The sequence below is a fragment of the Urocampus carinirostris genome, chromosome 2, assembly GCF_059441175.1.
Source record: "Urocampus carinirostris isolate Australia breed hairy pipefish chromosome 2, RoL_Ucar_1.0, whole genome shotgun sequence".
Lineage (NCBI taxonomy): Eukaryota > Metazoa > Chordata > Actinopteri > Syngnathiformes > Syngnathidae > Urocampus > Urocampus carinirostris.
The window spans coordinates 22,117,901-22,262,079 of NC_142350.1; the positions used below are offsets into that span (position 1 = coordinate 22,117,901).

At 40.8% G+C, this 144,179-nt stretch overlaps 4 protein-coding genes and 1 long non-coding RNA gene across 5 annotated transcripts; 3 read left to right on the top strand and 2 right to left on the bottom strand.

Annotated features, from left to right (window-relative positions):
• Nucleotides 1-7,708: 7,708 nt before the first annotated feature.
• On the bottom strand, nt 7,709-9,405 carry LOC148371354 (uncharacterized). The gene is made up of 2 exons (XR_015849802.1): nt 8,177-9,405; nt 7,709-8,051 (listed from the first exon to the last, which is right to left on the bottom strand). It is a non-coding gene; the product is annotated as an uncharacterized LOC148371354 (long non-coding RNA).
• Nucleotides 9,232-19,671, top strand: LOC148371355 (transmembrane protein 222-like). The gene is made up of 6 exons (XM_088329380.1): nt 9,232-9,426; nt 10,859-10,943; nt 12,358-12,389; nt 12,463-12,559; nt 14,139-14,269; nt 14,348-19,671. Exons 1-6 carry the CDS (start codon nt 9,305-9,307, stop codon nt 14,433-14,435), a joined length of 555 nt encoding a protein of 184 aa, XP_088185506.1. The 5' UTR covers nt 9,232-9,304; the 3' UTR covers nt 14,436-19,671.
• Nucleotides 19,672-19,810: 139 nt separating this feature from the next.
• Nucleotides 19,811-25,709, top strand: tpbg1b (trophoblast glycoprotein 1b). Its single transcript, XM_088329379.1, has 2 exons — nt 19,811-23,177; nt 24,325-25,709. The coding sequence occupies exons 1-2, from the start codon at nt 22,870-22,872 to the stop codon at nt 25,178-25,180; spliced, it is 1,164 nt and encodes a 387-aa protein (XP_088185505.1). The 5' UTR covers nt 19,811-22,869; the 3' UTR covers nt 25,181-25,709.
• Nucleotides 25,710-37,686: 11,977 nt separating this feature from the next.
• Nucleotides 37,687-39,779, top strand: LOC148371357 (uncharacterized). The gene is made up of 3 exons (XM_088327845.1): nt 37,687-37,830; nt 37,898-37,959; nt 38,975-39,779. Exons 1-3 carry the CDS (start codon nt 37,808-37,810, stop codon nt 39,700-39,702), a joined length of 813 nt encoding a protein of 270 aa, XP_088183971.1. The 5' UTR covers nt 37,687-37,807; the 3' UTR covers nt 39,703-39,779.
• Nucleotides 39,780-42,731: 2,952 nt separating this feature from the next.
• LOC148371358 (AT-rich interactive domain-containing protein 1A-like) lies at nt 42,732-107,650 on the bottom strand. Its single transcript, XM_088329381.1, has 20 exons — nt 106,311-107,650; nt 78,839-79,063; nt 74,752-75,345; nt 73,919-74,035; nt 58,218-58,458; nt 56,815-56,889; nt 56,566-56,736; nt 55,735-56,035; nt 55,161-55,303; nt 54,103-54,200; nt 53,802-54,011; nt 53,524-53,728; nt 51,954-52,086; nt 50,222-50,394; nt 50,021-50,150; nt 49,822-49,941; nt 48,068-48,164; nt 47,164-47,983; nt 46,289-46,419; nt 42,732-45,617 (listed from the first exon to the last, which is right to left on the bottom strand). Exons 1-20 carry the CDS (start codon nt 107,199-107,201, stop codon nt 43,830-43,832), a joined length of 6,663 nt encoding a protein of 2,220 aa, XP_088185507.1. The 5' UTR covers nt 107,202-107,650; the 3' UTR covers nt 42,732-43,829.
• Between the last annotated feature and the right edge of the window lie 36,529 nt (nt 107,651-144,179).

Genomic DNA, 144,179 nt, shown 5'->3' on the forward strand with positions numbered 1-144,179 from the left:
TGGAGGTTAAACTTCCCCCAAGCACCTTTTGGAGCTCGAAGCACCTAACTTAGACAAAACAGTCACATGTCCCCCACCGACAGGCTAAGAAAACTTCCAATTCTTCCAGGTAGAAAATGAGCTCTATGCAATCGCTGTTTACCACAATCGCCGTCTGTTTTTCAACAGGGGGCGCCATTGTTTCGCTTCTCGGTGTCATCCGGTGACGTCACAGCTCTAGAGTATATGACCCAAATCAGTCATCTTTTAGACAAAATTTCTCTAGTCCCCTGGCAAGTGGAATATTTTGCAACGTACCTGGATGATAGTGAAAAAAAGGTATTTTATAATGGTAAATGGTCTGCATTTATATAGCGCTTTTCAAGTCAATGAAGACTTCCCAAAGGGCTTTACAATGTACTTCACACCTATCCATTCACACACACTCACACACACAATCCCATTAAGAGCAATACCTTGGTGTGAAGTACAATATCCCAGTTGTATATAGTTTTTGTTTAGCTGTTCTTGGACTTTCTGGATTCTAAAACAGTTTTTGTAGAATAAGCATTTCATTTTTCGTACTGTTACATGCCTTTATATTGTATTGTCTATTTTATTTACACTTTAACTTCAAAATATTGCGAGAGGAAGGTATTTTATTCATCATGTTGACTTGTTACAGTTTTAAGTGTAATGCTTTATATTCAAGGTAAACAATGTATTCATTTTTTTCTATTTAGTTTTCTTATATTGTATATTGTTCCAACTGGAGTGCAACCGTAATTTCGTTGTAGCAACACAAGAAAGGGGGGTTCTGATTCTGACAAAAGCTTTTGTGCAGATTTGTGAACAGCAGGGGACGCAGTGTTGGTACCGGTAATTACAATTATCAACAGAATGGACTTTAATGTCTTTGATTACAACGTAGCGAAAATTGTTTACAACGGAATGAGTGTGAAGTGTATTGTAAAGTGCTTCTGAGGTCCTCAGTGACTGGTGAAGCGCTATATAAATGCAGTCCATTTACCCACCCCCGTTGGACTGACATTCACAGCAACTTATAAAGAAATGAAATTATTTTGTTAAAGAAAGAAAAGATTGTGTTATTCAGAGATGTAACGGGATAGACCTAACACACACGTTTAGACAAAAGGGACGGTAATTTAAGCTCAAGAGGAGATGTAATCAGTTCTAGGCCTGATTTTCATCTGACAGGAACCTTAGCAGCTCCTCTATATTATTGCCAACAATTCAATCACGGAGTTGTTGGCGGAGGGAAATTTAAAATATCAAGGGGACAACATCTTAAAACTGGGAACATCAACTTGACTGTTGATTGTAACACAAGCATTGCAATGCAGGGAAATAGTTGATTGGGTTGAGAGGGTCACAGGGTGATGAAACTATTTGAAGTAAGGAAACACTTCTCAACTGTAAATGTCTCTGCAATGCTCAATGTTTGTAGGTAATGCAATATAAATTTACCATCACATTGGGTAAATAAAAACAAGCTTATTTTTAGGGTGAAATGTATCTTTGTGGGCAATTCAACAAGCCTAAACAAGCTGGCGGTTGTCATCTACTTTTTTTTTGGTGTCACTGCCCAAAATACAACACAATCGCACAATTGCCGTACAGTTGCAAGTGAAGCGTTATCCGCAAACAAAAGGCCGGCTTAGGGACTTCCCCCATGGGCCCTTTGCGCTCCATCCCAGCTCCCATTAGAGGTGACAGCCCATATATTCTGCACGGAAAGCCGAAACAAAGCCCTCAGCGAAAAAATAAAAAGCAAGGCATTAATAACAAAAGTCATGCTGGTGGCGGGAGAGCTTTGGGAATTCTCCCAGCAAAATGTCCCTTCCACATGATGTGAGCTGAGCCAATTAGAAGGAGATGCTTTGCCGAGCGTCGGGCCTTTCACGTCCAGTCAGAGGGAAATGTCACCTATCGTACCGAGAAACAATTATGTGCATTCACCGTTTTGTGCGTGTTGGTTGGAAGGTATGAGTCGGCCAGCAGCAATTTGAGATCCTTTTTTCCGTTACAATAAATGTAATTTTCATGTCGTTTTTGTCTTAAAAATCAAAAGTCTAATCGTATTCATGCTGCAAATATTGACCCGGACGTGTGAGCGCCATGACGGACGGCACTGAAAAAGCTGAGGTCAATCATGGACAATCCATCGCATCCACTACACAGCATTATCTCCAGACAGAAGAGCATTTTCAGCGACAGACTGCTGTCACTGTCTTGTACTACGGACAGACTGAAGAGATCTTTTCTTCCTCATGCCATGAGGCTCTTTAACTCCACCCGGCAGAGTAAAGGCCCATATTAAACCACACCACCTACATTGGATATTACCGAATCTTACTGCAATATGTATTCTGTGTAGCACTATTTAGTTACTCTATATAACACGCTACAGTGGGCATTTGCACGTCACACTGGGTATTTGTATGTTGCATTCTTTTGGCTTTATTATTGTACTGTTCTCAGCTCAGGGATGCTGCTGGAAATGTGAATTTCCCTTCGGGGATGACAAAAGTATGTATCTATCTATCTCCATCTATCAAAGCACCTGAGCGCATGGCAATTGAGTTCAAACTAATGGCAATAACTATAATGGAAGAAGATAACCACAACTTTTAACAGTGGTGATTTTTGCTGTATCGGCAAGGTTCTAAGCCCAATTTAGATAGATAGATAGATAGATAGATAGATACTTTGTTCATCCCCGAAGGGAAATTCACATTTGAAGACGATGGAGAACTCAAATCAATCTGAGGGACTGGCAGCCCTAATAGTACCCAAGGATTTGCAGTGAAGTATGTTTAATGTATTTACAAACAAACTTGAGTTCTATAGGTACGAGTTACATCAAAGACACCCGATGTGGCTACGAATAAGTTAGCTAGTGCTACTGTAGCTGAGTGTGTCTGACGTCTGCTGTTGATAAACGCATTGGTCTATTCCAAATGACTATAAACTATTGGTTACAGTTGATTTAAGGTTTGATGGGACCCTGGATAAAACATATTAGCATACACGGCTAATGTTATTGTCTTACCTTTGCCATTTCTGACCCCTCAGCGGATAAGTAAACGAGCTACTCTTATTGCGATGAATTGGCTATTCAAAACCGTGATCTTTGGTATATATATATATATATATATATATATATATATATATATATATATATATATATATATACACACACACACACACATAAATATACATATAGAAGCATGGTGATCAGGAGCGGGAAGGTCACAAGCAGGTTCCAACTTCGAATCCAAGGAGAAAACATACCATCAATCAAAGATAACCCAATAAAATGCCTCGGAAAGTGGTACGATTCATCTCTGAGCGAGAGGGGCAGCGTTTTCAGGACAGTGGAGCAGGCTAATGAGTGGCTGCAAAGGATTGAGCGATCAGGACTACCAGGCAAGTTCAAGACTTGGTTGTTCCAGTACGGTCTGCTACCAAGACTGCTGTGGCTGCTAACGATCTATGAAATCTCTATGACGGCGGTCGAAGGAATAGAGAGGAGGGCAAATAAACATCTCCGCAGGTGGCTTGGTGTTCCACCAAGCTTCACATCATTAGGGCTTTACATCAGGTCGGGGCAGCTGCAGTTTCCCCTGTCTTCGGTAGTGGAAGAGTTCAAGGTGGCCAAGTGTAGGGCGGTCATGATGCTCAAAGATTCTAGCGACGAGATGGTTAGGGGCGCGGGCGTGATTACAAGATAGGGGCGTAAATGGGCAGCAGACAGCCAAGTACATCAGGCACAAGGCAGGCTGAGGTTGAAAGATCTCATCGGAAATGCATGCGTAGGGCGTCAGGGATTAGGGTCTACTCATTTCCAGCAATGGTCAAAAGCTGATCCAAGGCAGAGGAGAGACATGGTGCAGGCCGAGGTCCCTCAACTGGAGGAGGAAGGCAGGTGGTCCAGGGCAGTGGAGCTTTCGAGTCCAAGGAGCCTGGACAAAGTGGGACCTACCAAAGCGAAGGATCACCTGGCCAGAACTCTGGAGGTTGGAACCGTTCCGGATCTCTTTCTTGCTCCGGTCAGTGTACGATACTCTTCCAACACCAACCAACCTGTACAGGTGGGGGTTGAGGGAGGACCCAACGTGCAGGTTATGTGGTGGGAGAGGGACACTGGCGCATATTCTGGCAGGATGCCAGATTGCTCTTAGCAGGGCAGATACCGCTGGCGCCATGACAAGGTCCTCGGTGCACTGGCTTACATCTTGGAGCAGGAAAGGCGGAAGAAGCACCAACCTCAACCCAGTCCAATACATTCCATCCAGTTCGTCAGGGAAGGGGAGAAACCAGCATCCTCCAAGAAGACCAAAAAGAGCCTCCTGCAAACAGCACCAGCGTGGGAGATGAAGGTAGACCTGCGAAGGAAATTACACTTTCCCCAGGTAGTCCAAACTTCCTTGAGGCCAGACATCGTGATTTGGTCAGAAGAGGCTAAAAAAATCATCCTGATTGAGCTAACTGTACCATGGGAAGAAGGATGCAGCGAAGCCCATGAAAGGAAAAACACCAAATATCAAGAGCTGGTCCAACAGTGCAGGGACAAGGGATGGCAGACCTGGCTATTCCCAGTGGAGGTCGGGTGCAGGGGCTTCCCAGCACAGTCTGTATGGGACACATTAACAGCCCTGGGAATAAGTGGAAGCGAGAGAAAGGCAGCTGCCAAAAGGGTGGGGGAAGCCGCGGAGAGAGCCTCTTGTTGGCTCTGGAGTAGGAGAGAGGAGTTTAGCTGGGGACCAGGAGAAGATGGGCAGTGACTGGCCATCACTGCCGGCCCGCCAACTCGAGGGCGTTGTGGTTAAGGGTCGAAACGCCCAGTGACTGTTGGACACCACCTGACGACATCTTCTCTTGGTTGAAGGCTACAGTCAATGTTTGAGTGACTGCAGAAGTTGCACTGATTAGAAGTGTATGTAATAGTATACATATACATATATACATAAACATATATATATATATATATATATATATATATATATATATATATATATATAAATATATATACATAAACATATACATATATATATATACATATACATAAACATATATACAGGACTGTCTCAGAAAATTAGAATATTGTGATAAATTTCTTTATTTTCTGTAATGCAATTAAAAAAACAAAAATGTCATACATTCTGGATTCATTACACATCAACTGAACTATTTCAAGCCTTTTATTATTTTAATATTGCTGAATTTGGCTTACAGCTTAAGAAAACTCAAAAATCCTATCTCAAAATATTAGAATATCATGAAAAAGTATAATTGACTCGAAACACCTTGCGAGGGTTTCCTGAGCCTTAAAAACACTCAGCTTGGTTCAGTAAACTAAATCACAAGTATGGGGAAGACTGCTGATCTGACTGCTGTCCAGAGGACCATCATTGATACCCTCCATCAGGAGGGTAAGACACAAAAAGAAATTTCTCAAAGAGCAGGCTGTTCCCAGAGTGCAGTTTCAAAGCATATCCACAAAAAGTCTGTTGGAAGGGAAAAATGTGGCCGGAAACGCTGCACAACCAAGAGAGATGACCGCAGCCTTAATAAAATTGTGAAGAAGAGCCGCTTCCAGAATTTGGGGGAGCTTCAAAGACAGTGGGCTGAAGCTGGAGTCCAGGTATCAAAAGCCACAGTTCACAGACGTGTCCGGGAAATGGGCTACAATAGCCGTATTCCCATGGTCAAGCCACTTCTGAACTCAAGACAACGGAACTGACTTGGTCTGACTTGGGCTATGGAGAAGAAGCACTGGACAGTTGCAGAGTGGTCCAAAGTCCTCTTTTCAGACGAAAGCAAGTTTTGCATTTCATTTGGAAGTCAAGGCGCCAGAGTCTGGAGAAAGGCTGGAGAGGAGCAAAATCCAAGTTGCTTGAAATCCAGTGTGAAGTTCCCACAGTCAGCAATGGTTTGGGGAGCCATGTCAGCTGCTGGTGTTGGTCCACTGTGTTTCATCAAGTCCAGAGTAAATGCAACTGTGTACCAAGAGATTTTAGAGCACTACACGCTTCCATCTGCTGAAAAGCTCTATGGAGATGAGGATTTCATTTTCCAGCATGATCTGGCACCTGCCCACAGTGCCAAAACCACCAGTAACTGGTGCACTGACCATGGCATCACTGTCCTTAATTGGCCTGCTAATTCCCCTGACCTGAACCCCATCGAGAATTTGTGGGGTATAGTTAAGAAGAAGATGAAAGACACCAGACCTACAAATGCAAATGAGCTGAAGGCCGCTATCAAAGCATCCTGGGCATCAATAACACCTCAGCAATGCCACAGGCTGATTGCCTCCATGCCACGCCGGATTGATGCAGTAATCCGTGCAAAAGGATTCCCAACCAAGTACTGAGTGCATCAATGGACATTTTCAAATGTTTGATTTAGTTTTGCTGTTATAAAATTATTTATTTTACTTGGTCTGAGGAAGTATTCTAATATTTTGAGATAGGATTTTTGAGTTTTTTTCAGCTGTAAGCCAAAATCAGCAATATTCAAATAATAAAAGGCTTGAAATAGTTCAGTTGATGTGTAATGAATCCAGAATGTATGACATTTTTGTTTTTTTAATTGCATTACAGAAAATAAAGAACTTTATCACAATATTCTAATTTTCTGAGACAGTCCTGTATACATATACATAAACATACATACATACATACATATATATATATATATATATATATATATATATATATATATATATATATATATATATATATATATATATATATGTGTGTACAAACATACACACATACATACATACAAAAAAATGTATTTTTTTGTTACATTTAGGATGTTTTAGAATTTGGGTTTCCTTTAAAGGCACAGTATATTATTTAGTGCCTTGTAGTGGTAAAACACTGAATTCGTTATAAAGGAACAATATTTATTGGAAATATGAGGAAAAAGACATGATTTATCAATATGATAATGGGTTTAAAAATACTCGTACGTCTGTGAAATGAGCATTTAATTTACATAGCATGAGCGTCCCTTAAAGAGAACTGACATAATTGTCTAACATCTTGCTGCTACGGGTACCGCAAAAATTCTGGTCACTTTGAGTCTCTGTAGTTGGTATTCTTTTCTGCGCTTTTAAGCAATTGTTTTCAGTTATACCACACCATACAGTGACGTTTACTGGTCAAAATAATACACACTGTACTTTGCCAATATTTAATAAATAAAAGAAGAAGTCATAAACAGATGAAGTACATAATCATGACTAAAAATGGGGCAGTGACATTTTTTAATATTACAATACTTACAACTTTTATGAGGACACCACATACGATGCACCCAGTCGTTAAAGGGACAGCGTGTAATACTTATCAAATCCCAGTGGTACAAAAACTTTTGTTCAGTAAAAATACATGAACTATCATACCAATGCTCATTTTTATTTAAAAAAATCATAGGTGGAAAAACGTATATTTCGATTTAGAAGTCGTCTCCCTGTTTTTCTGGCATCTCACTGCTACGCTGTGCTCTTGGCACAGCTTTTACTTTGCATTAGACATTACAATGCCATCTCGAGGTCAAATATTACACACTGGGGCTTTAAGGACACCACAAACAATGCACCCCATCATTAAAGGGACAGTGTGTAATATTTAGTGCCTCCTAGTGGTCATCTAGTAAAGAATAAGATTTGAATAATAAGCAAAATTACATTAAGTCAAGTCAAGTCAAGTCATTTTTATTTGTATAGCCCTTAATCACAATAAATCTCTAAGGGCTCCACAGATTAGTACACTATGTTACACAGACTATTTTTCAGCCGACAAGAAGAGTAGGTTATTATTCGTATGCAATGGAGTAGAAGTGAGTTTTAAGTTTAGATTTAAACATTTCCACTGAAGTTGCAGATCGGATCTCAGGGGGAAGAGCATTCAACAGCACCGGTGCCCGGATGGAGAACGCTCTCGAACCAGCAGAACACTTCTTTGCTCTTGGGATCACCAGAAGACCGGCACTCTCAGATCGTAGGCTTCGGACCGGGACGTAGGGGCAAATCAGATCTGAAAGATAAGAGGGAGCAAGTCCATGTATGATTTTGTACAATACTAAGAGAACTTTGAAGTCACATCTTTGGCTAACTGGTAGCCAGTGCAAGTTAGCCAAAATCGGTGTTATGTGATCGTACTTTTTTGTCCTAGTTAAAAGCCTCGCTGCGGCATTTTGTACTAGCTGAAGAGACTTGATTCAGGACTTCGGGAGACCGGAGAGTAGTGCATTACAGTAATCGAGGCGGGAGGTAACAAATGCATGAATTATAGTTTCCGCATCAGACTGAGACAGTATTGAACGGATTTTGGCAATGTTACGAAGATGGAAGAAAGCGGTTCTAGTAATTTTCTTTACATGCATCTCAAAGGTTAGATCAGGGTCAAATATGACACCTAAATTTTTAACTGAGTCACTCTGTGTGATGTGACATTTGTCAATGTTCACAGCAGTTTTTGAGAATAAGTCACGGCATTTAGATGGACCAATGACTAACATTTCGGTCTTTTCAGAGTTAAGACGCAAGAAATTGAGTGACATCCACTCTTTTATCTCAGTGAGGCAGGCCTCCAAATTTCCACAGTTTAGTGTGGAAGATTCCTCCAACGGAAGATAGAGTTGAGTGTCGTCTGCGTAGCAGTGGAAGCTACCAATAATATTTTTTACAAAAAAACCATACGTCGAGAAATTGGTATTACTTATACACCGTGGAATCTCCATTTAAGTCGGCGCTATGTTTTTCTACCATCCTGCCGCCACGCAGTGCTGGGTATCACCAGGCATTGATTGAACCAGACAAAAAGGTGCCATCTAGCGGTCGAATATTACACATTGTAGCTCTAAGTATAAATAAAAAATATTTTCGTAGGAACGGAAAAGCAGGAAAAAAATAAGTTTTAGCTGTTATATTCGAAACTGTCAATGGTCGGCGTTAGAAACAATGCAATTGAACATAGTCAGGCGAATTTAGAGCAAGAAAGTTCGGTCTTATTTCAAAATTAAAAACATTGAGCTAAATAAACCATTATACCAATACTTTGACACCACATCATCCCCTAAATTTGTTAGTGTTTAATTACACTATCCATATTCAATCGATTTTTAAAAAAAAATATGTGACGTTTAGCCTGACGACAAACACGATTTATTTTACTTTGAACTTTAAACGGAAAGCTTTCACCCTTTCAGTTTTTGACATTAGCCGACGTTGTAGGTCCGGACATGACGCAAGATTTTTAGGGAAGTTGATATTTCATCTCTGTTTACTATGGCTAATTCAAGCGAGAAGTCGGAAACGATGAAAAATTATGAAATCGCTTCGGAAAAGATCAACCCGCTGGCCGGCCTTTTCCCTCATTGCATCGTATGGACGCCCATTCCTGTGCTTTCGTGAGTATAACGCAGTGGCTCTCCACTTTGGGGCTAAAATACCCGGATGTTGGGCTACGTCGGAAGCTAGCTGTCAAATAACGACACGAATTAGTATAGAAGCGTTTGAAATCAATTAAAATATACCTAGTTGTAAACATGTTGTATTTAAAGTTAGCAAAATTATTATTACTTTTTTCTACAAGTTAAACTAAGTTGAAGAGTAGTACTGAATACTGAAATATCACAAGAATGTTCATAGAAAACTGCCAATGATATTTGAAAATTCGGCGGATATTGGTATCAGCATTTTTATCTATTCGACGTGCTGGTTAAATGTACATTAAAATAGGGTTATTTAGGCTCAGATGCAGCCGAGCCTCCCTCCCTTCCTGCCTTCTGTCTCGACACTACCCATCCTGCAGCTTCTGATTGGATAAGCGATCAGAGGTGGAACCACTGAAGCAGGGAAAAATAATGATCGAACCTAGTAAACAGCGGAAGCTCTGCTAACTCTCAAGTTTTGACATGCCTGAGAATCAAGATTTTGAAATGTCTGTGAAGAGTGTGTGTGGTATTAAGAGTGTAACTTGTTTTAGGAAAGCATGTTTAGGTGGAGACTGATATATTATTTCTTATCATAACATTAATCCGTCAATCAAGTGTGTGTGTTTGTGATTGAGAGAGAGTATAAAAATCAAGCAAAAGTGGAAGTGATTAGCTGTTACCAATACATTAGTTCGTCAATCTGGCTCTAAAGCACGAGTGCCCACACTTTTCAACTCGCCAGCTCATTAACATTTTGATGCACTTTTCTTTTAAAGCTAAATTAAGTCATTTTAATTGTATTGACATTTGTATTATTTAAAATATATAAATAATCGGGCCTAGAACTAAAGCAGTTTAGGGGGTCACTTACATGCAATCTCGGCTTATATGCGAGTATATACCTATTGTACTTAAAGTTGTTTTGTTTTTTCTGGTCATTTAGTTTTGGAAAAATAAGTTGACTATATTCTACTTTCTCTGCTTTAAACTGCACAACCCTTACATTCAATACATTTGAGAAGTGTATTTTTTTTCTGATTTGGGTCACAGCTAGTCTTTAGGGTGGGTCTTCAAATCAGACCAGTTAAGAACCGATGCTCCATACTACTTATCATGAACTTTCTTAGGACCAAATAATATGGGCAAAAAAAGAAAGAAAAAACCCCCCCACAAAATTACAATAAAACGAGATGTAGTCCCTCTCAAACACGCCGATTGACTAAACAGGTTGAAGAGATAGAGCAGATTATTGTTGCCATCTACTGTTAAAGAGTGTCATTGACCCCCTTTACTTAAGAAAAGGCCCGCGACCCACTTTTCAGTCAATATACTAAGTATACTTTATTAGATGTTTAGTGCAGCACCACTTATTTTAATCATGTGATTATTTTCTATCTGTTGTCAGATGGTTGTTTCCATTTATTGGGCACATGGGCATCTGCACTTCCTCTGGGGTGATCAGAGACTTTGCCGGACCCTATTTTGTATCGGTAGGCCATTTCTTTTATTTTTGAGGCCGAAATAGAGCCTTGTTTTCGTTATAAGTACAATGTGTTTTAATGACTTCTAATTTACTGTTTAGCTAAACCTAAAACAATCTTACTTATACTGACAAAGCTCAAAGGTATCCGCTCATTTGACCATTTTGTTAATTTACATGTGAAAAGGCCTATTCGTCACAGGTTTTGTGGGCTGTAGTGTTGCTAGAGAGTAAAGGGATAACTGGAAAAAAGCAACACTAGAAATAAAAATTAATAAAATCATGATTTTCAACCAGAAGTGGGTAGAGTAGCCAAATATTTTACTCAGCTAAAAGTATTGTTATTATGGTCAGAATTATATGATACAAGTAGAAGTAAAAATGAGGCATCTAAATAATTACTTGAATAAAGGTAAAAAAAAAACAATTGGTGAATAAAACTACTCAAGTACTTTGTAACTGTAGCAATGTCTTGGTTATTGTTTAAAAAAAAAAAAACATTCATTCAGATAAAGAAATCATCAAAATCCATTCAATCCACAGTAAATAACATTTAATCTAAAATAGATTAAAATAATCAGGTTAAATTATTTAACAATATTATAATAATAATAGTAAAAATCAAAGGAATAAATTTAGCTCTTTTAGCCGCAAATTTTTTTTTTACCATGCTCAGCAGGCATAACAAGCTAGCCCCAAGGGGTGAAAGATTTTTAACACCTTTTTAAACCATATTATTAAATTTACATAAAATATGAATTCCCGATACAAATAAGCGTAACATGGTGGATGTGATATGCTTTTCCTCATCAGGAAACAATAATAAATCATGTTGATTCAAGAGTGCTACTTATTCTTTTCCTTGAATATTTCACCTCCAAAAATATTGTTAGATATGACCAAAATGATATCCGGCAGAGGTTTTCTTTAGAACTCTTTTCAGAGTAACAGGGGGACCATTCACACTGGGTCACAACCTATTTTAGAGATTTAAAACATAAAAAATGCACTAATAACTGAAATTGACATTAAGTGAGGAACATTAGCATTAAGACAATACAGAAAGGATGAAAAATAGGATTTTATTTGTAACAGAAGTCCAATGTATTTGTACTACAATCATTTATTAATAATTGATCCTGCATACATATCAGTGTGTTCTATGGTAGAAGACAGTAAAGCATAAAACAAAATATTTTGAAAATAAGTACATGGACATTTTTACACTGAACATTTCATTTTCCGTTAGTCGGACTTAAATGGCACCGAATAACAGGAATGACCCATTCGGTGACTGGGTTTAGAATTTGAGGGCAGCTGGATAGGGTAGGATCGTCGAAAATCACCTGTGATTTTGAAAAAGATTTGGATTAAAAGCTGAAAATGCATGTGGCAATTAAATCGACTTTTTGGGGGCGATGCAGGAGGACAACATGGCTTTCGGGAAACCAACAAAGTGAGTAAATCCGATGTTTTTGCTCCTCTAATTGAAGCTCGACCTTCATTTACATTTGTGTTTCTCTCCTAAGGTACTGGATGCTGGACGTGAGCAAAGTCTATGCTAGCGGTTCTAGCGCTTGGGACATTGCCGTGCACGACGCATCTGAGGAGTACAAGCACAGGATGGTATTTGCGTTACTTGCATTAGATTTAAAAACAAAAACAACCACTACAGTTGCGTGAAAAAGTATAGTGCCCCCTTTCTGATTTATGTGTTTTTGTCATAAGTATCACTCACAAAGGTTTCAGATCATCAAACCAATTTTAATATCACACAGAGACAACTCAAGGAAATACAAAATACAGTTTAGAAATGTTTATCGCATTTATTAACGCATGAAAAAAATACAAACCTGTCCGTCCCTATGTGAAAAAGTCATTTCCCGCTTTGGGCTACTTTTGGCAGCGATAACATAAATCTAATGTTTTCAATAATTGGTAAGGAGTCCTTCACTACACTGTGGAGGAATTTTAGCCCACTCTTCTTTGCAGATTTGTTTCAAATCTGCCATACCGAAGGGTTTGAACTGCCCGTTTAAGCATCTGGATTAGATTCCAATCCAGACTTTGACATGGCCACTCCAGAACCTTCAGTTTGTTTTCTTGAGTCATTCAGAGGTAGACTTGCTGGTGTGTATCAAATCTTTTTCCTGCCGCATGATCCATGAGAGTTTGTGATTGAGGGGCATAAATTGATGGCCGGAGGTCATCCTTTTGGATTCTCTGGTAAACACCAGAATTAATCAATTCCATCAACCACAGCAAGTTGTCCTGGTCCTGAGGTAGAAAAGCAGCCCCAGACCATCACACTGCCACCACCATGGTTTACTGTTGGCATCATCTTCTTTTTGTCGAATGCTGTGCTATTTTTACACCTAATGTAATTGACAGCACACTTTCCAAAAGAATGTTTCTCCAAAAGTCTTGAGGATAGTCAAGATGCTTTTTATCAAATGTGAGACGACAGTCTTCTTTTGTGACAGTAGTGGTTTTCGCTTGGGAACTCTCCAATCAGACTTTGGCCAGTGTCTTTCGTATCGTGGAGTCATGAACACTGACGATAGGATGTCCTTTTGTAACATCCTGGATTATCAGTCGTCGCACTTTGGGAGTAATCTTAGTTTGTTGACCACTCCTGGGAAGGTTTGCCACTAGTTTTCTCCGTATGTGGATAATTGCTCTGACAGTGATTTGCTGGAGCCCTTCAGCCTTGGAAATAGCTTTATGACCTTTTTCAGACAGACAGATAGATTTCAATCACTTTGTTCCTCGGTTTTTCTGAAATATCTTTGGCTCGTGGCATGTCAATTGTATTTTTGAGATTTTGTAGCCTACTTCACTTTTAACAAAATTCATTTAAGTGTTTCCGTGATTCAACACAGGTGGTGGCAATCAATTTTGGATGCGGACTGTAGAATTAACTCATCTTTCCCAAAACTGTGGTTAAGCTCAGGTACTTTGATTTAACTTTTTCTCATAGGACAAAATAGGGCTGGATTTTTTTGTCCCCGAATAAATGCAATCAATATTTCAAAACTGCATTTTGCAATTTCTTGGGTTGACTCTGTGTGAATTCAAAATGGGTTTGATGATCCGAAACCTTTGTGAGTGATGAATATGCAAAAAACGCGTAATTTACTAAGGGGGCAAACACTTTTTTTGTGGCACTGTAAATGAATGTCACAAGTGTGTGTGTTCTTCGAAGCACAACCTGTGTTGCGACAACTGCCACTCGCATGTGGCCATGGCACTCAACCTGATGCGCTACGACAACAGTGCGTCGTGGAACATGGTCAAGCTTTGCTTCCTAGTCCTCCTGCACGGAAAGCACGTCAGGTATCTACAAGTTGTGTGATCATTTAGTACCGAGAACTTAATATAAGCATCTGGAGTGACCTTACTTCTGGTTTTCAGCTGCTCGGGCTTCCTGAAGACGTGGTTTCCCTTCCTTATGCTGGTGGGCATCATTGTGACGTTGGCGCTCGCCATCAACCTCCTGTGACCTTCTCCAGGGAAAGTCAAAGCAGAGGCCTTTTTTAATCCCCCCAAAAAAGACTTGGTGGTGGGTTGGGGTTATTGTAAGAGATGCAACGCCAGAATGAATGTTTCTCTCACACACTTACATATACATTCACTGCCACTCACCACACAAAAATACACATTTTTGGCGTTTTTTGCCACCACCTTCATGACTAAACTGCCATTGTTGCCTCAGGATAAATGTCATCATGCAGGTCAATGCCAACATTGGGTTCAAAAACTGTGCCAAACGGCAAAGAATGAGAAGGCTCAAGTGTGTACAATACAGTGATACCTCTCTATACCTGTACCTCTAGACACAAGAATCTCGATATACAAGTTTTATCTATCCATTCATCCATTCCATTCGTTTTCTGCACCGCTTATCCTCATGAAGGTCCCATTGTGTGCTGGAGTCCATCCCAGCTATCTTCGGGCAGTGGGCAGGGGACACCATGAACTGCTTGCCAGAACAGTCGCAGGGCACAGAGGAACAGACAACTCACTCCCTCATTCACATCTAGGGACAATTTGAACCGGCCAATGAACCTGACATGCATGTTTTTGGAATGTGATAGGAAACCAGAGTGCCTGAAGGAAACCAGTGCAGGCACGAGGAGAACATACGAACTCCGCACGGGAAGGCTTGCGCACTAGACACCCAGCCGCTGTGCCGCCTACAACCGTTTTATTTGGAAGAAATTTTTTGCCACACATAAGACAGAGGATCCAGGTCACGAGTATTCCCAGATCGCTCATAGTTATGAAATACATCTACTGATGCACCTGAACACATCATCACTAATGTTTCCTGAATTCATTGAGGGTTTCTGGTGTCACAATATTATACACCCTCACCCAAGTGACCCAGCCACAGGCAAACCACATTGTGACTCGTGTTCAGGTGGCATTTGCCTGTCTGCATGGTTGTCCTCTCCAGATTCAGTGCCATGTCGTGGCATCTTCAACTACATTATTGGGGTTCTTGATGGCTCTGGTCCTTGCTGTTCCTTTAATGCTTAGGCCTAGGGCACTTAAAGCTTTGGGGAGTGAGTGCCCCACAAATCTTCTGCATACTTCAATGGGACAGTTATTGACCAGCGGTTAGTACTTAGACATCTTCCTTTTGTGGCCTTCCCCAAGTGGTCCTCCACTGGCAACTCCATGACCATGATGTTCTTGGTTCTCTCTCAGACCAGTAGGATGTCCGGCCTTGGGTTGGTACGAACATTGTGCCAGGGGAGAACCGAAGCTGCTTCTTCAGGTCTACAGAGAGCTGCGAATCCTGGGCCATTACCAAGATCTTTGTTGATGCCTTCTTGTAACTTGGGTTCCTTCTCTGACAAAAGCAGTTGGAATCAGTGTTTCGTGTTCGGCTGGAGCTGCAGATGCCTTTGTCAATGGTTTTAGTAATCGGCTTCAGCACCAGGTTGTGTCTCCGTGGTTATCGCTCCTGTCAGAGCGCTTTTGGGCAGGATTTTGTATATTGCCAAAGCAAGGAAGCTAATCCGGTGTGGTTTCGCCTACCAAAGATCTGTCTAGGTGACTTTACGCTCCATGTTATGCTCTTATCTGGTCCCGGACCACTGTTGCCTCAAACTAGCCGCTATGCTTGTTCTTCCTTCCTACACTGCAGTCCTGAATTCCCCCGTAATCTGCCTTTGCTTCTCCTTCCCTTTGCATTCCATGTGACGCAGTGGTTTTGGGAACATTCCCAGACCTGCCCTGCCATGGGCTTATAACCATTCACCACCAATATCAGCTCTCACTACAGGAAAAAAATAGTGCTGAAAAAATGTTTTCTGTGTAGGTTCATATAAAGTTACAACAACTTTTATTTTAAGTGGACAATAAGTTCTTATCTGTGCGTATCATTAAGTTCCTCAACCTCATAGCTGTCAACTTCAGCCAGTTGCTCCCCTTATTAATGATTACAAATCCTTTTTATTGAGCAACGATAAACCTTACAAACACATCTCTGCACCTATTGAACTCATAGCAAGACAGACTATGTAGAATACAGCGACAATATTAACAATCTACAATAACTTTGATGTCTGCTACCAGGGACAGAGACGATGCAGATTAGAGCCGAAACGGGAAAGGGGAGATCGGCCTTTAAAAAAAAAAAGATCCGTTGTAAAATTTGTTAAAGGGCATACATAATTTGATATAATCAAAAAAAGTATATAATTTGGAGAGAATGTAAAAGTTGATAGGTATGCAAATTCCGGCACTCTCGTATAATAAACTCACATTTTATTTTGTTAATATCAATTTACTTATCTTATTAGTGCGTTTTTCATTTTTAATTACTATTGAATGTGTTTTAGTTATCAGGAAGATGTGTTCTAAAGCTATCTAAGGTTCACTTGGATTCTTTTGGGAGGATGTAAATGGAGCAATTAGTTTTTGATGATTTTATGTAAGGAAGATTTGTCCGTTACACAAGCAATTCGAGCTACGTTCACGATCCTGGAACGACTTAAGCTCGTATGAAGAGGTACCACTGTATTAAAACGAAATACACTTCATTTCCTCATCTCACTCTTGTTGTTATGAAATTATATCATAAAACATTGAAAAAAGGAAACCCCGCTTACAGATGCCACATCTGCAGTGGAGTCATAGTTCCCTTTGAAGAAAAACATCTCCCTAATTGCAAGCATCTAATGATGAAACCTGCTGAAAAATTACAAATCTCAGACCAAGCCTTTGAGGTCACCAAGACCCCATCATTAAATTTGGCTTAATTTGAAGGAAATTACCTTATGAGAGGGGCCTATTTTCATTTTCTTCAAGTTGAGTGCTTTTTTTTTTTTTTTTTTTGTCGGTCATCTTATTTACTCTGCCCTCTCCTCCCCTCAGTGTTATTTTTGCCCTGCTAATTTCCCATGATGGTTGTCACTCCATCTCAGTTGCCATGACTGGTGAGAACATCCAAATCCGCCCATTGTTCCCAATCAAATAGCTCTTTAAGCTCCCCAGTCCCTTCAGAAACAGCAGGTATCCACCACGGCTCAGGTTTTGACGCCAAATAGAACCCCCTCGCACCCCAAGACACTCACACCAAGCCTGACAAGTGTCAGTCCTGCTGTTTTTTAGCCTCTCGACTTCAAAGCCAGCCTGTTTTGTCACGGCTGCGCTACGCGATAACACATTGCTGATGTTAGGAGCTAGCTTACAAGGCTACCATGTTATTCCTTGACCAAATGGACAGGCACATTTAAAGGCTTGATACAGGGTCATAACACAGACCAAGTCTGCTAACTACCTAGCCAGCTAGCATGAATTAATCTTATCAGTTGCCCCCCTTTGTTAGCCTGCATGCACAACTAGCAAACATGTCTATAGCTTCACGTTTTAAACAGAAGGACTCTTATGACATTGGTCGCTAATTACACTAACACAGTCAAATTATACTAAGTAGCTTGCATTAGCAGCAATGTAGCCGTTACCTAGTGCCCCCTCTGCTAAACAGCCAGGTCAATAAGTGAAAAGATGTTTATAGTCTCACTCAGCGGACATTTCAAACAGATGAACTAAAATATCCAAAGGTCAAATTACTTACCATTAGCAGCCAATGTATCTGTTACCTAGTGCCCTCTCTGCTAACCAACGAGAACAATAAATTCAAAGATTTTTGCGGTTCCGCTCAGCAGACATTTCAAACAGATGAACTAAAGTGTCTAGAGGTCCAATCATACCAAATAGTTAGCATTAGCAGCTGTAAAACAGTGCCCCAATGTTAGCCAGCTAGAAAGGTAAAACATGTCTACAGCTTTACTCTGAAACATTTCAAAAAGATGGACTAAGAAATCTGAAACAAATGACCCTCAATTCACACTTGTGTTAGAAATGCTAAATAGCAAGCCAGCTAACATTCAGTCAGTCTTGCTTTTCTAGCTGGCAGCATGACTAAAGTACTTAATTACTGATATTTCATACCTGTCAACTCATACGTTTTCCACTTATTTTCTAGTTTTTTTCACTCTTGCTGAAAATATTGGAATAATTTAAAAGCTGCAGTCCCTTTATTTCATTGCAGATTAACATTGCCATCTTCTGTCTTCACCAAAAAGGATACGATAAAATTCCAAATCGCGCTTAGAACCTTGCGGATTGGCACAGCAATAAATCACCATCGCACAAAGTCGTGGTTATATTCTTCTGTGGTGGTGATATGTTTTTGTTTTAACTCAAGTGGCATGCGCACAAGTGCTTCTTGCTGTCCGTCAAAGCTCTCATATTACCAGGAAAGGTCACGTCACGTGCAAAGGTTCAATGCCAATTTTCTTATGTGAATTTTTTATTTTTTATTGTTTAACCAATCTTCTCTTGCCCATTTCAGCTCTAATCAGGATCACCTTTGTCATGGTAATAGACGACAATGTCATTCGAGATTTCTAATAATGTCGTTGTATTTTGCAAAGTCTGCCTTGAGTAAATAGGTGCCGCGTTGTGTTTCTAAAGTTTATTAAATGAAGAATTGCTCGGGGAATAATAATGGAGGTTGACAAGTATGATATTTTAAACACTCCAAACTCAGAATGCCACTCAACTCAGCTCACAAGCTTACACATATCACTTTCAAGGCCTTATTTCGCTACTAGGATATTGGCGCATTAGTTCAATCACTTTTGAGATTTTCTTTTAAAATTCCCTTTTCTGCGGTGCCTTGCGGTAACCAGGAGCAATGAGGTGGTGGAATGCGGAGACCTGCAGCGATGGGGGAGGCTATCAATATATGCTTAACCCTAGAACACCATCACTTTTGCCAAGTCATTTTTACCCGACATTATCTACCCCCAAAACACCGGATCAAAATAGGAAAACACGATAAATTACAGTTGTTTTCTTTACTTTTCAACTGTAGCATGACTAACAAAATTGAATAGGAAAATACAGGAACCACATAAAAAAAGATGCTCTGAAATTGTTAAAAAATGTGTGATTTCCAAACAAAACCCAAAAAATTGAAAAAAAAGATTGTTTTTGGTCCACTCATTCCTGGGACATGTGAGACTTTTCTGATGAATGCACATACTCCTTGACATATTGAAAATCACGTAAATATGTTTGCTCGGTTGGAAATCACCTGGCGATAGTGCTCTAGGGTTAAGCCCGTCCAGATCCCCCCCAAATTTTCCCGTACAAAGTCTCTGCGGTCAAGAATGTATTTATATGTAAATAAAGATGTTTATTACTGTTCTGAAAAATTTGTTTTCCTCATGGTTCCAGTCAATGTCGTTCGCAAAATCAGGGTCAGACCAGATGTCTGAACTCCTTGAAAGTGCTTGAATTTGAATGCTGTGTTTTCAAGGATTGCAAAGTGCTCGAATTTTGGATGAAATGCTTGTAAGTGCTTGAACTTGTTGCCATGTTTCTGAACATGTCTGCATAAATAGGATGCGGACACTGCTCTCTGGTGGCTAAACTTTGATATTGCCCGTCTCTTTTCTCCATGATTAACGGCAGCTGGTATTAGTTTATATGGCGTTGTCCTACCAAGCCTCATCGCCCCCTGCGGGTTGCGCCCAAGGGGACAGTTGCATGTTACACCTAAACAGGCTACTATTAATTATATGTATTAATGCAAGGATTACATATCAATTATGGGCTATGAAAAAAGTTAAGGTAGTGGTTCCCTGTGTAAAATATTTACACACATATTGTACACAACTATATATGCAATTTACACAAAATCTAAAAATCATGTCTTAATAAATGCACAGGCAAGATTAAAAATCCCATATGTAAATCACAGATATATTGATATGAGGGCAACTGAAAACCTGTTCGACACTAGCAGCTCTCACACAAGTCTGGGTAAATGAGAAACATTTTTAGTCCAATCATTTTCCCTTGTTTCACTGTATTATTATTTTTCTATTGATTTTTTTTCTTGAAGTAAAATAAGAATATATAAACAATGAAAAGTATGTTTCTTTTTCCCGTTTTGCAAGTGAAGTACTTTTTATATATGCTTATAGTTTAAGATAATTGTTTTTAACAAAATACAGAAAGTGAAGCATCAAGCAAGAAACATTTTGAAAATTGGCTTTAAAGTTTTCAAAAAGTACTTGAATTTGGCCTTGAAAAAGCCTGCAAAATTCCGAATACGCATTAAGCAAAAGAAAGCGGGCCCTCCACCCCTGTTCGCGCTTTGATACTTCAAGCCGGCCCCCTCTAGCCGCCATAGTCTCACTCAGGGGCCGTTATTGTGTACATGAAAGAGGGGCCCCTCACAAGTCGGGTCCCCCAACCCCCGCCTGCCCCTGCCGCTTACCACCTGGGTGGGAAAGGCGGCAGACGTCCAGCCAGACCCGGCCAAAAAGTCCCAGCGCCGCTTTTTAAGTCCACTTCAAAAGCAAAGTTAGCAGCATGAAAGGCGGCCAAGCTGTTGGAGGGATCGCGACCTGGTCAAAGTACTCACCTATACATAAACAAAAGTGTTAAAACTGCTCAAACGGGGTGGTTTGGTCGGAGGGTTTACTCACTTTTATTGAAATTGCATTATTTGGTAGCAATACAACCAGGGTTAAGAGGGTTACTAACCCGATACAGTTACTAGTTACCTCAGGGTTTGTACAGGTGGTTGAAATTCTTGAAAATGCTTGAATTTTAATGTTCTATTTCAAGGATTGAGAAGTACCTGAATTGGGGGACAGGCTTGTACAATTGCAATTGCTGCCATGTTTCTTAACATTAAAATACTCAATACTGAAATAAGTAATAAGGTATTACCCTATATATATATGTGATCATGTATTTTTATGGCATATACTTGTACGCATCGATTTATTAAAAAAAAAAAAAAAAATCACATACAGGGTTCGTTCACTGTTTTCATAGGAAAATTTAAGCACTTTTTTAAGGACTTTCAAAGCCAATTTTCCAATTTCTTCAGTATCATAAAAAGGAAAGAAATCTGATGCTAATCATGTATTTTGCAAAGTCACAAATATATCTGCAATTTACACATGCCATATTTAATCTTGTGTGTGCATTAATCAAGACACGATTGTTGGATCTTGAGTAAATCGCAAATATAATTGTTTTTGAGACAACTATCTATCCATAAAGGTGGTGGCTAAACATCACAGTAATATTTAGCTTACATTTTCAGTTATAATGACAATGTACCACTGGGAAACGCTACCTTAATTTTTTTGCATGACCCATAACAAATGTCCATAATTGATATGTAATCTTGCATTAATACACATTTTACAGTGCCCTGCTTGGATGTAGCATGCCCCTGTCCTCTTTGGCGTGACCAGAAGGGGGCGTTTATGCTTCTCATGTCATACAAACTAATGCAAGCTGCCTTTAATCACTAGGGAAGAAGAAATGCAATAATAAATCAAATCCACCAGAGAGCACTGTCATCACTTTTAAAGCCCCAGAGTGTAATATTTGACCACTAGATGGCAATGAATTATTGTAAAGGAAAACCTGAACACAGCGTAGCAGCAAGTTGCCAGACAAACATGGCGGTGACTTTAGGTAGGGAATCCACTATGTAAAAGTAATACATTTCTCGACCTGGGATATTTATAAAAATTAAGATTGGTGTGATAATTAATGTATTTTTTCTTTGTATTCAAACCAATGTTTTGTTTTTCTTACTGAAGTTATTGTACCAATTGGAGGCACTTAATAGCACACACTGTCCCTTTGAGCACACCTGTCGAAAAACGTGGCAGCAATTTCAGGCAATCACAATAACTTCACCTAAAATTCAATCACTTTTAATCCTTGAAAACACAACATTAACATTCAAGCATTTTAAAGGATTTGGAATGGAAGTGAGTGGGCGGGCGCTCTACACAAAATGTATCAAACCCTCTCATCAATAAAATATATTTCAACAAAACATGACATGTACACTAATGCCAGTTGCCGTCGATCACGGAGGAATAGAAAAGCAAAGGCACCAGAGAGCACTTTCAGCATTTTTAAGCAAACTTGTGGAGAAACACGGCAACAATTTCAAGCATGTATAGTCACTTCACCTACGTCTACAAACACATAAAGCAATTTTTTTTAGGTTTTCAAGCACCCGTACAACTACCCATCTTGTAACAAAGGTCACATCCTATAAAAAGAACAACCACTTCTTCGCATATTGGGATCCAGCCCCCTAACTTCAAGCTCCTCCCCTCGGATTCGTGCGCGATGCTTTAACTTGATTAGTTTGCAAAAACGAAAATAAAAGCAACAAGATCCTCCTCCCTTTTACAAAAAGAACTTCACTATACACCCCATCCCACACACGCACATGCACTTACCCGGCGACCAGCCGGCGCTCGTGGCTCCCGGTACCCGCATGGTAGCGCTCGGTCCCAGACTGGAGTTGCTCGGCTCCTCGGGACAGCAGATGGCTTCGATGTGATCTTTGTCTCTATTCCTCCATGTCGTCTCTTGTCCCGAACATGCTGGATTTGAACCACAACCCCTTCCTCCTCCACCTCCTCTTTCTTCTCCTGGGCTCTGCCGGTGCACCGCCGGCGGCCCCGGTGTCCTTTTGCCCGGCGGGCTGCGAATGTTCTGAGGCAGCGCATACGGTGAAGTGCGTGGGGAAGGAGCTCCGCGGCGTCCCGATCGGCATCCCCGGCTACACCCGGAACCTCTTCGTCACCGGCAACCTCATCATGAGAATCGGAGCAGATTCCTTCAAAGGACTCCAAAATGTCACCAACCTTTCGCTAACCAATAACAGGTAGATTGCTGTACTTGATCTATGTATATTGCACTTTTGTCTGCGCGTGTTAAAGGGACAGCGTGTAATAGTCAGTACCTCCTAGTAAGCATCTTAAGCACCCCTCAATTCAACCTCAGCACCCCCAAAAATTATAGCATTTCTAAAACTCTCCTTTCCTTAATAAAGTACAGGATAGGCTGCGATATAATGGTAAATGGTCTGCTTTTCAATAGTGCTTTGAAAACCTCCCAAAAGCGGTTTACAATGTGCTTCACATCGACATTTCGTTCTTACAAAGATTGACAATACAAAGGAAATTATTATTATTACCCATTCTCGCATACACACACCAGAATCCATTTTCTCAGATATAATGAAAATCCAAAGCTCTGAAACTACAATCGCCACTGACTAGTTACTGTAGTTTTTGTCATTGTATATGCATAGGATATTTCACATCGTTAATATGAATGACAATAAAGACAATCCAATTTATTTTTAGGAGTTCTCAGGTTTTTGTGCATGTTTAAAATATAAATTATGAATACTTTTTTATTACGTTAAAATATTGTGACTCAATGCAAATCAACATACTTCTAGTTATTTAAAAAAAAATACTTTCATAACAAACTTGAGGCGGTAAAAAATTGTTGTTCTCAAAATAAAGGGTACAAATCTGTTTTAAAATAAAAAAAAACAAATCCTGCAGTTGATTTTCTTTTTTTAAGAAGCAGTGCAGCTTCATTCAACAAATTTCATATAAGTTTGTCCTTTAGGCTATTTCTTAAACCACATTTTTCATTCATAAGCTAATTGATAACTAGTCCACTTCTAGGCCCAATAATACACAAGTGATGTGAATTGAGTTTACACATATTGGATGTCAAAAGTTGTCTAAAAGCCAGCTCTTATTTCAAGGGGCGCAAATAATATCCATTTCATCTCTGTAGCGGGAAAAAAAAACATCTACGTTTTTGTCTGTTTTACATACAATGTAAAGAAGGGCGTAGTTTCGGCATGGACGGAAGACCAAACCTGTGCACTTCAATTTAAACATTTCATAATGGCAGAAAGATGCAAAAAATGGAAAAAGGCCTTCTTTACATGACAGCGATGAGGTGCTAACCACAACCTTGAACAAAAAAATCTGTCACCTGTCCGCCAGGATCTCCGAGGTGGATTCTCACACCTTCTCAGGCTTGCCGAACCTTCGTTCACTGGACCTGAGCTCCAACCAGCTTGTGGTATTGCACCCAGAAGCCTTCACGGTGGCCAACCAATCGTTGCTCCAGCTCAACCTGAGCCGCGCGCTCTACAACCAGTCAACCTTGATAGACTTGGCCACGGCGCTGCGCTGGAGCACCTTGACAACCCTACGGGTCCTGGACCTGTCTCACAACGAGCTGGTCTACCTGCCGCCGCGCATTTTCTCCCACCTGGGCGCGCTCCGCCGGCTCCTACTGGCCAACAATTCCCTGGTGGCCATACGCAACGGCACCCTGGCCGGTCTGGAGGCTCTCCAAGAACTGGACTTGACGCTCAACTCTTTGAAGAACATCCCTGAGGAGGGCCTGCGAGAGCTGGACTCGCTACCTGAGGCCGAGATCCTCCTTTGGGGGAACCCTTTTGTGTGCGCGTGCGGCGTGGAACCTTTCGTCCGCTGGCTCAACGGATCCCTTGGGCGTGTTCGCGATCCGGAGCGCCTTGTGTGCGGGTCTCCTGCTGCCCTGAGGAACGCTTCCTTGCTTTCGGTGGCGGAGGACCCCGGCGGCCTGGGGTGCCATCGGATTGGCGCCGGGGCTGACCTAGCTTTGCAGACCTCGTACGTGTTCCTGGGGCTGGTGCTGGGCCTGGTGGGCCTGGTCTTCCTCCTGGTGCTGTACCTGAACCGCAAAGGCATCAAGAAGCGCGTGTATGACATGCGCGATGCCTGCAGGGAGGTGTGGGAGGGCTACCACTATCGCTTTGAGATCGACTCAGACCCCCGCCTGTCGCAGGTGTCCTCCAACACTGACATATAAGACCTGGATAATGCGAGCAAAACCAAAACAACAAAAATAATGGTAAATATGTAAAATTGTATATGTTAAGACTTTATACGAGCACCTCTGAACACAAGAACTTTAATGGTAAATGGTCTGCATTTATATAGCGCTTTTCAAGTCAACGAAGACCTCCCAAAGTCCTTTACAATGTGCTTAACACTTACGCATTCACAAAAACACACACACCGATAGGCAGAGGCAGCCATGCAAGGCTCCTACCTGCCTATCGAGTTGTCTTGCCCAAGGACACTTCGACCATTAACTTCGAGGAGCTGGGAATCGAACCTGCGCCTCGGTCTCAAGACGAGCGCTTTACCTCCTGAGCTTCTGCTGGCCCTATATAGTTTGATTTGGAACAAAATCAAACGATCCAGTTCACGAGCAGTCCCAAAGGCTAACCCTGGAGATCACCTGAGACTGCTCACCGCCAGCATCTATTGGTTCCAGTTTGCGCATGCAAACTACTACAAGCAAAAAATAAAAAATAAAATTGTGTTGTAAAGAGTGTTTTTTGTATGTTCATTTAATGTTGGGGTGCGTTGTTAGAGGTGTGCCTAAATAGTTAAAAGTACAGGGTTCGTACAGGTGCTTGAAATCCTTGAAAATACTTTAATTTTAATGTTGTGTTTTGAAGGATTCAAAAGTGCTTGAATTGTGGGTGAAATGTTTGTAAATGCTTGAAATTGCTACCACGTTTCTCAAAAGTGCTTAAAAATTACACAGACACCGCTCTCTAGTGCCTTTGCTTTGCCATTGCATTTCTTCTTCCCTCATGATGAATGGAGGCTGGCATTAGTTTTTATGGGATTGATAATTTCTAACTGCACGGCTGAATAAATCAAAGTTAAAGCAAAATAAAATTTTGCAAATGTTTTTTGAGACAAATAAGTAAGTAACTGACCTAGACGATCCAGATTGCCAAAATAGGTGAGACAAGATTGGAGTATTTCTAAAAAAACAAATTTGAAACGATCCAAACACATATAACACAAGGAAAGCGTGTAAGTTGACATATCTCTGTAAGTCCTTCTGGCAACCACATCCCTTCCTTCGCACCATGCTTCAAGGCGGTACTGCATCTTCCATTAGAAATCAATGGTGCCATTAGAATGAATCAGGCCCTGATTGACTTACATCAGGGGTCTCTAACATTTTTCAAGGGCCGAGCTACTTTTTGTTACCAACTAGCGCAAATAGGAACCAAGTTTGATATGAATTTTTAAAATAGCAACTTAGCTAGATGGCTCGCTAAATCGGTACGAGGGTAGCTTAAAAGTTAGCTAGAAAGGTAAACAGGCAAAAGAAACTTAAAGAAGAGATAGGGAACTAGCTGAAAGAATAAACAGCCATCTAAATAGCCAGATAGAAAGCTAAAGACAAAGCTAGATAGCTAGCTAGAAAGGAGCCCAAAATCTAGCTTGATACCGAAGAAACAAAGTCACCATGCAAAACATGTAAAAAGCTAGCTAGATGGCTAAAAATGAAGGAAGATAGCTAGATAGATAGATAGATAGATACTTTATTCATCCCCTAAGGGAAATTCACATTTCCAGCAGCATCCCTGAGCTGAGAACAGTACAATAATAAAGCCAAAAGAATACAATATACAAATACCTAGTGTGACGTGCAAATGCCCACTGTAGCGTGTTATATAGAGTAACTAAATAGTGCTACACAGAATACATATTGCAGTAAGATTCGGTAATATCCAATGTAGGTGGTGTGGTTTAATGTGGGCCTTTACTCTGCCGGGTGGAGTTAAAGACCCTCATGGCATGAGGAAGAAAAGATCTCTTCAGTCTGTCCGTAGTACAAGACAGTGACAGCAGTCTGTCTGTCTGTCTAGCTAGCTATAAAGCTTAAAAGGTAGCCAGATTGCTAGCTAAAAAAATGCAGATTTTTTTGCTCGTTGGCTCTATAAAACCCATTTTATCCACGAAGCCCATGAACTGGAATTTATATATTTGAATTTCCAGAGTAGCAACTTATCTACTTAGCTACTCTTCTTGCACTATCGGCACTATGGTAAAATACTATACGTAGCCAATTACAATACAACTTTATTTATATCTGTACATTCAAGGAAACTGTGGGGGTCAGATGCATCGACATTTCGTTCTGTATACACGTGTACTAGAATGACAATAAAGTAGATCTGAATCTGAATCTGAATCTGAATTATCGTGGTATTACCATGTTGTTACTATGCTACTGTATTCCCAGGTTAATTGTTAAAAACGGGATGTAATAGACTGAGTCAACCAAAAGAAAATCACAATGACCCAGCAATGGTAAGCTCTTTTCAAAACAGGTCCACGAGTACCTTAACTGCCCTTAATGGGTGCCCGCTGGCACCACGTTGGAGACCCCTGATTTACATGTTATTTCTTAAAGGAATTCATCCCCTGGCAAGCTAAAAGCGGTACTGCAGCTCCCATTGCAAATGGTGCCAATAAAGAACAAATGGTGCATTAAGTGCTCAGAATAAACTTGCATTTTAGTTTGTTAATATCATATTTATCTTATTACTGCATGTGTTATGTTTAATTAAAATTTGGATGCATTTTAAAGCTGTTTTGGGAGGACGGGAACGCATTGATTCGTTTTTAACTAATTCAGATTAAGAAAATTCGCTCAATACACATGCAATTTGAGCAACAAGAGCGATCTTGGAACAAATTTTTTGCGTATGAAGAGGTACCTCTGTATTAGCAAGCATGCCCATGTGATAGGACGACCTTGCCACGCATATATGCACAAACAGCAAGTGCCTTGGGGATAATTCAGCACAGGCCTAGTCCCCTGCCCGGCCCCCTTTTTTTTTTTTTTCATGAAGCCTCGCTTTGTTTCAGCACCGTGACTTTTATTGTCACAGTGATGAAAAGCAGTCGCGGGGGCGGAGACTCTTCAAAAGGCGGCAGCACGTTTTTTTGTTTAAGGAACTTCCTCCCCCCCTTTGGTTCTTCCCGTGATTTGAAGCAGATGACGGCCGAATGAGGAAAGCATCTTCCTGGTTTTCGAGCTGTTTGACTGCATCTGCAATCCCACAGATTAAAACACACAAAGTAGCGTTGTTTCGAAAAACATTGTTCTGGTTATATCTTTTGGGGTGGGCGATATTGGGAATTTTGGTATCGATCCGATCCAAGTGAATACGGTCCAGTATAGAGCGATAGTTTTTGCTTGGAAATGTCATCATTGGATTCATATAAAGCTTTAATCAGCCACAGAAGGCTATTCTTTTATGAAGTAGGTATTTTTTTCAGCACTTTTAGAGGGTCAACTTTAATGTGAGATTTTAGGGTAATTTGGAATACTTTTTTGCCATACACTATGCTTGTAAGTCAAAAGAAAACGTGTTGGAGATTACCCAGAGATAGAGAAGGTGTCACGCCTGGCGCGGTTGCCATGGCGCCCAGTTGGTGCCAGCCGGGTGGCGCCAGATTCTGGCGCGGTTGCCACGGCACCCAATTGGCCCCGCCCATGGACACCGGCTGAGACGCATATACTGATTGTTTCTTGGAGTACATGAACGCGTTCCTTTGAGCTGTGCTTTGCCTGAGCATTTGTTAAACTTTGTGAACCTTCTGTGAGATTTCTGCATGTTCTGTTTGACTCTAAGAAATGCCTAGTCAATAAATTTGCCAGCGTTTGATCCTGTTTTGTTTTTGGACATTCTTTTCTTTTGAGTGGAATTCTAATCCACTCCTGCGACCATCGATTCCCGGATCAATTGTGCGCCCTCCTCTTTCCCCAATAAATTGTGAGTACGTCTACGCGAATGGGTCCTTATTTCCTGTTTCCCGCTCTGCTTTGTGACAGAAGGAAATCATGGTGGTTTGATGACAAAAGACAAAATGGATACAGAGTGTCTCAGCTGTCTTTCTTTGCAAGGTTTCACAAGCCAAGTAAAACCGATTCCACGGTTTAGTGTAAACGTTTTTTGAAATTGATTTGATCATGTGGCTGTTTTTAAGCGGTTTTAGGGGGTCGGCTTCAATGTGAGTATAAAGGTACTTTTGCAGCTTCTTTTGGATGTCAGTAATCTAGGGGGATAACACTATTACTTCTTAAATGAAGTAACTGTAACCAATTACCGTTTCTCAGTAACGCGCCCAACACGGGTAGACTGTAGTCCAGTGTCAGGCTTGGTGTGTAACGGAATACATGTAGCCGTGTTACATAATCAGGATACAAAAATTATGTGCTGTAATTGTATTCTGTTACAGTCACAAAAAATGACAGATATGGTTTGTAAAAATGAGGATTACTTTGCAGGGTTACAATTTTATTCGAAAGAATTATGATGTTGCACACTGCAGGGGACAGTATTGGAGTGTGCGTTAGTTTTAACTCTTTTTATACTTTAACTCATTCGCATCAACTCTGTTTACATTTGCAATGTCCGTTCACTCCTAATTATGGTCTTATTCAGATTCCACACAGGCAGCATACTCAGGAAAAATATCAGTTGAAAACCCTCACTTAAAGCCCAAACACTAGCCCTACACCTAATCCTAGCTGTAACCCTAGCCCTGTTTCAATCCGTAACCCTAGCCCCAACCCTATTTTAGAACCTTATATTTAGTTAAGAACCCTAACATGGAGCTCAAACCCTAGTTCCTAACCCTAAACCCACACCAAACTTTAGTTGTAACCCTAGCCCCAATCCTAATTCAGGACGATAAACTCGATTTGATACCCTAATATGGAGCTTAAACCTTAGTTTCTCCAGCCCCAATACTAATTTGAAACCATAAAATAAGTTTATTTGAACACCTAACCTAAGAAACATGATTTCAAGCGTTTCACCTACATTTCAAGCACTATTTAAACTTGGAAAACATCTATCCATCCAATATCTGCACCACTTATCCTCAGTAGGGTCGCGGGGGTGCTGGAGCCCATCCCAGCTATCTTCGGGGAGTGGGCAGGGGACACTCTGAACTGGTTGCCGGCCAGTTGCAGGGCACACAGGGACAGACATGCGCTCATTCATTCACACCTAGGGACAAATCGGACCGGCCAATTAACCTGACATGCATGTTTTTGGAATGTGGGAGGAAACTGGAGTGCCTAGAGGAAACCCATGCAGACACGTGGAGAACATCCAAACCCCAACATGGGGAGACTGCAGTTTTAATAGGTAATTAGTAGCTGTATCAGATTACATATTTAAAGTAATCCTTTCTCGGTCTCGGGTAAATGAGTAAAAGTAGCTTTTGGTAAGTACAGTAGATAGATGTATGTCTAGATAAATGTCTATATAGCTAGATGGATAGAATTACCTGATTTGTCATTCTTGTACACATGTATACAGAACGAAATGTCGCAACATCTGACCCGCATAGTCCTTAAATACACAAATATTAGTATCTAGTAATGATTTGCCAATCAGAAGCCCTGGATGACTGCTGAGATACGCAAACAACTAAAAGTACGGAACCTTGTCTTTAAATCTGGTGACAAGGAGGCACTGAGATCAGCGAGGGCTAACCTGAACCGTGCTATCAGACTAGCAAAGCGAACGTACAGTCAAAAAATCCAGGAACGTTTCCTCAATAAAACCAACACCAGGGATATGTGGAAAGGCATTCAGGCCATTACCAAATACAAGCCAACCACCGCCCCAGTGCAGGACACTAGCATGGACTTTCTGAATGACCTCAACAAATTCTTTGGAAGGTTCAAGGCACAAAACGGCACCACTGCAGCGAAAGCGGTTCCAAATCAGGACGAAAGAGCACTCCACCTGGACTCATCTGACGTGAGGAAGACCCTGAGAAGGGTCAACACAAGGAAGGCTCCAGGCCCGGACAACATTCCGGGGCGGGTACTTAGGGAGTGCGCCGATCAGCTGGCTTGTGTACTAACAGACATTTTCAACACCTCGCTAGACCAAGCCATAGTACCATCATGCTTCAAATTTGCCAACATCATCCCAGTGCCAAAGAAACCCCAGATCTTATCATTCAACGATTACTGGCCCGTTGCACTGACTCCTATCATAATGAAGTGCTTTGAGAGACTGGTTAAAGAGCACATCACCTCCAGTCTCCCCTCCTCATTCGACCCCTTTCAGTTTGCCTACAGGACAAACCGCTCCACCAGGGATGCCATCTCCTCTGCGCTTCACCTGAGCCTGACACATCTAGAGGAGAAGAACACCCATGTGCGGATGCTGTTCCTGGACTTCAGTTCAGCATTCAACACCATCATCCCACAACATCTGGTAGACAAAATGAGACTCCTGGGTTTCAACACCCCCCTGCGGAACTGGCTGCTGGACTTCCTCTGTGACAGACCCCAATCAGTGCGGATAGGTCAGAACAGTTCAGATGTCATCTACCTCAGCACGGGCTCCCCCCAAGGCTGCGTCCTAAGCCCCTTGCTGTTCACCTTGCTGACACACGACTGCGTCCCTAGGTCCGCCACAAACCACATCGTGAAGTATGCTGACGACACAACAGTGGTGGGCCTCATCAGGGATGACAACGACCTGGCCTACAGAGAGGAGGTGGAGCAGTTGGTGGGCTGGTGCAGGGACAACAGCCTGGTCCTGAATGTTGACAAAACTAAAGAGATCATTGTCGACTTTAAGAAAAACCAGCCCAACCATGCCCCACTTTGCATCAACAACAAGGCTGTGGAGGTTGTCAGCAGTATCAGGTTCCTAGGGGTGCACATTACAAACAAACTCACCTGGTCTGTGAACACTGCATCACTGGTTAAGAGGGCACAGCAGCGCCTGTACTTCCTGCGGAGGATGAGCAGAGCCCACCTGCCCCCACCCTCCCTCATCACATTCTACAGGGGCACCATAGAGGTATCCTGACCAGCTGTATCTCTGTGTGGTGTGGAGGCTGCAGCGCTACCGACTGGGGTAGTGTGAGGAGGGTAACGAGGACAGCAGAGAAAATAATCGGGACTACACTTCCCTCCATTCAGGACATTGGCCAGAAGCGCTGCCTATCCCATGCTAAGAACATTACCGGGGACCCCTCTCACCCCCATCATGGACTGTTCACTCTGCTAGCCTCTGGGAAGAGGTACTGCAGTGTGCGGTGCAGGACCACCAGGCTCCGCAATAGTCTAGTCCCCCTGGCCATTAGACTGTTAAATGGTCAATCTAACATATAGTTAACTTAAATCTAAACGGCTGCTAATCTGACTTTTTGCACTACTGGCAGTTTTTTATAGCTTGCCACTCCTTGCACATTGCTCTCTGCACTATTGTAATTACAGCGTTATTGATACAGTGTTAATGTTACTGTGTACCTGACTTGTTAACCTGACTGCCCATTTTGCACATCTGGTTAGCTACTCTTCTTGCACTATCGGCACTATGGTAAAATACTATACGTAGCCAAAATACAATACAACTTTATTTATATCTGTACATTCAAGGAAACTGTGGGGGTCAGATGCATCGACATTTCGTTCTGTATACACGTGTACTAGAATGACAATAAAGTAGATCTGAATCTGAATCTGAATCTGAATTGTAGTATTTGAAAGGGATCCTGTACAATAGTGCAGAGGACTGCGAAACAAGCCATTAAGAGGATCCTATAATGTACAAAATTATATAGATGTGCAGTAGTAGTAGTAGGTAAACCATCGTAGCTCTGAGTACTGTACAGAAGGGCAGTCAGGTAACATAGTAAAAATTAGTAGAATTTCCAAAAGTATCGAGTGTGTTTTTGACGGCGGATGGCCTCGACCTATTTTAAAGAAGTTACAAGAAAACAGCGGAATACTCGACGAGGGGTTTCGCGCGTCGATAGCTGGGCCTGTGATCGAGCGGCGCGTCAGGGAAAGACAATAGCGCACCAACAAGAGCCACTCGTTTTCAAGACAAGCGCAATAAAATTGCTGCGTGCTGCTCATTCCTCTTTTTCAAGGGAAACGGACTGCATTTAAACTGCACTTTAACCCGTCACTGAGGACCTACGAAGCGCTTTACAATGCGCTTCACACTTCACCCAGGAGCAGTGTTGGGCGCGTTACTTTAAAGAAGTAATCACTAGTAGTTACTCGCCACTTCTTCCAAAAAGGAACCAAGTTAGTAACTGAATTGCTCTATAGTCTTTCGCTCTTCGGCTTTTTCCCTTTCCGTCTCGCTCTCTTTATCCCATCTTTCTCTCTTTTATCTTTCACTGTCTCTTTTTCTTCTTTCCATTTTTTCTTTCTCCCTCTCTCTTCTAGCTTTGTCTCTGTCTTTTGCTTTTATCTCTCTCTTAATTTCTTTAATTCAATTATTCAATTTTTATCACTTTCTCTTTCTTTGGCTTTCTTTCTCCCTTTCTTTCCCATTTTCTCACTCTCTCTTAATATAGTTCTCTCTCTTTTGTTCCTTCTTAGTCTTTCTCTCTTTTTCTCTCTCTCTCTCTTTTTCTCTCCCACTTGTTTTTCTCTTAGTCTCTCTTGCTCTCTCTCTCTTTTATTTCCATCATAATTTCTTTAATTCTCTTATTCCCTTTTTTCTCTCTGTCTCCTTCTTTGTCTTTCTTTTTTCCTCTCCCTTTTTATATTTTTCTCTTTCTTTTTTTCTTTCTCCCTCTCTTAATCTTTCTCTCTCTGAGTATCTTTCTTACGCTCTTTCTTTTGTTCCTACTTTGTGTCTTCCTTTTTCTCTTCCACTTGTCTCTCTCTTTGCCCCCGACCCCACCCCCATTCCCTTTTTCTACCATGTGGCCCCCGAGTTCAAATGAGTTGATGGCTATTTGCTAACTAAGTAGGTATTAAAACAAAAGACTTATGTTTTATTTTCTTGTATTTTTGTGTCTATAATCCTATAAACTTGCTAACTAACAAGTGACATTATTTGGAAACAGCTTTCTAGTGACCTTAATTCTGATTTTTCCAGTTTTTAAGGCATCTAAACACCAGGATCTGTACAAAGTCTGGGAAAAAAAATACAAGATATCAAATCAAACGAAAACATAACATTGAGCATCTCACAAGTGAAAAGGAACGGATTTAGACTGTAAAAACGGGGGAAAAAATGAGCGACACTAGTGTGGGCCAGTGTTATTTCCTGTTCCAGGAAATTGTGTCTTTGATGTAACACACAACACTAAATCCAGTCATTAGATGCATGGGAACAGGAAGGAATTTCTTTCCCAATATTTTTATTTATTAACGGGGGGGGGGGGGGGAATTTTTAAGGGTTATTGTTCTATCTTCGTTATTCATTATCCATTATCCGTTATCGGTCAGTTCGAGACAAAATAAGAACGCGTCCCCTTTAACTCACAGCCCCACACCCCCAACACCCAAAAGCTTGTTTAAAACCCATTCAAAAACGTCAGACTGTTGAAAAGCGAAGACGCGTCTTTACGATGTCACCGGTCACTAAAATATGTCACGGATCATTGGAAAGTGTAAACTCTTGGCATTCAAGATATTCAAAATGTATTCATCAGAGATACATCACCAGCAGTTTCAAACAAGCTACACGAAAACGATTAAGCTAGTATATCTCACCCAAAAGTGCTGTGAAATTCAACTCATGACAGGATTATACAAAAACATGGTTTGGTTACATTCACGAGAGTCCAGTGAATCCAACCGTTAAATATTGACTCCAAAAAACACCATAATGCAGAAAAATAAATTGAAAATCCACCTAAATGCATTTCTGCATCGTTCATAGGTCCTTATTGTAAGCCATTGGTTTCTCCCCATAATTCCCTTTTAAAAGTAAAGAAACTCTTGAGAGGATTTCCAATAATTTCCGTAGTCTCTGACCTTTAGATTGACACCACTTTCAACCAATTGCAATTTTTTTTTTCACAGTCCTTAGCCTGCATTAGGCCTGTATTGAGAAAATGGACATGACCTGCTTTGGCTTTGAAAATCTTCAGCCAGTAGCGACTGATTCAAATGTTGATAGACACATCGGTTAGCCAATGAAATTCCCAACATAAATATATGCCCATATACAATGTGTATTCAAATCAGAGCCCAGAATAAACGTGAGTAGTGAAACTCGTGATCCATTTTTACGTGCGGAAATCACACGCATGTGTGCACAATTAGTTATTTGGCTTCTGGAAAGAGAAGTCAAACATTTAAAACTCATGTATGCTAAAAATTGGCCAAAGTAAAATGCACGGTTGCAGAGTTTTTAGAGCTGCCAACTGGTCGTCTCCAAATGTGGCACTTTTGGGAACGCCTAGAAACAAATATCAAAAAAACCAAAAACAGTTCTAAAGCCTCCCATTTTTCTTTTTTCAAATAAAAAATAAATACAGATGATGTCATCATTAATAACTCCGTATTTTTCAACCTGGTGTGCCGTGAGACCTAGTCTGGTGTGCCGCAGGAAATTTTCGAATTTCATCTTTGCAGAAAATGCATGCAATTATTCAATCTATTTTCTTTCTTACCAAGACATAAGCGAACTGACCACAAGGAGGGCAAAAAGAGCGGTTAACTTACATATACTGGTATATATTTTTTGTGTGTGTGAGTGATGATTATTGACATATACTGTCAAATAAGGGCACTTCTACACATTTGCATAATTATCTAAGAATGTGTTTGATCTTGTCTTAGATCCATTAAAAAATACGTTTTTTTCCACGTTTGTTGTGTCAGTCCGTTTAAAACAAAAGCCTTATATTTGACCTTGTTTCAGGTACTCTTGTATATTTATATATCTACTTAAGTATTTGTTTGAGATTAAAAGACAAATAATAAAGGAGATTGTGTTTGCAGTAAATGATTTTTTTTTTTTCATCTAACTTTTAGACAGCATAGCTGACTATCAGTATCCCACTTTGTACTATATCTTTGACATTTTCAACCCCAGGCTGCTCTTCTGATTGAATTTTGTACCATTTCAGAATATAAACCAGAAAAAACCCTTAAATATGAATTTGAAATATTTTTTCTGCAAAATTTTAAATCTGTTGTCTGCTTCTGTGGCCTTATTCACTGTGGATTTCAATCTCACTCCCACAGAAACATCTCACATCTTCTATTTGAATTGTATTTGTAATGAAAGAGTACAACATGGAACAAGTACCATTAAGTATGCAAATGATCAAGTAATAGAGGGCCCCCGAATTTATTTTGCTTAGGGCCCCATGAAGGCTTGGACTGGCCCTGTTTCTTAGAGTGAGCAGGCAAATAATTGTAAAATTCATCCGCATCAATAGGTGGTGGCAGATGGCTATTTTTTGTCTTTTCATTTTTTAATTATCGGCTCACGAGGTAGCACAGATTATTAAATAACCTGTTTTATTTGATAACGTTTTTAAGACTGCCCTGCGAAAAAATAAATAGTAATATAAATCTAATAGAGTGAAAATCTTACACGTCACTTTACTGATTCTAATCATTATTTTGTTATTTTACAAAAAAAGAAAAACATCGATTTGAATTTGAGGCAAAAATTCATGAACTATCATACCAATTTTCATTTTTATGTAAAAAAAAAAATCATTGACCTGAAAATGTAATATATATTTGAATCCCTACCTCGGAGTCGCCACCATGTTTGTCAGGAAGAGTGACGCCGTGCTTGAGCACTAGATGGCACTGTGTTGTCTGCTAGAAACGATGGACAGTGATACACCGCACAGTGTAGCAGAAAGATGAGAGACAAACATGGAGTGATGGCTTTCAGTAAGTAAACGAAATACATTCCTCCACCTATACCATTTTATAAAAATAATAATGTTATGATAACTCTTGTATTTTTAGTCTGGTGTTTGTTTTTACTGGATGAATGTTTTTTAGTGTACCACAAGGAGGCACCAATATTACACAGTGTCCCTTTAAGTATTTACTTTTTTCAAGAAAACTCTGACAACAGGTTTAAAAACCTAAAAATAAAAGCAGAAATATTAACCAAAATGAATACATTGCGTTATCGATCGGGTCACCGTGATCACAAATGTCAATTTAAGCTGTAAAAAAAATAACGTAAAAATGTATTGTTGTACAACTTCGACAGACGGTGTGTTTGAGATTCTCTTAATGAAACAAAAATATTTTGGGGCTCAAAAATGGTAAAAAACACTTTAATAACTTACATGACATTAAAGTTTCATGGCGCGTCAAAACAGGTGCTAAATTCTTCTTCTTGTTGTTGTCCTCAAGGCCACCCAACAGCAATGGGAAATTCGCGCCCTCTGCTGGCTCTTATTCTTGTTCTTTTTCTTGAAGTTCAACAGCGGTCGGTATCTATCTCCTTGGTGCACCACTGCCCTCTATCGCCAACCTTCCCTTCTCAAATCCTGTTGAAAAGCCGCGCACTATTTCGAAAACGTAAATTCATCCTCCGTTGAGGCCCACTGTTCGATAAATCCATTATTCCTCCTTCCACCAGCCCTTTCTTCATTTCCTCCCCCTAAACATGTATGCAGCCCAATAATATATGCCCCACCGACTCTTTCCCATCAGTTTTGTCTGAGGAAGTGTGCCCTCTGCTGGTTAAAGTGAATATCTGACACACCTGGCCGCAATTACCTTCGTTAGGACGCAACGGTGCGTTTAAAAGCGATTCGTTCATACAAGATTTAACGGTGCAGACGAGCTTAGCCTGTATTCGAGGGCCACGGTTGCCTTGACCCAGGCAGGAAACTTAAAATGGCTCGTGGAGTTTATTTGGGGTAAGTTCTTTTTCCAAATACGATAAAAACGATACTGTGTTTGAGTCTGTGTGGTGTTTTGTTGCAGGGTTTTGCTCATTTACTTCCTTGGAGCAGAGCATGTTCACTGTTTATGGACTTCTCAAGAAGGTGAGCAAAATCAGAACTATATTTTGTACTTCTTCGTTTAAGTGTTTAAGAGTAAAATGTAGACTAGTCCATTTGCTCCCTTTTAATGATGGTGTAAGTTTTGCATTTTTAATTGAGCGCTCCACACTGATGGCAAAGTCAGCTACGTGAGAAACTTGCCTGCTTGTTTTAGAAATATCATTTCTTAAAGGGATTGTGTCCAATGGAGTGTCTCCTAGTGATAAAATGTTGTTTCAAATCCTATGCATAAATTAACTCATACCAGAGTAAATTGTTATACCATAGAATCATAGGTGTTGCGAAATTTGCATGCTTTTACCAAGTGGCCTCATTGTTGCTTGCTGTGGCACTGGATTTCGTTCGCGTTAAACAGTACCATCTAGTGGTCAACTATTACACACCGTGGGCTTTAAAAATGACGGTATTTGGCGCCACCTGGTGGTAAGAAAATTGCTACAAATACTATTGATGGGAATTATGAGAAATGTATTAACTCATGTGATTTTTTGACTTGGCGGGCGAGAGTATAGCATTAATTTGACTCGCTGATTCTCATCTAGAGGGAGCGGAAATGGCAGATCACACTGTTTTGCCAGCAGGGCTCAGGTTGCATAGCTAGCTCAGATGCCAAGAGAGGGAAGGGGACATTTTTGAAGAGGGGTTTAGTAACTCATTCAATGTAACGGAGTTAGACAAGTTTCTTCACATTAACTCAAGTAAAAAGTTTTAAATACTCCCAGGTCTCCAATGGCCTAAAACTTAAACGAGTAAACCTTACTTGTTACTACCAACCTGTTCACTTGCCTAAGAGTTGAATGCCACCAGGGCCTTAAGCATGGACTTGAGGCATAGCAGCAATGGCACCACTGAGGTGTGGCCACCCTGCTTGCTAGTATATCACCATTGTACTGTGGTTCTGAGCGGCTGCCTTGAGATTTTAAGTAGCCCTTCTGGCCATGCCTTTGGAATTTCTGGCTGCTTAACAGTAACTTTTTTTTTCCCCCCCCACTTTTAGTCCAAGGCAAAACTTATGTTGGCTTCGTGCAAGATGAAGACTATGGCACGAGCGACTCGCCCCAGAATCGATTCAGACAAGCCCCCCACATTCAAGCCTTGGCCCAAAGCGGCAGTAATGCCAGACAATCTGCAAATGGCTACCAGCGACCCAAAGTGTCTTCACCTCACGGTGGCTACTCGTCACTCAAAGTAGTCCACCGCCGCCGCCCCGGATCTGCAGCACAATCAGTTCCTAGACAGGCTGTCCTCTCCACCGCCATTGCCAGTTCGGGCTCAATGGGCAGATTTAAGCCACGCACCTTCAACCCAAAAGTCGAGCAACATGCAGGACATGAGAACCTGAATGGAGGCTTCAAGAACTTTAACAGAGGCCACCATCCCTACGGAAAATCGTCCGGCTTGTTCTTGCCAAGTTATGGCAAGCGCAAATTTTCCGCCAACATGCAGACGTCGGCGGATGGAACAGCCACCAGGGTTCTGATCGGGGAGAAACCAAAAATCCATCATAGAAGAACCCACAGCAAAATGGGGTTTCAAAGTAAATGGCAACACATGACTGGGGGTTCATCGCTGGAAGGTCGCCACTACTCTCCCACTGATGTGCAAATGATCCCCGTCCAGTTCGGGGGATTTCCCATCAGACGCCTTAAAGAGCAAAATGACCGTAAACTCAAGTCTGATGCTAGTTCAGATACAAAGTGGGCCAAAGTCCATTTTAGATCCTGACCATAATGTTTCCAGCAGTCAATTGGTTGGATTTGCCATTTTAGTTATTTTGAAAATAAAGTGGTACATATTTACAATTGTTTCTTTTGTATTTTTGCAGCTGAAGTTTTAAAATATTAACTTGACTACAGTGCAATAATGCCCCCCAAAATTCCTGATCTGTTATCTTAACACTACGGTATAAGAACTTGCAAAACAGTGATTTCATGCCTGTTCCCGGGGCTTTTGTTACTGTAGCCTGAAAGCGGCAATACACTAAAGACAAAGCAAAAACTAGATTTTAGGTTGCATATATCCTACTGTACTAATCTTAACTCTCAATCATTTTACATGGTTTACCAAACGGCGATATTAATAACCATTTGCAATTGTCTAATGTAACTATTAAAAAGGGAAAGTTTGTACTTTAACCAGGTCAATTTAACATTTAAGTAATGAACATGTTAAGCTTTGATGCAATAAAAGCGCTCATGTTCAGGCTGTTTAATAAAAAAAAAAATAAATATCAGTGTATGCTATCCAGTCAGCACAAAAAGCAGTGGGGGAGAAAACAAGATTGCCATACAAATGCAGTTTAAGGGGTGCAAAAATTAAGATTTGTATTAATCACTTAATTGTGAACCTTCAAAAAGACCCCTAACCCTCTGGCTAAAGCACTTGTACAATTCAAATACACCCCACATTTCTTGTGTAAATTATAACTTTTGTTCCTTTTTCTTTATCCTCACTGTCAAATGTGAAACTAAGTGCCACGCCCAATTTCATTGTCACAATGGCCAACCCATTTTGTAACAATGACAAGGTCTATTCTAAACTTAAAGGTTAGACACCCTAAACAATATTGCACTTTAAAATAGCCAAAATGAACCGTTATGAGAATTAAAATATCAAAACTTATACGAATGGTTGGGTCTATAAGAAAAGTGATCAAATATGTAGCATTTTTGAATCAGTTATTTTGTAAACTATTTTCCTGTAAGTAATGTCTATATCACCTTTCTCGTGGGAATTAAGTCTGACCAAATGTCTTAAATTTTGTTTATTAAATGTTCCAAGTATACATTGTAATTCAAATATAAAATAAGCCATTTTTTAACATGGCATTGTAGATGACCATTTTCACAAGATTGAATTACTGCTTGAAGCACAATCATTTGGAATTATTTGCAAGGGCAACAAGTATTTATTGCTCTAAACAGTAAAATGTGGACAGAAGCCGGTGATTCCTTCACCATCAGGGTTGTAGGGGCACTACTTCCTGTGGTGTGTCTTGGGCAAGTACAGCTTGAATTCAACAAGCATCTGCTCCTTCCAGTTAATTTTTGGTCATGTTAAAATTTATTTTACCTATGTTTTAAATAATTTCAATACAAATAGTATATTCCATTCCTATGCAGAGTGAGGCATGCAATTCTCTAGCACAGGGGTCGGGAACCTATGGCTCTTTCTATGAGTACCTGTGGCTCGGAGACAAATTTGATTGCATGCTAATTTTCTCCATCTCGTCCAAAACGTAAGCTACTAATCCTGTTCAGGTACACACAAAGCCATACCAAAGCTGATTTCAATGCAGTGCTTGGCAGAATATATAGGGCACGTTTGTCACTACAATTTACAGTCAAGGTGTCACACGAAAAAAAAAAAAAAACTCGTTCTGGCTGTACATCGCTAAAGAATCCGTTATATAAAACCTCACTATATTATCTGTCTTCAGTGTTCAGATACCTTTATGATGAATCCACAGAACACACTGTAAATACGCCAAAACACCGGAAGAGAACTTAAAGTTTGTTGATTGGGTGAGTGGGAGGGATGGGTGGAGCTATGCAAAAAGTGCAAGCACTCCCTCCCATCTCTCGCCCTACGCCGTCTGCACCATAGATAAGCACATCAGGCTCCCTTTTTGTAGAATGTTGTGACGTTTTTACAAAATAACTGCTTACATCTGGTTTTGAAACCAATATGTATGAAAAAAAAGGGTCAAAAGGAGTTTAACCGATCTTGAGTAATTGCAAGAAAGAGACAAGTTTAAAGTGGTATGTTTGTTGATTTTGGGACAGGGGCTCTGGCATTATTCTCTTTTCATAATTTTTATCAAATCATCAAAAATAAATGTGCTGAAGACTAAGTTTTTGTCTGGGGCGCGTGTTTAGCATTATAGTAAATTTGTCTCATAATATATGGCTCTTTCCCAAAATAAAATTAATATATTTTGCTTTTATGGCTCTTTGAGTCAAAAAGGTTCCCGACCCCTGCTCTAGCATGATGGCCAGTGCACACCTAAGCCCTAATAGTTAATTGCAAAGCAAACCCAGTATTTTTTAATCGCTTTGACTTTTCAAAATCAACAGCTCAATTTAAGTTGAAGGTGAGGTGCGTAGTTTGAAGTGTCTTTAAGTGGTTTAAAATCAAAGCCCTTTTATATTTATTTTCCATTGCATCGTCTACTTTTAATCAGCCCTTCCAGGAAGGAATAAACCCCAAAACATAAGTTTATCCGAGGGGGTCAAAGAAATCCCATGTACTTGCACTCAAATTATGTGTTAGTCTGTTGCCATCTCCTGGTTTAGTCATGATTGCAGCCTGTGGTATTTTAAAAGCCGCACCCCAACTTTAAGGTAGGACAACTTTTTTTTCTGCAAATAATACATTGCTTTTCAGTTCTGCCAATCAAAAGATGCTTACATGTAGGTTTATTTATTTTTAATGTTGTCTGTGCCTCACCAGACACTCAAGAAGTTGACTAAATCTCCAGTTTATTGAACCTAGATAACAATGTACTGCTGCCAACTAGTGGATGGTAACCATATTGCACAGTGATTAGAGTGACAAATGCAACATTTGTTCAAAAATTTAAACTTGACGGCAGAGGCTCATTTGAATACACTATTAATTTAAAAATCAAGGATACCGAATAATATGTCGAATATTCTTGTTGCTGGCCCTAAGAGTGCACTAATGTTTTTCCCTTCTTGATGAAAGGCTGAAAATGACTGCACCATTGAATAAATCACAAGCAGAGCTCTTAGCAAGATTTAATGTACATTTATTCTTAACACGTGGAACATATAGTATAAAGATTTGATACTGAATAAATGATATTCATTGAGCAAAAAAAAAGGCAGGGAGTCTTGGAGGGAAGAAAAAATAAGGTGTTGGAGAGAGGGGGGAATTTACAAGTTTTTAGCTACATCATCTGAAATACAAATATGCAGAATTCGCATCACTGGAAAAAAAAAATATAACGTTTTTCTTCAAGGTCTAGTTGTTACTCAGACAAGATTTTATGTTGTATATTCTCTACAGCCGCACCAGACAGTCTGAATGTCTTGTGTGTGTTAAGTGGTATTTTTTAAAAACGGTGAAGCGACGGCTTTGAGAACAAAAAATAAAATAGGTGCGTAATTCATGTACAACATGGTATATATACAGCGTAGCCGGGTAGGTCTGCTTGGGTCTAGCGCCGAGGACCAGTCCTAGTACGAGTCATACAATCAAGGGACAAAAAGAGAAGAGGTCGGGGTGTTGTAGGTTCACCTTACTTTGTGGGGTTGGGGTTAGGAGAATCGGTAGCCGTCATCGTCGTCGCTTTCCACATAAAAACTACAGTTTGCTGCCGAGTCGGCTTATCTCAGTGTGAAACAGCAATATTACAGTATGTCGACACTTTCTTTGAAGGTGTAAAGTACAGGGGGGGTCCTACAATCTACTGCACAGGAGAGCACACGTGTTCGTCCCCCCCAATGTGGTTCCTGTGTGTGTTGGGGACAGGGCTGAGTATTACAGCAATCCCGAGTCCTCGGGGGCGAAAGCAAGCATCCCCAAAACTGACTGTAAACGAGACAGCAACTTTGGTTACAATTATTTTTTAGGAACATTTTTTTATTTTGATCCAAAAAAGAAAAAAAAAACGTTTTCGGCCAAAGCGTGGGCTGGGGTGAGAGGGGCCCCGTTCACCTCCTGCAGGTTACCTTTCTACTTCATGGTATTCCTTCCTTTTCGCCGTAGAGGGGAAAAAGACAGTGGAATCCGAGGTGTTTTTGCATAAATTAAAACAAGAGGGCAGTCGAAACGTTCTGCCCGCAAAAAAGTTGGGATCCCGAACGAAAGGAGGACCTCCACGGTGGTCATGACTGTCCCACCAGGAAGAGAACGTCGCAGATGACCTGCGAGACGGCAGAGTTCATGAGCGGCGAAACGGAAACGTCCAGGAGCCGCGATTCGTACAGCGTGAACTCAGAGTGGTTCTCCTCCAGCCGGGCCAGGGCGTGCAGGGCCCGTGCCGCCCGGCGCATCATGTCCACGCTGGTGGGCTCAAAGTGCGCCTGCATCTGCATCAGCGTGCTCTGACTCTGCTGGTACTGCGTGGCGGCCAAGCTGTCCTCCAAGAAGCCAAGCAGGTTCCCCACGCTTCCCTTCTGCACGCCGATAGCGCGCGCCGCCAGGCTGTCGCCGTGTGCCAGGTTGGCCAGCAACACCACCGCCATCTCCCGGCAAACCGCCACCTTGCGCTCGCCCACCAGCCGCACCAGGGCGCCGTACAGTTTCTCCAGGCGGCTGAAGGGCGGCGTGGCCAATATCAGGTCCACGTTGTTGTCCTGGATGCTCAGCTTGCTCAAGGTCTCCAGGACCAGTCTCTGCGGCGACAGCGAACCGTGCGGGCCCAGCGTAGGGAAGGGGTCCAGAGCCTCTGCCGAGGGGCACACGGCCCAGTGGAGCAAGCCGTCCAGGAGCGGCAGGCAAATACTCTCGGAGTACACAGAGAGGTCTAGCTGGCCCGAGATGTTGGCTAAAGTCACCAGGCAGTTCTCCCGCAGCACCTCCAGGCAATCCCACCACCACTCGTCGCGCTCGCAGCTCACGCCCTCGTCCTCCTCGTCCTCCTTCTCGTAGGTGACCGGCGCCTGCTTGCGTTCCGGGTGCCGGTGGTGCAGCAGAACCAGGCGACCCAGCAGCAGGAGCAGGCCCGGGTGCTTGGACATCTCTTGGTCGTTTCCCGGCACGAAGGAGAGGCTGCGAACGATGTTGGAAACACAAATACAGCGTCGCGCCAGAGAGTCCTGCCAGTCGGCTAGCGTACTGAGCGGCGTTTCGTCTTTGCTGTGAGGCTCGTCCTCCAGGATCTTCACGTTGCGCCGGCTCCGCAGCTCGGGGTTGATGCTGAACAAATATTTGCCGTTCTCCTTCTGCTCCTCCGCGCCGCCTCGCACCGCCTCCTCGGTCACCGAGCCCGGTCGCGCCGAGAGGACGTCGTCAATGGTGGCCGTCACTGGCGCGCCCCCGGCCGGCGGTAACTGCAGAACCCTGGATCCGGAGACCTCGGAGCGTAAAGTCTCCTGTCTGCTCTCCTTGAGCGAACGCTTGCGGGCCTTGAGGCGTTCGACGCGGCTCTCGAAATGCGTCTGGATGTGTTCGGTGATGTCGCCACCGCCGACGCTCCAGTGGACGAGGCCGCTGTCGAAGCTCTGCCGCTGGCCGAGCTTGGACGCGTGGCTGCCGTGGAAGGGGTTCTTCTTGCGCACCACCTTGATAGGGAGCTTGTCGAACTTACTAGCCTGCTTGGGCTTTTCCACGTTGGGGTCCTGGGATGACCCTGAGGTAGCAAGTTCTTTGACCTTGGGCTTCTCCTCGCTTTCGTCCTCATCTCGCTGGGACTTCTCATCTGCCTCATCCTCCTTCTCCTCTTTCACCTGCACCCTGGCGACATCTGGCTCATCCTCGTCGTCCTCCTCGTCGTCCGTGTCGACTGCCTCTTCTTCGGGCATCGGCATATCGTTGTCCGAATCTTCGGCGGCGTTGGGGTCGAGGAGAGTGCGTTGTCCGGGATCTCCCACTTCGTACTCCTTCAAGATGCCAAAGATTTCGATCAGGCACCGTCGGAAATACTCCACCACGAGCTCCAGGAAGCCAGGAAGCTGCCAAATTCAAAGGAAGAAAAAAAAAGTTGCAATCAAAAACTTTGATGGCCATCTTTGAGTCTCACTTAATGTAGTGTTTTGAGAATCATCAGTTTACCACAGTGTTTAGCAACCACTGCTTCACAGACTGTACCGGGCAATGGGTCATTTGTTGCCAGGTTCCACATCCAGAAAAAAAAGTCTCCTTATGTTTTGCTTATACTGTATTTGTGTAAACACACACACATTTTTCATTTTGAGAAGTGACTCACTCGGGACTGGATGCAACGGGAATCAAACCCTGATCGCAGCAATAAGAGCATCAAATCCTAAACATCAGGAATTTGAATGACAAAGAAAGAGGCAGTAGATTTTACCTCATCATCACACTATTTTTACACACAGTGCTATCTTGTACAACATTGTAATGGAGCGTTTATGGGAAAGAGTTCAGCCAAAACAACATTGTACAATGTGTACCGTGAGTAAATTGTGTAATGAGATAAAATCGAATGTCTTTTACTATGTCATCGAAAGACCTAGTAGTCTAGTGATTACACAGTAAATTTAGGCTTATTGTTGTCATTCTTAATACTCATATTATTGGGGTAGCCTGCGAGAATTTCGTCAGACATTCAAACGGCACATTGTACAGAACAGGTTTCAGACCACTGGTTTACAGGACGTACCTGGCATAGGTTAAATGTGGTAATGCTGTTGTCATCATAGAGTAAAATGTTGATCGTGTCCAAGGCCCAGGTGCTCTCCGCTAGTAACCCTGATTTTAGAGACATCATAACGCGCCATGCTTCAGGCGTGCCTGTCAAGTCAACAGAAGCAAAGACAGCTCAAAGGTTTGCACAGTTTGCCGTGAAATAAAAATGTACAAGCATGTTTCTTTCGCTTTTACAAACCAATTTACAAACTTTAAATGGCTGAGTTGTCATCTCATGCTTTTTCATTGCGCTTAATACTCTGTTTCATCAAAACTGGCTGCAACAATTAGTCGACGTCGTCGACAAAAATCAGTAATTGAAATAGTCGATGATGAATTCCATTTTCAAATATTGTTGCCAGAAACGTTTTTCCAATAGAGTGAGGCGGTTGTTGCCGCCAATAACGTTGTGATGTACATTTTATACGCTTATATTTCGTTATAAAAGAGTTCGGCGTTATGCCAGACCGTGCCTGACAAACTTATGTGAAATTAAATTCATGCAGTCTGAAAAACAAGCGTCAGTTTGTAAAACGCCAAACAAAAACAAAAAATACGTCTGTCGTTATACTGGTTTGATTCCCAACTGTTGCAGTTGGCGAAGTTCAATGTACATATGAAAAAAACATACTTTTTTTCTAGTGTCTTACTGCTGACAGGGATAAAAATGTTCACTTGATTTTAAATGGTCATTTTCTTGCCTGTCCCTAAAAATAGAGTGGTTTATTTATGGATTTGTCTGAACTGACGTTATTCCTGTGTTTATTTTCCGTATAATTGAATCAACTTCAAAATTGACCCGCTAACAATGGTTTATGCATTAGGACAGTGCGAGTTGGCATTTCATACCTATGTCCTTCATGGTCAACCGTCTTCGTGGCTTAAGATGTGGTTGGGAGCATTCTACGGAACCCGGTGGAAAGCCCACATCTCGCCGCATCATTGGCTGCTGAACAGGCGCCTGTCCGATGTGAGAGGCGGGCACCGGGGGTCCGGCTTTTTGCACTTTGATTCCCGGATGCATGTAGGGGGACTTGCTCGGTGACGTCCTGCTCTCCATGGTCCGCGGCATGGGGGTCGGACTGGACACCTGAGGAATATGGTTCTGTGACGTCTGATAAGTCGACGGCAAAGGTCTCGCCATCGGGGGGCCGGAGCCGCCGGGTCCGAAAGGCGGTTGGCGCTGGTTGACATGGCCGGGCCACGGGCCATCGTGGTTCATTCGCTGATCCGACGGCATCATGTCCTCCGAACGGTTCATTGCGTGATAGCCGGGGGCCTGACCGGGGCCCGGAGGCCCTTGGCGGTTGTGATAGTTTGGGTAGCCCATTTCGTTGCGGCCTTGCCACATAGGCCCCTGCGGACCGTCTGGTCCCGAGGGCATGGAGCTGGCCATCATCTGTGGAGGCATCGGCGACTGGGAATTGGGCCCGCTTGATGAGGGTCCGCGGTCCCGACCGAACGGAAAGGGGAACTGGTTCTGTGGACCCGGGGGCCTACGTTCTCCCCCGGGGTAGGCATTGTACTGATTATACATGTCCTGCTGTCCCTGGGAACTAGATGATTGAGGTCCCGGGGCTTGCTGACCGCTGTACGGGACGTTGTACATATCCCCCTCATGCCGCTTAGCAGGGGGGCCATAGCTGCCATCGACAGGACGCTTGTAATTCTGTTGAAAATCAGGCATCTTGTCTTACGACAACGTAACCTTATTTGTTTTACAATCCAAGTCAAAATATGTACACGTCCTTACCGGTTGTTGCTGTGCATACATTCCAGGTTGTTGATTAGGATATGGGCCACCAGGGGGCGCTCCTTGAGCGGGGTACTGGTTAGCGTAGGTATCATGCCTAGGAACCCACACATTTATTGACACATTTTTATTGCAATTATTAGGGACAAAATTGAGTAGTTTATTGATAAAACTTTCTAATCTTTTAAAAGCAGGTCAACACTGTTTACAGTCACTTATAAAGCTGTATGCACATCAGCTTTGTGGAATAATTAACAAGTGTTCAATACTTTATTTTTTAAATAAATGTACAGTATTTTCCACACTACATTACACACTGAGTTAAAAGGCACACCCCAAAAAGAATTTCTTTGTCACATACTTTTCATTTATACAAGGCGCACTGGACTTAAAGGTGCACAGTAATTGTAAGATTTCCGTATTCATTAGTGTATAACTTGCGCATTTAATACAATGGTATATTTTAGTGCGATGATTGATCAGTCGAAAAATGCCCGTGACAGAAATAGCAAAACACTGTACACAACGGGTATCGAAGGTTGCAGCAGTGAGTGTCTAAATCTAACCACTAGACCACTAGTGATACAGATGACATACAAAAAGGCATACTATTCAACACATTATCACACTATTTCTTTAGTAAGAGTGCCAACTACAAATGTTAAGGAATAGAGAAAACAGAAATTTAGTCCTGAAAGATACAAACGCAAGAAAAGCACTGGGTTGTTGAACGTACAATAACTATTCGAATGAAGGCAACAGCGCTGGCACGGGAACTTAACAATAAAGAATTCAGAGGTGGTCCTACTTGGTGTGTGTTCACGTTGTAGCGGGCAGAGACGGGAGTCGTAGGCGGAGTGTCAAACAAAGGTGCCAACGAAAGCTGCTTTAATGACATTTAAACTTGCAATCGAAACTTACAAAACAAACCAAAACACGACAGTGGCTCGAGCCGGCAGAATTAAGAGTCCCCCTAGGAACTCGCTAACTGAACAATGGTTCCATGGGTGAATTATGTAAAACCCACTACAACGTTTTACATTTTACAGTTATTATGTTATTGCTTTACTGTTATTGTTTTGCACTTGTTGTTTTTGCACATTACGAGTGTCACTATATTGCGATTGCAGTAACGTTTAATTTACCATAACAGTATCAGAAGTTTTTTTGCGTGTTGACTAAATGGAGGAAAAGTAAAATGTTATGCCTTGCTGTTGTTCAAAGATGTGTCACGAAAATGCTTTACCTCAGAGAAAATAGTAAAACGGCTGTTTATTCATTTTGGGAGTGAATGGAGTTGTGGAAAGCTTGTTTGTTATCTATTAATAAAGTTTGACTGACCTATCTGACTGTTTTGTTGACATTTCCTTTAGCGCAGCACCATCTAACGGTTGCATAACGTAACTACATCCTCTACTGTAGCCAAGTCAAGTTAGGTCACATTTGTTTATGCCCTTAATCACAAAAATGTCTCGAAGGACTGCACAGGATTACAATTACAAAATTGCACAATTACCTGATCTTAAACCAGCATGCACTTATAGCGCCTTGTAATGGGGTGCGCCTTATGTATGGAAAAAGTTTAAAAATATATCATTCATTGAAGGTGCGCCTTATAACATGGTGCGCCTTATAGTGCGGAAAATACGGTACATTAAATTGGATAATTTGCTTTGATAAAAAAAGTTGGAAATCAGTTCTAGCATAAAAAACATTAAAGTTAACATTATATGTGCACACAGATCAGTTACTACCGTTGTTGGGGCGGCAGTCGGCTGGGCGAGTACATCCCTGCATCAGCTCCTGAAGGCATCATGTTGGGCTGAGCTGTCCCGGGTCCCATGCTGCCATCAGGCCCAATGCCTGACTCTTGCCTGTATGTTTATTTTGTTGTTTAATACCACCTGAGAACATGATTGCGCCTCAAATCCATCTACGTAATTAGACTTTTACCTGCGGTCATATCCATAAGGATATTGCTGTCTCTGGCCCATTGGCAGGTTTCCCATTGGTCCCGGCGCTCCTCTGTTATACTGTTCTCCCATCCCACTGTTAGGACCGGATGGCATGAATTGTTCCCCAGCTTAAAAAAAAAAAAGCTCGCTTAGTTTCCTTTTTAGCATAAGATTAACCGAAATTGGTTGGTGCAATTACCTTTCCTCATTCCACCAAAGGGGTCCTTGGACTCATATGGACCCATTCGACCAATCATTTCAGGGCCCCCCATTCCAGGTTGGTAATTCTGAGAGTTGGGGGTCATGGCGTTCCTTCGGGAGAAGGCTGGGTCACTGCCGTCAGCAAAAGGGTCATGCAAATTGATGCTACTCCTAAGAAAGAAAAATATATACGTTTCAAATACCGTTTTATGCATACTATATTGATTACAGTCACAATAGGTTAAAAAAATTGGCACTTCAATATATCCTAACTTCAAATACAAGTGTGATCGATTGAATTTTTTGACTCGCTGCAATGTTATTTTAAAATGCTAATTCATACATCCGACCGCGCTTGTTTTGAGCCAATCAGAATGTGAGGCGAGCGACAGCCTTTGGCTGCCGATTTAGGTCGGCAATAGTTGTATAACAAGCAATGCACATGTGATCCAAACACTTGTACAATGTTTTGTACCAAAATGGTTCGACGATGTGTCTGGGGAACTTGTAATGTAGACGGACGGCTTAAGACTTAAATTCCCTGTCAGAGAATGGGCTTAAACCCACATCTCACATCGCCTAAGATTGAAAGCCCTTTTCGGATGAAGTCTTAGAAATTATCCCCGACTCATTACTGTTATTATATGTAAAATCAACCATCAAAATGAACACCTTTATAGCTCACCCCCGTATTAACGCCGACATTCACAGTAACATGCTGGGAAAATCAGTTGGTTGCAATTTCAACTGATTCCTTAAAACACAGCACCTTATCAGCCTCCCAGCATGACATGTAGCTCCTCCCCGACATGTTAATTTGGTACAGTACCATGAAATAGAAACCTGGACACGCTTCAAAAATTCATCCTGTCATAGGTTATAAACCTATAGTCTTCTTTTATATCTTTAGATGCACCAAGAAATAAGAGTAATTTGACATATCTAAAACTCATGAAAGTCTGTAAGAAGGGAAAAAATGTGTAGTTGGTACTGGGGTGATGACTTCCTCATAGATGACCAGCGTTTTGCATCCAGCCTTACAAGGTTAGCGTCTTTGGACATCTCGATGCCATGAATAGAACTCTGCATATGATAATCGAGAACCTTTTCTACAGTCTTTTGTGGCAAATTTGCATGATAAGGAAGAAATGATTAGGACTATGCTATCAGGAATTGGGACTAAAGAGTTGTTCACTGTTGTTTCGGACGTACCATGTGCTCCGCTTGTGATACACGTGGCTTAGCGATCGCTGTAGGATGTATGAATTAGAGTAAATGTGTGTTTCCATCAACAAGTGTAATTTTGATGTGGCCAAGCAGCACCAAAAATGTCAGATACCTGACACACAAACTTATTTGAAATTGAATGCATGGTCTGAAAAACGAGCATTGGTTATTAAAACAGTGAAAAATGACAAACATCAGTAGTTAAAAATGTTAGATTCCCAACTGTTGTGAATGGTTTGTTTTTTTGTGACTTTGCTGTAGACACATATCTGTTTTAAAGCCACATTTGGAATAAGTTTTACACTGGAATCCATGTGTTTTGCCCCTATTATACAGTGCCATGGGAATGAGTCAAATTGTGACACAAATCAACATTTACCAAATTTTCTGGACTAGAAAGTGCACCAAATTGGCCAGAATTTTTTACATGCGCCTTATAATATCGGTATTACAAACGCATTTTTCCTACAAATGGAGGAATCAGTCAAGTGAATGTGTCGTACCTGGCACCAGGCATTGGAGGCATTTGTGTGTGCGGGGTGGAAGCTGGGGTGGGAGGCTTCAGTTCTCCCCCCTCCGCCATTGAACTACTGGTGGATTGAGGAGTCTGGGGCCCTTGGAGCGATCCAGAACCGGCTGCAAAAAATAGGAACACACTTTTTAACTGCATGTCAAAAATAGACTTGATTTTTAACAAGTGGAAGCTCTTATAAAAACAGCTTTATCTCCGACAATGACAAATGGCCAGCTGGCTGTCAAGACAGGGACGCTTGCTTGCATGTGCGCATGATGCCCTTTGATGGATTGTGTTAGAGTGTGAGAGACGGTATCGTGCTCCTGCCCAGGACTCGAGTCTGATGACTCACGGATTCCCATTCATTAAATCGCAGCGCATACGCACACACACGCATGCATGCTGGGGTCACTGCCAGGTTACGCTTATTCACAATGTCTCACGTCACCATTGCGGCTCGCTCACACCAACCTCCCCCCCCCTCATGCACTCCCCCCGGCAGGGATTTCCCTTCTGCAAGGGAGGAAAGGAGGGAGGAGGAGGTGTGGGGGAAGGCAGAGTCAGAGAAAATGTGTGACTTTTACACACTCGAGCATCCCCCATCCCCACCTCAACCCCTTCCCCCCCACGCGCCTCTCCATTCATCATTTCTGGCTCAGAACTAATCTCCAGGGAGTGTTTCCTTTGTAGCCCTGGGCCAAGCACCAATCAGGCGGCGAATGCAAAACCCCCACCCTACTCGCTTCCTTCATTGTATCCAGTACCAGCTGACAAGCATCCTGATACACAGTAAGTCCTCCCTACAATGTAACATTTTAAGTATACATGCAGGTCCAAATATTGAGTTGTTGATTTGATATAAGCAACACTGCCCAATAATGGTAGCAACAGCAAAAATGAACAGGAAGTGGACACATCCTGAGTAAAAATTACATTTTGAACAGAGCATGCCTCTGTGTATTGCTGGACATATTTTTGTCGTCGTCTTGCTGATCCGTGCATGTAAAAAGCAACAATGGTTTGCAGCCGATACCATAAGCCACAACTATTTCCCCCTTACGGGGGGCTGTCCCCCTATATGCATCCGGGAATCAAAGTAAAAACCAAAACCATCCATACTCTCCAAACGGTAGAAGAACAGCATTCAATTTAATTTGGGTACGTCTTGGTTTGGGATTTTAGGCGACTTGAACAAGAATGTTAAGGGGTTGATTCTGTTTGCTTTCAATGTGTTAAATATCAGAATAAAGCAATCCAGTAGAAGAAACAAAAAAAAAATAAAAACATCTTAACACTTGGGTTTATTCTATTTTCTGCTCTGTGTCAAGGTAAGCCTCCACTCTAGCATAGGTTTTCAATATGGAAATGAGATTTTGTGTCGTTGGATTCCAGGGAACATGTTTGAATAGTCAGACAAAATCCTGAATAACTCTTGAGCATACATTTCACCTACACCGGATTGGTTTTAGCCTAATAATGTCCAAAACACAGAAAGTCATTCATTTAATTTTTTTTCCCAAGCTTTTAAAGAACGTGCATAATGCCGTTCAAGTACATACCAGGACTGGGTGGCTGGATCTTAGGCTGGTTTTTTTTTGTGTCTGTATTAAAAAAGTCTGGGGGCGGCTCTTCGCCACGCTCGATCTTGCACTCGAAAGCGTACAAGCACTGGATGTACTGCTTTTTGAGGGAACTGGCCGCGCTACTTGAAGTGCCCACATTGAGGTTGGTGGCGAGCTCCCGCCATTTCTTGTTCTTGTTTACCTGGGTGGGTTACAATAAAGAAGTTGCAGTTCAAATATGTTCCTTGAAACACTGCGAAAAATTAACGGCATACCTGGGTGAGGCCTCCAATCTCCTTGACAGATACATAGAGTCGGAACAAGTCAAGAGGCTTGCGCCCCACAGCTGGGAGGTTGTTCATGCCCATGGCTTTTTCTTCGGCGAAGGCCAGGTAACGGTCAACCCACATTTTCCTCTCAGGCTCTGGGCCAAGCTCATAGAGGCGAGTTATCTTCTCATTGGTTATAGTCGAAGAGCTCGACTTCTACAGTTAACCAAAGAGCAAACGTCAAGAAAATAAATTAATAAAACACAGGGTGTTCACACGATGTCAATGTTAGAAGGTTTTCACCCACCTTTTTAGATTCCGTTTTAGGGGTCCCGTCAACCTTGTTGTTCATTTTCTGGGCCTGGTTAATTTTGTCCATGCCAAAATCTGAACCAGGACCCATTCCTAAGCGACAAAAATGAGATTACCATCATTTCAAAGATCAAAATCAGATGAAAAGACAGGAATAAATAAATAAATATCCCATTCAAGAGTAACAGCGCCTTTCTCGTATTATTATTATTTTTGATTATACTTATTTACTTCTTTTTTTAATGCCGGAGCTTGTACAACACTTTGTAGAGAATGCTGGTAACTTTTAAGGATTTTCAAGTTTCCAATTTCTCCAGTGCTATTAAAAGAAAACATCACATGCAAATAATTTATTTTGCAGAGCCACACATATATCTGAGATTTAAATATGCAAGTTTAGATACATGATATTTAGATCTTCAGTATATTGCAAATATTTTTTTAGACAAATCCCTCCCTACATGTTAGGTAAAAATGAGTAATATGTTGCTTACATTTAAAGTTGTAGAAAGTTATTTCCATTAAAATTTACCAAATAGAATTTTTGCATGGCCCATAATAAATGCCCATAATTGATGCGTAATCGTTGCACTAATACAAATTTCTTAGTGCCCTATTTAGGTGTATCATGCAACTGTCCTCTTGAGCGTGACCCATTGGGGGCAATGATGCTTCATAGGACGATGCCGTACAAACTAATGCCAGTTGCAGTTAATCACAAGGGAGGAAATGCAATGACAAAGCGAAGTCACCATAGAGCAGTGTTTGTATCATTTTTAATGTTGGGAAAAAATTCAAGCATTTACAGGCACCTCACTCCAAATTCAATCTTTTTTAAGCCTTGAAAACACAAACCCTGTACATAAATAAGGTTTAGTTAACATACATTAACATTTACATCAACCAGTGACATTCTCGTGTTTAACGAAGGAAGCCAATATTCTACGATAAGCAACTCGAGTCGTGGGCAAGTTGAGAAGGTATGACATTTGTCTGTGGGCATGATGCAAATGTATTGTCTTAAAAAGTTAGGGAAATGCCTTGTGTACTCACCAGGGGTGTTGTTGCCCATATTTGCACCCATTGGATAAGGACCTGGACCTCCCTGATTCATCATCCCGTGCATGCTGTTCATGCCCGGACCGTATGGAGAAGCTGAACCCAGCATGCCTTGAGACATGGGATAGCCAGGTGGCCTGTTGAAGAAATTATATCTTGCATAAAATTGTATGCCCCATATCCTTTAAACAAAGTCATACTTCTATGTTACATCAACACTGCTTATGCTCCTGTCATTGTGGGAAAAAAATAAAGCAGCGCTTTTACATCAAGTGACTAACATTTACCAAAACCATGACGACTGAATGTCTGGAGGCTGATCTGGCATCACTTTTTTTTACTGATTTGCTTGCTCTCTCTCTCTCCCCCTCTCCTCACCGCTCTCTTTCTCTCTCTCTGACAAGTACTTGGTCTTCTGCCATGTACTCTAACTAAACACAGCACGTGGGGAAAGCTGATCGTTTTTCATGCTCACACAGCTAATCAAGTGAATACATGCAGTTTTATTCTGCAAGATTTGCACTTCAAATGCAATGAGTCACATAATGCCTTTGTGAATTGTACCTACCTGTTGTGTATGGAGTTAGAAGGTCCGTGGTGCATGGATGGCCCGTCCTTCCTATTCATTCCCGGAGGCGGACACATCCCAGATACCACCTGAGGAGGCATGTTGCCCATGTTTGAGCCCATGCCTGGACCATAAGGTCTGGCGCCCATCTGCCCAGGGCCTACTCTGCCACCCGGGGGTATGTTTCCATAGGGCACCCCACTGCCCTGGCCAGGCATGGGGTTCATGGATCCACCCATGCCTGGGCCGCTTGGGTAGTTGGCATTGGGCATCCCTGAGTAGCCAGGCGGCCTGGGATAACCTGAAATTAGATGTGTAAACCCAAAATAAATTAGTGCCTATATTGAGCTGCAAAGATTTGTTAAAAAAACTATGAAGGACAAAACAGCATTTTTTTTGTGTGTGTGTAGGGGGGGTTACAATGATCATTACACCAGGCTTATTCCTTATATTAAGAAAATTCACACAAATGCCCAACTTAGCTTTATAAAGCCAAATTATAGGGGGGTGGACTCCTCTTAGTCGAGCTTGCTCTCACAAACTCTGAAAAGTCTCTGTGGTCCAGTTCCTAATTTACCTCTGAGGCGCCTATTATGACAAGCAGCACTTTATCAGATCCTTGTGGTGTGTTGCTAATACTCAGAGGGATAACGTCTTCAGAGTTCAAAGAGGCTGCCTTTTGCGACTTCAAAGTGATAAGAGGTATGGAAAGGGAAAAGGAAGACAATGGAAATCTGGAATATCTGCATAAATGTTAAGTAATATCCTTAAGGGGGGTTCCAGGCGATAACATGCTACCATGCCAGTGCTATTCTCCAGGTGTTGCCTCACCTTGAGGGCCGTACTGGCCTCCCTGTGGGCCATAGTTTCCCATGGAGTTGTTTTGAGGGTAGGGTCCTATTGCACTGTGCATCTGACCCCCTGAAGACTGGCGTGGAGATAAGGCAGAGCCAGGTTGTCCTGGGGACCCGTAAGGAGGCATCTGTGGGTTGCGCATATACACTAGAAGGCAAAAATTAGGAAATGTCAATATCAAATGCTGTTATTTATAAAAACAGTAAGAATTCCCAGCACACTAACCCCTGTCTTGGGCCATGGAAGAGTGCATGATGCTGTCGGACTGGACACTGGGCGGCCGGGGAGGCATCTGATTACCTGTAAATACACGCACATTTTAGTTACATTAGATGAATCTTCAAATAATTTTAAATTGCGGAATCTGAGTAAAAGGACTAAATGCAATACTGCCAGTGATGCCATGGTAGTTGTTTGGATTGTTTATGGTAGTAAATGGAGACTTAATGTTCCCATCTGGCAAGTAGCTTTATGAATTACAAATCAGAGATGGACTCCAAAATATATCACGCTTACATGCAGCATCTAATGCAGTGTCAAGTCCTCAGTGAAAATACGTATGAAATTAGTGTAGAGTATAAGTCGACTGATGATCGAGCGGGCCGATTTTCGGCACCGCTATTTGGGAATATGACTGATATCGGTATCTGCATTTTTATCCATTTGACGAGCCGATTATTAAGTCTCATGCGGCCGAGACTCAACATCTCTTGCTCCTGCTCCCTCCTCGCTACCCACCACGTGCCTTCTGACTGGATAAGCGATTGGGGTCAGAGCCACTAAACCAGGAACAATAGGAAAGCGGCAGCTCAGCTAGCCTGTCCCGACATGCGAGTGTTTTTGATAGAAAAGCTTGTGTGTGATGAAGAGATGGCAATAAGAGGTGTAGTTAACTGGTTTTAAAGAGGTTTGTTCAGGTGGCCTTTGATCACTAAGCCCTCACAATAACATAAGTTTATTAATTAAGTGTGTGTGTGTTTGTGATTGTGATTGAGAGAGAGCACGCCAAACTGAAAGTGATGAGCTCTAATCATAACATTAGTTCGTCAATCTGGGTTTAAAACAGGATGGCCCCCAGTTTTCAATTCGCCAGCTCAGTTAAAATTTCGATGCACTTTTTGGTTCAAGTTAACTTATGTCATGTTGGTTGTATTGACATTTTTATTTATTTATTGTTTAAAAAAAAAATAATAAATCTGTTTTTATGTACCTTTATACAGGTTGCTTCTAAACCCAACTTTATTTGCTGCACTGTTAGTTTTTGGGTTTAAGTGAAAGTAAGTCATGATAGTTGTGTTAAAATTCTAAATTATTTACTGTAAAAGGTTCCAGAGAGCTATTTAACTCTTCTTTGAATTTATAACAAATATTATTTGTTCCTTTTTCCATTATTAAAAATAAATACACCAACTTTCAAGCTTTTACGGCAAATAAATATTAGCCCCAGATATTGATTATCGGCCTCCTCTTAATCCTAATAATCGGTATCAGCCTTGAAAAACCCATATTGGTCGATCCCTAGAGAAGAGTGGCTGTTTTTGTTGAAGGTGCTTAAGTCAGACTGATCAATAATCCCTTCCATTTGTTGTCTTGACACACCTCTCAAATAGTTTGACAATATTATTTACCTGGTACAGCGGCAGGCGACAGAGGACCGGTGCGAGAAGGTGTGACACTTGCAGGGGAGCCTACAGGTGACGGAGAAGGCCCTCGAATGCCCGAAAGATGGGGCGACGTGTGCGGTGAGAAAGGTGACTGGGCAGGGTTACTTTGCTCCCCTTGGCTGCTGGATACCCCCGAGGTGCTGACACCTGGGCTCAAGGCGCCCTCTGTGCCAGTGGGAAGGTCATCAATAGAGCCGGATAAATCCTGGAAGATGAAACACAAACCTAAGTTATAGTTACAAATCATCCTACAAATTACAGCATCTTGACAGTCTTTAAGTATTCCCAAACAGATTTTTTTAAAATATAATTTGGCAGAGAAGATGTAGACTTCCTCCCCACAATTATGCAAATATGTTGCAAAGTCTCAAATTTCACCCATTTGCCTTGTTTGCTGTAGAGCTGTGATGTCACTGATGGACACAATATATAAGGCCAGTCCTGAAACAGACAGCAATTGGAGTGAACAGTAACTGCATCTATCTATATTCCAAAGCCATATCCCCCTAGTAGGAGGTGGCTAGGGTCAAGAACACACTCTCATTCACTGAACATTCATTCCACATGCTCTTCACAACCTGACACTGAACATTAAGCCCCTAGCAAAAGGGGCGAGTTGCTGTGCCCTGCAACCCTTCATCAGCAGAGAAGCCTGACAGCATACACTGGTTACCCGTTGCATTATATGGTTTGATCCCACCTAGGCCTCCCCGCCCACCCAGACAGGAGCCAGGTTAGGCAGTTCGAGCTGTGTTGATAGCAGTCATTTTTAACTATCCTTCGCCATTCACATCTATCTAGCGCACACTCTTGCATCTATCAAATGAACAGACCTCACATCCAGAGCCCGTTTCACGCCATACATCCAACCATATTCAGGCCTTCCGCTCATTGCATTTCCAACCTCTTCTGCACTACAAACTCTCTTAGTCATTTGGCCTTCATCCATTCTTTCCATAACTGCATACCATGTTTTATTGTAGTCATTCTCCACAAAAACAACCAAAATTTGGCATTACACACTCATAACCTCTTTGACTAGTTAATATATAGAACAATATTGCAGATTAGCTTGCTAGGGGGCTGGTGTTTCTACAATGACGTCAACAGCTCAGGATGAAAAAGACATGCAGTCTCCAAAATGCATTATTTTAGAAAATAATTGGAATATACGAATGAAATATATAGAATTTTATACAAACAACATATACCACTTCCTCACATTTTCCAAGTTTCAAAAATTTGGGAACCCATTTAAGTACAGAGTCAAACTAACAAAGGAAAGTTAATCAGAGACTCATGCATCTCGAGGCGCATTTCATTGCATTTTTTTTCTTTCCTGAAAACATTCTAATAAAATTTGACCTCCAAGTCTGATATTTTTTTTATGTTCTAGGCGAAAGGTATGTTTTCCAGAATTTAGGTCTCTTCACATTCGGAGTCAACTGCAAGAAAGGCAGGGTGGCTGATGTGGCCTTGCTATGAAGTATTCCATGCGTGCAGCACAAAGGCCAGCGACAGTCATGCTTGTGTGAAGGTGAAAGTTTACACACCGCTGCTCACGTGGAGCCAATGTGCTTCCTCGGAATTGCAAACTCATCTGCCAGTCACGTCAGAGGAACTGGGGAGGGAGGAAGAGAGGGGGGGACGGGGCGAGGGAAAAACATTGGCTGGAAGGTGGCCAACAATTCCCATAGAAATCTCACACACTTGCAGGGCTGGCTGCGGCCCCTGAAGCCGGCGTTTTTTTGCACTTGAAACGGTGCCCGTTGCTATTTTTAGGATGTGACCTGATGGAGGAAGCAGGGGGAGTGAGAGGAGGAGAGTGCCGATTCAAAATACAGTTGTCCAACCCCTTCCTCCCATTCCCCCCCAAACTGCCTGTGCAACCTAAGCCCTCCCTGAACTGCACGGGTGAAGCATATGACGCACAGCAGGCAAGGCAATTATGTAAAAATATGCCACTCAGAATGGGAAAATCTCAATGCACCAAAACGATAATTTCTTGAATATACTTGGATATAGGGTGGACTTGCAAACACTTCTTATCATTCGGAAATGCATATACTTGCAACTTGCAGTTGACTTTGAACATTTAGTTATTTGGACATAAAAAGAGGCGGTTTATGCATGGCGGAAGAAGAATCCAGCATTTCAACTAACCCTAACCCCTTCACTGGAAGCTAAAGGAAGCACTTAGAGCAGGGGTCTCAAACTCACGGCCACTTTCGGCCTTCAGGATGATAGTTTAAGAAGTTAAAGATAGATAGATATATACTTTATTCATCCCTGAAGGGAAATTCACATTTCCAGCAGCATCCCTGAGCTGAGAACAGTACAATAATAAAGCCAAAAGAATACAATATACAAATACCCAGTGTGACGTGCAAATGCCCACTGTAGCGTGTTATATCAAGTAACTAAATAGTGCTACACAGAATACATATTGCAGTAAGATTCGGTAATATCCAATGTAGGTGGTGTGGTTTAATGTGGGCCTTTACTCTGCCGGGTGGAGTTAAAGAGCCTCATGGCATGAGGAAGAAAAGATCTCTTCAGTCTGTCCGTAGTACAAGACTGTGACAGCAGTCTGTCGCTGAAACTGCTCTTCTGTCTGGAGATAATGCTGTGTAGTGGATGCGATGGATTGTCCATGATTGACCTCAGCTTTTTCAGTGCTCGTCTCTCAGCTACTGTTGTTAGCCTGTCCAGCTCTTTGCCCACAACAGAGCTCGCTTTCCTAGCCAGTTTATTGAGACGAGAGGCATCCTTCTTCTTGACGCTGCCTCCCCAACACGCTGCCGCATAGAAGAGGGCGCTTGCCACTACTGTCTCATAGTGTTAAAGTGTGTATTATTTGAGCACTAAATGTGGAAGTGTTATGTCGCACAACCGAGAACAAGTGCTAGGAATCGCAAATACGTAGACTCAAAGTCACTATGAAGAACCTTTTTTTTCTTTTAGATAAAATCAAATGCCTTTTCCCGTGTTATCTCATCACACGATAAATAAATACATTAAAAGCAAAAAATAAGGCTTTTTTTTTTACGCTCAGTATCGGCCCGCAGCCCATCGGTGGCAGACGACAGCTATAAACTTAACTTCCCTTCTCAAAAATGAGTGCATCTGTCTGCTAAATGATCCAATTTAAATAGAATAGAATAGAATAGAATATACCTTTATTGTCATTGCTACAAATGGGCTAACATATTGTGACAAATGATATTGATGATCCGAACAATCAAAGATTCAAAAAGGAAAATCTTGGAAATTATCTGGGGGTGCCAAACCTTTTCATATGACTGTGTTTTACAATCATTTCAGGTCTTTAAATTGGCCCAGGGCTAAGCATGTCAAGTTTTACCAAGGAATTTATCGCTGTATTTAACAAAGTTGTATATATCATTATTATTGGCTGACATTTAACCCTGTGCCCCCTACAACAGTACATCGCCACCCCCCACCCCTCCTAAGTTCAGCTGAGACATCACAAGACTGGTCATGTGTTTGCCGGCCAACAGAATGACCACCTTGGTATCCCCCACCTTTAAATCCTAAAAAGAGCCCTTCTATTGTTATAAAAACACCCTAACATCTATCTACATTGCTTGGGCCGCCCGAGGGGATGCGGGTCAACTTGTGTCGCTACCCCTCAGGGAGCAAAGGGCAATCAGGCCTGTTGGTAGGCAGGGTTCCCCTGGGATTCAGGGTTCCTCAGGCTTAAGCCAAGTTAAATTCAAGACTTTATAAGACTTTTTTAATGTCTTTTGAAATCACATTTAATAACAAGTCGACAAAAAGTTCCTTTATTTTGGTCACATGATGTTGCCGCGAAAGTAGATCAGTGAAGTGTTAAAAAAGACAATTGATAAATATACTAAATATTTTTAGTTTAAAAAAATATAAATGTTCTTCATGTGTTCACATTTTTAAGACTTTCAAAAATTGCATTTAAGACTGCAAATTAAGGTATTTTTTAAAGAATAATGAATTTAACGCCTTTTAAGACTTTTCAAGGATCAGTGGGAACCGTGTGATCACATCCAAAGAAAATTAAGACCAATCTCACACCAAATCTAGCAAACAGACGTGGGAGGCAGGCGCAGAGTCCTGACGGACCCCGGGAAGACAGCAAGTTAGAGACAGACTGTACGCAAAGCTCGAATGTAATGCTGCGGAAATCTGGATTTTTCCACAGACGCATTGCATATATCAGTCAGAGATTGATAAAGTTGGAGAAAATTAAAAATAATTTTACGACACAGCGCTCCATTCTTTTGTTACTTTACTTATTATATAGTTGTTACTTCTGTCACGCATATGAGACAAGGAAAAATTAAGACATTTGAGAATTTAAGACTTGTAAACACAATGTAAGACCTTTTCAAGGCCTTAGTTCGTCATTATCAAATTTAAGACTTTTTCAAGTTTTTAAGACCCCGCAGAAACCCTGGGTAGGGGATTAGCGCAAATGATTGACCCACTTCAGTCAGAAAACAAGCAAGCAACAAAGTTTGTCCTGGATTTTTAGCGGGCGTCAAACAGCTGATCTGAAAAGCAACCAACACATTCAGCTACTCTTCTGTTCTAAATACGTCTTTGGCGGCCAACGAATTACTTCAGTTGTATGCCAATTTCCAAAAAGGGTGAGCAGATGATTTTGGTTTATTTTAAATTTGGCTTGTCGTGTCCGTTTTGTCATGCGCCACTTTCAAATACATAATATAGTTGATGTTTTTTGGAACACAACAACAAACGTACTTTGCCGTTTTGCTGACTGAATTCACTCAAGAAAATCAGCTGATCTTAGTTTGGTATAATTGTGTCTAGTCATGGTTTTTTAATAGCTGTCATTATAAAAAGGTATCAGGCCAAGGAACCCCCCCACCCAAAAAAAAAGTTAAAACAAAGAAAAAAGGGCTTGTTTTATTGAACAACAAAATGGATCTGTTGATTGTATCTTTGCAATTCTGTGTCAGGTCCAATAAAGAACATTTCTATGGTCCTCCAATTTTGATTGATTCCACAGAGAAGATCATATCTTTGTTGCATCCATCATTACTTTGTTTTTGAAAAGCAAAGCAAACTCAAACTTGCCGACACAAAACAATGCCTTGATTTTGGTTACATGACACCAAACAAGATGTACTAGTTTCAGACAAGTTGTACTAGTCCTCAGTGGCAATTTTACAAAGCAACTCGTAATCTGCTCGAATAGTAATGATTCTTCCATTAGCGTGATCTCTCGCTATAACAGTTTACTTTTCATAGTCTTGCTAAGTCTCAAATTCGCATTGAGCATTGTGTTCTGCAATCTGACTGGTTAAACGTTCTCATTTGACAGTAGTTATATGTTAGCGGGAAAAAAAACAAAAAATAAAAATATAGTCACACAATACTTATTTGTTCATCAAATGTTTGAGCCTTTAAAATATTGACCTTTGGTTGTAGTGTATTAAAAAGTAATTGTATAATCATTTTAAAAAATAAAGGATACTACTTCACACATTTTGCCTATCACGGGTTCTTTTTGGGATGTTTTGGTAACCCCTGCGATAAACGAGGTATAACTGTACTTGGCAGTTACTTCCAAAAAGAAACGGCTCATCATTTCCAAGATTTATTTATGTCTGTGGAATTTTTTGGCTTCATTAGTTGACATTCACATCAAGAAAATGTAACTTATCAGTGATCACTGCTTGCTTGAAATGTTTGGGGGTCATCATCTGAAAAGAATGAGATTGTCTGCCTTCTGAAAACATAAAAAAATCTAAAAAAACAAGATTGAATAATACCTTCTATCTAATTACTCTTTGATGACGATTAGGAAAATGTTTCTTAGTCATGTCTGTTTGCACACCATACCAAGTAAAGGTACTATTTCTGTACTTCAAAACAAGTCTTCTTTCCCCTTTTAAATTAACTAAACACCTGATAAATGACCGCCCAGGCTCCAGAGTCACAATCAGTGCAGCCGTAGTACACGGCAACCCACACCAGAATGCACAAACGCCTCTTTCCACACTCCCACTCTGCAGCCATCGATTTTTCCCGGCTCGATATTGCACGCACGCACACACAGCACCCAGTTCTGCTGACTGCACAGGCTCGGACAGCAAAGAACAGAGAAAGAAGCGATGCGGTAGTGGTGGGGGCTGTGTGAGGGAGTGGTGGGGCTTTCTGGCGGTGATAATAATGGTTCCTTTGCTGTGATATTAAACAGTCTTAATTGCAAGGGAAAGGGCAGTGAGTGATCAAAGTATGGTGAAAGAGAAGCTATAGCAAAGTTTCTATCTAATTGCAAGTTACGATGATCAATTTTGTAACAGATAAGCGCAAGTTACGATACCTTAGTTTATGAGAAATCATTAAAAAAAATCTAACTGAATGCTTCCCATATGATATACTAAAGAGGATGTGACGGATAGAAGAAAGCTGCAGCTCTTCCGACAAAGCTTCAAGCCTTCCTCTGTGGCAGCCATTTTGTGTTTTCCCAGCTCTGCCCTACAATTTCACAACGAGAGCTTGAAAATCAGCAGCATGCATGTGATGGTTTCAAGCAAGCTAGTAAACACGATTTTTGATAAAGAACAGAAGAAATAACTTTGGGGAAAATGCCATTTTTGGTGTATGGACACAGGTCAATTCCCTTGTACTCCACATGTCCTGAGTCATGCGCACTCTCCTCGGCTTGTCTTAATGTATTCCATTTGCAGATTACTTCACTGAGTCAGTCAAGCCCAGCCACATCCATTAGTCTGCGAAGCCAACCGCTCTCTTTTCTCTTTTTTTAAAGCACCGGCAAGTAGGAGCTGAGCATAAGCAGCCTTGAGATAATGACACATATCTGGAATGTGTGACAAGGACCAGTCGCAGAACTAGATCTGGCACTAGGCAGCCTGGTGTGACCTGGTCAGAGTTCATATGTCAGTCAAATAGTTTTCCACCTGTGGCCAGGAAAAAAACCTCTTCATGTGTTTAAGAGGGAGCGGGATATTGCATCTCCACTGCTGCCATGGTTACCACGATCCACGTGCTTGACACATTAGGAACGGCACAGCCTCTCACCTCCCCCTCCCCGCTGGCTGACTGCTTCCATCTCTGTCTTGTCGCTCACTCCTGGGCCTCCTTGTGTGCTTGCCAGGGTCATTGAACAGTCAAGCTACTACAAAAAGAATCTAAGAAAAAGCCCGTAATAGGAATGAGGGACACTTCAAAGAGGTGACACTTATTCAATTACACTTTCGGACGAGTCTCTGCAACGAGGGTAGACAAAAACTGTGAACCACAAACTATCGTACATCTGTCGTTTCACACTCTGATGCTGGAAATTCAGACAGCTATTTTCTTTTATGTTATGTCCTTCAAAGGAAATAATGACAATATCATAATCAGGAAAGCCCGCTATTAATGCCAGTCACCGGGGATGGATGACAAATTATCTCTAGTTTGTGAGCACTGGAACCAAAAAGAGGGGTTTGTGGACCCTGATCTCTAAAGACTGCCGAAGATTTGGTGTAGGTCAAAATTTAGCCCTGACATGAGGTTTTGCAGGGTTAAACTCAACCATAAGGGGGCACTCCCATTCCACTGTGAGGGAAATAAGTTGTGGTGAAAGGAGGAAAAGCAAGAAAGGCAAGGCTCCTGCCTCATGCAGCAAGAAACAGCCATTACAGGGTTTCATGTCCAACAGAGCCAAATGGGTAACTTAACACCTTGGGTACCCAAAATGATTGTAAAATAGGTTGACTTTTTACATTTTGGTATTAAAATAAAACCAAATGAAGAAAGATAAACAGGTTGCATTCATTCTTCTCATAATAACACCGCAACTTCAACAATGGCAGAATAATACAAAAGTATGAAATGGTAACTTTGGAGAACATTTATAAGGGGATACATTTCCAATTGAGACCTTCGATTAAAAGAAACTATATAGAGTTATTTACTAAATCCTTAACATCAGCCTAATTTCAAATCTCTTTTGGGGTGAAAAAAATAAAAAGTAAAAGAAAATCTACAACAGTCTTCATAGGGCTTGATGGAAAGAAGAGGATGCGCGTGCATGTCAGAGGTAATTCTGATTGCTCTGAATAATGGGGATATGGTGTACGTGTTGGGGGGCGCCCATTGTGATCATTACAATAGTAACGGTAAGTCTCAGAGCAGAGCACAGATGCCCCAGTGAGGCAGGCAGCTGTCCAGCCTCTGTTGAGGGCTTCAGGCCTTCAGAAAGCTGAGGGATGGAGGGGCCTCAGGGAGCAGTGGACAGGGAGGGAAGATGATTGGGGGACTATAGCCTATCTGCCTGCTTTACAGGAGCGGAATGGCCCCCTCCACTAAGTACTGTCACACATTCCGGGTGTCTAGAGGGCGCTGCTAAAATCGCCCAATGTCTAGCAGGGGGGATGGTGGTGGCGGCGGATTGTATAGAGCAGGTTTATTTGGCGGAGTGAAGGGTAATTTCATTGTGGGGATGCTCTCATCCATCCAGGCCAGTTCGGGGGAGTGGCGGGGTGTTTGAGAGCCAGTAGAACGCCGGGGGAACAGACAGACAGTGCTGCAGTCAGCCACAGTCTTTGTGCTGCAAAACTAGCTCAGCCTAGCACAAATGGAGGCAGAGGGGAGGGGCGCAGGAGTGTGTGTGAGAGTGAGGAGGAAAGAAGGAAGGCAGTGGGGTGAGGGGCTGGGAGTGTTTGGTGTGCAGGCTCACCACTATAGCACAAACAGAGCATGCTCGCTGCAGACTAACCAGTTCACCCGAGCGAGAGGAAAAAGCAAAACAACAGACTTTGTCAGCACATTAAATTTTCTCGAGTACATTAATTAAAAATTACACATTAGCTTGAGAGAGGGTGGAAGGGGTAGATGAGAGGCACAAACGAGTATGGGTGGGAGTGAGTTGAAAGAGCCTGGGAATCTGAATAATACAAGTCGACACAGGAAGCGAGTGCCCCAGAATAGCAACAGGAAACCAACCCCGCACTCTGAATAAGCTCACGTCACAGCATCGCAAAACAAGGCTGCGCTGCACAGCGTTATGAAAGCTGATTTACTGAAGGAAGGAGCCAACAAGAAAAAGGGGGAGGAGAAGGAGTGCTGGGGAGGCACAGGCAGGCAAGGCAAGAAGAAAACAAAATTAGAAAATAGGACAAGAGAGGTAAATATACAAAGCTGAAAAGATCAGGCAGGAATGGAGCTAAATTACTTAAGTCCGATAATGGGACGAAAAAAAGGAAGACTGAGAGGATTGGGCAGGCTAGGGAAGTGCGAGAATGAAAAAGGGAGGGGGAAAGTGGGCTGGCCTTGTCAGGCTGATTGCTTCAGAGCTATGTCGCAAAAACAAGCTAAGCTGCCGCAGGAGCGCCGAGCTGGGCTGGGCTCAGCAGCGAATGAGGAGGGGAGAACGGGCTGAGATCAGGGCTGAACTGGAGAATCCACAATCAGCAGTCTTACCTTATTTAAAATGTTTTAGAGAGAGGCACAGTGATGTGGGTGTTCCTAAACCAGGGGTCAGGAACCTTTTTGACCCAAAGAGCCATAAAAGCAAAAAATGTTTTGAAAAGAAATTGAGAGAGCCACATCATATATATTCAGAAAAAAATTAAAAAACTGCCAAACACGCTTTTTAGACAAAAGCAAATTCTTCAGCACATTTTATTTCACTGTGTGTCATTTGATGATTTAATCTAATGTATGAAATAATAATGATGCCAAATCCTGTGTCCCAAATCAATGTAAATATGCCATTTACAATTTGTCTTCCACCTTCAGTTAAGAGTGTTGAGACAATTTTTTTCCATGAAATTTGTCCGTAATAACAATTTCAAAACAATGTGCATGCAAAGTTATTTTGTAAAAATGTCACAAATTACTGCAAACGATAAGCATATCGTCATATTCACTTTGGGTGTAGACTGCACTGAGCGAGAGAGGGAGAGAGAGGGAAGTGCCTTGCGCTGTGTGCAGGGATCCGCCCACCTGTACTGCTCACCCAATCAAAGTCGTTTGCCAGCGTTTTTATTTAGCAGTTTAAATGGTTTCTTATTGAACTTCTGCATTAAGTTGATTCGGGTTTATATGGACCAAAATAGGGATAAAATCACTTGATTGTGGAATGCCACAGAGAGATGTGCAATAGTTACATTTTATTTCGGAGCCATACGTACTAATGAAAAGAGTCATAGGTTCCCTGCCCCTGTCCTAGACCTTTGGTAATACACTAAATCCAATAGAAATCTTTGAGTGCATAAGAAACTAGCAAGTCCAGATAAGAAAATGTTGAAGAAATCTCACAGTATTTTAAGCACCACCAATTGACTCAATTAGTAGTGGATTTTCTTCAACAGTGTGGATGCTGGGAAGCAATGTGGTTACACTTTTTGTCCAATAAATTCAATCTGGGGACTCTATTACACCTCTGTGTCACTCAGAACAGACAGTTCATCATTGAACACCGTTGCCATAACCCCCTGGCCTCCTGGTTCACCATGAATGTTTAACTGATGCAACAACATAATTTAGTAATTTTCAGGAGAATTACATGAATATTTTTTTCTTAAAATACATTCTTATTTTTCATTCCTCAACCTTAGTATTGGCCTGTCACTGATAAAAAATTTCTGGGGACGATTGTCACACAATTAATCTGGATTGACAAATATTCTGCCAATTTCTTTTTCTTTTGCATACTATGCTACCATAATAATATGAGCGTTATGTCACAAATACTGTACACCTAAATGAATAAGAGCAATTTAATAGCCAAGAAATCATTAACAACTTAGCATTCGGTTCCTTTTATTAAAGCCCTCATGTGTAATATTTGACCACTAGATGACACTGCTGTCCATGCAAACGAAAACCTGTGCCACATCAAGTGGAAAGATGCCAGACAAACATGGCGGACTACTAGTTATGGATTCCACTATGTAAAAGAAATACAAATTTCTCGACCCATGATTTACAAATAAAAATAACATTGTTATAATTATTTATGTGTTTTGTCTAGTATTCTAATCAATGTTTTCTTTTTTACAGAATCAAAGTTCTTTTGTACCACTAGAAGGCACTAAATACTACAAACAGCCTGTTAAGGTTAAAACTTTTTAAGGAGTAATGCACAGGTGAGGTAACAGGTCGAAACGTCTTTGACTTAACATTTGAAGAATAAAGTGCAAAATTGAACCAAATGCAAAAATGGGGTACACAAATGATAAACAATACTCTAATTTCAAAACACACACACACACACACACACACACACGCACACGCGTACACACACACACACACACACGCACACGGTGAATACAGCAGCAGTACAGACAAATGTCTATTTTTTGCTTCAAGTTCTTAGGTTTTGAAAACAAAAGACTGACACACACAGTAAGAGTTAAAAAAAAAAAAAAAAAAAGACAGTAATCGTGAATGTGAAAAATATTTGCAAAAAGACAAATATGTCATGTTCATGACCGCCCTAAGTACTAGTCTCCTTTTTTTAGTAAGAGGCATTACAACCCAACAGGGTGGTGGGGGAAGAGGAAGAGGATGGGAGGCCAAGTAAAACAAACTCAAAGTGTGTGACCAACATGTGACCTTCCTCTTCAATTCTCGAGCACATTAAGACACATCAAAAAGACCGGTCACATAGTCAGTGTGTGGCTTTGACGGGATTATGCTAACTGGTGAGAAAGAGTGTACAAAAGACCTGCAAGAGGACAACGGGGAGATTAAAATAGAACAAAGAGGGAGGAGAAAGTTTGACCAGGGGTCCTGCTTTGTAAGAATGACAACATGGAGAGGAAATGTCACTTTCAGGGGGTAAGCAAAGTTGAAGCTGCAAAAATGTCCTAATAATTTTAAAAACAAGAATGTTTTTTGTTACAATCATTGCTACTACTTATAGTTACAAAAGTTTGTGTAACTTCACAATTCAAAACATGCTATACCGAATAGCAATGCTTTTACAATACGTAATGCAAATTTAAAGGCAATCTCTGTATGTCTGAGGCAGTGTACATTTTACTAGTATGTATACAGTTCACTGATCCCTTGGCCACAAGGGTCCTGGGGGCACCCTTTCCTGTGGTGGGTCTCGGGCAAGTACAGTCCTGTGGCAGTCAAAAAGGACATTACAGTCATACAAAGCTCAGGTCACTTACGAGCTCTTCGTTTTTCAAAGCGTGAGGATATCATGTCCACAAGCGGTTTGCCTGAGCAACTGCAATGTAATTTATATTCCACAGAAAGTGGTAAAATGGCTGCCGCCTGAGAGGAGCGGATTTTGCCGCTTCATTTATATTCTACAATTACAATATCAACCCCTCGACATTCCTGTACAATTAGCCTAAAATCACGAGTTAAGACGCACCCAAAGTAAATGGAATGCTGTTCTTGTCCCGTTTGAAGAATATGGACACTTTTTTTCTCTTTTGAAAAGTAAGACTCTGAAGTGGTGTCCCAAACTGAAATAATCACTGCAAATGCTACTAAGATTGAGTAGTCACAGTTGGAACACACAGTAATAGAAGGATTGTATCCCCTAGACTGAATTAGTTTTTTGCAATTAAACGCCTGCAGATGAGTGAAGCATGGGCATCTTAGCTGGAAAACAGCTGAGACAATAACTTGTCAAATTTGACCACAATCTGAAAAAACTGAACATTGTATTTTACACATTTCTTTAAAGGGCAGGGTTAGGCGTTTCAAAAAGTGGCCTTTTTGAGACAACTGGTTTTCAACAGTAAAATATTTGCAAATGTGTATTTTACTCTAGCCATTTTTTTAGATATTGTAAAGGAGTTGTAAATGTTTAAATTCCCTTTCCAGAAGCCAATCAATGATTGTGCACACTTGCGCGTAAAAATGGTGCCTAAAATTAATTACTATTGGTATTACTCACTCTTATTTCTGGGTTTAATTTAAATACAATGAAAAGTATTCATATTGATTTTCTCAAACTATTATTGGCTAAACAATGTTTTATTTATCATTTAAAATGGTCACTATTGACTTAAGTTATTTGAAGGTAAAGAAGGCGGTTCCTTTTTATAAATACAAGCCCTGTACAGGCTAATGCGGGTTGTGGATCATTAAAAAAAGACTGCAATTGGCTGAAAAATGTCAATCACAAGTTTGGATGCCAACGGCCCATAGAAAATAACTTTACCAGTCCTGTTTATTTGTAAACGGGAATTATGGGGTTAAAAAGACAGCTAGAAACAAGGAATGTCCATCGATGCAGAGATTTTTCAGCGGATTTTTTTTTTTTAATCTGTTGGCATTATCGTGCGTTTTGTAGTAAATATTTTACACGGGTGGATTCACGAGACTTTCGCAGATGTTGCGTACTATCATTGAATGTGAGGGCTGCAAGACGACGTCTTTGGTGAGGTACCCCAGCTTTATAGTTTTCGGGTATTAATCATGGTGTTTTTGTGATGACTGTATTTGATATCCTGAATCCCAAGAGCTGAAGCTTTCCAATGATATGTAGCATGATGTATTTTAATGACTGGTGACATTGTTCAGACACGTATTTTCTAACTCAACAGACCGCCGGCTGGCCGTTAAGAGGCTTGATCAGAGATACTATGTTCATAATAAATACTTTTTCAAAAATATGCACTGAAAGACTAGGTGAATAAAATTCTGTTGGATATGAATGCAGTTAGGCAGTTAATGCCTAACAGTCAATTAATTTCGTGTGTCTCGAGTCACGCAAACAACAACCAGACACAACCAGAAACCAGTTCAACTTGCTCATCTAGTTGGTTGTCTACTGCAGCTTGTATTGCATTTCTTTTGCCCTGCTTACACATTCACAAACAGCATAAAAACGCAATTCGATTTTATAATGGACTGTCAACCTACATTTTTTTTATCCTAGTAGTCAGCTCAAGGAATAGTAATTGATATCAAGTTTGTGTAATAACCGTAATGTGCACAATTTTTAGTCATATTAAAGGGCTATTATTACAGACTAAAAAACATTGAAGTTTTCTTCCAAGAGGAGTGCAAATGCACTATAGTGTAAATGTAAAATGTAAATGAATGTTTGTCTTTTCGAGACATTCGCGACCAATCGAAAAGATGGCAAGTGTAAACTCCAATTTATTTACATTTTTACAGTAACCTCATAATATGGTCACATTAGGGAAACAGAAAACGTTTAAATAGGATACATACAGTATACATCTGTTTCTATTCCCAAGAGGTAAGCACAGGTGTGCTTTAACTGTTTGGAGCTTAACGCTTGAATTTTTGCACATGCTGTAATGCACAGCTCTTTAATTGCAATCTAATCTGTACACAGAGCCATGTGCTCTACACGCCAAGGCAAACAGATTAATCCCTTGTAGCCAATCAACGAGCACGGATAGGGAATCCCCAATAAAGACTGCCAGAGGGAGGGGAGAGAAGGGGGGAAAAGAGAAAAAGTAAAAATAGCCTGAGCGTGGCTGGTTCAGCCAATGGTAAGAGCCCGCAGAGATGTATAAATAAATAAAGGACAGAGAAAATAAACAGGAGGGTAAGACATCCTGAGGGCATCCCTTATTGGCGTAGACGGTCTTCCTTATCATTTCTCTCTCCCGGGAGCTCCCACGCCGACAGATCGCTTGCACCGTTTGATGTCATTTACTCACTGTCCCCCTACTCCGCATCTTGCAGGGTTTTTACACATTTTTCATGGCCAAATTTAAGTACTTTTACAATGTCCAATTTTCCGTTTTTTTTTCCAGCACTATTAAAAGAAGAAATGCAGTGCCAATCCTAAACCTTAGTTTCAAATCCCAACCTTATTTTTAAAACCCTAACTTGCAGCCCAAACCCCTAGCTCTACGTCTAACCATAGCTGTAACCCAAGCACTAACCCTGTTTCAAGTTGTAAGCCAAGTTCTAAACCTATTTCGGAACACTACATGCAGTTTACGACCCTAAATTGGAGCGTAAACCTTAGTTTTTAACCCTACCCCCAATCCTATTTTGAAACCGTACAATGCTTTAAAACCCTTATTCAAAGCCCAACCCTACCTCCTAAATCTAGACCAACACCTCACCAAAGAAACATGGCAAGTATTTCAAGCATTAACAAGCACTTCACCTCAAATTCAAGCAGTTTTCAAACCTTGAAAACACAATATAATTCAAGCAATTTTAAGGATTTCAAGCACCAGTACAAACCATGCCTACAACCCTGCATCATAGACCCCTACTGCCCCCCGTTCTGTCCATCCATTCTCTCACATACGTTTGCTCTCCCACTTTCATTGTTTTTCATTAATGATCTCATTACTCACTCGCCTTTCCCCCGGCCCTGGAACTAGGTTAGCAGCAAAGAGTGGCCTATAAACACAGCCGACGGGATAAAAAAAAAAAACTATAATGTAGTGCTTTGTCATGTGTGGCGCAGGGCCAACACTTAATGTGTCTGCAAAACAATGAAGAATGTTGTCAATCAAATGAGACCTTACGCAGTGCATGGAATACAACACAACAGGCACCATTGGTCTCGGGAGAATAAAGTAAGACTCAACAAGTAGGGCTTCAAATTGATTTGTTGTCGGTAAGCAATAATCAATTATAATATTGAGTCCATTGCCTCCGCCATCCTTGTTGATCTCAAACAACACTTTGTTTTGCACGAAAACACACAAAAGACTCACCGGCAAACTAGACGGCCGGCCTTGCATGCTGTCTTCTTGACTACTCTTGTTGGAAGGCATGGGTTGGTTCGAAGGAGGTGCACTGGACTGGGAGCTAAATGAATCTTGGGAAAGTTCCTGGTGCATGGAGAGAAAAAAAACATCACGTCAGGCGAATAATTCTTTAAAAAAAAACACACACACACACATTTGGAAGCATCCTGTACAATTAAAATCTTGTATATTGTGGTTCAGAAGCAACACTGCTGTAATGAAGTTGTTTTTTTTTTTTTAAATACATCAGCCTTTCTAGATTTAGTGTTTGGAACCACTAGAACAAAATTTACCATTGAGTAATGTATAAAGTTCTATACTCTAAGAGTAAGACTTGAGGTGTGGCTATCAAGGGATGCGACCATGATGTTTTAGAATAAACGTGATTCAAACTATCAGTGCATAAAGAATATTTGCAAAAGTCTGTTAACAACTAATAATTTGATTCGGGCAGGTTAAGAAAGCAAAATCTCCAAAACACGCAAAACCTCATAAATAATGAAAATCTGCTATAGTGGGGTTGCAACACTGTTGTAATGAGGGTTTTCTTTGGATAAATCTTTTTTCATGTGCTTTTACAGCGTTCCTCGTTTTAGAGTTGCCAAAGCAAAATATCCTAAACACACATATATCTAGGCCTAAAGTACTTCAGATTTGAAATGTTATATGGTCTTTATCACAAGTTTTCACTAATCTGCTCAAGCATATATCCTTTTTAAAAATTGTTCATTCTAATATCGGAAAAATGACAGATTGATGTGTGAATAGGATTGGTGTTATAGACACAGCTGTGTCGATACCTGGGGAGGTGGTGGGAACCTCTGGTAGGGCGACTGCTGCTGATGTAGTGGTTGCTGCTGCTGCTGCGGAAGTGGTGGTGTCTGAGAGTATGGGGATGCCTGACTCTGCTGGCCATGACTTGGAGGTTGTTGCGATTGAGGAGGTTGGTTTCCTGGTTGCTGCTGTGGAGGTGGTTGTTGTTGGGGTGACGGTTGTGGTGCTGCGCCTTGCTGCTGCGGTGGTGTTTGCTGCTGTGAAGGCTGGCCTGGTGCAGGTGCTTGAGTATAGCCAGGCTGGCCTTGAGAGCCTTGCTGGTTCTGAGGACTAGGACCTTGCTGCTGCTGCTGGCTGGGCTGTTGCTGGGGCGATACATAGGGTGACTGCCCAGTCGAAGGGCCGTGGGAACCTTGGGATTGAGAGTACGGGGCTCCAGGTTGCCCATGTGGCTGTGAAGGGTGTCCTTGCTGGGGGAACGGAGCTGCAGAGCTGCTCTGTTGTTGGCTAGGGTAGGGTGTCTGCTGCTGGCCTGGGTGAGGAGGGCCACCATGTTGGCCATAATAGCCCTGACTCTGCTGCCCATAGGCTCCTGGCCCTTGTTGTCCATAGGCTGACATCTATAAAGGGCAGAAGGTGAATCATTATGTTCAAGCCTTGTACAGTGTGATTTGGACCGACACAAGCCTACGAGAAATTTCGGAACAAAATCAATGTTCAAATTCAATGTGGGGGAGCAAACCCCAAAACAAAAACCAGCCTGGAGAGAGATGGGTGCTGCCAGGCTGGACTTGCCCAAGACAACAGAAAGGGACACCCCAATGAACCAGGCAGTTGAGGGATCAGTGAATTCCCGGTCAAGTGTAATTGGTATTTTCATGACTAATCAATGTATAATGACTTATTACTGGTTCAGACAGTAAGTATGTCTTCATGAGAAAAAAAGTCACTAAAAATACCAATGAACTGGTCATTTATTTCTTTAAAGCCCCAGTGTGTAATATTTGACCACTAGAATGCACTGTATTGTCTAGTAAGAAAAAAAACAGTGCCACAGAGAACATGGTAGCAGCTAGGTGCCAGACAAACATGGCGGCAACCTCCAGGTAGGGATTCCAATATGTAAAAGGAATACAATACCAATGATTTTTAATTATAAAAAATAACATTAGAATAGTAGTTCATGTATTTTACCCAATAGTCAAATTAATGTATTTTACCTAAACGAAAGGTTTTTTGTACCATTAGGAGGCACTAAAAATTACACACCGTCCCTTTAAGGTTGTAGACACAGATACACAAAAATATAGCTAAAGGTTTAACTCCTTCCCATGACAACTAGGCTGTGTTATATGCCTGATCATAATTTGATAAAAGTTGAGGGGGACTTGGTACCTGGCCCTTTCCACGCGAATGCCATGGGGCCGATAACGGAAAATAGTGAAAAAGAAGTTTACAAGACATGTAAAAAGACTGAGTGGCAAAACAGAAAAATCTGTGAACACCCCTCTGCAGTGCACATGCTGCATCAGTAATACTATCCAAGATCTTAAAAGCCAGGATATACATAAGTACAAATCCAAAACATGGCCAACTTGTTCTTAATGTTGATATAACAGGCTTTTGCTCAATCTGAAATAAAAGACACTTTTTAACCAAAGAAAAAGAAAATCCATTTGTGGGCCAAATAAATGGATAAAAATCTCCAGCACATTTAGAAATTATAGAGTACTGACAACACACGCCTTAAAGACAAAAAAAGCCCATGGAAAGCTTTTATTTTTTATGTCTGGAAGTCACTTGTGGAGTTCAACATTTACACACGCGGCAGCCGAAGACAACTGTTACACACAATCGGCAAAAAAAAGAAGAAGAAAAAGTGTGAGGGATAGAAAAAAGGGGCTTTGACTCTGCAGGATCCATGAATGAATAAAATGTTCTGGTACAGAGGGTTCATCAGAGGCAAGTGACGTGCATTGTGTGCAAAAAATGGATTTCCCCCTTCCTCTTTTAGCACATAAAACAAACCAAGGTGAAATATTTAAAGGCCAGCTGTTGGAAGCCTTAAGGTTCATGATAAGAAATTATCCCTTCATTTTTCCTAACACCCTTGAACAGTTTCCTTCTGCTCATGCCGCGTTATTTCTTTTGGCTTGGAACCCAAACCGTCCAATTTCAGCACCAATGCTGGAAATCCTTCTTAATCTCACAATAACAATGCTGCATGTTTTTTAAATCGTACAGGGTCATATTTATGCTTCTGGGAGATGTAGGGAAGATCAGTTTGAATCTTTTTATTGCAAAAAACTTGCATTCCCAACTTAGAATGAGCATAAGTATTAAGAATGAATACATATTTTGTATCCAAATGTTTTGCTTCAAGTCAAGGGTCTCCAACTTTTATCAAACAGAGATACTTTTTGTTACTAATCAGTGCAAAGGGCATCTAGCTTGATATTAATCTTTAAAATAGCAACTTCGCTGGATGGCTTACTAAATGGCTAAAAAGGTAACTTGATTGCTAACTAGAAAGGTAAAAAACTAAAAGGGAGTTGGATAGATAGCTATAAGAGTAAAAAGCCTTCTAAATAACCGGATAGAAAGCTAAAAACAAAGCTAAATAGCTAGCTAGAAAGGAGGCCAAAATTTAGCTTGCTAAATCGCTAAAAGGTAGGAAGATAGCGGGCTACAAAGTTTAAAGGTTAGCCAAATAGCTAGATGATTTTTTTTTTAAATAAATAAATAAATAAATACACTTTTTTTTGCTCATTGCCTTCATAAAACTCATAAATCGTAATTTGGGTTGTTGTATTTCCTGTAAAATACAATAATAAAAAGATGAATACATGAATTGTGTTTAATTCACAAACACATTCTCATTCTACTCTTTTAATTGCTCAAAAATAATTACTAATAATTGAATAGATTTTTTTGTCCATGAATCCCATGAACTGGAATTTATTTATTTGAATTTCTAAAATAACAACTTATGTTATGCTGTTACTAAGATATGTATTAAACAGGGATCAGAATGGAGATTTTCATTTTCAGCTGAAATAGCCAGGGTCCAGGGGCCGCAGCCCCCGGCCAGGTCCAGGGCGGAGCCCGGTGGGGGGCTCAGGGGGGGCAAACCCACCCGAAGCCAACGGCATTTATCTTATTTGCTATGTGAAAATTGCACTAGAATTAATTAAATCCAACAAAACAGAAACCATGTATTTTTTTCAGTTTTAAGATGTTTAAAACAATTGGGGGATTACAATGTTACAACCATCACCATTGTTGTTGTGTTTTGATGATGAAGATGGACCTTGTATTTAGCTACTAATCAACAATATATATGAAAATATATACATTAATAACCATTCATCATTAATTTGAAAATAAAATGCACAAACTGAACATGCTTAAAGAAAATACATGTCAGTCTGTGACAGTCTTCTCCAGCCATGACCACTTAAATTTATTCTTGATTCCTTTATCAATCTCGGAGACAAAAGCCTCGTCTTCTTTTCTTAGTATTTTCATATTTACTTTTTCAAACACTCATTTCACTGTTTGAAAAGACCGGAAGGAGCGCCATGTTTGAGAAAGCCAATGCTCTGAACAAAAACTCCGCTGATTGGTTATCAGCGAACCTATAGACCAATGGTAGGAGTCGGATCTATTTGTTGTGTGTTATAGATCTAATGCGCTGCGCTTCTTTTTGCCGATTTTTCTCGCGATCTCTAACTGCTAACTTGGGGTGATGAAACAGTCACGTATCATACCTCACCCCCCAAAATATTTTCTCATCGAATTAAGACGATTTACGGGAATGACCTTTGGGGTTCAAAAACAGCGGAAATCCGCGGATCCGCGGAAAATTCTGATCCCTAATTAAAAAAGGGTTGGATATGACTCAGTCAACGAATAAAAAATATTTCTACTAGCAAAATCACAATGACTTAGCACAGGTGATCTATTTTTAGAACAGGTCCACAGCACCTCAACTGTCCTTAGAGGCACCGCATAGGAGACCCCTGCTCTAAGTGGAGGCCATTGTCTCTTGGTCATTTGGCCTTGTAAAGCCAGTCTATAGCTATGCAGGCATCCAAATTCATAAGCACTGACCTGCTGTCCATACTGCATGCTGCCCATTGCGCCTGGTGTTCGACCTGGCATCGCCATCGGATATCTTTGGGGCCCTGCAGGTCCGTATCCCTGCCCTGGATAGGAGCTTGTTTGCTGAGGTCCAGGTGCTTGTTGCTGCTGCTGTGGCTGTTGTTGTGAATAAGGGTTGGGTCCGCCATATGGTTGGCCACGCATCTTCCCTACCTGGTCCAAGGGGCTTGTTGGCTAAAATAAACACATAAAAAACAAAACATTTTTAAAAAGGTTTTTGAGTCATGCCTTGTCAAAATGAAACCACACTCAATTAGTGATTGAGAAATCTCAATACTGTAATATAAACTGTCCAACGGTAGGAATAGTTCATGAAACTAAGGCTGTCACTATTAGAAATTTCTGAACACGAATATTTGTCAAAAAATCCCCTCTGTATTATATGCTGTTATGACAATATCAGCTTTCAATTACAAATACTGCACACCTTAATAAAGAAGAGCAAATTAATGATCAAGAAATAAGGTCAAGAAATAATGTAGAAATCATCAACAAACATTCTGTTCCTTTTCCTGTGCCACAGTGCAGGATTTTACCCTGTTAGGTTAAAACATTTTGAGAAACAAAACACAGGTGAGGTAACAGGTCATAAGGTCTTTGACTGAATTCTTCAGGAATTAAGTACAAAATTAAACAAATTGCAAAAATGAGGCCCACGGATGAGAAAAATATTCTAATTTTAACACAAACACTTAAAAGTGATTACAGCAGCAGAGCAGATTAATGTTTCTTCGCTTCTCTTCAAGTTTTAAGATTTTAATATATTAAAAATGAATATTATTATGCTTTGAAAAAAAAACGCTTAACAGTAAAAGTAGGTATGTAACAAAGCTTAGGAACTGTAAAAAAAACATTGGCACATGTTAAGCTCTGTTAACATGAAATACACTTGAATATGAACTGGTAAACTTAAAATTGTTTTGCCTGGCAGGTCATACAATTTATCAAACTTGTACAGCATGTCTCTGAACGCTGGTTTGTCAACCGTATTGAACAGCAGTAGCAATGTACTGTATAATACAATCAGTTAGCTTGCGCCATTTTACCGTCTTGTTTGTATGCTGGGACTCGTGTGTAAACTCCAGGTATATCCAATTGACAAGCTGCAACCCTGGATTGTTTGCCGTTCTTCCTTAGCCGACTGCGTGATTTTGAAACTAAAGATTGACCTGCTGCGATGACTGCAATACTGAATGTGAAAAATTTTCATTGGTATTTTTCATATTCATGAATATTTTAAGACGAAAGATAAATGGTTGTCTACGGCGTATTTCTCTTGCAATAGGTACTGTAGGTGACCAGTCAGGCCGTGCCCTGCCTCCAACACATGACAATGAGGACACGCGCTATAAGAAAAATGGATGAATGGAATTATCAGGATACAGTGTTTCGATCCAAGTGAAAATGTTTTTGTAAATATGCTCCTCAAGGCGCAGAGACTTGTCAAAACGGGTATTTCCTCCCGAACTACAAAATGAAAAACTTGGGACACAAACGAATGAATTAGGGCCTTATCTAAATGCCAGGATTCTTTCCCTGTCCAGGATTATAGTGCCAGTTAGTGGATTCTGATAAAGATGAGAACACCAGGGAGGGGTCGCACAGAGTTGTGCGTGAGGAAGCGCGAGTGACTTTTGGCTGGATGTGGGCCTGCCGCAAAACTGAAGACACATCAGGATAGTGTCTCAACCCTGGAAGATGAATACGGTCCAAAGTCTCTCTGGAAAGCAAAGCGGGAGGGGGTGTCGCATAATGTGGAAGGAGTAGCGGCTGTCAGCAGCTGGGTCCAAGGTCATAAAAACAAAAGATGTCGAGGGAATCCCTCCATGTGACGTAAACGTAAATAATTAAAACCTGGAATTCTGCTGCACATTCCTTGAAAGTGGTCATTTTTCTATTAGTAGTCTGAAAGTCACAACAAGAATGCCTTTGCAGTGACGGAAACAGAAATGTGGAAGCCACGAGCGTGGCTTTTAAGAAGCAACACCTCCTGCCCTGCTGACCCCGGGCAGCCGACACAAAGCTTTCATTGCTTCCCACGGTTATTAATCTGTGTGTTTTTCCTCTCCCCCTCCCAAAACCTTTTTTCCTTGGTTAAGGGAGACAACCACCAAAGCTATTTATAGCCCAACAGACCGAAAGGGCAGTCTGCCGAAAATGTAACAGGTCCCAGCTGCACTGCTGTTTGAACCTGGGCCAGGCTTGCACTTCCTGGTCTTTAATAAAGCAGCAGGCTTTGGCATTCTATGAATGACAGTGATGCAGTCTGAGGGGGGAAATTTCAATAGGCAGGAGTGGGAATTGCCGGGACAGGAGGTGGTTTGTATGTGTGGACAAATCTAAAGGCTGTCAGAGTGGTCAGGCAACATTATCCAAAACAACCAATTCCACTTCTAGTTTTCGGGCTCCCCGAGAGATCCTCCAGGTTCAGGAGAATAGATATTTAGTGATGGAGGGGAGGGGGTATTATTACTCTCCTTTGGGTCATGACCATCTTCACCATGAGGGAAGAGTTATCGAGCCTCTGTAGACACTTTCCTGTGACCTCTAATGCACTTAAGTTCTGTACGCAAAGAAGCGCACATATCTTATCTTGGGCTGGAAGATGAACCAAAATCGAATTGATATCACGATATGACATAGTGAGATAGTGTAACCGCAAAACACTTTGTTTTTTTCAAGGATTTATAGTTCCAGTTTGATAAATAAATGATGGAGTGTTTGGCCAAAAAGAACAGTCACATTTCAGGTGTAACAGCGCCAGCCAATTGGAAGCAGGTTTTAATGGCAGTGGTCAATAAAGGCCAGGCAATGTTTTAAAGATGTGTGTGCAACTGGGATAGGCTGGCGTAAGCTGTCAGTCAGTCAAAAAGCCCTTTCACAAATGGCCAGCAAAACAACCGCAACAGCTCGGAGCTTCAAAGGCTCGTTGCATTGAAAAGTAATTCATCAATGAAATCAGACACTGAGGAAAGTCAGAAAAGCGCAAAGAAATGCTGATCACCAGCAGGTGCTTCGTGGATTGTTATCGCGCCAGGGAATCGACTGAGGCAGCGTCAGAAGGGAAAGCTAACAGCGAGGCTGACAACTCTTAAGACAGCACAGCCGAACGTAGCTTGTGACCAACGCAGGATCTATTACCCGTTTGTGACTTTAGTATTTTAATCATGACAGAGACCTTGCAGTAGTCGCAGTTACCCGACGCTAGCGTGTAGCTAGTCAGCCACTATATAAATCGCTTTCTTACACTGAAAAGATAATCTCGCAAATTTATTGTACTTTTGTAGAATGAAAAAAAATCTTTTATTCAACTGCAATTCTGTTTTTTTGTAGATCTATTGATGTTATTTTGTTAGTCGTGTACTTTCAGCTGGTTGTGATATCACAGAGGTAAGTTTGCATGTTTAAACTCTCCCCCAAAAAACAAAACAAGCACAGAAATGAACTTTTCTTTTAAAATCGAAAATCAGATCCAAATTGCAATACAGGTCTGAAAATTCGGAAATCTTTTTTTCACCCCCAAATCGTGTAGGCCTACTAAGGCACTTCAAGTTCTGTATGCAAAGAAGCACACATATCTAATGTCACGTGACGAATAAGGACAACAGTTTGGCAGGTAGAGACGGATTCACCACCGAAAGATAGGATGGAATGGGATGGCCACTTCTTGGCATCTCAGCACAAAAAGAGAGCTGGAAAGTACAGCTCAACTATAATCAGCGTTTCCAGCTCCCGATGCCAAAAGAGGAGTCATTGCCGACACTAGAACACTCTCTTGGGACTCTAAGCACTGCTACTCAAGCCTGTGCATGTTTCAGGGGTCGTACATCTTTTTCATGGCCAGATTCAAGTGCTTTTCATGCAATTCCTGGTCCAATTTTCCATTGTTTTTCTGTACCTTCAAAGTAAGAAATCCAGCACCGATCAAAAGACGATCTTTGTTGTTGTTGACCTTGATGACAAGAATAAAGTCACTAACTTGCTGCTAGCACATACTTTGTTCAATTTTGAGCTATTCCTAGCTATGATCTACGATCTTTTTGTGTCAATTGGCTGCTATAAACTGACAAGAAATCTGCCATTCTGCTTCAACAATGCACACACAGCTTCAATAGGTCACACTTATTTACAAACACGGAAAGGGCTCCATAGTTTTTTGGGTGATAATGGAGTTCAATACAGAAGATAAAAAATGAAAGAAAGTGTTATACGTATAAAAAGCAGAAAATTGGCCTAATCTGGACTCATTTTAATGATATTGGGTGCTGCGAAGCAGAGTGCATTCAATATTTCAATATCGCGGCTGGTGTTGAACCATGCGATATCTGCCCAATGCTCTTGATGTCAAAGTGAAAATATTCAATAAAACGTGGATAAAACGGGTGAGTCAATCAGAATTTATAACACAAAGAACAATGAAAATCAGGAAAGTAGCGAAATCTCAAAAATATATAGCATGGGATCACTGTACAATATACCATTACTGTTTTAATTTTAAATAGCATTAAAACACATGGATCAAATGAGAAATATATCCAGTAGTGCTGCTACAATTTACAAAGCAATGCCAAGTAGACAGGCAAACATTTTTTGCGCCAATGTAGCCATCCCAGCAGGATATACTGTAAAAATATTCTTTGGACACATTAAAAATAGATGAACTCTACTTCAAAGAGTTATAATTACCAAATGACTACTTGATTGACCCTTTTTAAATTTAAAAACATGAAATTAAGAATCATCTTTTTCATTGATAACAAAGGAGTGAACATTGTTTACAGCAGGGGTCTCCACTAAGGACAGCTGAGGTGCCCACGGACATGTTCTAAAAGTAGTTCACCAGTCCTGGGTCATTGTGATTTTCTTAGTTATAGGATTTGTTTAGGAGTTGACCGAGTCAAATAAACCCTACCTCCAATATTTAACCTGGTATTAACATGGTAACATGATAGAAATAACATATTATTTTGGAAATGATAAACTGGGTGGCCTTTACTTTAATCAGTAAAAAAAAGTAGCTCTCGGCCTTAAAACAGTCAGAGATCCCTTGTTTTCAGAAAAAATCAAAGCTAAAAAGAAAAAAAAAACATTAAAAGAATGTCAGGATAAATAGGCCAAAAATAGCTGATAAAATATATTACATTAAATAATTACCCCATAAAACATAGCTTAACCCTCTCAGTACCATGAGGCCGCCAGTGACTCGTTTTACAAGCGATATTTAAAATACAGCGACTCTGTGAATGTTGGGCTAAGAGAAAACTCAAAAGGTGCCTAAAAGAAGAGAAGACGGGCTTTGCAGCAATACAAAAAAAAATAATTAAACCAAAGTAGTTCACAAAAACACCCAAAAGGTGGCCGTAATTTCCCACAATTATATGTCACAGGCAACCACGTGTGGCAGGTGACCAATCACAGGGAAGCAATGACGGGGCATATTAAGTCATGCATTTTGTAATGCATTTCATTGTTATCTGTAACCAATTAAAAAAAAACATTTGAATCCTTTGAACATTATATGATTAGTTTCAAAGGGGCAATAAATGGGGTCATGTATGATGTGGGTCTCTGTCTTAAAAAATTGCTTCACCATCTACCACACAGGCCTACAAAACACCTGGTCCTGGTGAAAAATAGTTGACAATATATGGACATTTAAGAGCACAAAACTCCAAAACATGTTGTATATATTTACAAAAGTTCATATTTCCAGTTTATGTTGTCTTACATTGAGTGCATGTTCCACTCCAGTCTCTACTTCATTATAAAAATTAAAAGTCCAAGTCCGATTTTTGTTTTGTTTTTCATTTTAAACAGTTATCAAATTCTCTTTACACATATTTCATGCTAAATATTTCTAGGTATTCAACGTTTCGGTAGTTCTGGAAAAAAAGGGGGCAAAACTAATCCCGCATAACATGATTTCTGACTCTTTCATGGCCAAAATAACAAAACAAAAAAACTGCAAGCGGCCTGGATGATTATTACTCAGTAAAGGCCACTAGGAAAATGTTCTGACTTGAATACCTGATGGAAAATAAACTTGCCAACAGCAATCTCTAGTTGCTGCGTAATCATTTCTGCAAATTATAACAGTAACCATCTCCTCCCTCCTAGTCTCCCATGATCAAATAAATAAATAACCAGAATTAGCACATGGCTAATCTGCATAAAGGCTAGCCCGATTACTATTGGTACAAGAGATTGGGCTGATTTACTGTGTCACGGCAGGCCTGCTGGTGGATATTGCAACTATTCAAAAAGTGTGTGCAGTGTGGGGAGGGATTTGTAAAGGACTATAGAGAGAGGGGGGCCCTCTGTAGCAGATGGGCCGAAAGCGGTCAACGGAGAGACGATAAACAACTGCCGCTAATTTAATCCGCCACGGCGCACACACCATTGTTCCAGGTTAAAGCCTCTCAACACGCAAGGCAGCAGCCCAAACACACGCCGCGGAATGCTGGCCCACGGAAGGCGGCGGCACATCACATGTCACACAAAAGAGGAGACAGGATATCCTATCCCGAGACCAAAGGAGTCAATTTTATGGCTGCGATTGTTGTTTCCAAAGGGCAAACCACGTGGACGTGTGCACACGGCAGGCCTGGCGGCTTACATCACGCTGATGATGTTATCCCTGGTCATGGAGGGAGAAGCACACACTTTCGCCAGGGAAGTCAAGCTTTAGAAAATTGCTCCAGAACGCTTTCTCTCATTTTGGAAAACTGGTCATATGCTGATTGAAAGCACATTGAAGCAAGCTAGTAGTTGATGACAATTGGCGTGGATATTCAGATTCAGATTCAGATCTACTTTATTGTCATTCTAGTACACGTGTATACAGAACGAAATGTCGATACATCTGACCCGCACAGTTTCCTTGAATGTACAGATATAAATAAAATGTTGTATTGAGTTGTTGTATTGAGTGCTAATAATATACTAAATAACTATGGCTATGTATAGTATTTTACAGTAGCGCAAATAGTGCAAGAGGAGTAGCTAACCAAATGTGCAAAATGTGCAGTCAGGTAAACAAGTCAGGTAAACAGAACAATAACACTGTAACAATAACGCTATAAGTACAATAGTGCAGAGAAACAGATGTGCAAGGAGTGGCTAGCTATAAAGAACTCCCAGTAGTGCAAAAAGTCAAACAAAACCCACAGATGTACAGATTAGCAGCAGTTTAGATTTACTATGTGTTTGAGTGACCATTTAACAGTCTAATGGCCAGGGGGACAAGACTATTGTGGAACCTGGTGGTCCTGCACCGCACACTGCAGTACCTCTTCCCAGAGGCTAGCAGAGTGAACAGTCCATGATGTGGGTGAGAGGGGTCCCTGATAATGTTCTTAGCTTGGGATAGGCAGCGCTTCTGGCCAATGTCCTGAATGGAGGGAAGAGAAGTCCCGATGATTTTCTCTGCTGTCCTCGTCACCCTCCTCACACTACCCCAGTCGGTAGCGCTGCAGCCTCCACACCACACAGAGATACATCTGGTCAGGATACTCTCTATGGTGCCCCTGTAGAATGTGATGAGGGAGGGTGGGGGCAGGCGGGCTCTCCTCATCCTCCGCAGGAAGTACAGGCGCTGCTGTGCCCTCTTAACCAGTGATGTAGTGTTCACGGACCAGGTGAGTTTGTTTGTGATGTGCACCCCTAGGAACTTGATGCTGCTGACAACCTCCACAGCCTTGTTGTTGATGAAAAGTGGGGCATGGTTGGGCTGGTTTTTTCTGAAGTCGACAATGATCTCTATCATCAGAGAAATAATACTCTCGCTCTGAAACTTGTTCATCGTAATGGCAGAAGCAAAAATGAGATAACAAGCGCCGAACCTCTCCCTGGTCAGCAAGCTGTTCTGTCGTTGCCCGGCACAAAATAAAAGATCCGACAGAGAGCCCAGAGCCAGGCCCACCATAGTTATGGTATCTAGCATATAGGGCGGCTGAAACAAGTGAGCAACTCGTCTCATTATGTCATTAGCTGCACCGCTTATCCTCAGTAGGGTCGCGGGGGTGCTGGAGCCCATCCCAGCATTCATCGGGCAGTGGGCAGGGGACACCCTGAACTGGTTGCCAGCCAATCGCAGGGCACACGGGGACAGACAACTCACTCGCTCAGTCACACCCAGGGACAATTTGGACCGGCCAATTCACCTGAAATGCATGTCTTTGGAATAAAACCCACGCAAGCACGGGGAGAACATACAAACTCCGCACAGTAAGGCCGGGAGCTGGATTTGAACGCAGAACTGTGCCGCACACGCGCTAACCACTGCGCCGCCGTGCTGCCTCAACAGTGAGCAACTCTTTAACCGCTATTTCTGATTGCATAATAAGGAAGAAATTATGCTACTATGCTAACTCATATCAAAAGTCAGTAGATAAGGGTCTCAACTATTATTTAGTTATTTTCATGGGATTAAGGTGTCCAAAGACGCTAATAACATTGTAAGGGTGGATGCAAAATGTTGGCGAACTATGAGGAAGTCAGAATTTGTGAGAGATAATAGTATACGGAGGATATACAAAAGTGGTAGATGATAAATCTTCTGCTCAAAAAAGCAGCTCACCAAAGATGTCCTTGGTTGTATCATGTTTTTGGGTTGGTGGCCAGGCACTTTAGAGACATGCATTTATCAAAGTCAGTTTTCCCTTTTGGTTTAAACTACTGCATTTAACACGTCACTCACTACTCATCCAAATACAGTGAGTTGTTGATGATAGAAGGAACTTAAAACTGAGTGTTCATCTTTTTCATGGCCAAATTCAAGCACTTTCAAGGCCAATCCTTCCTGTACCTTCAAAAGAAGAAATCCAGCGCCAATCAAAGGAATGCTTTTTTTCCCCCTCGACTCTGATGACTAAACTCAAGTCACTATCTTGCTGCTAGCACATACTTTGTGCTATTTAAATCAGTTCCTATCTATAATCTACAACCTTTTTTGGTCAATGGGCTGCTATGAACTGACATGAACTCTGCCATTCTGCCTCAACCAAGGATACCTAGGATATGTCACACTTGTTTACAAACACTGAAATTGGTATATAGGTGCTGGGAAATGATGGAGTTCAATACAAACAATACAAAAAAAAAACTACTATATGTATGAAAAAACTGAGCCAAATTTGGACTCATTTGATTGATATTGATTGCTCCAAAGCAGTAGCATTCAATCTTTTAATCTTATAGACTGATGATCTTTTGCTTTTTGTATAATTTATTTTAATTTCTATTTTTTTGCGTGTTTTCAGAGAATCTGTGTCTAAATTGGTTCAAATAGAATTGTAAATAGTAGGTTTTTTTTGCCTTTTATCATTTATTTATATCACTAAAGACTATTTTGTTTTTATTTTACAGTTTTGCATCTTTAGATATTTTGTGTTGTTTGACATTTAATCTGTTCAGTTCGTAAGAAGCAAAAATGTTTTATATTTTACAAAGATCTTTTTAGATAAGTAAATATTTTATTTTTATATATTTGTATTTCATGTGATTTTAAGGGATCCCCTGCAAAACTTATGAAATTACTAATTCCTATAGAATTTGGTGCATAGTTTTATTATCGATAACATATCATTAAAACAAATCTGAGGAGCCATATGGCAGCCAGGGAGGAGAGCCAGAAAAGATGGTTTTCTAAATAGAGCTGTCCTCTTGGGTGCGAACAGTAGGGGGCGGTGGCGCTTCACATGACAATGCCATTATAACTGAAAGCAGGTGCGTTGCTGCCATTTTCATGCCCTTTTTTTTAATTATTCCTTCATTTCGTTGTTTATAGACTTCCAAGAAACATGGCAACGGCAACAATTTTGAGCACTTTCAAGCAATTCACCCAAAATTCATTTTCCTGACCTTGAAAACCAAACATCAAAATTCAAGCATTTTCAAGGATATCAAGCACCCGTATGAACCCTGCACCTATCCAAATACACTAAGTTCTTGATGATAGAAGGAACTGAAAAGCTGGGTCATTGCCTACCTCATGTTTGGGAGCTTAACTCTTGACACACAGGACTGCATACACAAAAACAAATCAACCTCGTATGAAATGTGGGGCCGTGCTGACCTGGCAACATGGGTTTCTTAGTTACGCTCTCACAATGCACCTTCGCCTTTTGAGAAAGAAATAATAGAGTGATGCATCTGTGCACAAAAATCTTAAGTGCTCACTGGCCGCTTACTATGACATTTTATTCAATTGTGCTTTCAATCCATTTGTATCACCATGTGACGATTCAGCTGTCACATATTTATTTGGTAAGTTTCAAATAATTCTCTTAGTGTTCTTTGGTGTCAGGATTAAGGATCGACCGATATAGGGTTTTCAGGGCCGGATAACGATATTAAGTATTAGTATTAAGAGTACCTGAAAAAAATTTGAAATGGGCACAAGAAATTTTTAATAACGCAAAAAGAAAAAGAATATTTGTTATAAGTTCAAATAAAACTATAAAAACATTTTACACATAAAAAATAGAATTTAAACTTAACTAACATGACCAATCTTTTACTAAAACCAAAAACAAACAACGCAAGAAATAACATTAGGCCCAACAGCAACTCGTATAAAGATGCTGTAAAATTCAGACAACAAGCAGAGACTTTTTTCCCAAGCTTTCAACCCTGCGCCTTATGCAATGATGCGGCTTATTTATGCATTTTTCAAACAGCCGCCGGGGGCGCCCGAGCAGTAAAGGTAAGAGCGAGACAGGTCGAACATATGTGTCGAGGAAGACACAAGTTTAATGTAACTTCGTGGTCAGTGCATGAAAAAAAAAACCCTCATCGTGGAAAAGGTGTCCATCGAAAGGGGAACAATAACTGCTGTTTTGGGAATAATTTTACGAGTTTGTTTATTTGTTAATGGAAATAATGTGTAAAGACAAACAGATTACAAGAAGCAACGTCCCACGAAGCATTTAAGTTTAAGGCGGATTCCTATTTTACTGTAGGTAATACTGTGTGTTTGGAATAAATATTTCCATCATTCTGTGGAGATGGTCCCTGATGTAACGAAGCCATTTTTGCAGACATTAAAAGAAGTTGAAGACAGCCAGGAGACATAATGGTGAGTTACCACAGCTATGTAGTTTTTGGGGATCTTATTATATTTGAAATGATCATCATATCTTGAATCCCAAAAGTTGAACCTTTCCAATGATATGTGGCATGGTGACATTGTACAGACACATGTTTGCTAATCAACAATCTGGATAAAACAATGTTGGTTGAATTGACATTTTTATTTATAAAAATTTTAAACGTTTGAGATATTCAAGTTTTTATGCACTGTTAAATTCGGACTATAGGGTGCACCTGATTTTAAGCCGCACCCAGTACTTTTTTAAGGAAAAAACATTTTGCACATATATAAGCCAAACCTGACAATAAACCGCATGTGGCCACATTGAAACATGAGATACTTACAAAGAAAGACGTTACACAGAAAGAATTATAATAATATACAGTACCTTAACCCATAAAGACTGCATACCTCACCGATAACATGCTATCAGCTGATTATAGGATTCCCTGCAAATATGGACCTGTTGCATCTAGGACCATCCAGTGAACCATGAAAAAATACTTACTCCAACACACTATAATGCCGAGGGATTAAAAAAGTAAAAAAAAAAAAAAAAAGATAATCATAATAAATACTCCATGAATACTCCTTGTTGAAATCCATTTGTTTCGCTCTCAAGCCCCCTTTTCAAAATAAAGACTCGTAAAATATATTCCCAAAATGGGCGTTAGCCTTTTGATTTACACCACTCTTGGCCAATAGCATGATTATTTTCACAGTCACATCCCGCATTCACCTATATGGGCCTGTTTGATAGAAAGGGAGCTTGCCTTCTGTAGCTCCGAATATCTTCAGCTAGTAGTAACCGAATCGAATGATGATTGTCACATTGGTTAGCCAATGAAATTCCCAACATAATTGTATGCCATTTTCTAGTGGTGTATTCAAATCAGAGCCGAAAAAAAGGGGGGGGGCACGCAATTCAAGTCAATTCATGTTTATTTGTATAGCCCTTAATCACAAGGAGTTTCAAAGGGCAGCACAGACCACATATTATGGCTACTAATGACGTACTAACTATTATTACAACATCCCCTGATGTAAAACCTACATGAGGACAAGGAAAAACAATAACAAAAAACTCAATTAGAGGAAAATGAAGAAACCTTGAAAAGCGGCCGCACATTAGGTAATCCCCCTTCCAGGATGACCAGGCTGCAACGGATCTTGCAATAACAAATAATACACAGATATGATCAACACGAAATATAAGTGATTCATAAACTAGAATAGAAGTGTGTTCTAAGCCTAGATTTAAACAGTTTCACTGAGGTTGCAGATCGAATCGCAGGGGGCAGAGCATGCCAATGCAGGTTTGCTAAAATCGGAGTAATGTGATCAAACTTTCTTGTCTTAGTTAAAAGCATCGCCGCATCATTTTGTACCGGCTGCAGGCTCTTGGTGCTAGATCTTGGGAGACCACAGAGTAGTACATTAACGTAATCGAGACAGTGGGTAACAAACTCATAAACTATTTTCTCCGCATTAGACTGGGACAGCATGGGGCGAATTTTAAACACCTACATTTTTGACTGAGTCACTTTAGGTGATATTACATTTGTCAATATTCAGAGCAGTTTTTGAGAACAAATCAAGGCATTTAGATAGACCAATAATTAACATGTCAAATTTTTCAGTGGTTTCCTACCTACTAGGGCAGCAACTAACGATTCTCCGAATAATCGGATAATCAGTGTGTTTTTTTCCTCAAGCATGAAGGTGATTTAATTTTGTTGCCAATGATATCAACATAAGGTAATTGGTACATAGAACATATTATGGATTTGTACAAAAACTAGAATTTCATTGGCTGACCAATGCATCAATCTTGGTCAGTCGTGACAAAAGTACACAAATAAACGCGAATTTTAGAAGGAGGCAAATGAATAATAATAAAAAATAACGTGAACATTTTTAGAGTGATTTTACGCACTTGCTGGTTGTTTTCATGTATTCTAGGATGAAAATGGTGAAAAGGCCTGCTTCTAGTTACGTCTAATTGAGCGCATATAGGAGAGACATCTACGTGCACGCAGCACACAAGTAGCTTGACAGAGGCTGCAATCATTATTTCAGCCAGAAGATGGCATCAGCAGGTAGAATATTTTGAACGTACGGAGACTAGCTTTAATGATTCTCAACGATTTTCTGTCAAATGGTTTTGACAAAGGTTGTTTGACAATTTTAACATTGAACCAATGAATTGTATTCTTCGGACTGCTTGCATCTAATTTCCAATACGTTTTTCCAGGCATAGTCTGGCATAACGCTCAAGTGCTCTTTTATAGCGAAATATTCGCATATAAAATGTACAATGGATGTCATCAAAACAGTGTTGTGTGTTAGTTGAATGTTACAGCGGCCAGTCAGACTGTTTCGTTCAATTGTCGCATGTGCTTTCGAAATGTTTAATCTCCCGCCGTGATACGCGAGTGTATTGCAAACATTGCAAGTAGTCTTTTTATTCACCGTATTCAGGCTAAAATGCTTCAAAACTTTAAGTTTTGGTACGCGTAGTTGACGCAATTGGCTATAAAGCATATGTGCGACTCCCATTAGACATTATATTCATGTAGAGAAGCATCTCTCTGTTGGAAAAACTTGTCTGGCCACAATTGACCCTTTGCATGTGACATTGCCTTCCCTAGCAGAATAAGTGCCATGAAGGACAGCAAGGAGACCTTAAGTATACAGCAGTTGAATAGGTAGTTGAGTTGGAACAAATACCAATAACCATAGCAGAAGAATATAACCAACACAATTTACGATGGCGATTTCTTGCTGTGCGCATTGGCAACTTTCTAAGCATGATTTGGCATTTTATCGTATCCCTTTTGATGAAGACAGAATACACTGACGTTTACCTGCAATCAAATAGAGACAATAGTAGACCTCAATATACTCCAGGAATTGCTGCAAATTTTTTTTACAGGATACGGTGCCCCCATGTTGGTTTAAGATCAGGGAATGGTGTCAATGTAACCTGTACAGTCTTTAAGACATTTTGTGATTAAGGGCTATACAGGTAAATGTGACTTGACATGTATTTCTATTTCTATTCTCAGTTTCTCTAAATAGCACTCTTTGTGACTTCCGACAAGGTGAGCCACCTCAGCCGACAGCTGCAAAATATTTTTTGACTAGGCATTGTCAATGGTGTTGAATAGGGAATTTTTTGTTGTTGTCTAATGTTTACAAGCCTCACCCACTGTTTACTACCGTACGTCATGGTGTTGTCACGTGGTCAGGTCCCGTGTGTGCAAAGGGATAATGGTCGACAACGAAATGTCGACAACGTCGACTAATCATTGCAGCCCTACCTACATGCCTTTTTTCTTGGAGGCTACAATGTGTTGACGGTTACGGTTAGACAAAAACTAGAAAGCGTCACTTAGGGAAGATGAACGGCTGGTGACGGAAGAAGCAAGACCGGGTCAGAGAGCTTCCCGAGGCGGCAAAAGCTGCAGACGTACACACACACACACGCAAATGTACACATATTTACACACTAGCGACAAATAAGTGCAGCATAACACAAACACACACAGCTGTCAGGGGGCAGACGAAGATCATTCACAAAACAACCCCCTCCCCCTGGGTATCGGTGACACCGTTTTGCCCGGCATACGCACACACACTGATACTACACAAAATCAGACACATGCGCACACATTGCCGGAAGGCAGCACGCTGGCCATGTGGCCTGTGGAGTTGGAGAATCATTACTCAGCAGCGATGGGCTAAAAAGCGCATCGTGAACTTCCTCCTGAAACAAAGTGCGTTCCCCTTTTGCACACTATTTACATTTGTATCTGCATATTCAAGGGAAATGGGTTTGGTCAAATTTTAGAAAGGGAATATTTTTCGTTTACAATTGTGGTTCCAGTCATTAAATGGTTGGTGATTAAGTGCAGCAAGGATTTGTCGAAGTTGTCGACAAGAATCGCTGATAGAAGTAGTCGATAATGGAATTCATGGTCAACTATTGTCGCAGGACACGTTTCTCCAACCGACTGAGGCATATCGACAAGAATATAATCTCTGCTGAAAGACGCACATGCACAATAGTGACCGCGTCAACAACATCAACTAGCCGCACAAAAACTTCTCTAGTTTGGGTGCATTTTAGCCTGGATACAGCAAAAAAAAAAAAGACTACTTGCAAAATTTGCAAAGCAGACCTTTTTGCATCGCGGCAGTATCTCAGTGATGTATGAACATTTAAAGAGAGAGGTGAGACAGTTGCACAAAATGGAGTCTCCCTCGCCTAGTAAGATTTAAGTAATGTTCAAGTCAATATGGTTTTGATGCCATGACTGTAAATTTCGTATGCGTATATTTTGCTAAAGAGAAAGAGCATGAGTGTTATGCCAGACTGTGCCTGACAAATGTATTTGAAAGTAAGTGCATGGAGTCTGAAAAACAAACGTCAGTTGTTTAAACAGTGACAACAACAAACATCACTTATAAGAATCATTTGATTTCAAATTGTTGAGAATTGTTTTGTTGTTTTGTAAAAGATATGGCGGTCTACCACTGAATGTACCTCAGAAAATGCACTTAATATTTTCCCCCCTTCACCTGCATATACTGTAATGTGCCCATCCTTGGCTTCATGGTTCATGGTTAAATGGATCCCTTGACCAACTGGGTCGTAGGGGCACGAATTCCTGTGGTGTGTCTTGGGCAAGTACAGCCTAGTAGCATTCATACCTTTCCAGGCCATTTTTTGGGTAGGGGTTTGCTCCCAGCAATAATAATGTTTACTTGATTTTAATAAATTATTCATTTGCTGGCCCTAAAAATCGACAGAGGTTTATTTATAAACTTGTGTCTCTACTGATCGAGCAATACGCCTAATTGGCTTAAGATTTGTGTAAGAATCTGCAGAATGATCAAGAAAATTGTTTTTTCATTGTACTCCTTTTATTGCGTTTATCGATTTCCACATAATGAAATCAACTTGATGCTAAAAAAAATGTTAAGTATCCAATTATTTCACTAATCCTTTCAATAGTCTGTGACCAGGCTACTATTAAAGAAATTGTTAGTTGACGCACTAATTCAGTGTTTACGAGATAAATCAGTTTTGGACAAAATTTAAAAAAGGAACATTTGTTGTTTACAATTGTGGTTGAAGTCATTTAATCGCTGGTGATGAAGTGCTGCCATCATGAGTGAAATGGCACAACATTTTATTCTTAATACAAGAAAAAAACAACTAAATTGCTATCAATAATGTCCACGCGAAATTGAATGGTTGCCCATCTCCTAGCTACCCACCACCCAGAACAGTGTTGAAAATACAATTTTAATTAGGATAAACTTATTCTTTTACATTTGCAACGTTGGTAAAATTTTGTGATACGTCGCTTATATTTTGTCAAAATCCCATAAATAAATAGACTGTTTAGACCGACCAGTCGTGTCTCACGCTAATGAAACACTGCTCAAATGGCCCCAAAATATTATGTACTATGAAAGGAAAACTAAGGATTTGATGCTATAAAGGAACGTTTAATATGATGAACAACGAGCATTCGTAGATCAAATTTCTCTGACCCCCAGGTAAAAAGCTCTGCCGTTTAGTAAGCTCCTCTGGTGATAAATATCATCCACCTTCATTACATGAGCGTTTGATTTGTAAGCTACTTTCCAATTTGCAGCATTGGAGGGGGCTCCCTTTTAGGCGGCGGCGAAGTAGCGTGCGAATCCATTAGCTCCAGTGAAGTCAATAAATAACAGCCTTGCTTTGGTGCGTTTCAATTACGATTTAAACTCAAGTTTTAGCTATGGGTTCAATTTAAAAAGGAGTGTCAAAAAGAAGGAGGATGTCTTTATAGGCGGCAAAAGAACAGACCACCTGTCAGAACTACAACTCCAAAACATTTCCTGCTGTCAAACTTTAGTGCAGATAATTAAACCAACGTGTATTTTACAACCTCAATTAATAAAACATTTGTCTGAAGTCTTTCTTGGAACTTGAATACTCCCTTAAAATAATAATAATCAATGCAAATTGATGCTAAGGTCATTAAAAGTATGCTTGTGCTTGATAAATGAATGAATGGGTTTGACAAACTTATTCAAAGTACAACCAATTGCACAAATTGACCATTAAGTGAATGGTGTGGTGCTTTTGCCACTTAATTTTAAAGGTGGGCTGTGTAGTTTGAGGTGCCTTTACTAAAAAGTTTAGAATTAAATACCTTCTCGATTAAGTATGTGTTAAAAATGGCCAACTGAGTTCAAGGAACCTTTATGTAGATTTATTTCCATCACACCTATCTTGTTTCATCATACTTTTGCCCCCGGTGTTCCAGCCACGGAGCGCATTCGGCTGGAGGAAAGGAGGCGGAGGCATGGGGGAAGGAAGTTGTTTCACACGCATGTTCGCGCTTTCCTTTTATTCTAGGGAGAAAATTGTAAGAGTGAGATAAGAACTGTTTCAAATTCAGTTCAAATGCCAAGCCAAGCCCCAAAAACGATGAAAAAGCAAGAGTTTATTCGAGCGCACCTAAGAATTTCCAATACTTGCACATGCAACAAAAGGAGCTTGACAGAGGCTGCAATGACCATTACAGGCAGAAGATAGCGTCAGCAAGTAGAATATTTGAACATGTGGACACCACCATAAACTTAGAATGCAAACAAACATGAATCTGTATTCAGACTCATAATAAGGAGTATATAAAAATGCTTGATTTTTCATTTTAAATAACCCCAACAACAAAAAAAGGACGAATAATGAAATCCAGGTATAAAAGACATACACTCTCGACTTCTATTTTAACAAAAGCTGTTGTTTAAAAGTGTTTTAGATCAAAACATTACTGTTATTTTAAATTATGGGATCGTTTTTTTCTTACAAAACAAAAATGAATATAATCACAGTACATAAATGCATCTTGAGCAATGTGAAAATGGCTATTTGGTTATTTAGAGAATTCACTTCTGTGAAAAACTTCCAGTGTTTTTCTCTTTCCAAAATTCTAGGTTTTTAAGTTTTCTTGTCAACCATGTCAACGTTGATATGGATTTCATCTTTGGTCAGGTTAAAACTTAGAGCCAACAGGACAGAAACATTAACTTTAAGAAATGAGAAAAACAAAAAAAGGCCAGGCAACAGAAGTGAATGACTTAAAAAGTAGTTAAACATGACTATTACTATACTCAACCTCTGACGGTAAGTTTAGAAAAGTCACCATGATATTCTATAAATATATGAAAGGTCATATTACACTACAATAAATAATTCCAACTTGGAGACCTCTACGATATGATCAAAATAAGTAATTGTATGGCCGAAGTCACGTCTCGAGTATTAAGCAACTGTGTTTTAACTAATTTCACAAGTGAAGGACATGGCAATGTCAGATTGAACACACAAACAAAAATGGGTTCATCTCATACATGGTTATCGGTGTAGTAATACAGAGGTACTCAACTATCAACGATTCATTTTTGCAATAACATTTTTATACGTTCCTACACATTCCAAATGACCTTAAATATTAATAAAACATGTACCTAATCAAGCATAAATACCATAAATATGAATTAAAAGTGTACTTAAAGGTGGTGTCCGTAAATTACATAAAAACATATTCTACTTGCTGATGTCATCTTCTGGATGAAATTATGATTGATTGTAGCCACTGTCAAGCTGCCTGTGTGCATGGACGCGTCTCTTAGATGCGAATTCTCAAATAGATGAAAACAACCAGCACGGGCGTGAAATCACTCTCCACCACACCACCTCCAACCCGCCTCCTTTCGTCCAGCTTAATACGCCCAGTGGCCAGAACACTGCTTAATAGAGTAAGAATAAAACAGATAGGCGCGGTGAGAAAAGAAATATGGAGCCTCTTTGAAATTAGTTGGACAATATGAAAACACTCAATCGAGAAAATATTTAATTAAAACTTTTTAAGGACAGCACCAACTATGCACCCCCACTTCTGACAACAATCATTATTTCAATGTGTACATATTGAACAAACATTAAGAGTTAAGAATACAAAACTATTTTAAACCTTTTACGATGACAAGACACTCGTGCACCCTTGTTTTTCATCAGTTCATTCTTTAACTCGATTGTTGATTTCACCATTTTTCTCTTTTCCTTCTCATAACTTTCTCTGGACCCATTATTATAGGCAAAAGAGTGATAAAATGAACTAAACCCCAATACATAATCGACACTTGCTGACAGACAGACAATCTATCTCAAAATGATGCTACCCAACAAGGCAAGAGTAGCCATGATGGCCGCTCAGCTAACTCGGCAACGCATTCGGCTGTGTTCCAATTTTTGTGCGAACACAGCAGCAAAATTCTGTTTAATTTTTTGTTGAACAAGTACTGTGGTGTTACTGTATTTATACTTTTGTACAACATAAAACTGGGAAAAAGCAGGGAGACTGATGCCAAAATTCATGGATGCAGCCAATCAATAAAACTGCTACAACCACCAATTAATGAAGGACTGGCCTAACTTAAAGGGCTCATACACCTTTTTCAAAGCCAAATTCAAACTACAAACTAATGCCAGCTGCAGGAACTTTTGGACAACGGGGTAGACTGCTGGAAGTGTGAATTTCCCTACGGGGATGAATAAAGTATCTATCTATCTAATAACGGGAAGAAAAAATGCAATGAGGAAGTGAAGCCACCAGAGACCCGTGTCGGTGTCATTTTAAGAGGACTTGTTGAGAAACAGGATGACAATTTCAAGAGTTTTCAAGCATTTCAGCCAAAATCCAAGCAGTTTCCTATCCTTGAAAACTAAATTCAAGGATTTCAAACATCCGTACAAACCCTGAACTTAATGAAAAACGTTCAGGCTTGCCAAACAACTCATTAAGCAAAATTGTCCAGTAGTATCTGTTTAATAGTCAGTGGGATAGTCTACTAGGCTTTAATTTTATTATTTATCCAAAATCAAAGCTTTAACTTTGACAGTAAGCCTCACTTAAATAATGCCAAATGGGAAATTTGGCACACGCATCAATTTTCAGTTGGATCAGTTGCAACGTAAGCGCAATTGTACAATGTATTCAAATTTCCAAATTATGAGGTAGAAACTGTAGAGGCAGGCTCACAGAAGGATTTGTTTGGATCACTTAAAAGATTTGTGTTAGAAGTGACAGAAAGACTAACGTAGGTAAATAAAAAAACTAGTGTCACTTAATGTGATATGATGTGATTTGGTTTAACAATCCATTACAAAGTTTGCAACCAGTCAGCAGGACGAGCCATCGATAAGAGATGCTGGTGTGTCACAGAGTAAAATGTAAAAGATTAAAAAAAAAAAGCACAATTCTTTCTGAATACTGTCGTAAATAACTGATCAAAGTATATACATCCTAAATCTATTACATTCTGAACCGGATTAAGAAGACAAATTCAAAGAAGTCTTTCATTTGATGATGGATGATGGCAGTCTAAAGGCCCAAACACAATTCAAATTTTGCATCAAAAACTGCCTTTTCAGCATCATACACATTGGCGTTGTTGTCATGCATTACATCACTTGTCTGTGCAAATGACAAAACTACGATGTAAACAAATGCCAAACGTGACCGTTACTACTGCAGGGGCACGAAAAGAGGAGGGTTGTTTGCATGGTAATACGCATGGAAAGTAAATGAGGCTATTGTAAACCTTTGGGAAGGCAGAAAAAAAGGACTGAGACACTTGGCCGACACCTTTGCGGTTTGTAAACAACTGCATCGGCCAGAATGCCATCAAAACACCTAGCATGGAGTCAGATATGACAAAATTCTATCACAAACAGCAGTATTTTAAATTTAAGATAAAAAGGTTTTGAAAACGTTTGCTTTCACTCCACTTAACTTGTGCTTCCAATTACATGTATTCAAAAAGGTTTTTAAATGTTCAGGGCAATAGTTTGACATCAGGACTGGGTGTATTTTCAAATATCATATCATCAAACAAATCAATTGGAAAATAAAGTGAAAATTTGAAATTACTTTTTAAAAAATGACAAGCAACTTCTCTTCACACTTTGCGGGGGAAAAAAAACGTCAGCGCGGACACGAACTCACAATACTTAGCGTTGCTTGCTCCCAAGTTTCAAGTCGAAACTATATACCAGAGGTCGGGAGCCAAATTTGGTCCTTTTTACGAGTAAATTTGGCTCAGAGATTAAATAAAACCTTTGCTATTTTCCCTGAGTCGCTCCAAATGAGAATTAAGCAATGAGAACCGTAATCCATGCAAAGCGAAAGCAACACTAAAAATTCAAAGAGTTTGGTCCATTATGTATAAACATATACACACACACATATTATATTGCACCGTCTTATTTTACAATCACTGTATCACACCAACATACACCGTTTTGGCTGTACATTGTAAAAGAATCCTTAACGTGGAAGCTTATTGAACAATTTCCGTTCACTGTTGAGACAATTTTTGATGAAAACTCACAGAACAAACTGTAAACAACCATACCAATACACGCAAGCAAAACATCCAGTGCAATTTGATTGGGTGAGAGGTAGAGATGGGCGAAGCCATGCACACGTAATGCAAGCATCCCTCCAAATTTGTCGGTATCTTTCGCGTTTGAAGTATCCTGTGATATTTTTACGAAACAATTTTTCTTGTACCTTGTTTTGAAACCATCATTTAGGACAAAATGACAGTCAAAATGAGCTTCTTCTGGGGGGGGGAAAATTTTACATTGTATATTTGTATTGATAGAAGACAGGGGCTCCGGCATCTTTATCAATTCATAAATGTTATCAAATTATCAAATGTCACACAGTGATATGAAATGCACTGAAGAATTAGCGTTTGTCTGGAGACCCGAGTTTGGCAGTTTTGTGGAATTTTATCTTAAAATATACCGAATGGCTCTTAAAAAAAATCTTAATATTTTTGCTTTGATGATTCTTTGGGTCAAAAATGTTCCAGACCCCCTGCTATATACAGTAGCATAACCCTGGAATACAATGACCCAGCCTTACGATGATTTCACTTTGACAGTGTGGGGCCCTCTTCACAGCATTTACTCACTATACGACAAATGATTACGCGTGCCCAAAAACTCACGCGTTTAACGGGTTGTGTCCCCAAGATGCCCAATGTTTTAGAAACTTCTTGGTCTTCTCTTGGTTTGCGTCAGTGGATCATGAACATGCTGACAAGGTATTACCCGAATTACAGAATTGCACCTTAGAAATTTTTTACTTTTTCTTATGCTGGGTTTTTCTTTTAGTTTTTCCTTGCTCTCAGATTAGCGGCTGTTGTAATTGTGGCGTGTACAGCCCTCTGAGTCTCTGTGTCAAAGGGCTATACACATAAATGTGACTTGACCTTCCATAAGGCCTTTCAGTCTCTTCATTCAGTTCAGAATTCTGTGTGCTTTTAAAAGTAAAAGTAATTGATGTAATACTGCACGTTTGTACTGTATTTATTCCTTTTGGGTCCCAGGGCTTTCAGTTATGCTAACGGGAGTTGCAATAACATGATGACCATGGAAACAAATCTTGCGATTGTCAAATATTAAGAAAGTACAAGAAAGGCTACCCTCGCTAAGTTGCAGGGCCATAACCAATCAATGGCCTTACCCAATCAATGATCAGGTCTATTATCAATAATAAGGATGTGATTAAAGCAAGATCTACAGGCCTAAAAGTCCTTGCAAGGGGAAGTTTTTAAATCAGTTTCAGTTTGAATCTGGTATTGCCTATATTACACACAAGTCATACTTACTCTATACTATTTTTTTTTAATATATTCTGGGCTACCAGGGGTTGGGGAAAACATTTAAATATGCATAACCATAGGTTACTATACCCCGTTAAAAGACATTTTTACTTTGTGATCCCCACACTCAGAACGGAATAATGTTGTATCCCGAGGTCTACTGTATTACACCAATTATAGTATAGACAAGCGATCCCTCACTCAATAACTGGTTTGAAAACTTTAAATCTTGCATTTGTCTTCAATGAGTTGCAGGAAATATTATCAAGACAAGTTTTTAATAGAAGAGGTCAAGTTGTAGTCGATAAAAAATGGTAAATATTTTGGGGATATCACCATGCTTTTGATTATGATCATTAAATAATATGATCCTTTTTAATGATTTTGGGGATCATGTTAATAACGAAAAAACAAGATTCCATTGTAAGCAGTGGTTAGCACGTGTGCGCCACAGCTCTGAGGTCATGAGATCAAACTCCTATGTGGAGTTTGCGTGTTTGCATGTGGGTTTCCTCCGGGCGCTCCGGTTACCTCCCACATTCCGAAAACATGCATGTCAGATTAATTGGCTGGTCTAAATTGTCCCTAGGTGTGAATGGGCGAGTGAGTTGTCTGTCTCTGTGTGCCCTGCGACTGGCTGGCAACCAGTTCAGGGTGTCCCCTGTCCACTGCCCGACGATAGCTGGGATGGGCTCCACCATCCCCGCGACCCTACTGAGGATAAGCGGTGCATATAATGAATGGATGGAAGATTCCATTGTAAGAATGCTATCAAGTACAGATACACCCCATTAATCGAGGAATTCCCCGTATTATAGATAAAATTCTGCACTTAAGTGTGAGCATTCACATTATTGCACAACGATAAACGTTTACAGAAAATATAATCAAGATGACAAAAGAGCAACAATCGTGAAAACTAATTACCAAATTGAAACAAACAGTTAACAGTACACTAAATAATATGTATTTTACAGACAATAAGGTGCACCTAAAATCTTCAAATTGGCCAGCAATCTGAAAGTGCACCTTATGACCCAGTGCGCTTTTTATACCAGTGGATAAGATTGGAAATGCATATAGTATTTATACCTGTGCGTTATTACACAAGGTTTTGTGGTATACTACTGTGTTTGTGCAATGATCGATCAATTGAAAAACATTCTTGACCAAAATCGCAAAACATTGTGTGCAACGGGGATGGAACCCAGGTCGCAACAGTGAGTGAATACTATAATAATACTAATTATTACTAATACTATACATAGCCATAATTATTTAGTATATTATTAGTACTCAATACTCCAACTCAATACAACATTTTATTTATATCTGTACATTCAAGGAAACTGTGCGGGTCAGATGTATCGACATTTTGTTCTGTATATACGTGTACTAGAATGACAATAAAGTAGATTTGAATCTGAATATTTGATCAGTCTGACCCTCGGCTTGTACCCACATTTTTTGTTTGGCTCTCAGGCCAATTGAGCTTGACACCCTTGTATTAGAGCAATGATTTATCAATCGAGAGTGTCGATGACCAAAAATCATAAAACATTGTATGAAACGGGAATCAACCCCTGGTTGCAAGGATGAGAGTGTTGAAACCTAACCACTTGATCACTAGTATACAGATGAAAAGGCCTTTGGTGTTATCTCATTATCACACTATTCTTATTCACGGTGCCAGAAACAAATGTTATAGAATGGAAAGTTGTCCTAAAAGATAGAAATAAATGCTAAGTCCGATCCAGCATCAGATACACCTAATAGTTGTTTACCTCGGCATGCTTTTTGGCGTACTTCAGGGCAACTTTGTTTTTTCCATTCTCTAACATTCGTTTTTGGCACTGTGAGTAAAAATAGTGCGATTATGAAATAAAATCAAATGCATTTTTGTATTTCATCCGTATACTAGTGATCTAGTGATTAGGTTTTAGCACTCTCATCCTTCCCGTTTCATACAATTTTTATGATTTTTGGTCATCGACACTTTCGATTGATTAATCATTGCACTAAGTCAGACTGATCAAACATTCAAAAATGTTTTAATGACGCATATGGTCTAGTGCAGGGGTCGGGAACCTATGGCTCGCGAGCCATATATGGCTCTTTTTATGAGTATCTGTGGCTCAGAGACAAATTTGATTGCATGCAAAATTTCTCCATCTTGTTCAAAACTTGAATTGTCTTTCCTATTCAGGCACACGCAAAGCCAAACCAAAGCTAATTAACATCAAATTACTTCGCAGTATATATAGGGCACGTTTTTCACTACAATTTACAGTCAAGGTGTCACAGAAAAAAAAGGGGGGGAAAAACTCGTTTTGGCTGTACAACGCTAAAGAATCCTTTGTATAAAAGTTCACTATATAATCTGTGTTTAGTGTTCAGATACCTTATGATGAATCCACAGAACTGTAAATACGCCAAAACACCGGAAGAGAACTTGGTCATTTGATTGGGTGAATGGGAGGGATGGGTGGAGCTATGCAAAAAGTGCAAGCACTCCCTCCCATCTCTCGCCCTACGCCGTCTGCGCCAAAAGTGAGCTCATCAGGCTCCCTATTTGCAGAATGTTGTGACGTTTTTACACAATAACTGCTTGCATCTGGTTTTGAAACCAATATGTATGAAAAAAGGGTCAAAAGGAGTTTAACCGATCTTGAGTCATTGCAAGAAAGAGACAAGTTTAAAGTGGTATGTTTGTTGATTTTGGGACAGGGGCTCTGGCATTATTCTCTTTTCATATTTTTTATCAAATCATCAAAAATAAATGTGCTGAAGACTAAGCTTTTGTCTGGGGCGCGGGTTTAGCAATTTAGTAAATTTGTCTCATAATATATGGTGTGGCTCTTTCCCAAAATAAAATTAATATTTTTTGCTTTTATGGCTCTTTGAGTCAAAAAGGTTCCCGACCCCTGGTCTAGTGCAACTAATTGAACCGACTGAAAACAAAAACAAAAATATTCCAATATGATCAAATAAATAAAGCAATATTTTCTGTCCGTAATCCTTTTATAGCACGCACAAAACACATTTTCTTTTTCTAAAAATCTGCATTATATAAATCTTCAAATCAAAGAAAAGAGTATTATTTAGGCTCAATAAAGTTTCTATTTCCGAAGAAAAGAACCAAAAAATAGAATTGGAATCCTTTATCATCCAGTGAAATGAAATATAATTGGATTAAAATACAATAAATTAAAGTACAAATATCTATTAACCATTAACAACCTTTACTAACAGGAAAAGTAATACACGGTGGAAAAAATACAAAACGCTTCCTGGTGTATTATATTAATTATGTATCTAAATCATCTCAGAAACCAAAGGAACCCTTCTTGGGGGCCAGATGTGGCCCACGGGCCTTGACTTTGACATAGGTGCACTAATATATAATGTAAGTGTATAGAAATGTGCAACATGTAATACACCACTAGCTCTTACTGTAGTAGCAATTCCATGTGGCTAATAGTTCAGTAAAAAATTATAACAAGAGACTATTTTGGGGTGTGCGCCTTATAATGAGCATTATAGTGCAGAAAATATGGTAATTTTGCTTCCAGATTGAGAAATTCAGAAAATTCAATTTTGGGAGGTAAAACGTTTTGAGCAATGCTAATAAAAATTTGAATGTATAAACTATCACGCAAATGAATTTTCACTTGTCGATAATTCGTCATCAAATGAGGAAGGAATAGTTGCACTATTTTGTTTGGTGGAGGAATATACTGAATAACAGGGCAGAGTGGGGGTGGTGGGGGTGGTGGGGGTGAGGCTGCATCCCTTTTTTTTTCTTCCATTAGATTCAATTATAAATGGCCGAGAGCGGAGGGACGGCCAGCCAATCAGATCTCGGCTCGCATGTCAACCTAAGACCAACTGTCTTGTGGCTCTGACAGCACGATTTTTACCTCCATAATTCAAATCCCAAAGCAAAAAGCAATCTGTGCTTAGCCCGACAGCGAGCGGCCGGGGAGGCAACACGGAAGCCGGAAAAACGGAGTGTCTGTAAAAAAAAGGGGTGCACAGTAATAACACGGTCATAAAAGATACAATCACACCTTTTGATCCGAGTGCACACTTAATTATTGGTCACTTTCACAACACGCACGCAACACTTCTTAACTATCCGTTCGGAGCGTCCGTTCCAAGCTTAATGAATATGCAAATGTATGTTTCCAAATCCGCGTCTGTCATTTACGGCTCGTTTTAACCATAACACATATTTAATAGGGCATGTAACGTGTGTGTTTTATTAGCGAAAAACGAGGCTCGACTTTTCCGAGTTGTCTCCAAATGGAGGTTCGACGGGGAAATACGCGACATCACCCCCTCGCCCTTTAAACGCACTTTCTCACGCCAAACTCCTTGGCCTGCTTGGCCAAACTCTCCTCAAACCCTTGCTACTTCGAAAAAGTTGATTTCCACTGAAAACACGACTGGGATTTGTCTGAGGAAGCACTGTTGCAAAGGGTGGTGTAGTGTGAAAAGAGAGAGGCAGCCATTTTAGAGCTCTTGCTCCATAGACAATGGCTGGTAGCTTAGCGTGGTATGTTTGTGAGTGGAGGGGGGGCTTACCTGGTTTCTACTGGGGGCTTGTGCCGTGTTCCCCGGACTCATGGGAGGCGGGTGGTGGGCTCTTTGTTGCCAAGACGGATGGACCCCGCCGTAGCCAGCCGCCATCTCCCCCGCCGCCTTGGTGCCCCCTTCCTGGTTGTTATAGTCTCCTTGCGGGTAATTGGGGTAGCTCCTGGCCAAGCTCGGGGACGTGAGCAGCTGATTTAACGTCGGCGTCGACGTCGGTTGCTGCCCCCCCATATTATACCTCTGGTTGTTATAAGAAGCGGTGGCCATTCCTCCTCCCGCCGCTGCGGGCTGCTGCTTGCCTGGCTGCCCCGCGGCCGCCGGGGGCTGGTTGCTACGCGGAGAACTCATGGCCCCGTAGCCCTGACCCTGATAGGAAGTCCTGCTCGGGTAGGGGCTGTAGTTGTTATAGTGGTTGGGGTAGCCATGTTCGTGGGAATTGGCGGGGTAAGAGTCCATCATGCCCGGCCCCGACGCAGCTGCCATGCCAGGGCTTTGTTGTCCGCCATGTTGATGAAAAGGGCCCCGACTGTAGTGCTGGTTATAGCCGTAAGATGGTGGTGGGAAGGGTCCCGTGTGGTGGTGTCCCACGCCGGGATGGTTATTCCCCTCGGGCCCGCCGGTATCGTTCTGATTACTGCTATTATTATTCACCCTTGGCAAATTCCCGTTGCCGTTCTTCATGTCGGTATCCCCTCCTCCCCCAGCAGCGTCGCCGTCCTGCAGTTCCTTTCGGCCGGGAGAGCCGCCGTCGGGTCCCGCTTCCTTGTTCTCATGCTGCTGCGGTTGCTGCTTTTCCCCCGGCGCCGACTCCTCGGAGTCCCGATCCGGCTTTTTGAGTTCGGACGGCGGGCTCGCGTTGAGAGAGGCGACCTGAGCGGCCATGATATCCCCCCTCTTTCGCCTCCCCGCTCTTTCTACAGCGCCCCTTTTCTCTCAGCACGGCGACTCACTCGCGATAAAAGCCCAAATAGTCATTTAATAGAACTTGATTTAAAATAACGTACCCGTCCTCCCGATTCATCCCTCCCCCCACCCCGGGTTTTGCCCTCCGTCCGGACCGGTATCCGGTAAATCCACCGCGACTCCGTTTCAACTTGAGGAGAGGAAAAAAAAAACAAGGACAGGGGGAAAGTTTTTCGGGGAAGGAGAACGCGTCAAAAATATGGAAACGGCTAAAATAGGGCAGCGTCGGTGTGTTTGTAGCTCGTTAATGAATTAGTAAAAGAAACTAGAAGGGGATTCGAACGCATAAGTAGAGCGCGAGCGAGAAATCGAGCACACCAGCACGAGGCTGCGCGAGACACAGCCATCTTAGTGAGGAGCGAGGAGATACGCAAAACCCGGAAGCGGATCCCAAACGCCATGAATACAACACTGGATCCGGACTGCGGGATCCGAACAAACCTTGTTTACATATGCGCCACTCTTTCCCCAATCCCTTGATCGTTTGCTCCTGCTATTTCGATCGACAATTTTTAAAAAGACAAATTAAAGAGACAGCGTGGATTATTGAGAGAGGCCTAGTGCTAAAGAAATAACTTTGTTCGTTAAAAAACAACAACATTGATAGCGAACGGCTGTGGGAAAACTACGGCCCGCAGGCCACATTCGGCCCTATTTATCTGAGCCGCCAAACAGAAATGATTCAAATATAATGACATATATATAAAATAGTGAATAAATTACTACTTATAAAATGTTTTTGGGTGCACAAACTTTCCCCAAAAAATACTACTAGAAAAAATACTACAGTGCTATCAAAATAATGGCTCAAAAACTGGATTATTTTGCTTTCATTCTGAAAAAAAAAGCTGTAGAAACACCCCAAACATGCTACCAGAGTAATACTAGAATACAAAAATACTACTACAGTAACGTATCTATGTATGTAAGTATTTAACTGAGCCATATCCCCCTAGTGGGGGGTAGCTAGAGTCACAAGCACACTCACATTCTTGACTCTCTCTGGGAGAAATTTTACAACAGAAATTCTACCAAAAAACAAACTACAAAAATACTACAACAATACTAAAGAAATACTGCAGAAATTTTACTTCGGAAATACTACAAAATTCTATAAAAATACTTCAGAACACTTAAGTGGAAATTCTTCAAAAATACTTCTACAGAAATGCTTCAAAAAATACCACTACAATAATCATATAATACAAAAGTACTTCTAAACAACTACAATATACTCCACAATTTCTATTATGGATTCACCACAAAAATACTCGAACTATTAAACTACAGAAATACTACAAAAATGCTGCAGAAATATTACAAAATTCAGATAACAGAAATACTCAAAAATACTTGAAAAATACAACTACTGTAATACTATAAAACTAAATATTAAATTTAGTGCTTTCATCTTTAATAAATCATAAAAAAGCACCAGGCAACTGGCCACTATTCTACATATCTTTCGTGGGGTCCATTTTGAATGATAGATTTTTGTAGCACGACCATACAGTAGACTATTTATAAAGCGGGAAGGGGACACGAATAGCATGCTGGGATTCACGCATACGCACCAATTGGCCAGGTAAAACTCCTTTGTAACTAGAGGCAATATTTTCCCCTTCAGGTACTTTGTAACCTGACACTTTGTTATGTAGAGACATCTGTAAGTAGAGATACCGCTGTATATAATTTAATGCAATCCTAAGGAACTATTTTAAGTTATTGTTTGTAATCAGAGCCTCAACTATAACCTTTAAAAAATGCATTTTATAATACGAAATCCTGTAAAACTATTTTGGATAAAATGTTGTACTTTAGCTAATTTAGCCGCTTATAAATAAGTTTTATTTTTTCAAGAAATGATTTATTTTGTCAAAATTTAAATTGACAATATTTCTGAAGGATCGGTGTTACATACATGGTAAATGGACTGCAGTTGTATAGCGCTTTTAATCAGTCACTGAAGACCTCCAATGTACTTCACACTTTACTTATTTACAAACACTCTCACACACCGATAGCCATGACAACCTTTTGGCATTGAGGTAGGTAGATTTTATGGCACATTCTTTCACATACTTATCACCTTTACCCTTATACAATGGCACCACACATGCACTACACCAATCAACAGGAACCACACCACTTAAAAAGCATACATTCAACAAGCGTACAAACCAGTCAATCATAGCTGTGCCACCTTTTTTCAGGCATTCAGCAGTACAACCATCCAACCCAGGTGCCTTCCCCCCTTTCATTTCTTTCACTGCCTCTTGCACCTCCCATGTTTCCACAGGCTTCACATTTAAATCACCCAACACGGGCATTCTCTCCATATCATCGATCGCCTCGACTCTCACTTCTCTCCCATCCTCCACATTTAGCAACTCCTCAAAATACTCTACCCATCTTGTCCTGACTGCACTACCGCTACCATCCTTATCTTTCACTTTCTCTTCCTTTCCAGACTCACTGTTTCTTACTCTTTTCACTTCTTTCCAGAACACTTTTCTCCTTTCCTCAAAGTTCACTCCTATCTTTCGACACCATTCATCATTTGCTTTCCTTTTTGCTGCTTCCACTGCCGCTTTTACCAACCTTTTCTTCACTTTATAGCTTTCATACGCATCGCCACTCTTATCTTGCAGCCACTCCTCAAAGGCACGTCTCTTTTCTGTCACAGCCTCTGATACTTCATCATTCCACCATTCACTTCCTTTCCTAATACCTCGACCAACTTTTCTCATTCCAAACACTTCTTTTGCACTCCTCAACACTGCCTCTTTAAACCACTTCCATTCAATTTCCACACTCTCCATTTCTCTTCTACTAATTCGTTCATACTCTTCCCTTATCCTCTCTTTCCTTTTCTGCCTTATTCAACTCTGACATTTTCACCTCTTCCCTCACACTCTTCTTATAAGCATTTCTAAGATAACCTTATGTTATTACTATGCTGTTTCCAGGTTATTAGAAGGTTAATTAATGGAAGTTCGTTTGAATCCGTGCATCTCAATTGTTTTCTGTCATGGAAGAAGAAAACCTCTCGTGACCCCCTCCCAAGGTTAGAGTGCCACTGCCCCCTAGTTTAGTAGAGGTGCAGTTGCACTTTATTCTAGGACGGTTTAAAAATATTGCAGAGCTCAAACGTGCCCCCTCTGACAGAATCTCGCCCTACTATTTGAGAACCGCTGGGTTGAATAGACTCAGTAAACTACAAAAAGACCTTTTTACTAGAAAATCACAATGACCCATCATTGGTCAGCTATTTTCAGAACAGGTCCGTGGGCACCTCAGCGGTCTTTAGGAGGCCTCACGCAGGAGAGCCCTGGTCGAACGCAGTTTTGGCAGGTGTAGTATAGTTGCACGATACATTTGCATGGATTGGCAAATCCAAAGTATTGTGTTGTGGAAGAGAACGTAATTGTTCTCTTTGTAAACAATGCCGCAAGCAGAACTAGCTTGAAAAATACAGCATTTTAAGTGAATAACCTAAATAATAATTTTGTAATCAATTAAATTTAATTCAACACTAATTTGTCGCAGCACAATCGTCGGGAATGTCATTGTTTACACCCCAAGAAGACCCATTATTGCTGCACTAATGCCTTTGAAACAAACTCGCACATAAAAATGTCTTTAGCCATAAAAATCCTAGTTTGTTTCCTTTAAGCTATATTCACCTATGCAAATCAATTGACTGCAAAATAAACAACACAAATGTCACCCATCTCAACCCAAAGAAGTTCAAGATAGCGTGATGAGTCTTTTCCAATACAAACAATGGGCTTGTTTATTAGCTACATCTCTGTTTTAATGCTTGGAGCTACATACTTAGCTTCTGCAGTCTTATACAAGAAGGGAGTCATAGTACGTGTGTGTGTCTGTATGTGTGTGTGTGTGCTTGCAGTTTTTTTTCACTATTTATTATTTTGGGTCCATACCAGCATACCTGAAAAGTAATTTTTGTAAGTGTATATTTTGGTGGCTCGTCAAACAGACACTTTGAAGTTCACTATAGTAAAGTTTCACACCAGTAAAATGGGGGTCCAAAGAAGAAGATAGTTTTCATGTGACGCCACGCACATCCTTGAATGTAAACAGTCGGCCAACGTATTGACCCTTAGTACCGACAGCGCCCATTCCTACCGCTCACCCAATCAAATTGCTCGGGGTGATTTGCTAGATATTCTGGTTATCCATAGTTTGTTATGTGGCATTTCATCATGAAGTGTCTCAACAATGAATATACATTGTTTAACAAGCTTGCATATAAAGGATTGTTCAGTGATTTACAGCCAAAGAGGGGTTTGCTGGAGTGATACCTTGACTCTAAACTGTAGTTAAAATTGTGTCTTGTACATCCTTGATTGATACCTTTCGTCGGCCAGTATTGTCTGGGCTTCACACGTGTGACAATCGGCTTCGTTTGTGACAATACACAAAGTAAACTGGCAAATTCTATTTCATCCCCAAACCATATATTTCCGTTGTGCTGTGGTTAGCACATCTGCCTGTCAGGTGAAAGGTCCCCAGTTCAAGACCGGATGGAAACTTATGTTGGCCTGGAGAAGTACTGGCACCATGAGGCTGTACTTGCCCAAGACAGGAAATGGTGCCCTTATTACCATAATATTTAAGGGATCCAACCAACTAAACAATGTACTTTTTATCATGGAAAGAGCCATATATGACTCACAAGCCATAGGTTCCCGACTCATTGTCTGCACTAATTTAGTTGGATGTTCAACTGAAAGTGGAAGGCGCAAGGTGTCATTCCTAAGTGACTCAACCATTTTTTGTAAGTACCATTACTCGTGAGTGGAAGGCAGAGGAAGAAAACCTCCCTTAGTTAATTGGACTTCTGACGCACGCCACATAGCCTTACAGAAAATAGTGCTCTGTTTTTCAGCTGAAATGAACTATAGATCAAATCTTGAGTGTTCTAGAAAGCTTGAATGAAGACAGTGCAGTGGAGGGCAGAGCAAAGCCCAGACTAAGTGCAAAGCGACCTCCGAGTAGGGCCCTGGCGCGCTAAGACGCCTGGCCGATGATGGTTAACCGTTCGCTGGCCGAAGCGAGTCCCAGAGAGCCTCAATTGAGCCCTAAGCCCTCCTCCACTCGTTTGTCTATAGCTCGTATGGGTGTTTTTTTTATCACTCAGTTAACTTTTGTCGTTGTAACGTAGCCTGGAACATAACAACCGCCTTTACCAGACTAGAGCTTGGTTCACCATATTTCTGAGGTCAGTCACAAAAACAACAATGTAAACTTAGACATTCGACCGCCGCTACTAATGTTGCCCAGTATTAGATGACTTGACAGGAACTATCCATACATTAGGTTTGATGTAGTTTCCTCCAGATGAACCACTTTCTTTTAGTTACGCATCGCTAGTTCTATTTTAGTGAAAAATAGCCACATGACCATTAGCATAGTGTGATATTCATTTATAGGCAGTATACACAAGTTAAGCAGAAAGAGAAGCATGAAATTATAAGCAGTGTGTCCGTGTTTCATACATGCCAACCTTTTGACAACAAAAAGCAGTAGATGTTACGCGCAAAACACAATCGATTTCCAGAATATTAACAAAAACAAAAAAACATGTGCTTGTTTAAAACCGGAAGCTGCAAACTTTTACCATCATGCAAATCTAATGTGATCGTTGAAGCAGTTTAATCACACACAAAGACTTAGTCTCGCTTCATAATCAAGCAGCCGTAGACTAAAATACTAGTCTCGAGTCAAGATTTCTGTTGTTGTTTGGATCTGAAAAAGCAGTAGGTTTTTTTCTAAAAGTGGTAGGCTATTTAAAAGGGCGAAAAGCAGTAGTGTAACGCATAAAGCGGTATTGTTGGCAGGTCTAGTTTTTGTGTGTATGGAAGAGAGTGATGGTGGGTGGATTCTGCACTGATAAATTGTAAGAAAAGCAATTCTGCATAACGCCTTTAAAAATCATATGCTGCCAATGTAGGGAGTAAAGCAAATTTCCATGGAAATCCTGAAGCTGAGCACTTTAGTCAGGACATAATTAACGAGAAAAGAACACCCCCCAACGAAAGACACACATACGCACACACCATAAGCACCCCCTGTTCTTTTTCTTCTTCTTCGTTTTCTTCTTCTACTATCTGTTTGCACCCCTCCTCCTCTTCCGTCGTGCTCCCTGCCTGCCTCTTGCTCTCATGGCAGCAGCAGCAGAGACGTTGCCTTCGCTGAGAGTCAGAGTTTCGATAACTCAAATAAAAAAAACGAGATTCAAAGCATTATCTGTGAAATCATTAAAAAATACTGATTCAGGAGATTTAACATGAATAATTGAATATGTAAGGGTACAGTTGCAACACATTTTGCTTTCTGCCTTCCGATTTTATGATCTTTTGCGCTAGTCCCCTCAAACTTTTATACATGGTACCCTAATGTGTCTTCTACAAGTAGTCATCCTTGGTAGAGTGTTGTGTAGCTCCAAAGGTCTGTGACAGTCTCTCAAGCAGAGAGATACACAGTCTACCCATTACCAGGTACGGTTGTAACACTGCTGTTGTAACAGTGTGATTTATGATTACAAATAAGCTTCAGATAGTCCAACATATGAAGAACTCCTTATCTAATAGAAGTATATGACAAAAAGAGTATGGAATAGAACAAAGTACTTGTGTTATGTCCAGAGACCCCTTACTACTTCGGGCTTCAGTGATTGCTGGTTCACTCCTTTGCAGATTTTAAATTTAATTAGTTTTGTCTTTGTTGTCCTTGATATTGCATTGTACACTGTGTTCTGTTAGACAGCAGATCGCAGGGACAGATTGGGTAGGGTGCGCTGTGTCAGGTAGCTGTGACTGTATGCGAGACTGCAATAGGCTGGTGTGACTGTCTGTTTGCCTGAATGTGTCAGGCTGGGGTATGCTGTCAGTCAAACACAGTCATCATCTTCGAATCAAAACAAACTGGGAAGCACCGCGACTGATTGCTTTTAGTGGCTGGTCAAATTGAAAAAAAAAAAAAGTCCTCAATTAAATAAGATTTGGAGAAGAGTCAGAAAAGCGCGATTAAATTGTGATCACCAGCGGGTGCTTGATGGATTATTACAGGCGACTCGGGCGCAGCTGGGAGACGACAAGAGCAGTGCTGCTGGTTCGTCCTACTGCTAACAGATAGGCGAACAACTCCTTGAAGCCACCGCTGCGGACCTTGTATCTTGCCAACACCTTTAGCCATGAAACGGACGACCTGAATCAACAACTCATGGGAAAGCACTACTTTCGGGACAGTTTTATTTGAATCATTGCAAAGATCTGTCTCCATACGAGGACACCTGATCCTAAATTGCTTTCTTACACTAAAAGAAGCCTTCCAATTTGTTTTAACTTTTGTATTATGACAATAAAACCAATCATTCAACTGCTATTATGTGTTGAGTGTTATCATTTGTAGATCTCCAATTGTTTATTTTGTTACAGTTGTATACTTTCAGTCGGTCATGACAATATCTAAGAGTAATAAGAAAAGGTAAGTAAGTATAAAACTAGCCGAAGAGCCATTAGCCGCTGCACTTATGCGCGCCACCACCTTAAAAGCAACATGTTACAACTGTACCTGGTCTCCCCCATGACACAAATGCTTTGGATGACATTATGTAAAATCTTTAGTTTTGCAAAATACAACAAGCACACGATTTGTATTCGTATTCCTAATCGACGTTTTTTGATCTGTTTCACTGGACAATAACATTACATTAGGTCCCTCAATTCACGTTGCTCTGTTTTTCGGAAAAGACACCCATTCCCGAGAGACGATACCTTCATTACAAGGCAACTCGTATTTCCGAGCTGCAGCTCCCGCACATGAAGGCAGCAGCAGCGCTTGCAAGAGCAAGCAGAACTTTGCTATGTGAACGTGGGGGATGGGAAACGAGCAATGCAAGCAAGCAAGCTTCAACCCTTTCTTTTTACAATGTTCAGCTCTCTGCCCACTCTTGCAGCGAAACAAACATTTAGAGTCTGCACACAGGACATGTTTGTGTGTGTCTCAGGAACAAAAAGGCAAATTTTGCAATGGGTATAATAAAGGAGAGAGTGGAGGTTAGAGATGGGGGAGGCAATTCAGCTGCTGTATATAGGCTATGGGAGGAGTGTGAGTGTGTGTTTTATCAGAAGAGACAAGGCTATGCGGGAGGGAGGGGGGATGGAGCTTTTTTCTTTTAGCATAAACTTGCTATTTATTATGGGAGCACATTGGCTACTCTGCAATATGGTTTATATATACATCTTATGACCTTGTCCTGCATCGACTTCAACATGTTATCTTTGCTTTCGTTCTGCCAAGACTTAAGTAACTTAATAGCAAACATGAGCCTACTTCTCAGCCTCAGTGAATAGACATGATAATTCTTCACATTGATATGGCGAGAAGAGCAATTCTTAGTTATATGACGTCATGTTTTCAGTCCCGTTCTCATGTCACTGCATACAATAAAAGACAGGTCTGACATTTTCATCGTCGGTGCATGTCCACTCTGAGAGAGATAAACTAAAAAAAAAATCCAGAAATCACAATGCACGATTTTTTTAACGATTTATTTGGGTGATCTACAGTAGCTGCAAATAAGTATTTGAACACCTGAGAAAAATTAATGTTTACAGTAGGCTTTGTTTGCTTTTACAGATGTCAAACGTTTCCTAGTCTTTCACCAGGTTTGCACACACTGCAGGAGAGATTTTGGCCCACTCCTCCACACAGATCCTCTCTAGATCAGTCATGTTTCTGGACTGTCGCCAAGAAACACGGAGTTTGAGCTCCCAACAAAGATTTTCGATTGGGTTCAGGTCTAGAGACTGGCTGGGCCATGCTAGAACCTTGATATGCTTCTTACGAAGCCACTCCTTGGTTTCCCTGGCTGTGTGCTTTGGGACGTTGTCGTGTTGAGGGACCCAGCCATGACCCATCTTCAATAACTTCACTGAGGGAAGGATGTTGTTCCCCCAAATCTCACAATACACGGCCCCAGTCATCCTCTCTTTAATGCAGTGCACTCGTCCTGTCCCATGTGCAGAAAAACACCCCCAAAGCATGATGCTACCACCCCCAAGCTTCAGAGTAGGGATGGTTTTCTTCGGATTGTACTCTTCATTCTTCTTCCTCCAAACACGATTCGTGGAATTATAACCAAAAAGTTCTATTTTGGTCTCATCTGAACACAAAACGTTCTCCCATGACTCCTCTGTATCATCCAAATGGTCCTATGCAAACTTAAGACGGGCCTTGACATGTGCTGGTTTAAGCAGGGGGATTTATTGTGCCATGCACAATTTCAAATCATGATATTCTAATGTATTACCTACAGTAACCTTGGAAACGGTTGTCCGAGCTCTTTTCAGGTCATTGTCCAACTCATGTCGAGAAGTTCTGGGCTGATTCTTCACCTTTCTTAGAATCATTGAGACCCCACGAGGTGATATCTTGCATGGGGCTCCACTCTGATTGAAATTGACCGTCATGTTTATCTTCTTCCATTTTCTAATGATTTCAGACCCCGCCATGATTTCTAAGTGGGAGAAATACCAAAGTAGCAGGGTGTTCAAATACTTATTTTCTTTACTGTATGTTAGCCTGGAGAGGGATTGGCGCCACCAGGCAGTACTTGTCAAAGACGCACTACAGAAAATGGTGCCCCTACGACCAGAGTGGTTAAGGGATTCAACCAATCAACTAGTCCTCAGACACTGGCCAAAATTATCATAATAGTGCAATGCCTGTCAATGAAAAAGGAATAGTGCATCATAACAATAGAGCAATGAAAAGAAGTGCAATATATCCTGATGGGACTGTGTGTTTATGGACAAAACTCACAGATGTCTAGCCCTCAGTAGGATACATACTTGAATGTGGCTTCTTTTTAAAGTTAATTATTCTTTTGATGATGTAAGAAATTATTTGACTAAATTCCCGTTTCCGGGATCCCTTAACCGCCAGGGTCATCGACACATCACTTCCTTTAGTGTGTCTTAATGGAAGTACTGTATTTTAAGCATTTCTTTATTGTAGTAACTTGGTCCAACACCACTATTGGGAGTGTGTATGCATGTGCATGTTGTGGGAGTGGCAGAGGTGACAGTGGAGGGGGTAGCAGATGATTTAAGAGTGTTTACTCAGTCCCCAGCAAGCCACCCTCAGTGTGCGTGGTGCATAACCCCAGGCCGTCACCAAGGCAGCATTTGGGCATTATCCGAAACACCCGTTTATTTTGTAATCATTCAAGTCATGGGTGGCTAACCTGCGGCCCGTGAGGCAGATGTGGGGACTACTGGTGCATTTTACACCTTGGCCTTTCCATCGCTCAATGCCACAGAAACCATCAGAACAGTGGTACTGCCTTATACAAGGACCTCTAAACATCCAAATTTTGTTTTGCAAAATATTTGCTTACTATCACGGTTCATTAATCCCTTGACCCATAGGGTTTTAGGCGCACCATTTCCTGTGGTGTGACTTGGGCAAGTACAGCTCAATTGCGCCATCCATCTCCAAGACGTTTTTTAGGGGTAGGGGTTTGCTACCCCACATGAAGTAGGTAGTGCTAGTTTCCATGGTTACCAGTAGCAAGAGAAAATTCATGATTAGAAGAAGCCTTCTGATCCGGCTTAGATACAGTACATTCATCATCTGGTATCTTGTTTTTCTAAACGAGGGAAAATGTAGTTACCGAGCAGTCCCAGAGGCTACCACTAGAGACCACTCAAGACCGTTTCCTGCTCAGGAACGCTTCCTGCCAGCATCAGCTCGTCCAGTTTGCCCATTTAAACTACCACAGGCAAATATCTCTCTCTCTCTCTCTCTCTCTCTCTCTCTCTCTCTCTCTCTCTCTCTCTCTCTCTCTCTATATATATATATATATATATATATATATATATATATATATATATATATATATATATATATATATATATATATATATAGATAGATATATATAGATAGATATATATAGATAGATATATATATAAATATATATATATATATCTATATATATATAGATATATATATGCTGTAAAAACGTGTGTGTGTACATTCATTTAAAGTTGCATTAAATGCTTAAATGCTTACGTATCATCAACAGTCTCTCATTCTCATAGCTGTCAACCTCCGCCAACTGCTCCTCTTAGTTAATGATTACAAATTCTCTGTATTCAGTGATAATACACCTTACAAACACAACGCGGCACCTACTCCCAGCAAGGCAGAGTATGAAGAATACTGCGACAGTATTGTCAATCTACGACAACGTTGTCGTCTGCTATCAGTGACTGAAACGATCCAGATTAGACCCGAAATGGTCAAAACAAGATCCGTCTTAAAAAATAAATACATATCTTGTAAAAGAATTGTTACACACACAATTGAAATGATCAAAACATTTAGATAATAAGAGCAAAATGTATAAGTTGAGAGGTTTGCGATCTTCATGACTCCCCCTTGTAACTGCAACCCCCTGCCTCACAGCGCTCATAATAAACTCGCATTTTATTCAGTTACCATCATCTTTTTTATCTCATTACTATATTTTTCAAATTAAATTTTCATTTCAATGTGCTTTTAGTCTTCAGGAAGATGTGTTTTATATTCTTGGTTCACTTTTGGGAAGACGATCCAATTAATTAGTTAGTAGAAAATATGCTACAAGTACGATCCTGGAACGAACTTAGCTCGTATGAAGAGTGTACTTGTATCAGGAGACATGTACCATATAGAAAATTTCGCAATTAATATTGATCAAATAACCTGACAAAAGCTAAACAACGTTGATAAGCAACGTCATTCTCACCAGAGTCACTGCATATTTAATCGAGCAATGCGTGCGGATAGCCGTTTAGCTAGCTGAAGTTCGTCACTAATACGACCTAATCAGAGAATGCAAATTCAGTGATTTCAGCAAGGAGTAATTAAAAAAATCATTGCACAAAGATCATTTCAGTGACGCGGACCTTACATTTTTTTTTAAATGACTGAGACCATTTAACTTATCGCTTGGATGCGCTTTACGATTCAAACTCACTAAGGACAACCCGATAATGATGTGTGGCATTTCCTAACAAGAGCGCAGTTGAATTCAATGACAAACGCGTGAAAAAACACACACCCTGACAGTAACATACACGGTCTCACAATTGACAGCCACCAAGGCGGAGCCATCACACTCGACCCAAAAATTAAAATCAGCGGCGACGTTAAACCGAGCTCGACCAGGCCGCAAGCGCACAATTGCACACAATCACAACAGTTGGATCCTGTCCAGATGGTTACCATGCAGCAGTACGACACGTCGTCTGGAGTGTGTAGCGGAAGGAAATGCCACTTAGCAAAGTGCAATGGTCATTCGATTCCTTCCCTGACACGGTGTTCGTGTGTGTGTGTGTCTAAAGATGTTTAAATTTGCAGCTAAACATTTGTTTTATTTTTCATTTAAGTTCGTATGTGTGTACAGTGCCATGAAAAAAAAAATCCTGATCTCCGTTTTTTTTTGCTCATTTATCACTCACAAAGGTTTCAGATCATCCAACCAATTTTAATATCACACAAAGAAAACCCAAGGAAATACCAAATGCAGTTTTGAAATCTTGATTCAATCTATTAAGGCACATACAAAAAAATCAAAATGTATCTGGCCCTATGTGAAAAAGTAATTCTTCCCTTAACATAATAGCGAGTTGGGCCACCTTTGGTAGCGATAACAGAGATCAAACAATTACGATTATTGGTGATGAGTGCTTTGGAAATCTGCCATATTGATGATCCAAGAGGGTGCGATCTGATGGCTGGACATCAGAATTCTTGATTCCTTTAACCAAAGCAAGTTGTCCAGGTACTGAGACAGCAAAGCAGCCCCAGACCATCACACTACCACCACCATGCTTTACGGTTGGCATCGTGTTCTTTTTGTCTTTTAAAGCCAGATGTAACGGGCTGCACACCTTCCATATAGTTCAATTTTTGACTCATCAGTCTACAAAATGTTTCTCCAAAGGTTTTAAGGACTGCTATATTCTTGACTAATTTTGAATGTACCATCATAAAAACCCAAAACTTTGCACACACTGGATGTGGAGGATTGATAAATATTACTAAATCTTTGTGTTTACATTTTTTAAAACTTTCAAAACTGGATTTAAGGCATTTTAATGCCAGTTTAGGCCTTGTTTTTAAAATAATAAATTAAATGCTTTTTAAGACCAAAAAAAAAACAACAAAAAAAACATTTCATCTGTCATTTTAAAGCGGGGAATTGTGTGAATTGGCTCACGGGTCTTTTTATTTGAAGGAAAAAAAAAAACTTCACTACAGTCACCACCTGTGAATTCTTTTTTCCCGAGGGACTTTAAGAAAGGCCAGGGAAAATGAAGCACCGTGCATGTGAATAGAAGCGAGATCAAGAGCTCATCCCCTCCTGCATGGACAGTCGGTGCTTATTTTTGCAATGGGGCATGAAAAGAAATGTGCTGTGTGAAATCATCTCTATCAACTGAACTAACTGCTAGCTGCAGGTAAGCAAAGGGAAAAGTACGACCTGCCTGGATACAGCTACAAATGTGTTTCCTGAATAATCCTGAAAGGTTTCGGTCAAGTTAGGTCAAAAGATATTTTTTTAGTATTACAATAACGCGAGACTCGAAATTTGAAATATTTTTAAATAATTGAGAAGGGGGGAAAAAAATCATAAATGTGAGAATGATTTACTATTCTTACTCCTTTCGCCAATCTACTAACGACAGGTCGTATACTTCCTATAAAACAGGGGTAGGGAACATAGGGTTCGCTAGACATTTATGTCTCTTTTCATGAGGACATAGGGCTCGGAGATAAAATGGAGCTTGTGCAATTTTTCAATATGTTGCTCCACGCTGAGCCGATTGTCGCACATGCGGAGCCAAAACAAGACCGATGGGCAAGGGGTTTGGTCCAGTTTATATCGGACACATATTTAACTACAGCTTAGAGTCAAAGTGGCAAACCGACAGACCCCTTTGTGGGTGTTAATCAATAAAAAATCCTTCATATAGAAGATCATTAAACAATCTATGTCCAATGTTAAGACACTTTATGATGAAAAGTCACAGAACAAAACTTCAACCCAAAACACATGTTTTTACCCAGAAGTTGAAGCAAAGAATTTAGAGCAAATTGATTGGATGAGCTATAGGAATGGGTGGAGCTATACAAAGCGCGCACGCACTCTTTCTCCTTTGCCCAGCGCCGTCTGCACTGAAGGTGAATGCGTTGGTATCCTCGATTTCAGTATTTTGTGACATTTTTACAAAACAACTTTGCCTGCACCTTGTTTTAAAACTATTATTTAGCACAAAATGAGCCACAACACTCTTAAGTAACTGCGGGAGGGAGACCAATTGTAAGTGATATAATTATATTAATATTGAACACAGGCTCTGGCATAATTATTATTTTATAGATTTTACCACATCATCTAACATCACACAGTGAAAAAAAAGTACTGAATAATTAGCTTTTGTCTGGTCACCCTGGAAGGGGGGGTTACCTCACGTGCGGTCCCTTCTCAAGGTTTCTTCATTTTCCTCATGCTGATGTTTTGAGTTTTTCTTTGCCCTCATGTAAGTTTTAGATCAGGTGATGGTGTAATAATAGTCTGTGGTTTGCAATAATCCGTGGTCTGTGCAGCCCTTTGAGACTCCTTGCGAATAAGTGCGACAAAAAAAACATCACTCGACTTGAGTGGGTTTGGCGTTGTTTTTGTTTTTTGTCTTGAAATATATGGTGCATGTGGCTCTCATTTTTTTTATATTTTTGTTCTTAGAGCTATTTGGGTCAAAAAGGTTTGCGACCCCAGCTTTAAAAGTAAAAAAATACAATAAAATTGTAGGAAGAAACTGTTACTTAACCACTTAAACAAACAAAAACACTAAAATAAAACAAATAACCTGTTTTTGCATTAAAAGAAAACGACCTAAACAAAGAAGATAGTTTGACATGTTTTACATTGGCACAAAACACAATTGAGCTACTGTAATTCCAGAGGAGCATGTAGACAATATTCCGTAACTGAATGGGAAAATATTGCGTCTAGTTACAAAGACATTTCAAGATACAAAGTCAAAAATATAGTACAGTAAGCGCTGCCATTCACTGCTCCCAGAGTTCTACCTGGCCCAGCATGCTCTTCGTGCCCCCTTAACGCTCTGTAAACAGTCTACTGTGTGATACCGCTACAAAGCCATCATTCCATCACCCTAAATTAAAGACATTTTGGCAAAATGCAATGAAGTTTCAATATTTGTGGAAAGGAAACACCCAGAAAAAGTGTTTACAGGACGGGCTAACGCTCATTGTGATGACGTCTGCCTCTGACATTTCCGACGTATTGTGAAAAGCTGGCAAGAGCAGACGTCATTGAATCAGGTTTTCAAATAATGTGAGGCGAAAAACACTGCTGAGAACCAGGAAACACAGAGGCCTGTTAAAAGATAAATTAATATTTTTTTTCCTTTGTTCTTTGTTTTTTTACATGATGTGCCCCCCCATTTTCGGTTTAGTGTGCGAAAATTTAATTCAAATATGTACATGTTTCATGGTTTGATGCTCTTTTATGATTTATTAAAAACTATATACTTTTGAAGGGCTTGGAACGGATTAGAACATTTCCATTCAAACGGCACCTTTACCTACAAATGTTTCAAGTTACAAAGCTACTCCCAGAACCGATTCAGTTCGTAAGTAGAGGTACAACTGTATTAAATCGAGCTTTAATACGGAGTTTCGCCCTCACTTCTACAGAAAGTAACTGCGACCATAAGCTTGCCTTTGACGCTGCCACATGGGCGCAGTATCCCTGCCAACCATCACTTTGTTCAAGACCCGTGCCAGCCTTTTATAAAAAGGCCCTATTTGGAGGGAGCTGTGCCCGGTAGGTTCAAATATACCCTTCACGCCGCTTGAACCAAATCCTAAAACGGTGCAAGTCATGTGCTCCAAAAGCCACGATTCACACTCAGAGGGAATATTTTGCTTTTGATCAACTCTGCCTTCAACAGATGGAGAAAACTGAAGAGCTCTATGTTTGCTGCACCGTTCTGACTTGACAGTGCATGGAACCAAGTCATCGTTTCATGTTACTGACTCCGAAAATGGTGAAAGCTAAATATCTTGAGAGTTTCAACCATGGGTGTAACTAGTCTGAATTTGGGGTTGCTCAAGCACCCTCAAATTCAACCCGAGCACCCCCAGAAATTCCAGCATTTTTAAAACTCTCTTTTCCTTGATAAAAGACAGGAAAGGCTAGAGTATGATGAAAACGTAGATTTCTTAAAGTAAAACAAGAGAAAAATATGAACAACGCTGTGTCGGTAATAATCTGTTGCCCTGAAGTGGTTAGATTCCTAGCACCAATCTTTTATTGTGTATTTGTATGTATTTTTATGGTATTATTGTACTTTTATTTTGAAGTATTTCTACAGTAGTGTTTTCGTAATTTTTCCACAGTATAATTTTTGTAGTATTTTGTAGCATTACTTTCGTAATATTTATGTCGTAATAACTTTGTAGTTGTATTTTTGTAGTATTTCCATACTAGTATCTGTGTAGTATTATTTAGTATTTTTTAATTTTACCTTGGTTGTATTTTGGAAGTACTTCTGCAGTCAGATTTTTGTAGTATTTCCGTAGTATTTTTATAGTATTACTGTACTTTCATTTTGTAGTATTTTGTGGTAATTCTACATTGGTATTTTTGTAGTATTTCTATAGTATCATTTTTGGAGTATATCTGTAGTGCGTATTACTGTAGTAATATTTCTGTCGTAATAGTTCTGTAGAAGTACTTTTGTAGTATTTCTGTCATAATATTTATGTAAAAGTATTTTTGCATTAGAGCATCACTGTCAGGACCAGAACGGAAACAGGACCCAATTGCGTAACGTTTACCACAAGTTTTATTGAAAGAAAGGGGTAGGGCTGCGCCCACGATCCGGTGTTCGCTGGACGCGGGAAGCAAGTCGCTCTCGCACTCAGATTGTGATCCGAACACGGAAGTGGATCTTTCGTAGCAAGCAATTGCGGTGTCAGGGACGGAAAAACTGATCAGTAGCCGGGACTGGGAGAGCAAAGCGTGGTCGGGGTCGGAAACGAGTCGTAAGCCAGGACAGGAGAGTAGACGTAGTCGGGATCAAAACAGGTTGTAGCTGGAGACAAACGGGACCAAAAACAGGACAGGCGAGAGTCAGGGTCGAAAAAGGATTGCCTTATATAAACAGAGGTTCGTAGACGGACTGACAACAGGGGATTGACAGGACTGGGTATAAATAGGGGCAGGGAGCCAATCAGAGCCCGCAGCGGTTGGTGCCAAATGACCGGGCACAAGTGATTCACATCGGTAATCATGACAATTACTGTAGTGGTTTTTTGGTAGTATTTCTGTAAAACACGTTTGAAGTATTTCCATACTAGTGTCTTTGTAGTATTTCTTTCGTATTTTTAAATTTTACTGGAGTTGTATTTTTGTCGTATTTCTGGAGTAATATTTCTGTAATCGTAAAGGAATCGCTAGTGTGACACGCTGTTTGTGTAACACTTTGACTGTAAAGTGTAGTTGGTACTGTGCCATTTATATACAGGGTTGGGTAAAGTTACTTTGACCGGATTACTTTCAATTACTTTTGGATTACTCCAATACCAAATATGCTAATAAAAGACAAAAAAAAAAGAATAAAATTACTAAATTTTGTGCAGGCTTGGGGAGTAACGGAATACATGGAACGGCAAAAATGATGTTGGCAAGATGTTTGGATTTATTTTCATTTTGTTTCTGTCGCATTTTATGTTAGTTTTGCAGGAGATCAAAGAGATCAAAGCCAGGAGAGAAAGCTTACCACGTGTTGTGAGTCATAATTGATTCATATTTAGTTTCTTTTGTCTTTTATTAGCATGTTTGGTATTAGAGTAATCCAAAAGTAATTAAAAGTAATCTAGTTAAAGTAACCCCACCCAACCCTGTTTATATACCGGACTGAACTAATCTCACTATTAGTGTTACGTGGGCCATGTACGCACCAATCTCGGCACCGTGTTTATCAGATCTGGAACACTATAGAACAGGAATCTCCAAACTGGTGCCTGCGGGCACCCGGATCCCCTCTGACGACAGCTGTAGTGCCGAAACTGTTGTGAAAATACCCCACCCGTGCTGGGTTATGGTGATTTTCTAGTAAAATAACTTATTCCCTGTGGTTAACTGAGTCAAATTAAGCCCACTTCCTGCTTATCTCCTTTGTTTCTTTCCTTCTTACTTTCTTATTTTTTTTCACTTTCTTGCTTTCTTGCTATCTTGCTTTCATACTTTCTCTCTTTTTATCTTTCCCTCTTTTTATCTTTCATTTTTTTATCTCCCTCTTGTTCTCCCTTAATTCTGCTTTTTTAACTCTCTTCACTCTCTGCCTTTATCTCTCTCTTCTCTCTTTATCTCTTTCCCTCTCTCTTTCTCCAATTCTCTGAGTTTTCACCTTTCTCTTTCTCTCTCTCCCCCTCTCCCTCTTTCTTTCTTTCTCTTTCTTTCTGTCTTATTTCTCACTTTCTTATTTTAACATAACCTGGTAATTACAAAGTAACAACATAGTAGTAACATACTCTGTTATTTTAGAAATGCATATCAAACTGGGTGCCCTTTGCACTAATGAGTAGCAAAAAGTAGCTCTCAGCTTGAAAAACGTTGGCAACTGCTGTTACAGAAGATATCTGCATGTCCAGTATTTTATATCCGAGCCATATGTACTCGTAAAAAGAGCCGTTGATTCCCGACCCCTGGTCTCTAAGCTAGGCAGAAGTGTAGCCACACTGTGATTTACAGGTGAACTTTCACTTCTTGTATCTAGCAGCTAGCATAAGAAAGCTAAATCATCCCTCGCTGATCCTGTGACAGCCTTCAAGGTTTGAAATCTGACCCCCAGCTCCACCTTAGCACCCCTATCATCACGTTGTCCCGCAAAACCTCCAGGCCTGAAAATTAAGGGCTGTCCTCTCTTTTCCAGCCTCCCCCTCTGAGTCCTGATACGTTTTTTTTGTCATTAGGACCAGGAGCCGAGTCGTCGCCCCCGACCCTCCTCCCGGTCTCCTCCACCACCCTGGAGGGACAATTTCCATTTGAGTGGCAAAAGCCTCAGCAAGTATGGTCGTGTCCCTTCAGATTCAGGCATTGCAATTACACTTGGAGATGTAACCTAAAGAAGACCAAAGAGCTGGATATGTTTTGATGGGTCCAAAACCGAAATTGGGAAAATCCTGTCTTCTGTATATAATATTTCGATCACAATGGTGTCTGAAAAACAAGTGATTGTGAAGGGAAAATAAGATACTTTGTGAATCTAAATGAGAGCTTCACTCAGAGTCCTTATTCCAAGCTAAGAAACAAAACAAGTGACGAATATCTCTATTCTTACAGTAATGTAAACTCTATTGCTAACCAAAACAGCAAGCCCAGTCTGAGTTAACTTACATTTGAACAGCATGTGGTCCATTATATGAATTTTCGAAGTGTTTCAGATTTAAAAACGTTTCAAATCTTGAGTTAAAAAGTTAAAAGTTGAACTTTTTGAAAAACGACATCCATATTTTTCTGAATTGAGACTTTAGCATGTGACGTCACGTACAATGACAGCAATGACGGACCGCAAGAAGCACTTGAGGGCACGGCAGATAAATAAGCAGTTGAGTTGAAATAAATACAAATAACCACGACAGAGGAATATAACCACAACTTTTTACGAGGGTGGGTTCTTGCTGTGCGAACCGGCAAGGTTCTGAGCCCAGTTTGGCATTTTATCGTATCGCTTATGATGAAGACGACGATGTATATCTGCAATCAAACGGCAGTGGCACTGGCAGCTCTAGTTTCTAAGAGAAACTCTGTTTTCTTAGTTCCATAACTCCTTTGAGTGTTTACCAGTTTTTGTTTTTAAACCCTAAGAACTTCCAAAAAGAGACATTTATCTGCTCTGCTGCTGTCCCAGAAGTGTATGATTAAAGTTGCTTGTTTTTTAGGAAAGACAATGAAATCGCAATCATCAATTATATTTAATCGCAACTCTTGTATAATTCCAATTATCCAGAATCGTGATATAAATCGAATTGGCACCTTAGTATCGTGATACAATCGAATCCTGACCAAGGCTTATTGTCCCACCCCTAGTGAATATGTCAGGAGCAGAAGGTATGGGTCGGTAGCTAGCCCTGCTAATGCTATCCTCAGTTTCTCTAAATAGCGCTCTTTGTGCTTTCCGACAAGGTGAGCCACCTTGTCAGACAGCTGCACAATATTCCCTTGACTAGTCAATGGAGCTAAATAGTATAGCTTTTAGTGCTTGTCTGGCCTCACCTACTGTTTACTACGGTTTACTGCCGTCCGTTATGGTGTTGTCACCTGGTTGGCTCACATGAGTGCAAAGGGTCAATAGGGAGAAAATAATATCCCCAAATACCTTAGGGCCCGGTCACACAGCCGTTTGCGTCTGTATCGCGGCTGAATCACGACCGGAAATTTCTGCCCGTGAAGCAGACGCTGTTGCCCGCGTTGAGATCGTGATACAGACGAGATACAGCCGTGCTTTACATTCGGCAAGAAATTCACACGCGGTTGGCCGCGCAAAAAAGTTTTGCGCTGCTCAAAAACGTTTTGCGCTGCTCAAAAACGTTTTGCGCTGCTCAAAACTTAAGACCACGGGTAACCGCAGGCGGCACACGTGGTACACACGCGGATATGACGCGGTACAGACGCAAAACGACGTGCAACGGCCGCGGCCTGGGCGCGGTTACACGCGGGTAGGACGCGGAATTTTAGTGGGTAATCGCGGGTGGAGCACGGTCATAGCACGTTTGTTCTGCGTCTGTATCGCGTCTGAATCACGTGAATTAGCGTGTGTAACGTGTGTGACGGTCAAACGCCTTTCTCCGCGTATATTCAGCGCGATTTGCCGAGCACACGTCAGTTGTGCTCGAGACGTTAAGGGGTGAACATGGATCCCCGTCACCGTAGTGACCTCGTCTTAATCCATTTCTTGACATTTTTTTCATTTCATAACAAGATAATAAAATCAAAATGAAAAACTATTACAATAATAACATATTGGCTTCTTCTTCGGTGCCATAGCTTGAAATCTTGATCTTCACGGGACTGTGTCTTGAGCGGTTATGATTTCTACAGCCCGGCTCGGCAGCTTTTATACCCGTGGTCCACACGCGGAAAGAACGTGGAACTGACGCGATGAGGAAGCGGAACAGCCGCCGGCGTCTGTTTCGCGGGCATACCACGGATGAACAGCGGGTTGGCCAATTTTGCGCATTTTCCACCGCGGGCAACAGCGTCTGCTTCACGGGCAGAAATTTCTGGCCGTGATTCAGCCGCGATACAGACGCAAACGGCTGTGTGACCAGGCCCTTAGTGCCAAGCTCCTGTATGAAAATGTGACTTAATTTTTTTTTAAAAACATCATAGTTAAAATGGGAGCATCGAAACATCGAAAAATGCATTCGCGTCTCACTCGATTTTAGAGCTTGAGCAAGAATTTGGGGGTTTGTTTACTACAACACTGTATTCAGGGGGATTTGGCTTGTCACTTCTTTGAGAGATTTCCATATCCCTTGTGAGACAAAACACAATCCTTGCTGAGACAGTGACAAATTAAGGCCACTCGAGGAAACCGTAACAGAAAACGAATGGGGGTGGCAAAAAATAGCATGTATGAACTATTTTGGGCAGAGACGTAAAAAGGAGTATTTTCACTTAAGTGCGACTCATTCAACACACTGAAGGCTTAGGGCAGGAGTCAGGAACATATGGTTAGCGAGCCATAAATGGCTCTTTTCATGAGTACATGTGGCTCAGTGATAAAAATTTTCAACTGCAAAGTACTTTGTAGCATTTCGAGTCTGGTAAGCTCAATGCCCGGTATGAAGCGTGCATAACCGAAGCTACTCTATTCATGAAAAACTGTTTGGTCCAGTATATAAAGGGCAGGGTTTTATCCACAGTTTACAGTCAGGCTGTACATCGCTAAATAATCCTTTATATAGAAGCTCATTAAATAATGTAAGTTCCCTGTTGAGACACTTTGTGATAAAAACCCACACTTGAAGATAAAACCCACACAACAAACTAACTACCCAAAAACGCTAGCCAAGCACACGGAACAATTTGATTTGTCAAGCAGCAGTGGTGGGCAGAGCTATGCAACATAGCATGCTCCACTCTCTTTCACATGAGCTCACTGTGCTAAAGGGAAATACATCCATAAACTCTTGGTTTGCAGTTTATTTTTACACTTTTACAAAACAACTCTGCTTGCACCTGAGCAAGCGTGTTGATAAGAAGGTACTCGGTTGGTTTGGACACATTAGTTCATAAAACATAATGAAAGGATTGACATCACACAGAGAGATAACATACACTGAAAAATAAGCACTTTGTCTGGAGAGTGGGTCAAAATATAAGATATGGCTCTCCCTCCCCCCAAAAATCTAAATATTTTTCTAGTATGGTCCTTTGCTTTTGGCCCTGGCTTAGGAGATAGTGACAGAGGGCTTTCAATAACAAGCCTTTTAACTAGCACGCGGTATCTCTCATGATCAGCATTTATTTGTGTTGTGCTGGAAGAATCATGTTGATCGCGAGGCACTAGCCGAAAAGAAAAGCGTGGCGGAAGACGACCCGGCAGACTGAGGAAGCAGACATTGACGTGACGGGAGGGGCGAGCATATACAAGGCCAGTTATGCAGAAACACAGATTTAATGTAAGGCTTGGCTCTCTGTTATAAGCAGCAAGAGCAAGTGAGAGGGAAAAGCCGGTCTGGATTACCAGATGGAGAATCAACACAACAGAATTGTATCTTGAGGGGAATACCACCAGGACCCATGTTGAACTCACCCTTGAGGGGACCACCACCCGGAACCCGGTTAAACTAACCCCTTCTTACACTTTTCTTTATGGTTAGACAGCGCTGTAATAAACTGGCTTGAGCAAAAAAGCCCAGGGGAAATAAAATCCATCTTCAATAAAGGGTGCCCATCAACCCAACTCCCACGCATAGCCAGACCCCTTATACAGCAACACTGCGACTCATATGGTCTTGGATTGGAGGAGGGGGGACTAAAATCTTGATGAATAGCCCTAGAAGTTTGATTTGGCAGTGCCATCATGAAACCGCACAGAGGTTGCATTGAAAACTGGAGCTAGATATCTTGTGGAAAGGTGTTGTTTGGTCACCTATCAATCAAAGAGAACCAACCAACCCTTCGTGGTCATTTTCTATTTCAGTTTTCAATTGTTCCCATTTAGGAAAGTTGCAACAGAAAGTGGATGAATGGAATAATGAGAAAAAGGATGGAAGAGTGAATAATTGTCCATCTCTTTGTATTGTGGAATGGCAAGCTATCCAACTAACTACATTGCGATCATGTTTTATCCACAACCTTGAGCCGAGGAAAGACTAGGTCGTTGACTGGTGACCATTCAAAAATATAGACTCCTTTTGCTTGAAACTAAATAGAATCATCCTTCCATGCCTCCATTTTCTTCTGCTTATCTGCGGTGAGGTCAAGGGGGCAGCAGCCATAGCAGGGAAGCCCGGACCTCCCTATCCCCAGCCACTTCATCCAGCTCATTCGATGGGTTTCCGAGGCGTTCCCGAGCCAGCCTAGAGACGTAGTTTCTCCAGTGCGTCCTCGGTGGTCCTCTGGGCCTCCTGCCAGTGGGACATGCCTAGAACACCTCTCGAGGGAGGCGTGCAGAGACAGACTTGCTGGATGCCGGAGCCACATTTAATGCAGAGGAGTCTCTGAGTCTCAGATGACCAAGCTTCTCACCTTATCTCTAAGGTATACCCCAGCCACCCGGCAGAGGAAACCCATTTAAGCTGTGATTCTGTTCTTTCGGCCATGACCAGCAGTTCATGACCATAGGTGAGAGTAGGAACTTAGATTGACCGGTAAACCGAGAGCTTTGCCTTTCGGCACAGCTCCTTCTTCACCACAGGGGACCGGCAGAGGGTCCGCATGACAGCAGACGCTGCACCAATCAGTCGGTCGATCTCCTGAGTAGAACTAGCAATACAAAACACATCACTGGTTGAACATCCACATGGTTGTGGGAATGGCCGCTTCCATCTGCTGGAACGACAATGACCAATGCAGGCAACTCACAAATGGGCTGAGTTCTAGTAAATGGTCGGCTTTGAGTAGTAAAAGTGGTCGATCCTGTATGCTCACTCCAAAGCAGTCTCGCTTGGAAGTCTTTTTAAGCCTACATAAAACATCAGGCAATGTAAGCAAGCATTGGTGCTCATCAGCGGACAAAAGAGGCCACAATATGCCAACCTGCCACTTAAACTGTGAGGAGACCTCTGATTCCGTTTGTTCTGTCTCACTCTGCTGGAGAGCAGGTAGGAAGCCCTTAACTGCGCCTTCTCACCCGCCGCTTAATCTGGGACCACAATCACATCTAGTGACAGGAGCACAAAGCCGTCTGGCAAGTGCAACAAGGCTCCACTATTATGTAACCGTTGACAGCTGGGCTTTCAAGCCAGGAGGGGTGACCCCCTACCCCTCCGACACCCACCGCCACCAATCCTTGTGGCGACACTTTGTGTCAAGCTGACATGACCATTGGGGTAGCCAAATGGCATTATTGGGCTTACGTCTTTCATTTTGACGCCCTCTCCCAAATAATTCCTCGGTGTTCCATTCAGAAGAGACTATAGCATGGGTCTGGAATCTTTTGGACACAAAGCCATAATAGTCAAATATTTTGTTTTATTTTCTTTGTGAGAGAGAGAGACACACACCATGTATTATAAGACAAACTAAAGCAAAACCGCCAAACCCGCTCTCCAGACAAAATCTAACTTTTCAGCGCATTATACGGTGTGACGTTGATGATTTGATAACATTTTTGAAATAAAAATAATACCAAAGCCTGCGCCCCATTTCAATAAAAAAATATACCACTATAAATTTATCTCCCTCCTGAAATTTGCTTTTGAGTGTTGAGGCTCATTTTTGCCCCAAATAAGGTTTTTAAAAACTTGGTGAGAGCCCAGTTCTTTTGTAAAAATGTCTCAAAATACTGCAAACGAGGATACTGACGTATTTACCTTCGATGCAGACAGCGCTGGGCAGTAGGAAGTGCGCATAGCTCCCCCACCCTACCGCTCACCCAATCATATTGCTCTGTGTGTTTGGCTGGCATTTCTGGCTTTTTACAGATTTTCTGTGGGTTTTCTATCATAATGTGTCTCAAAAATGAACATAGATTGTTTAAGGAGCTACCATGAAACCTTGACTGTGAACTATAGTGAGGAGTATTTCATTTCTATACTAGACTGGACTTATGTTGCTATCAGTGATATGTCAGACTCGACTTTGCTCTTCTCAGAATTGGAACCCAATGGATGAGATTTGTGTAAGTAAAATCTAATCTCAGAGCCAAAAGTACCCCTGAAAAGAGCCATATATGGCTCGCGAGCCTTAGGTTCCCGATCCCTGGACTATCGTGTTGTTCTGTTTGGTCAATACAGTGGTTCCTATACTTTCGAATGTCTCTACCATACAAAGGTTTCAGGTTACAAAGTACCTGAATGGGAAAATACTGCCTCTAGTTACAAGATCAAAATTATTATGCTCTGCCATTCGCTGCTCACAGAGTTTTACCTGGCAATTCGATGTGTATGCGTGAACCCCGGTATGCTCTTCGTGTCGCCTACCGCTACTGTATGGTATTGCTACAAAGAGCTATCATTCAGAAATGAAGAAAAGAAGAGGAAGAGACTTTTTCTGACCATTGAAACAAACCAAAATGTAATAGAAAGGTTTGAAACCAATCATTGCCCTTCAGGAGGAGTTGTCTCTCTTTCTCCTTCTCCATTTCTCTGTACCTCTTTTTTCTTTCTATTCACATGTTTCTTTTTCTTTTCCTCCCTCTCGCTCTCTTTCACTTGTCTCTTCCCTATAGTACCTTCTCCACTTATCTCTATGGCTTTCTTTCTTTCTTTTTCTATCTTCTATCTTTTATCTTTCTGTTTCTCTCACTTTCTATCTTTTCTCTCTCTCTCTTTCTCCTTCTCTTTTTCTTTCTTTCTGGCTCTGTTTTCTTTCTTTTTCTTTTGTTCATTCTCTCTTGCACTTTTTCTTTTTTCTTCCCTTTTCGCATTGTCTCTCACTTTTTCTCTCTTTCTCTATCGCTCTACTTTTTATTTCTTTCTCTCTTCCATCTTTCTTTTTCCTTCACATTATTCCTCTTTTTGTTGCTCTTTCTTTCTTGCTTTCAATCTCTCTGTCTCTTTCTCGTCCCCCCTTTTCCTTGTCTCTCGCTTTCTTTCTTTTTTTATTCCTTGTCTATTTCTGTTTCTTTCGCTTTCCCTCTTCCTTGGTCATTTTTTCTCCTTCTGTATTTCTCTATTCCTAACTTTTTTTCTTTCCCTCTTCCACCTTTTCTTCTTCTTTTTCTTTCCCTTGTTATCTTTATCCCTCCCCGTCTTCCGCCTCTTTTTACCTTCTCCCTCTGTCTTTCATCCGCTAGTCCGGCCCCTGTGAGAGGTTTTCGTCCTTGCATGTGGCATGTGTGAGCTCACAAGAGTTGGACACCCTTGAATTAGGGCATGGCGATTCGAGGCCAAAGAGCTTTATATCACATGGAAATAGGTTTCTATACGAAAGTCTAAGAATGGTTGTGTTTTAGTGTACAGTGGAACTGACCTTCATGCTGACTGCCGCTCTCCACTACAACCAGTCGTAGTCTTTCCTCCATGACACAACTGCAGTCTGGAGGTCATAGTACACTATCCATTTCCCTCCCTCAAATACGCACAAAAATGCCCATTATAGCACCAACTCGAGAAAAGGAATCCACGGAGTTCAACGGAGTGGTCATTTGTTTAACGAAGGTGTTCTTTTGGACAACATACAATGGTTTTTCTACATTTAAATGTGTTTTTCCGTCGTTTTAATGCAGATTCCAATCAAGACTCCAGTACAGGTTTTTCAGGCCTCCACAGCCTTCAATTTACTGTGTGTGCTTTCAGCAAACCGAAGCACTCGCTGGCAACCTTCAGTCTCCTTGCGCGGCGAGTGAATGCGCCTGTGGTTTTTACAAGCTTTGACGATAAACTCGGTTTTTGCGATGGATGAATAAATATTTTGCGTTTCAGTTTGTATTAAACTCCTTCCATGATATGTTAGGGTGGTGGGGGCAAGTTTTGAGCGACTTGGCGCACTATTTTGTCCCCAGCCGTCCTATCTTTCCAACACGCATACAATACATTCCTGTGTCACTCCGCCGGTGTAACAAGGCCCGCTGTTCCTGTAAACTCCCGCCTTGCTTCGATGGTGGAGAGAGCTTGAAAAAGGTCACTCAAGAGAAAGAGAGAGAGAGAGAAGACGGCTAGGAAACAAGCAGGCCTACAATCATCTCCATTTGAGAGTCCTGTTCTATATAATAGGGCACTTTCTACAATGGCTCTTAACACATAAAGGAAAATGGTATATTTATGCATTTCTATAGGGCTTTTCAAGTCATTGAAAACCTCCCAAAGCGCTTTACAATGTGCTTCACACATGCCCATTCACTCACACGCACGCACCAAAAGCTATTTACTGAGATATCATGAAAAAAACGCTGGCTAAAATATAAAGGAAGCAAAACAAAACCAAAGTGTGAACAACGCAGCCTCAGTATAACTCCACTGCCTTGAAATGGTTCAGTCCATCTGATTCCTAGCCCTCTGCTCCTTTATTGCTGGGCAAGTGTCACTTGCACCATAGCGGAGTCTGTTGAGGCACCCGAGTATTGCAGTGAGAGTAAAGAGAGTGTTATAAGAAATAAAGTGAAAAGGAAGAAAAAAGTGAGAAAGAAAAAGGAGGGCAGAAAAAGAGAGGAAGAAAGAAAAACAATGAAAGAGATAAAAAGTAAGAGAGAGAGAGGGAGAGAGAGCAAGAAAAAAAATGAGAAAACTGGAGAAAGTGAAGAGAGGGATAAGGAAAGAAAGTACGGGTATTTCATATTTAATTCTTTTTATTCCCACTTTCCTGATTATTCCCTTTTCAAATTTTCCATATTTTTCTTTTTTCCCAATTTCTTTTTAATTCTCTCTTGCACCCTTTCTTCCCTTTTTTCTCTTTTTTCTGATGTTTTTCTCTTTATTTCTCATGTTTTTACCTTTTTCCATTTTTTTCTTTCTTTGATTGGGAGGTCTTCATTGACTTGAAAAGCGCCATATAAATGCAGACCATTTACCATTTCCCTTTTTGTTTCATTTTTTTCTCTTTAGTCTTTTAGTTTTTTCATGTCTTCCTCTCTTTTCCCTCTTTTCTCATTTCCTTTTCCTATTTTCTCTTCTTTAGCTTAGGAGGTAGAGCGCTCGTCTTCGAATCCTGGCTCCTCCGTGTTATATGTCGAAGTGTCCTTGGGTAGGACACTGAACCCCTAATGCCCCCAATAAGCAGGTTCGCGCCTTAATGGCTGCACGACCGCTATTGGGAAATGTGAAGCACATTGTAAAGCGCTTTGGGAAGTCTTCATTGACTTGAAAAGTGCTATATAAATGCACATTATTTCATTTCATTTTTTTGTAGTTACTAGTTTTCCATTCTTTTATTATTTCTCTTTTTTTCTTTCCCTTTCTTTTTCCCTTGTTTCTTTTTATCTTTTGTATCCATTTTTTTTCCTCATTTGATTCTCTTTCTTTATTTTCATTTTCATGTTTTTTTCCGGACAAATATTCAACATGTTACCTAGTGTTTACTATGTTTACTGTATGTACTGTAATGCTAAATGTAATTCACCCTGGTCATCCTGAAAGGGGGATTACCACTTGTGAGGTCCCTTCTCAAGGTTTCTCTTTTTCCTCACGCTGAGGTTTTGAGTTGTTCCTTGCCCGCATGTTGGTTTAAGATCAGGTAAATGTGTCATTGTAATCTTGTGCAGTCCTTTGAGACATGTTTGTGATTAAGGGCTATATAAATACATTTGACTTGACTTGACTTCTTTTTTTCTTCTTGTTGACTTATCCTTATATAATGTTGCTTTTTGGTCACTTTGAATCTTTGTAGTTTGTATTCTTCCTTGTCCACTTAGCACGCTTTCTCGGTTGCACACTGTACCTTTAACTTCTTGCAACCTTTATCTTCTATCACCCACTCTCGTCAGATTGAAAGACGAGGTGCAAAGGAATACAATGGCTCACGACTACCACCCTGTGGTCATTGTTGAGTAATACAACGTATGCGCCCCAAATACACCACGTTCAAACCCATTCGATTGGGATAAAACAGCGTTAACTGGAGGGTTGGGGGTCTTTTGGAGCCTCACAATTAATGATTCAGATATGTAAGATTTGATTCTTAAACTATTATTGGGAGCCTTTTCCTTGATATTTTTATTCTTCACGAATATTTACTGTCTTGTCGTGTTTATCAGCCGTGGATTTGTAATGAAAAAAATAATAGAGTTCATGTCTACCTACCTTTTATTTAACTCGGGAAAACACACGAGGACTAGGAAATTAAAAAAAGAGAGAGAGAGAGAGAGAGATGAAGCAAGAGAGGGGGAGAGAGGTAAGATGGAGAGAGGGATGGGATGAGAGAGAGAGAAAGGAATGGAGAAAGAGAAATAGAGAGAGAAAGAGAAAAGGATAGAGAGAGAGAGAGAGAGAGAGAGTGGAAAGAGAGAGAGAGAGAGAGAGAGAGAGAGATTGAGAGAGAGAGAGAGAGAGGGGGAGTGATATGAAGCAAGAGAGGGAGAGAGAGTTGAGAGGGAGAGAGGGATGAGAGAGAGAGAAAGAAATGGAGAAAGAAAAATAGAGAGAGAAAGAGAAAGGGATAGAGAGAGAAAGAGAGAGAGAGAAAGAGAGAAAGAGAGAGGGAGTGATATGAAGCAAGAGAGGGAGGGAGAGATGAGAGGGATAGGGGGATGAGAGAGAGAGAAAGAAATTGAGAAAGAGATAGAGAGAGAAAGAGAGAGCGATACAGAAAGAGAAAGAGAGAGAGAGAGGGAGAGAGAGAGAGAAACAGACACAGAAAGAAATGACAATTGACTACAGATTAATTACCTCGGTAAAATTCATGAAGATTAGTAGATGAGAGTGAAAGGGAGAGAGGGGGGGGTAGAGAGTGAGGGGGTGTTGGAGGTAGAGATAGCTAGAGGTATTGTTACAGAGGTAGAGAGAGAGGTCGAGGGAGAGTGATGTAGCGAGTGAGCAAGAGAAAGAGAGGTGAAAACTCGTGAAAAGTGGAGAATGACAAAAATAGTATACAAACACGACTTGAAACGATCGATTGAATCATTAGAAATACTTTTCATTTTTATATCGTGAGGATATCGATGAACTGAGTATGGACACTTCTCTCATATTTATGATATAAAGCTTCTTTAAAAACAACCGGGTGCCATTTCTTATTTTCTATTTTTCGTAATCTTCTAAACGGCACATCAGTGACTTTAAGTCCGATTTTAATGTTCTCTGGTGGATTAACAGTAACCACAGTGTGCGTTGCAAGTTATACTTGGCTTTGCTAAACATCCAGTGGACATATTTACAACTACAGGTCATTGCTTGCTCGATTTTTCCATTGTGCTTCTCTCAGCATCGTCTCACCGGCTACGTAAAATGAGGTTGCGGGCCATGAGTGGTACACAAATGAATTCAATGGTTATGTTTATTAAGTGCTGTTCTTTTCAATTTAACCTTTTCAAATTTGGGGGACATTGCAGAGCTTTGACGTGATTATAGGAATACAATCATGATGTGACGTATTACTGAGATGAGCATCTGCAGATGCAGAGTAAGGCATGCAATTCTCTTGCTTCACAGCAGAGGGGGATAGTGAGGCAAAGGATTCGGATTTGACGCATACCTCAGCCCAAAAAATTAGAATTAGTGATAGTATTGGCAAGCTAACAGGTAGACGTCCTGTATTTTTTTTTGGGTTGCATGGACTTTGTTTTTACAATAGAGGATTACCTATCTATTCATGCTCTAATTCCAATGGAGCAGAACAGTTAATTCTAAGTTAAGGTAAGACAAGTGCTACTCAATTATTTTCCGTCACGCTCCCCCTCGGAAGAAAAACTCCTCTCGCGCACCCCAATATCGATCAATTGTTTAAAAAGTAATTTTCTTTAAGTGGTCTTTGTTCTCATTGAGATTAAAGGGGAAACAGAAGGCTGATGCCATGTGGCCAAGGACCAGAAGAAGAAGCCCGGTGTCTTCTGCTCCGCGAGCCTTCACAACTCTTCCATAAAGATGCCTTTTGTTCCGTGAGGTAAACCAAGAAAAAAAACGCGATGTTTAATTATGAAATGCTATGAAATAATTCCTGGTTCCCTAAATAAGTTAAAATGAAATGAAATGATCTGCATTTTTATAGCGCTTTTCAAGTCAATGACTACCCAAAACGCTCCACATTTCCCAATAGCGGCCTTGCAGCCATGTAAGGCGCTAACCTGCTTATTGGGGGTATTAGGGGTTCAGCGTCTTACCCAAGGACACTTCGACATGTAACACGGACGAGCCGGGATTCGAACTGGGATCCCTTGGTCCCAAGACGAGCGCTCTACCGCCTGAGCTACTGCCGCCCAAGTTGATTGTCTTAACACTGTGACTTCTTTATTCGTTTGTGTTTTTACACATTTCTCCCGATCAATTGATAATATTCATAGACTGGAAAATTGATAATTCAATGTGGAGCATTTAGCTTACATGGTTCCCTTTGTTTGTGTGGTGTTTACATTTCTTCAGTAGATTGTTAGTAAAAGGAAATCTAATAAATCTGAGAGTGTGTGTGATTAATTAAGATATGTTAATGATTTTAAAAAATGGTGAAAAGTAATTCAAGAAAAATTGCTATGCAGTCACCCCTTAAGATTGTGAGACCGAAAAAGGTTTTTCATTCAGCTTCCCTGATATAAAGATCAGAAAAACAAACATAGTACTCAGATTTTGAAAAGAATAATCTAATTCAATTGGTCAATAAAGTTTTGGTTCGAAGAATTTATGAAAGACCCGATAACGATACATGCGTTACACAAAAAGTGGCAAAGATGGCTGTGTAGACTTTCCATACCCTGCTCTTTCTCCTTGACAAATAAGCAGCGTAGATAAATGTTGATCCCCAGTAATAAGCAGACCCTAGAGTCGGTTGCGTCGAACCAGATAAAGGGTTGATAAGGAAAATCGGATATGAAGCGCCTTTTTTTAAAGTCTCTGTCCATCTTCTTCACAATCTCCCTCCGGAAGGGGACGGAAGACCACTTAGGGTATTGCCTCGAGGGCCACGCTCACCGCTTGTTCGACTCGCTGCTGCGGGGATAAAACTCAGGTGGCGCTCGCTGATTTATGGAGGCCCTTTCCTGCTTAACAAGATGGCCGACAAATAGAGGAATTCTACCTTGATTTACACTCAAGTCCTGGGTGTTTGTGTAAAGTGGATAATAGGGTCAGGGGTGCTTCAAAGGGTATAAAACCGAAGTGGTGTACGAACCCCGTAGTTTAGGCGTGTCGAAAAGTCCGACCCGGGGGCCAGTCATGGCAGGGAACCGCATTTTTACTTTTGTAAAATTAATATGTGGCCTGCCAGTAATATTGACGGTATAAATTTAAAATGAAAAATAATCATTTGACAGCAGTGGCAATTGCCCCTAGCTTTCTGTGAGAATTTTAGCCCACCCCATTCCCGACATAGTCTGTCAATAAAAAAAGGAAAGTTGATTGTTAGGGCCGCTGCTTCCAGGACAAGTGGAAAATGGAGTATTCTTTTTCACCGAAATCCAAAACAACTGCGACTGCCTAGTTTGCTGAGAGACTGTGGCTGTTTTCAAAGAATATAATATCGAGAGGCGCTGCCAGATGAAACATACAGACTACAAAAAGCCAACTGGAAACGGAAGCTGTGAAAAGGTTAAGCAACTTGAAGCTGTTTGAGTGGCACACAAGACCCTGCGAGTCAAATGAAAATGCTCCAAAGGGGAGCTATGAGGTTGCAAGATTGCAAACCGTTGACAGAGAGGGAATTTATTATAGAGTGTTCAAAAAATGCCAAGCCCTCACACATTTTCAGTTTACCAAATCTGGCCCCTCGCTTTCTCAAAAGTTGGGAAACCCCTGCCATAGTTCAGTTTACTACAGCGTTAGAATAGTTTTTCATGACCAAAACTTTTTGTTTCAATTTCAATGCCAATTTTCCATTTGGTCCTGTACCAATAAAAGAAAAAATCCGGTGTGATTCATGTATTTTGCAGAGCCAAAAATTAACTGTGGTTTAAATATGCAATTTTTAATCACGTGTGTACATTTATCAAGACATATGATTTACAGATCTTGAGCAAATAGCGAATATATTAGTTTTTGAGACAAATCTCTCCCCATAAAAGTGTTGGCTCAAAATAATATGTAAATAATATGTAGCTTACATTTTCAGTTGGAGGAAGTTTTTACCATTAATATGTACTATTACAACGTTTTGCATAGCCCATAATAAATGTCCATAATTGATACGCCATCCTTGCACGAATACACATCTTAGAGTGCCCTGTTTAGGTGTAGCATGCACCTGTCCTCTTAAGCGCTACCCGTAGGGGGCGATGACGCTTCATAAGAGAATGCCGTACAAACTAATGGCAGCTACTGTTTTAGCTGCCAGGGAAGAAAAACATCAAGAAAGTGAAGCCACCAGAGTGCAGGGTTAACATCATTTTTAAGGTAAGGTGAAAGATTTGAAGGCTGCAATCATGACTTTAAGCCAGAAAATGGCACAGACCAACACACAATGTGTTAGCATTTCTTAGATGGGATCAAACTTTTTTTTTCATCCTTTTGGGAGTTTGTTTCGCTCTGAACAGGCATAATATAAGAACATGGACGCAATGAATATAAAGCAAAAGGGCTCTTTGAACTCAGTTGGGCATTGTTAACACATACTTGATTAAGAAAATATTTCCCACGTTTAAGAAGACTTGTTATGAAAACATGGCAATAATTTTCATCATTTATAAGCACTTTACCCAAAAATCAAGCACATTTCAATCATTGAAAACACAACATTAAAATTCAAGGATTTCAAGCACCCATAAGAACCCTGTTCTATGATTGACAGTTTAGTTCTCCCTCCCCTTCTTTCAGGCAGACAGCCGCCATTGGAGAATTGGCCGAAGCATTCCGTAATCACCCAAACGCCAATTAAAAGCAGCCTGTAACCAATTACTGGCGCCTTTGCGCCGGCAGTCTTTTCATTTGGCATCGTGAAATTGTTCATCTCACGTGGCCATAATTGGCCGCTTTTGTTTGAGATCTGTCTCCAAAAACAAAAGAGGACAAAAGAGAAGGTGCAGTGAAGAAAAACAAATGTAAAGGTGATCACATTAAAACAAGAGAAGAAAAACACCCCTGATTTTCCAGACATTAAGCAGGGTTTGAAAGGGTCTTGGAAATTCTTGAGAAGTGCTTGAATTTTGGGTGACTTGCTTGTAAATGCTTGCCATGTGTAAAAAAAGACGCAGGCACTGCTGCCTAGTGGCTTCCCTATGCCAGTAAATTTCTTCTTCGCTTGTGATTAACGGCAGCTCTCATTAGTTTGTATGGTGTTGTCCTATGAAACGGCATCGGACAGAGGTGGATACTAAACCTAAATAAGGCACTATGAAATGTGTATTAATGCAAGGATTGTGCATCAATTGTAGACATTTATTATGGGCTATTCAAAAAAGTAAGTGGTAGTGGTAATGGGAAGAACTGAAAATTTAGAGACACTGTACATATTACTGTCATTTTTATGCGGAGTTTATATACCTTTTTTCGTGGCCCAATTCAGCCACTTTCTAAGTACTTTAAAGGTCATTCAATCCGGTGTGAATCATCCAAAGCCCAGCTGTTAGAGATGACCAAGTGTTGCCTGCAGGAAAATGAACCAGAAAACTTGACAAATCCTCCTTTCCAGTTCATGGTTTACCATGAGCTGAAAAGGAGGATGGAAAATTAAGATGAGGTTTTGTGCCTCATCCTTCATTTGATGCAGTTTTTCGAGTCAGACTGCCAAGAAACATGACCAGAATTCCAAGTCTTTTCGAGCACGTCACCTAAAATTCAAGCGTTTTTCTGACCTTGAAACACAACATGAAAATTCAAGCATTTTCCTGGATTTCAAGCACCCGAACGAACACAGTGTATGGGGAGAGATTTTCCTCGAAAATGTTTCCGCGTGCATATTTCAGATCTCAAAATATGTTTGTGATTTACAAAAGATCTAAAAATCATGTCTCGATAAATGCACAAGCAGGATTAAAAATCGCGTATGTAAATCTCAGACATATTTGCAGTTCTGCAAAATATATCAATCACACTGGATTTTGTGTTTTAATGGTAGTGGAGATACTTGAAAACTGTTTGTGAAAGTCCTTAAAAAGTGCTTGAATTTGGCCAAGAAATATATGTAAGAAGCCTGTATAAGTGAATATATCTTATATATATATAACCCTCCCCTCAGTTTTGTGGAGTAGTATTTCTTATCAAAGCCAGAACTTGGCCCTGCCTTGACCCCTAGCAGTAAAACAACCCTCGTAAAACCAGTGCCGATTTAACAGGCCTGAATGTCTAGTTTAATCCAAAGTGGGCGACTTCCTGTCTATTTCCAGATACATTTCTTCACTTGAGACACGCAGTTATTATTATACTCAGTTCTCCCTATCAATTCCTCCAAACTTAGATTCGTTTGCCAGCAAATGTGGAAATAAGTGCTGCTTAATTTACATATTTTTATATTGACCTATTTATAAGCTAATGAGAAGAAAAGTTCATTTTGTGAATTATTCTGGAATTGCACTTTATTTGTGGATAATAACGGCTACAGAAGAAATGTATTTTTCCCTCCTTAGCACGGCATTGATTTTGTTTGGGTTCAGTCATGAGGTTTCTCTGCCAAAAGCGCACCCATAAACTGGTGCGCCTTATATACACCGCAGAATAAGATTGGAAACGTATGAATTATAGGTTTGCGTTATTACACGAGGTTTACCGGTTTTGGGAAATCGATAAACATGACTGCTTTGAATTTGACCATTAGACCACCAGTAGTACTGCTGTCATACTTAAAGGCATTTGGATTTATCTCATTATCACACTGTTTTCGCAGTATCAGAAGATTGATTTGCATAGTACATTCTGATAAGTGAAACAGTCTCTCCACTTCTTCACCGATGAATGGTGGAAATGGAGAAAACAGTCTTTCAGCAAAATACTCTACAAGCTATTTTATCTATGTCTACACATGAAACTACAATGTTACTGACGCACAGGTAAAGAAGTGGAGGGATCAGTTAACCCAGGGTCGCCAACCTGGTGCCCATGGGCACCCAGGTGCCCTCCGAGGGCAGCTGAGAGGCCCGCAGACCTGTTCTGAAAATACCCCACCAGTGCTGGTTCATTCTGATTTTCTAGTAAAAGTATGTTATTTTAATGAGGTTGAGTCAAACTAGCCAAACTTTCTACTTATCTTTATTTTTATCTTCCATTCTTTCTCTCTCTTACTCTTTCTCATTTATTTCTCTTCCTCACTTTCTTTTTGTGTTTTTTGTTTCACTCGCTGTCTTTCTCTTTCTCACCCTTTTTTTCTCTCTAAAGCTTTTTATTTCTCCCTCTTTTTGTCTTACTTTTTTTCCTTTCTTTCCTTTACTACCTCTCTCCCGTCTTTGACTCTTCTCTTCCTTTCTCTTTTTATCTACCTCACCCTTTTTTTCTCTCTATAGCTCTTTATTTCGCCCTCTTTTTGTCTTACTCTTTTTTTCCTTTCTTTCCTTTACTATCACTCTCCCGTCTTTGACTCTTCTCTTCTCTTTCTTTCTCTTT

Bases quoted from the DNA above. Each gene is read 5' to 3' on its own strand.
- LOC148371355 (XM_088329380.1), top strand. From the start codon at position 9,305: ATGGCTAATTCAAGCGAGAAGTCGGAAACGATGAAAAATTATGAAATC. The intron at 10,944-12,357 runs GTAGGCCATTTC...GGGGCGATGCAG, and splicing joins CCGGACCCTATTTTGTATCG to GAGGACAACATGGCTTTCGG. The intron at 12,560-14,138 runs GTATTTGCGTTA...TGTTCTTCGAAG, and splicing joins AGGAGTACAAGCACAGGATG to CACAACCTGTGTTGCGACAA.
- tpbg1b (XM_088329379.1), top strand. From the start codon at position 22,870: ATGTCGTCTCTTGTCCCGAACATGCTGGATTTGAACCACAACCCCTTC. The intron at 23,178-24,324 runs GTAGATTGCTGT...CCTGTCCGCCAG, and splicing joins CTTTCGCTAACCAATAACAG to GATCTCCGAGGTGGATTCTC.
- LOC148371357 (XM_088327845.1), top strand. From the start codon at position 37,808: ATGGCTCGTGGAGTTTATTTGGG. The intron at 37,831-37,897 runs GTAAGTTCTTTT...GTTTTGTTGCAG, and splicing joins GCTCGTGGAGTTTATTTGGG to GGTTTTGCTCATTTACTTCC. The intron at 37,960-38,974 runs GTGAGCAAAATC...CCCCACTTTTAG, and splicing joins TTTATGGACTTCTCAAGAAG to TCCAAGGCAAAACTTATGTT.
- LOC148371358 (XM_088329381.1), bottom strand. From the start codon at position 107,201: ATGGCCGCTCAGGTCGCCTCTCTCAACGCGAGCCCGCCGTCCGAACTC. The intron at 54,012-54,102 runs GTGGGTGAAAAC...GGTTAACTGTAG, and splicing joins CTAAAACGGAATCTAAAAAG to AAGTCGAGCTCTTCGACTAT. The intron at 45,618-46,288 runs GTACGTCCTGTA...TGAATTTGGCAG, and splicing joins CCACATTTAACCTATGCCAG to CTTCCTGGCTTCCTGGAGCT.